This window comes from Oncorhynchus mykiss, chromosome 28 (assembly GCF_013265735.2).
Source record: "Oncorhynchus mykiss isolate Arlee chromosome 28, USDA_OmykA_1.1, whole genome shotgun sequence".
NCBI classification, from domain to species: Eukaryota; Metazoa; Chordata; class Actinopteri; order Salmoniformes; family Salmonidae; genus Oncorhynchus; species Oncorhynchus mykiss.
In genome coordinates, this window is record NC_048592.1 from 3634644 (window position 1) to 3769601 (window position 134958).

General features: G+C 43.6%; 7 protein-coding genes across 20 annotated transcripts in view; 4 read left to right on the top strand and 3 right to left on the bottom strand.

The window, feature by feature from the left end:
* LOC110508359 (calmodulin-regulated spectrin-associated protein 2) overlaps positions 1 to 5206 on the top strand; it is a 66699-nt gene extending 61493 nt beyond the window's left edge. For both annotated transcript variants that reach the window (XM_036966836.1, XM_036966837.1), the window contains 3 exons: positions 2938 to 3062; positions 3230 to 3348; positions 3450 to 5206. In XM_036966836.1, the coding sequence (XP_036822731.1) occupies positions 2938 to 3062; positions 3230 to 3348; positions 3450 to 3752 (547 nt within the window). In that variant the 3' untranslated portion in view covers positions 3753 to 5206. The remainder of the gene's footprint in view (positions 1 to 2937; positions 3063 to 3229; positions 3349 to 3449) is intronic.
* A 2005-nt stretch (positions 5207 to 7211) lies between these two features.
* Positions 7212 to 30565, top strand: wdr47a (WD repeat domain 47a). Of its 4 annotated transcripts, none has more exons than XM_036966842.1 (17): positions 7212 to 7674; positions 9395 to 9648; positions 10721 to 10804; positions 11056 to 11140; positions 12539 to 12670; positions 17545 to 17721; positions 17887 to 18389; positions 20355 to 20463; positions 23234 to 23427; positions 25158 to 25427; positions 25554 to 25620; positions 26433 to 26602; positions 26748 to 26920; positions 27211 to 27381; positions 27502 to 27633; positions 27761 to 27979; positions 28353 to 30565. In XM_036966842.1, exons 2-17 carry the CDS (start codon positions 9491 to 9493, stop codon positions 28493 to 28495), a joined length of 2787 nt encoding a protein of 928 aa, XP_036822737.1. In that variant the 5' UTR covers positions 7212 to 7674; positions 9395 to 9490; the 3' UTR covers positions 28496 to 30565. The 4 variants fall into 4 exon arrangements, with proteins under 4 accessions (XP_036822737.1, XP_036822735.1, XP_036822736.1 ...); XM_036966840.1 differs by having other exon boundaries at positions 7213 to 7674; positions 9479 to 9648; XM_036966841.1 differs by lacking the exon at positions 7212 to 7674 and adding an exon at positions 7785 to 8106 and having other exon boundaries at positions 9479 to 9648.
* Positions 30566 to 36930: 6365 nt separating this feature from the next.
* gpsm2 (G protein signaling modulator 2) lies at positions 36931 to 60180 on the bottom strand. 8 transcript variants are annotated; one of them, XM_021588830.2, is made up of 15 exons: positions 59965 to 60180; positions 59169 to 59207; positions 58765 to 58851; positions 56357 to 56668; positions 46617 to 46838; positions 45004 to 45139; positions 44706 to 44845; positions 42856 to 42979; positions 41438 to 41553; positions 40854 to 41118; positions 40513 to 40725; positions 40091 to 40270; positions 38455 to 38614; positions 38178 to 38380; positions 36931 to 38023 (listed from the first exon to the last, which is right to left on the bottom strand). In XM_021588830.2, the coding sequence occupies exons 4-15, from the start codon at positions 56419 to 56421 to the stop codon at positions 37853 to 37855; spliced, it is 1995 nt and encodes a 664-aa protein (XP_021444505.2). In that variant the 5' UTR covers positions 56422 to 56668; positions 58765 to 58851; positions 59169 to 59207; positions 59965 to 60180; the 3' UTR covers positions 36931 to 37852. The 8 variants fall into 8 exon arrangements, with proteins under 8 accessions (XP_021444505.2, XP_036822088.1, XP_021444504.2 ...); XM_036966193.1 differs by lacking the exon at positions 58765 to 58851 and having other exon boundaries at positions 38178 to 38377; XM_021588829.2 differs by lacking the exon at positions 58765 to 58851.
* A 1380-nt stretch (positions 60181 to 61560) lies between these two features.
* Positions 61561 to 69124, top strand: aknad1 (AKNA domain containing 1). Its single transcript, XM_036967071.1, has 9 exons — positions 61561 to 61946; positions 62131 to 63491; positions 63581 to 63655; positions 64753 to 64886; positions 65233 to 65416; positions 67245 to 67435; positions 68164 to 68343; positions 68664 to 68796; positions 69107 to 69124. The coding sequence occupies exons 1-9, from the start codon at positions 61727 to 61729 to the stop codon at positions 69122 to 69124; spliced, it is 2496 nt and encodes an 831-aa protein (XP_036822966.1). The 5' UTR covers positions 61561 to 61726.
* LOC110508363 lies at positions 67254 to 74009 on the top strand. Its single transcript, XM_036965961.1, has 12 exons — positions 67254 to 67435; positions 68164 to 68343; positions 68664 to 68796; positions 68922 to 69016; positions 69107 to 69408; positions 69524 to 69746; positions 69892 to 70145; positions 72194 to 72337; positions 72660 to 72758; positions 72894 to 73011; positions 73188 to 73350; positions 73659 to 74009. The coding sequence occupies exons 6-12, from the start codon at positions 69697 to 69699 to the stop codon at positions 73827 to 73829; spliced, it is 999 nt and encodes a 332-aa protein (XP_036821856.1). The 5' UTR covers positions 67254 to 67435; positions 68164 to 68343; positions 68664 to 68796; positions 68922 to 69016; positions 69107 to 69408; positions 69524 to 69696; the 3' UTR covers positions 73830 to 74009.
* A 4475-nt stretch (positions 74010 to 78484) lies between these two features.
* Positions 78485 to 95490, bottom strand: prpf38b (pre-mRNA processing factor 38B). The gene is made up of 6 exons (XM_021588837.2): positions 94970 to 95490; positions 94267 to 94335; positions 85280 to 85431; positions 82181 to 82241; positions 79672 to 79889; positions 78485 to 79582 (listed from the first exon to the last, which is right to left on the bottom strand). Exons 1-6 carry the CDS (start codon positions 95192 to 95194, stop codon positions 78877 to 78879), a joined length of 1431 nt encoding a protein of 476 aa, XP_021444512.1. The 5' UTR covers positions 95195 to 95490; the 3' UTR covers positions 78485 to 78876.
* A 9270-nt stretch (positions 95491 to 104760) lies between these two features.
* Positions 104761 to 120615, bottom strand: fam102ba (family with sequence similarity 102 member Ba). Of its 3 annotated transcripts, none has more exons than XM_021588839.2 (11): positions 120416 to 120615; positions 116070 to 116190; positions 115769 to 115798; positions 113094 to 113210; positions 112439 to 112485; positions 110100 to 110212; positions 109840 to 109935; positions 109398 to 109641; positions 109141 to 109277; positions 105745 to 105808; positions 104761 to 105516 (listed from the first exon to the last, which is right to left on the bottom strand). In XM_021588839.2, exons 2-11 carry the CDS (start codon positions 116130 to 116132, stop codon positions 105474 to 105476), a joined length of 954 nt encoding a protein of 317 aa, XP_021444514.1. In that variant the 5' UTR covers positions 116133 to 116190; positions 120416 to 120615; the 3' UTR covers positions 104761 to 105473. The 3 variants fall into 3 exon arrangements, with proteins under 3 accessions (XP_021444514.1, XP_021444516.1, XP_021444513.1); XM_021588841.2 differs by lacking the exon at positions 120416 to 120615 and adding an exon at positions 119696 to 120027; XM_021588838.2 differs by having other exon boundaries at positions 104762 to 105516; positions 120121 to 120610.
* Between the last annotated feature and the right edge of the window lie 14343 nt (positions 120616 to 134958).

The window sequence follows — 134958 nt, forward strand, 5'->3', positions numbered from 1 at the left end:
GTCACCCAGGACCAGTGTTGTTAGCCTAGCGCTACAAGCACCCTGCTCTACCAACTGAGTCACCCAGGACTAGTGTTGTTCGCCTAGCGCTTGTTAGCCTAGCGCTACAAGCACCCTGCTCTACCAACTGAGTCTCACCCAGGACCAGTGTTGTTAGCCTAGCGATTGATAGCCTAGCGCTACAAGCACCCTGCTCTACCAACTGAGTCACCCAGGACCAGTGTTGTTAGCCTAGCACTACAAGCACCCTGCCCTACCAACTCAGTCACACAGGACCAGTGTTGTTACCTTAGCGCTAGAAGCACCCTGCTCTACCAACTGAGTCACCCAGGACCAGTGTTGTTAGCCTAGCGCTACAAGCACCCTGCCCTACCAACTCAGTCACCCAGGACCAGTGTTGTTAGCCTAGCGCTACAAGCACCCTGCTCTGCCAACTCAGTCACCCAGGACCAGTGTTGTTAGCCTAGCGCTAGAAGCACCCTGCTCTACCAACTCAGTCACCCAGGACCAGTGTTGTTAGCCTAGCGCTACAAGCACCCTGCCCTACCAACTCAGTCACCCAGGACCAGTGCTGTTAGCCTAGCGCTACAAGCACCCTGCCCTACCAACTGAGTCACCCAGGACCAGTGTTGTTCTTCCATTGTATTCACCTTCACTTATTTCTGTTGTGGATTGTGTTTGTGCGCCAATGGAAAGTCTATAAAACTATGAGCGAACCAGCCTATGTATTAAATACATGGATTTGGATTGGGATGATACTGATGAATGAATCCTTCACACTTATTTTTAGGGCTTTTTTTATATACATTTTTTTAAAATTAGGAATCGTATTTAATTTGATATGTATGAAATTGTTTCGTGAAATATGAATAAAAGGACAGTAATTGCCCATAATTCTGCAACTTTGGATAGTTGTACTTCCAATTTTGATCATCAGTATATAGTGACTGCAAAGAAGGGTTAGTTTGGATTTACATTTGGTTGAGTTGTCAACTAACGTGAATTCAACAACAAATGTCACCATGTCATTGGACTTAGGTTGGGTGAATAACAATTCCCTTAGGTTGATTACTTTTTGCAAATCCAATCAATTTTCCACGTTGAGTCAACATCATCACAGTGAATTTTTGTTGTTGAAATGACGTGGAACCAATGTTGATTCAGCCAGTTTTTGCCCAGTGGTGTATAATTGATCTACTTGGACTTTTAAAAAACATGTTCTGTTTTTTCTGCTTGGACTCGAGAGATAAGTATGGTAGTGTTCATCTGTTTGCAGGCAGTCGTGTTCTATTGTATGTATTTGCAATTTTGACGGTATAATATAGTTTTGATTAATGTATTTATGTTTCGAGAAGGTAATTATGTTTTGAAAACACATTTACTGTTTTTCAAAAGGCCACAGAAAGGCTGTGTTGTGAGTGTCTGTGTCTTGTTTTGAACTCAACAACATTGTTCCAAAAAATACTTGTACGCGATTGAGAAAATCTGTAAAAAAAGGACATACAGTTTAGCCAACTCCTTTAGCATGACCACGTCAAGAGTTGACTAAAGCACAAACAGGCTGGCTACGATCCCAAAAAATGATTTACAGAGCATCAAAAGCACGAATACTTCTTCAAGAGGACATTCATGTGTCTTGTGACTTGTCTAGGTATTGCAAACAAAATGGTTTTCGCTCTCTTGATCTTCTCTCCCTCCTCGCTCTCTGTTTTTCCCCTCTGTTTTGCACGGAACTCCCGGAAGCAGTAAACTAGGCACTGTGAAAGGCCATATCTCTTTCTTTTTAAGCTCTCCCAAAGACAGAAAGGGAAGGTTAGTAACTCCCCACCCTAGACCAGCCGAGGGCCAAGCCTTTCATCTAGACTTTCATCTCAGTGCATCACAGTCCAGATTGATCAATCAATCTGCTTTTACTTGAGGTAATATCTTTGAGAACAATTCCCGGTAGCCATACCTAACAGAATCTAAATATCCCACGTGCAGACATATATTTATGAATCATGTTTGAGCAAGCCACATACAGTACACCAACATTCATTCTGAGTATGACCTGAGACATAGAGGACACATCCATATGTTTTTAATAGATGTGTTATTTCACAGTCATGCTGTATCATCGGTTAAGTGTTGGCCAATTACCTCCTTTAAAACAGACAGAGAAAATTCCGCTCAGTACCGCAGCTGCTTCTGCCTCATTTCATACATGCCAAGCCTCCTGCCTCCACTCCTGCCTCACCGACTCTGCCCTTTCTCTGCTCCGAGGCTGCTCCATGCTAGCTGCTCCATGCTAGCTGCTCCATGCTAGCTGCTCCATGCTAGCTGCTCTACGTTAAGCTGCTGTCTGTGGTTGTTACCTCTAGATTAGACCCGGCGTCAGAGCCATCCAAGCTGCAGCAGACGGGCGCTCTCCCGTCCCAGGCACGGTAACTTCCATAGCCATGCTGGCTCACATGGAGCCACAGGCCCTTTGTTTTGTATGCAGAGACTTCAAACTAGGGAACACACTAACCCTAACCCCAATTAGGACATGAATGAGCCTGGGCCTGGGACATGAGTGTGGCTGCTGCAGTTGTATTCTGTCTTGTCACTGTATAGTTGCCTAAAGCTGCTGTTGCATACTGCAGTGTTTCTTCTCCATATCCTAGCAGCCATAATGATTGGACTGTACAATAGCTTTGCTCTACTGCACATGCCTCTGATCTGATCCAGGGACACAGATATCACTGGGGATGATGTAATATGAGGGAACAGGGAAGGCTGCCTGGGAGAACTGTGTCTATCTCTGACCCTGTTTCTCTGTATGTCTCCGTGTCTGTGTATATGTGGTTTATATGTCTATGTCTGTTTTTTTGTGTGAATGTGTATCTGTTATTGTGTGTGTGTCCACACATGTGTCACTCGTACTGTATATATGTGTGTGTGTGTGTACATCCCTAGGCCAGACTCTGCTAGGCCAGACTCTGCGGAGGGCAATCTGTCGTCCTGCCCGTCTCATAACGGAGAGAAGGACTGGGAGAACGAGTCCACAACCTCCTCCACTCCCTCCAACCAAGAGTACACAGGTACGGACCGCTCCACTGCAATCAAGGTATTCTGTTTTCAAAAGGAGACCAAACTCTTGCAGTATACCAGAGCCATGTAGCCCATGTGTAGAACAGGCTGTGTTGTGAGTGTCTGTTTGTTTGTTTGTTACTGCATTCCTTATGCTGGTATTCGCTTCTTCCCTCAGGGCCAAAGCTGTACAAGGAGCCCAGTGCTAAGTCCAACAAGCATATCATCCAGAACGCCCTGGCCCACTGCTGCCTGGCGGGCAAGGTCAACGAAGGACAGAAGAATAAGATAATAGATGTAGGTAATTTGCTGTACACAATATGTTTCTTTCTCTCTAATTTTACTTCACTCTTTTACCTCACATTTGTTCCTTTCTTTTCCTCCACTATCTCTTTCAGGAAATGGAGAGGTCGGGGGCCAACAACTTCCTGGTTTTGTTCCGAGACACGGGTTGCCAGTTCCGCTCGGTGTACACCTACTGCCCTGAGACGGAGGAAATCACCAAGCTGGCGGGCATCGGGCCCAAGAGCATCACAGCCAAGATGATCGAGGGCCTGTATAAATATAACTCAGATAGGAAGCAGTTCAGCCACATCCCTGCCAAGACAATGTCAGCTAGTGTAGACGCCATCACCATCGCCGCTCACCTGTGGCAGACCAAGAAACAGGGCACGCCCAAGAAACTGGGTAGTCTCAAGTAGTCACAGCAACAACCCCTTTCATACCAAACCCAGGATAATGTTGCTAGGTGTCCTGAGTTATAGTTGAGGACTGAGGGGAGGCTTTGCGGGTGTTGTGACCTGGGATAATACAGGGTCTGGTTTGGTGTGACAGTGCTAAAGAGTATATCTTTCTAATCTTCTTTCCCATTCAGATATTTAATGAACACTTACACTTGGCATTCATCTGGATCTGATATCTGATGTACAGTTTCATTTGATGAATATGTGGTAGGGGATTTTCTTCTAAACAGGACACTATTGACTTTATGCACAACTGGAATGTAGGGGGAAAAACATCAACACAAGCCTCAAGGGACATTGTTGTTGTTATGCAAGACTGTGTGTGTGTGGGACCCAGAGTCATTCTAATGGTGCACATGTGTGTATGTTCGTCAGCATGCGTGGGTGCCCATGTTCTCGTGTGCCAAAAAAAAGGGGCTGATGAAAGCCTTACTGAATCGGACCACTGAAGCACTGAATGTCATTCCTTTTGAAATAGATCGAGTTTGAGTTCCCTATGTTCATCATGTGTGGCCTTATGCTTGTTTTGTGAAAGCGCAGTGATTAGGTCATATTTAAGCGCCAAATGTGATGTTTTGGTGAGTACAAGATGATACGTATATGAGAGCTTGTTGAGAGTGGCTGTGTGTGAGGCTTGCTTTTCTCTGTGGCTGAAAGATGAGACTGAGAAGGTGGGTTTACATAATGTGTCAATAGTTAAGTAGGTTGTCATAACTTCCGATAAGAACTAGATTGTAAAGTCATTGATTAAGTATAATCTAGTTCACAGGAATGTCAGCAACTGACTCTTAATTTATTGAATGTTTTTGATAAGGCTTTGGAAGGTTTTTAAAGGTCCAATGCAGATGTTTTTATCTCAATATCAAATAATTTCTGGGTAACAATTAAGTACCATATTGTGATTGTTTTAAATGGTCAAAAAGAAACAAAAATAGCTTATTAGCAAAGAGCAATTTCTCAAGCAATAATTTTGCTAGGACAGTCTGGGAGTGAGCTGTTATTGACAGAGAGGTTTGGAACTCTTTCTTATTGGTCTAATAACTAATTTACTGCATGGTGATGTCACTATAGAAGGCCAAAACCCCTCCCACCAAAACAGGCTGAAATTTCAGGATGGTCTTTTCAAACAGCTCTTACACTAGAAGGGCATTACCATCATTTTCACTATTTCCCAGTATTATTCCAACCTCATAGTGTGGAAATATATATCAAACACAGGACAATTATGCTTTTAACTGCACTGGGACTTTAAAGGCTTTTAAAGTTTCATCAACAGAGGTGTGTAACATACTTTAAGACAATATATACTGTATAAGTTAATTTTGTTTGTATATAATGGTTATTCCATTCAAAATGAATGAGTGAAACTAGCATTTATCATTTAATATGGACGTATATAAACGTACTATACTGTATATGGGGCCTTCTATTTGTTTAAAAAAGATGCAAGTGTGTGATCCCTTTTCAATGTCACTGGCAGGACAATTTCAAGCTTTAGAATAGAAGCAAGTTTCACAAATTGTGTCATGAGCCTGTGCAATTCCGAGAAAATATCTTATAAAAATCCTTGTTGGCATACAATACCAGTCAAAAGTTTGGACACACCTACTCTTTCCCACCGTGAAGCATGGAGGAGGAGGTGTGGTGGTACTTTGCTGATGACACTGTCAGTGTCCAGTATGGCTACCACAGCATTCTGCAGCGATACGCCATCCCATCTGGTTTGCTCTTAGTGGGACTATTATTTGTTATTTGTCATTATTTTCAAGAGGACAATAACCCAAAACACACCTCCAGGCTGTGTAAAGGCTATTTGACCAAGGAGAGTGATGGAGTGCTGCACCAGATGACATGGCCTCCACAATCACCCGACCTCAACTCAATTGAGATGGCTTGGGATGAGTTGGACCTCAGAGTGAAGCAAAAGCATCCAACAAATGCTCAGTATATGTGGGAACTCCTTCAAGACTGTTGGAAAAGCATTCCTCATGAAGCTGGTTGAGTGAATGCCAAGATTGTGCAAAGCTGTCATCGAGGCTAAGAGTGGCTGCTTTGAAGAATCTTTGTTTAACACTTTTTTGATTACTACATGATTCAATATATGGTATTTCATAGTTTTGATGTCTTCACTATTATTCTACTGTAATATAGAAAATAGTACAAATTTAAGAAAAACCCTTGAATGAGGTGTGTCCAAACTTTTGACTGGTACTGTATATGTTTGGACCTCACAGATATTCAAAAGCATTTTACTTTATTGTGGATAGTATCTTTACTGTTGAATTCCTATTACACTTAAAGTAGTCCACAATACGTATGTGTACATATTCAATAGAGAGTAAGGAATAGAATTTCATGACTCTGTCCCACTGTAGATTGCAGTATTTGTAGTTGATTTAACTGCATACTTACATAAATGAAGTAAAATACAGATCACAAAAACATAAAACATAGTTCTTCAGGACTTTCAAAACATCTGTTACATTATGCTTCAACATGTTACATTGTTCTAACCTATGAAAGGAAACTGACATTTATGTTTATTTTATTTTGGAGCAAAGCAGTGTTTACACTGTACATATATTTTGTCGTATAAAGTATTTTTTGTAAACCATTTACCATTTTGAGGTTTCATATGAGCAGCATATCTGTTACAAAAGGAAATGTAAAACCATGAGAGGGTACAATATGTCTTGTATGAGTGACGGGCAGGAAACGGAGAGAGAACTGATTGCAAACTGTTTCCACTGCATACTCTATTGTAGTGGATAATCAGATATGTGTGAGATGCCATTCTGTGTTTTCCCCCATCTAAATTTGTTTTATTTTAACCTTGTCAATATGTTCATGTATTTGTTATTTTTTATAAATTCCTTTGAACAATATTAAAATGCAGATGTTCATCAACACTTGTGACTGGTGTTTTTGAAGCCTGGTTATCCACTTAAATCTCATTTTAGGCTGGTTCAGATTTGGATTCTTTGTTGTGCTAAATGTTCACATTTATACAGCACAATATCCAGTAAATTACAGAACAAGTGGGTCTTGAACCTGCAACCTGAGGCCACAGGGGAAACAAACGCAGATTCTGTGCCATGAAGGTCAACACCTTATGGAAGAGGCATAGGCTTACATACAGGGATGAACGTAAAATATCAAGATAAACCGTTTGTCATTTTGTTACAGAATTCCTCATAAAAATGCTGGTCCTTTGAATGCACCTTTATTAATACCACTAGGTATCACCTAATGATTGAGAAGTAATGCACTAGTCGTCCCCTCTTGCATTCAAGAAGAGTAACCGGAAGGCTACCAAACAGATTTACTTCTTTTCACTGTCTGTCTTAATCCTCTTAAAGCCTTTTCAGGGGCCCCTGTTCTTCAAGCATTTAATCAGTTTTGAACTTTCCACTGTGATTCTGCGATTAGCCTACACGCAAACGGAACACACCATCTAGTCTGAGCAGTGAAGGCATGAGGATTAGGCCTAGCCATCCACCATCAAGTATTCTCTTGGAAGCGTCATACACCCTGACAAGTTATTATCTCATTGAAAGTGGCATATTTGGACTTTAATGACAACTTGATGCGCGTACTCAATGGATGGTAGTAGCCAGGAATGTTGATCCGTAGCCAAAAGCTGTGTGGTTTTGACTTGCAAGACAAGAGACGCTTGGAGCGCCCTTGTGAAAATGCTGGGGTGTGATTGGTGGACGAAGCGGTGCGCTTGACAAGCGAAGGGGCTGGGTAGCAGCAGCAGCGGACTCGAGGCAAGAAAGGAAGGAGAAACCAATCGAAGCAGGATTGCCGTGACAGCTACGCTTTTTCAACAACATAGAAACAAATCCAGTGTTTTCAGACCATGTCTTTTTAGACCAAGGTGCGCTTTAAATTGCATTTGGGAGCGTGTTGGTTAATTATGCGTGAGAATTATCGCTCCCCACCTATGCTGCTTGACCCGGGGGTGTATTCATTACGCCGTGTGTTGCAAAACGTTTTGCTACACAAACCGTTTACTCCAAACGCTGTTGACTTTTGTTTTGTTCTTAAACGAAAATTGTAGTTCAGTGGTGTCTCTCTTCAAAAATAAATACGCGGCTGGAAGAAATTGTAACGCCGCGGAATTCACGCCACTTGAGAGCATAGAATAGTCAGTCAACAGATTGAAGAGCGTTCGGAGCCGTTGCTGTTGCTAAACGTTTTGCGATAGAATCGACGTAATGAATACACCCTCGACCAGCCGCTCTCCTGTCGGCTGGCTATCATCTGAATCTGTTAGTGGCTTTGGGTGTCTGACTACTTACTCTTCGTGGTATGTAGCTACCAGCTAACATGGGCTGCTAGCTAGATAGATAGATAGCAAATGTCTCAGACATAGCTTGTGTTGGCGTTTATTTTATAACATAGGACAAGAACAGCTTGGGGTGAAGTAGCTAGCTAGTTATCTAGCAGTTAGCTAGCTAATTTGCTGGGTTTGAACCCCACCCATAGCTGCAGTGCCTAGCTTCATAGCTAGCTAGGTAGTTATAGATTGTAAATATGTGTTTATTGGAACCCTTCCGTACAAGTAGCTCATCCGTTGTTTAGGTGATACGCATAGTGTATTTGCTGCTAAATTGTTGCCGTCATTGTCACCAGCAGTGCATCTGGCATGATCTGCATGCAGCTTGGTTGTTCTTTTTCTCTTCTGAATGGCCTGTTCTGTTGATTGCCAGATATCTAACCATGTTCTTTGTTGACCGCACCAAGGTCTATTTAAAAGCAGAATGATGTAAAGTTAGCATCCGTATGTTTTGAGCAACCACTTGCTTGGACACCCTGTCAACAATGCAGGTTGCAGTGTAACACCAATATAGGCTAACTAGCTATGTCAATAGTCATGCTAACACCCCATCATAATAAATAAAAATGGAACCTTTTATTTAACTAGGCAAGTCAGTTAAGAATAAATTCTTATTTACAATGACGGCCTACCGGGGAACAGTACCGTGTTCAGGGGCAGAACGAAACCCTTTCGGTTACTGGCCCAATGCTCTAGCCACTAGGCTACCTGCCGCCCCAAATTAAATGAACATCAAAGCAATTCTAGTCCATAATGTGTTACTGTTTGTTACTACTTAATTAGCAGCACAGCTGTGTGTGTGATTGGATTAACTCTCTACTGCAGACTTTGTACTGACACTGTCCTGCTGTTACAGTAGTCAGGGAGTTGGGGCTTGATTCCATTAGGCACAACTGAGGCTTTTGTCATTTTGTCCACATTAAGTAAGTGCGCAGAGAAGTACCTATATTTCCTGTGCTTGTTTGCAGGAAGGAATGGAAATGAATTATGCTAGACTTTTTGAAAGCCTATTCAAAAAGAAAGGTCAGTTGTAACAATTGTTGGCCAAGCAAAAATATTGTGAACAAAAAAATAATTGGTTGAACAGTGTGGCAATAAAGTGACATTGTTACATTAGAAATTAATTGTTTACCAGACAGCTGGGTCAGATGAAAATATCAGTTTTTCACAGATATAGTATCTTCAACCTAGCTTCCTTTTCCTTTAAAAACCGGATGTTGGGACCTGTTCAGAGGTTTCTTTATGCCCGCCTTTCTAGGATCACCAAGAGAGCCTCCGTTTGTGGTTTGTATACTCACTCTGAGTTTTGTTGCTGGTCTACGTGTGTGTGGGTGTGTGTCAGCCCGCCGTCACCATGACAGCAGAGGAGATCATCAATGTGAAGGAGGTGGAGATCATCAAGGTGATCCTGGACTTCCTCAACTCCAGGAAACTTCACATCAGCATGCTGGCCCTGGAGAAAGAGAGCGGAGTCATCAACGGACTCTATTCTGACGACATGCTGTTCCTCAGGTACACCTGGGTCATATTCAATAGGCACCAACAAAAACAAACACAAGATTAAAACAGGGAGGGACTACATGGATTTATCCAACAAGGAACTTTTCAGTTGCAAAATGTTTTGCTACGGTGTGCCCTAGTAAATATGACCCTGACATTACTGTTTGGGTCTTACTACATGGCTAGGTTTGGAATGACAAAGGTCTGGCTCGCCCATAGCATATCAGGACACCTCCATAAGTGTTTGCTGCAATACAACAGTTGACAGACTAATTAGACAAAATTCCTGCTGTTCAGCATTTTCATCAACTTCATGCAGGTTATTTTTCAGTCGCATATGAATAGATCACTGGTTGCCAAACTAATGTTGAAACACTAACAATGTTCAGAAAGTGTAGCATCATTTCCTTTGTTTTTCCAATAATGATCTAGACCTCTTCTATGCTGGATTGGAGTGGACATTTGAATGTCAGCCAGCAGTGGAGACCTCTTCTATGCTGGATTGGAGTGGACATTTGAATGTCAGCCAGCAGTGTAGACCTCTTTGGCATTCCACTCAGTTTGGTGTGTGAAATGCCTGATGGGATTGGAGTTGGACCCCTTTCACACAGAGGGCCCCACTGTTACCTGGTGACCATTCACTGCCTGTCTTTCATCTGCCAATAAAAAAACAATCTGTTCTGCTACCGTAAGACACGGCATAGCAGGGAAGTCGAATAGAGAACCCTTTGTTTATTTTTGTTCTGTTGTTCTGAAATTATCTGGTTAGTGTGAATAGGCTCAGAGCACTCTAATGGGTGTCGCGATACCCGTTAGTATCGTGGCAAGGAAACGAAACACAAAGCAGATTTAACCTCTTTAGGAAAACAGCCTTAATTTTGGAAACAAACATCAATATGTTGTCATCCAGAGTCACATGCATTTATTTTCCAGGCTATAGCACACAATATACAGCAGGCTTTTAAAGGACCAAAGAGTTTGGTCTGCTTTGTGTTTTCATTTTTGCCATGGAAAAAACTTTGCGATGCTGGTATCAACCCGGCCCTATAACTGACTTGTTTGTGCATTGTTTATCTCTGTCCAGACAGCTGGTGTTGGATGGGCAGTGGGACGAAGTGCTCCAGTTCATTCAGCCGTTGGAGTGCATGGACACGTTTGACAGGAAAAGGTGAGGCATTGATACAACACTAAATTCTGTGGTCGGAAATGAATGTACGTAGTCTGACTATGCCTGACCATTTCTGCAGTTAGCAATGCTATTATTGCCTTGTCAAACAACAACAACACGTTAGGAAACTGACACCCAGGCTAGAATGTTCAGGCAGATACTGGGCTTGAATTACTTTACTGACACATGCATATACTGTAGGATGAGACAACCCAGCACTGGGGCTATATTGTTGTGTTGTGCTGTCATAGGTTCCGTTACATCGTCCTGAAGCAGAAGTTTCTGGAGGCCCTGTGTGTGAACAACGCCATGTCTGCTGAGGACGAGCCACAGCATGTGAGTCAACAGACAAAGAATAGCCCCCCCACCCCACACACACACACACACTTTGTTCTAGTGTCTGTCTCTGCCCTCACATTTTCCATCTCCCTGTCTTTGTTTGTCTGTTTCCTTTCCTCTGTCTTCTTCTGAATGAGCAAACAAATGAGCAATGAATCCTGAAACAGTCCCTCTTTATTTTTCCATCTAATTATTTTCTATTTCTCGCTGCTTCTTTTTCTCCTAGCCCACACACATTCATTGAGCTTTCTCTACCCATCGTCCTATATTAGCTTAGTCACAGACAGTGTAGATGTGAATCCAGCTTGTGTAGCCTGGCTGGATTAGTCTGGGCTCCTCAAGCCAGCTGTGTCTGTGTGTATAAGTGTGTTAGGTTGTCAGCCCAGCTCTTCATGAGTTAGTGTGTAACTGTGTGTGACATATGAGTCAGATTTAGGTCTAGGTTAGATCTCGTGAACATCTCTTTTGCACAATGATTGAAAGCAGTTCAAAGCAACATGGACATTATCTTATTTCTGAAATTTCTCCTTGGACATGATAAAGATCTAAGCCCTTCTACCCTGACATTTAGAATCTAAGGGTGGGTTGCACCAACATGGTTTAAATTAATCTAGGTTTTAAAGTGAAAATTCAATTTAGATTAGAGGAATGATTTAATTGAACTAGGATTAATTTAAAACTAGGTTTAACATTTGGGGCAACAAGATTAATAGATAAACCTTGATTTAACCCAGTTTAAGAGAGAATCCATGTTGGTGCAACCCAACCTAAGCCTTAGAGAGATGAATAGATAAACCTTGATTTAACCCAGTTTAAGAGATAATCCATGTTGGTGCAACCCAACCTAAACCTTAGAGAGATGACTAGATACACCTTGATTTAACCCAGTTTAAGAGATAATCCATGTTGGTGCAACCCAACCTAAGCCTTAGAGAGATGACTAGATACACCTTGATTTAACCCAGTTTAAGAGATAATCCATGTTGGTGCAACCCAACCTAAGCCTTAGAGAGATGAATAGATAAACCTTGATTTAACCCAGTTTAAGAGATAATCCATGTTGGTGCAACCCAACCTAAACCTTAGAGAGCGATAACAGGTAGCTGCTTTTTCTACAGGATCTACAGACATTCTGGGTTTATATGTTCAAAACATAATTTTTCATCCCTCCTCTGTCTCTGAGGGAATGTTGAGTCTGATGGGAATGGTAGCGCTACATTGCCTCTAGAAATGAATAAATATGATAAAAGCCAGTTTTTTAAATTGCAAACCTTCTAGACTGTATCGAAGTCCTGAGCTTAACATGAGTGAATCTGATGTGGCCCAAAATCCACTCTTTCTTTCTCTCTCTCCCCCTCTACCGCTCTCTCCTCTCTTCATCCCTCTCTCCCTCAGTTGGAGTTCACCATGCAGGAGGCAGTGAAGTGTCTTCATGCTCTGGAGGAGGTCTGTCCCTCTAAAGATGACTACAGCAAGCTATGTCTGCTCCTCACCCTGCCTCGTCTCACCAACCACGCTGAGTTCAAGGCATGACACATTTTTATATTTATGGCATACTATATCATCTTATAATAATATATATGATTATTGTTATATGGCATCTGACCTTATGATTCGTACTGTTATTCTAGCACAGTGATTGATTCTACGACTTACTTTTAAGAAGGTTTGGTAACAGTTTACTGAAAGCATTACTCATCTCATATATATATATATATATATATACTGTATTCTATTCTACTGCATCTTAGTCACTTAATGTTCACATATCTGGCATTACTCATCTCATATGTATATACTGTATTCTATTCCACTGTACCTTAGTCACTTAATGTTCACATATCTGGTATTACTCATCTCATATGTATATACTGTATTCTATTCTACTGTATCTTAGTCACTTAATGTTCACATATCTGGCATTACTCATCTCATATATATACAGTGCCTTGCGAAAGTATTCGGCCCCCTTGAACTTTGCGACCTTTTGCCACATTTCAGGCTTCAAACATAAAGATATAAAACTGTATTTTTTTGTGAATAATCAACAACAAGTGGGACACAATCATGAAGTGGAACAACATTTATTGGATATTTCAAACTTTTTTAACAAATCAAAAACTGAAAAATTGGGCGTGCAAAATTATTCAGCCCCCTTAAGTTAATACTTTGTAGCGCCACCTTTTGCTGCGATTACAGCTGTAAGTTGCTTGGGGTATGTCTATCAGTTTTGCACATCGAGAGACTGACATTTTTTCCCATTCCTCCTTGCAAAACAGCTCGAGCTCAGTGAGGTTGGATGGAGAGCATTTGTGAACAGCAGTTTTCAGTTCTTTCCACAGATTCTCGATTGGATTCAGGTCTGGACTTTGACTTGGCCATTCTAACACCTGGATATGTTTATTTTTGAACCATTCCATTGTAGATTTTGCTTTATGTTTTGGATTATTGTCTTGTTGGAAGACAAATCTCCGTCCCAGTCTCAGGTCTTTTGCAGACTCCATCAGGTTTTCTTCCAGAATGGTCCTGTATTTGGCTCCATCCATCTTCCCATAAATTTTAACCATCTTCTCTGTCCCTGCTGAAGAAAAGCAGGCCCAAACCATGATGCTGCCACCACCATGTTTGACAGTGGGGATGGTGTGTTCAGCTGTGTTGCTTTTACGCCAAACATAACGTTTTGCATTGTTGCCAAAAAGTTCAATTTTGGTTTCATCTGACCAGAGCACCTTCTTCCACATGTTTGGTGTGTCTCCCAGGTGGCTTGTGGCAAACTTTAAACCACACTTTTTATGGATATTTTTAAGAAATGGCTTTCTTCTTGCCACTCTTCCATAAAGGCCAGATTTGTGCAATATACGACTGATTGTTGTCCTATGGACAGAGTCTCCCACCTCAGCTGTAGATCTCTGCAGTTCATCCAGAGTGATCATGGGCCTCTTGGCTGCATCTCTGATCAGTCTTCTCCTTGTATGAGCTGAAAGTTTAGAGGGACGGCCAGGTCTTGGTAGATTTGCAGTGGTCTGATACTCCTTCCATTTCAATATTATCGCTTGCACAGTGCTCCTTGGGATGTTTAAAGCTTGGGAAATCTTTTTGTATCCAAATCCGGCTTTAAACTTCTTCACAACAGTATCTCGGACCTGCCTGGTGTGTTCCTTGTTCTTCATGATGCTCTCTGAGCTTTTAACGGACCTCTGAGACTATCACAGTGCAGGTGCATTTATACGGAGACTTGATTACACACAGGTGGATTGTATTTATCATCATTAGTCATTTAGGTCAACATTGGATCATTCAGAGATCCTCACTGAACTTCTGGAGAGAGTTTGCTGCACTGAAAGTAAAGGGGGCTGAATAATTTTGCACGCCCAATTTTTCAGTTTTTGATTTGTTAAAAAAGTTTGAAATATCCAATAAATGTCGTTCCACTTCATGATTGTGTCCCACTTGTTGTTGATTCTTCACAAAAAAATACAGTTTTATATCTTTATGTTTGAAGCCTGAAATGTGGCAAAAGGTCGCAAAGTTCAAGGGGGCCGAATACTTTCGCAAGGCACTATATATACACTGTATTCTACTCTATTCTACTGTATCTTAGTCACTTAATGTTCACATATCTGGCATTACTCATCTCATATGTATATACTGTATTCTACTCTATTCTACTGTATCTTAGTCACTTAATGTTCACATATCTGGCATTACTCATCTCATATGTATATACTGTATTCTACTCTATTCTACTGTATCTTAGTCACTTAATGTTCACATATCTGGCATTACTCATCTCATATATATATATATACTGTATTCTACTCGATTCTACTGTATCTTAGTCACTTAATGTTCACATATCTGGTATTACTCATCTCATATGTATATACTGTATTCTATTCTACTGTATCTTAGTCACTTAATGTTCACATATCTGGCATTACTCATCTCATATGTATATACTGTATTCTACACTATTCTACGGTACCTCATTCACTTAATAATGTTCACATATCTGGCATTACTCATCTCATGTGTACAGTGGGGAGAACAAGTATTTGGTACACTGACGATTTTGCAGGTTTTCCTACTTATAAAGCATGTAGAGGTCTGTAATTTTTATCATAGGTACACATCAACTGAGAGACGGAATCTAAAACAAAAATCCAGAAAATCACATTGTATGATTTTTAAGTAATTTGCATTTTATTGAATGACATAAGTATTTGATACATCAGAAAAGTATAACTTAATATTTGGTACAGAAACCTTTGTTTGCAATTACAGAGATCATACATTTCCTGTAGTTCTTGACCAGGTTTGCACACACTGCAGCAGGGATTTTGGCCCACTCCTCCATAAAGACCTTCTTCAGATCCTTCAGGTTTCGGGGCTGTCGCTTGCAGCACTGCAGCAGGGATTTTGGCCCACTCCTCCATAAAGACCTTCTTCAGATCCTTCAGGTTTCGGGGCTGTCGCTTGCCTATTGTCCACTGGCTAGGCCACTCCAGGACCTTGAGATACTTCTTACGGAGCCACTCCTTAGTTGCCCTGGCTGTGTGTTTCGGGTCGTTGTCATGCTGGAAGACCCAGCCACGATCCATCTTCAATGCTCTTACTGAGGGAAGGAGGCTGTTGGCCAAGATCTCGCGATACATGGACCCATCCATCCTCCCCTCAATACGGTGCAGTCGTCCTGTCCCCTTTGCAGAAAAGCATCCCCAAAGAATGATGTTTCCACCTCCATGCTTCACGGTTGGGATGGTGTTCTTGGGGTTGTACTCATCCTTCTTCTTCCTCCAAACACGGCGAGTGGAGTTTAGACCAAAAAACTATACTTTTGTCTCATCAGACCACATGACTTTCTCCCATTCCTCCTCTGGATCATCCAGATGGTCATTGGCAAACTTCAGATGGGCCTGGACATGCGCTGGCTTGAGCAGGGGGACCTTGCGTGCGCTGCAGGATTTTAATCCATGACGGCGTAGTGTGTTACTAATGGTTTTCTTTGAGACTGTGGTCCCAGCTCTCTTCAGGTCATTGACCAGGTCCTGCCTTGTAGTTCTGGGCTGATCCCTCACCTTCCTCATGATCATTGATGCCACACTAGGTGAGATCTTGCATGGAGCCCCAGACCGAGGGTGATTGAACGTCATCTTGAACTTCTTCCATTTTCTAATAACTGCGCCAACAGTTGTTTCATTCTCACCAAACTGCTTGCCTATTGTCCTGTAGCTCATTCCAGCCTTGTGCAGGTCTACAATTTTATCCCTGATGTCCTTACACAGCTCCCTGGTCTTTGCCATTGTGGAGAGGTTGGAGTCTGTTTGATTGAGTGTGTGGACAGGTGTCTTTTATACAGGTAACGAGTTCAAACGGGTGCAGTTAATACATGTAATGAGTGGAGAACAGGAGGGATTCTCAAAGAAAAACTAACAGGTCATGAATTGTATGATTTTTAAGTAATTAATTTGCATTTTATTGCATGACAAGTATTTGATCACCTACCAACCAGTAAGAATTCCGGCTCTCACAGACCTGTTGATTTTTCTTTAAGAAGCCCTCCTGTTCAAGAACTACAGGAAACGTATGAACTCTGTAATTGCAAACAAAGGTTTCTGTACCAAATATTAAGTTCTGCTTTTCTGATGTATCAAATACTTATGTCATGCAATAAAATGCAAATTAATTACTTAAAAATCATACTCTCTCACAGTTGATGTGTACCTATGATAAAAATTACAGACCTCTACATGCTTTGTCAGTAGGAAAACCTGCAAAATCGGCAGTGTATCAAATACTTGTATATACTGTATTCTACACTATTCTACGGTATCGCATTCACTTAATAATGTTTACATATCTGGCATTACTCATCTCATATGTATATACTGTATTCTATACTATTCTACGGTATCTTAGTCACTTAATGTTCACATATCTGACATTACTCATCTCATATGTATATACTGTATTCTACACTATTCTACGGTACCTCATTCACTTAATAATGTTTACATATCTGGCATTACTCATCATATGTATATTCTGTATTCTCTACTATTCTACTGTATCTTAGTCCGTTCCACTCTGACATCGCTCGTCCATATGTATAGTCTTAATTCATTCCTACTTAGATTTGTGTATTGGGTATATGTTGTGTAATTTTGTTAGATATTCCTAGTTAGATATTACTGCACTGTCGGAGCTAGAAGCTCAAGCATTTCGCCACACCCGCAATAACATCTGCTAATCACGTGTACGTGACCAATAAACTTTGATTTGAAAAGGCAGTATTACATTGTTCATTGTTCTAAGCATGTATGAGCCCTTGTGGTTTATTATTCTCTCATAATGTTTGGGTTTTAGCTAATTGACTAAACAGTATAATGTTTCCCCTCCAGGACTGGAACCCCAGCACGGCGCGGGTGCACTGTTTTGAAGAGGCGTGCACCATGGTAGCAGAGTTCATCCCTGCAGACAGGAAGCTGAGCGAAGCTGGGTTCAGGGCCTCAGGGAACCGCCTCTTCCAGCTCCTCATTAAAGGAGTTCTGTATGAGTGCTGCGTCGAGTTCTGCCAGGTACTTACAAAGTACCTATACCATTCTATCGATCACTTGATATTACTGTTTTAGTTTAATATGATGTTGTGATTTCATTGCTTGCTTGATTATATTAATTAACCATTGATTCATGCCATGCTTAATTGGCTGATAGATTGATGGATTGACTACCTCTGTCTCCAGAGCAAGGCGACAGGCGAGGAGATCACGGAGGGCGAGGTGCTCCTGGGGGTGGACATGCTGTGTGGGAACGGCTGTGACGACCTGGACCTGTCCTTACTGTCCTGGATGCAGAACCTGTCCCACAGCGTCTTCTCCTGCGCCTTCGAGCAGAAGCTGCTCCAGATCCATGTGGACCGCCTGGTCAAGCCCGCCAAGGCCGGCTACGCAGACCTGCTCACCCCGCTAATCAGCAAGCTGTCCCCCTACCCCTCCTCGCCCCTCCGCCGCCCCCAGTCCGCCGATGCCTACATGTCCCGCTCCCTGAACCCGGCCCTGGACGGGCTGTCCTATGGTCTGTCTGGCCAGGAGAAGAGGGGCCCAGGGGGGGACATGGCGGGGGGGAAGGGGGTGTCCCCCATGTCTCATTCCTTCGCTAACTACCACACGGGGGGCCAGAGTCTGAGCAGGAGTCTGATGCTGGAGAGCTCCGACTGCCACAGCATCTTTGAGGAGTCGCCTGAGAGGTGAGAGGAGGATGGGTTGGATTCATGTAGTGCTTTTCAATATGGAGGCGTAAAAGAGTTTTCCATTGTAAGTGGGGAATTTAACTCATCTACCATTAATATGGAGTACCCACCTGGGTGATGCGCTCTACCTAGTCATTTTCCCCTCTAGAATAATCCCCAACCATTGGCTAAGTAGGCCAAGTAATTACATGAATTAACCTGTTTGATTTAGCCTAGACACTGGAGTAGACTGTTGATTAGCCTGCGTGGTAGAAAACACTTGAGACTCTACTGTTGAAGGAGAAGCTCAGTGATTATCTTTAAGTTTTCTACTGCTCAATAACACCCACTTATGTGGACGCCGTGACAGTAGGGCGTAGCTGAGTGACAGTAGGGATGATCTGAGTTGTGTCTGGTACATCTGTTTGTACTCTGCAACCCTCTCTCTGCACTTGCATTTCACTGCACCGTTTAGACCTGCTGTATCCTGTGCTCGTGATGAATACACTTGGATTTGATTTTATGTCTTGCTAACTTCATTGCTGTGATTGGTTTTGGCAAGAAAGCACAAACACATGTGGGGCTCAAATCAAATGTTATTTGTAACATGCGGGGGGCAGTGCAAATAGTCTGGGTAGCCATTTGATTAGATGTTCATGAGTCTTATGGCTTGAGGGTAGAAGCTGTTTAGAATCCTCTTGGTCCTAGACTTGGCGCTCCGGTACTGCTTACCATGCGGTAGCAGAGAGAACAGTCTATGACTAGGGTGGCTGGAGTCTTTGACAATGTTTAGGTCCTTCCTCTGACACTGCCTGGTATAGAGGTCCTGGATGGCAAAAAGCTTGGCCCCAGTGATGTACTGGGAGGTACGCACTGCACTCTGTAGTGCCTTGCGGTCGGAGGCCGAGCAGTTGCCATACCAGGCAATGATGCATCCCGTCAGGATGCTCTTGATGGTGCAGCTGTAGAACCTTTTAAGGATCTGAGGACCCATGACAAATCTTTTCAGTCTCCTGAGGGGAAATAGGTTTTGTTGTGCCCTCTTCAGGACTGTCTTGGTGTGTTTGGACCATGTTAGTTTGTTGGTGATGTGGACGCCAAGGAACTACAGCCCACTACAGCCCAGTCGATGAGAATGGGGGTGTGCTCGGTCCTCCATTTGTCTGTAGTCCACAATCATCTCCTTTGTCTTGATCACGTTGAGGGAGATGTTGTTGTCCTGGCACAACCCAGTCAGGTCTCTGACCTCCTCCCAATATGCTGTCTTGTTGGTGATCATACACTGTTGTGTCATCGGCAAACTTAATGATGGTGTTGGAGTCATGCCTGGCTGTGTAGTCATGGGTGAACAGGGAGTACAGGAGGGGACTGAGCACGCACCCCTGAGGGGCCCCTGTGTTGAGGATCAGCGTGGCAGATGTGTTGTTACCTACCCAGTTGCAGAGGGAGGTGTTTAGTCCCATGGTCCTTAGCTTATTGATGAGCTTTGAGGGCACTACGGTGTTGAACGCTGAGCTGTAGTCAATGAATAGCATTCCTCACATAGGTGTTCCTTTTGTCCAGGTGGGAAAGGGCAGTGTGGAGTGCAATAGAGATTGCATCATCTGTGGATCTGTTGGGGCGGTATGCACATTTGAGTGGGTCTTGCACCACTAGGAGTGCCGCCTCTTTATGAGCGTTTTCCTGTTTGCTTATGGCGGTATACAGCTCATTGAGTGCGGTTTTAGTGGTGGAATGTGTCTACATACCACCACTAAAACCGCACTCAATGAGCTGTATACGAAAAATACAGAAACTCTCTAGGTAGATAGTGTGGTCTACAGCTTATCATGAGATACTCTGCCTCAGGTGAGCAAAACCTCAAGACTTCCTTAGATATCGTGCACCAGCTGTTGTTTACAAATATACATAGACCGCCACCCCTTGTCTTACCAGAGGCTAGTCCATAGAGCAGATGTTAATCTCTCTGGTTCTTCTTCCTAGCTCCAGGACGGACACGCCCGTAGATAAGATGATGAGTTCGGGCACCCTGCGCCCTGACTCCGCCCCTGGAGAGGACGCCCCATCACCAGGCTCTGCAGAGAGGAACGAGGTAAAACACCTGATGGAGGAAGATGAGATGTAACCACGTCTGTCTTGCAAAATATACAGATTTCTAGAAAATACATTTGAAGTCGGAAGTTTACATACACTTAGGTTGGCGTCATTAACTTGTTTTTCAACCCCTCCACAAATTTCTTGTTAACAAACTATAGTTTTGGCAAGTTGGTTAAGACATCTACTTTGTGCAGGACACAAGTCATTTTTTCCAACAATTGTTTACAGACAGATTATTTCACTTAAAATTCACGGTATCACAATTCTAGTGGGTCAGAAGTTTACATACACTAAGTTGACTGTGCCTTTAAGCAGCTTGGAAAATTCCAGAAAATAATGTCATGGCTTTAGAAGTTTCTGATAGGCTAATTGACATCATTTGAGTCAATTGGAGGTGTACCTGTGGATGTATTTCAAGGCTTACCTTCAAACTCAGTGCCTCTTTGCTTGACATCATGGGAAAATCGAAAGAAATCAGCCAAGACCCCAGAAAAAGAATTGTAGACCTCCACAAGTCTGGTTCACCCTTGGGAGCAATTTCCAAATGCCTGAAGGTACCACGTTAATCTGTACAAACAATAGTATGCAAGTATAAACACCATGGGACCACGCAACCGTCATACCTCTCAGGAAGGCAACGCTTTCTGTCTCCTAGAGATGAACGTACTTTGGTGCGAAAAGTGCAAATCAATTCCAGAACAGCAGCAAAGGACCTTGTGAAGATGCTGGAGGAAACAGGTACAAAAGTATCTATATCCACAGTAAAACGAGTCCTATATCGACATAACCTGAAAGGCCGCTCAGCAAGGAAAAAGCCACTGCTCCAAAACCACCATAAAAAAGCCAGACTACGGTTTGCAACTGCACATGGGGACAAAGATCGTACTTTTTGGAGAAATGTCCTCTGGTCTGATGAAACAAAAATAGAACTGTTTGGCCATAATGACCATCGTTATGTTTGGAAGAAAAAGGGGGAGGCTTGCAAGCCGAAGAACACCATCCCAACCGTGAAGCACGGGGGTGGCAGCATCATGTTGTGGGGGGTGCTTTGCTGCAGGAGGGACTGGTGCACTTCACAAAATAGATGGCATCATGAGGGAGTAAAATTTTGTATATTGAAGCAACATCTCAAGACATCAATCAGGAAGTTAAAGCTTGGTCGCAAATCGGTCTTCCAAATGGACAATGACCCCAAGCATACTTCCAAAGTTGTGGCAAAATGGCTTAAGGACAACAAAGTCAAGGTATTGGAGTGGCCATCACAAAGCCCTGACCTCAATTCTATCCTATGGGCAGAACTGAAAAAGCGTGTGCGAGCAAGGAGGCCTACAAACCTGACTCAGTTACCCCAGCTCTGTCAGGAGGAATGGGCCAGAATTCACCCAACTTATTGTGGGAAGCTTGTGGAAGGCTACCCAAAACATTTGACCCAAGTTAAACCATTTAAAGGCAATGCCAAATACTAATTGAGTGTCATATAAACTTCTGTGATGAAAGAAATAAAAGCTGAAATAAATAATTATCTCTACTATTATTCCCATTTGACATTCTTAAAATAAAGTGGTGATCCTAACTGACCTAAGACAAGTCATTTTTACTAGGACTAAATGTCAGGAATTGTGAAACTGAGTTTAAATGTATTTGGCTAAAGTGTATGATATCTTCCGACTTCAACTGTAAGTGCATGAGATGGAAACCATTTTTACCCAGTTCCAACAAACTCTGGAGTCATCTTCTCTGCTGATGTGTATGGGTTGTGGATTGTGGAGAGGATTACTTGCAAAGATGGTGGCCTTCTCCCTCAGTCTAAATATAGGCCGGACTTAGAGTTGAATGTGTGTGGTGTGTATGAGACTCACTGAGTCATCGACCTTCTGGGGCTTACAGGGCCTGAATTACAGCCAAGAGACATGTCACCTGCCCTGCTCTCTCTTTCTGTGTGTGTGTGTGTGTGTGTGTGTGTGTGTGTGTGTGTCTGGCGCGCACACACACACGAGTTACAGTACAGCCGAAAGGACACTAGTCCCCTGACTCCACTCCAACTCTAGGCTTCGAAGAGATGAGACTGTGTGAATTAACAGCCCTGCTCAGCCATGTCACCTGGGAGACTGATCAACAGACTGTGTGATTTCACCTTCAGATGAGACTCTGGTTTGTGGGTCCCTCTGCCAACTTGTGTGTGTGGTTATTGGATTTCACACTGGCTGTGGTCCCTGTGTCAACGAGGGTGAGAGATGGCAATGCATGTCATGAACGGCTCATTTCTTCCAACCCTCTCTCTCTTTCCCTCTGCATCTCCCTCGTGTTTGGCATGCTGGCCCCTGGTCAGTGTGTAAGTTAATGCCTATCAGATGGCACTGCAGAGGGCGCAGTAAGGGAAGTTGCCTTTTCCCTCTCTCTGAAGTTACAGAGGGAAGGGGTGTGGGGTCAGTGCTGGCTTTGAATGTGAATGGCAGTATGTAAGAAGTTGGCTATACTTCAAACTATTTCTGAATTTGGTTTATTTTAGTATGGCGTGTGTGTGTGACTACTGAGAAGTTGGAAGGGTTTTACCAGCAGTGTGTGTCGGTGTATGTACGGTGCGGTGCGTTCAGAAAGTATTCAGACCCCTTGACTTTTTTCCACATGTTGTTACTTTACAGCCTTATTCTAAAATGGATTACAAAAAAATACTCAGCAATCTACACACAATACCACATAATGACAAAGTGAAAACAGGTTGTATGTGTGACGTTATGTTCACTGTGTGTCTCTTACCACCTCAGCTGCATGACTCGACAGAGAAGTTTGAGGAGTTCTACCGCCAGCGTCTGAGAGTGCAGCAGCACCTGGAACAGAAGCAGCAGCAGAGACAACTCTACCAGCAGATGCTTCTGGAGGGAGGGGTAAAACACAGTGACCAGCCAGCCCCCGGGACAGACGCCATGCAGCACAGCCTCACTGAGACGTTCCTCAACAGGTTAGAGATTGGAATGTGGACACACACACACACACACACACACCCTGACACACACAGCACAGGACTTCAGGTCCTCAACAGGTCAGTTCACCCATCACTGCACAGCACAAAGTCTGAAACCAACATAACAAACATGAGGTTGCCTTGATTTTCTGTGGTTTGATGAGTTGCCATTTCGTCCCAGACCGTGTAATGACTCTCCTGTTGGACTGCTCTATCTGTGGCAGACCACATTCTGTCAGACGTTAAATTACGTCATGTAGTTAGTAGTTCCTTCATGTGATGAATGGAATAAGGGTTGTTGCTAAACATATTGATTAAATCAAGCACGATTGCCTCAGCCATTTGCAAAAAAACTAAACTTGGCCGATTTTAGAAGACGCAGGTCCCTCCCTGTATAGCCCATGGCTTCGACCTAACACGAGGCAATGGAAAGACGCATGTTGAATCCCCAAAATTCAGGACAGTCTGGGTTCAGCGTGACACCAAAATATGGGAACATTTTGAATCTAGTTAAAGTAGGAAAGGACAAAGAAAGGTCCCAAGAGAACTGTGGAGACACTAAGGATGTCATTATGCCCTGACCTTATAAATAATGCAGGGGGGGTTAGATAGGGGGAGATCAAAAGGGCTTTGTCCTACTGATGCACACCGCAGTCTAGAAGGGAGAGCATTAGTGATGGGTCGCCCGCGAACAAACAGATATTTTTGGTGATCGCCTGGAACCGAACCGCATCTGTGAAGGCACCGTTCACGAGGCTCCCTGATTTGCATACTGCTTATTGAGCTCCAAACAGCGATGATCTGTAGATACGTTCTAAAATCATGAAGGTGGAGCAATGGGAAGAGGTGAGAGCCTCATTCTGTTCCACGCAGAATGTTTGCGGTGTGTTTAAAATTCAAAATAAAAAGCGGCCTTTTCTTTGTTGCAAGAGAGGTCATTTCGTGAGGTACAATGTATTTGAACTCAGGTATACAATCTGACAATGGTTGGCAACCTTTTTCTGCTTACATTAGAAATGTGATATTATTCAGAGTTTAGATTTTTTTCTTTTTTATTAACTACTGAACGAAGAGCCGTTTCGGAGCCAAATTAACAGCTCATTTAGATGAGCGGAGCCAAAAGATTTGGACTGCCAATCACTGGAGAGCATGGCCTGACCCTATGATGTCATCTCGACTATCGTGAAACCACAGTTCAATGAGAGAATCTAGCCTCAGCCTGGATGTGACTGTTGTATTGTCCTGTTGGACAAAACTGCTGACTAATGCTTAGAGACACACAACTTGACATACTGGTGTTTTTCTCAGTAACAGGTTGTGAAAGGGGACGTTGGTTTGTGTGTGTTGGGGGGAGGTGCTGATGGTGGTGGTGTTGCGGGTTGGTGATGATTAATGATTGGGTGTATAGTGGAGCCTGGTACCCCAGATGGAGCAGGGTGTGCCTAGGGTTTGGGCTGGGCAGGGGGAGGTTGGAGTGGAGGAAGCCACAAGGGACCCCTCATTGTCGCCCCCCGCCGCCTGCTGCTCCTCTCTGTTCTTTATGAACGGTCTTTAATGTCCTGAGCACCAGCTGCTCCTGTGGTAGCTGCTCCGTGTGTCTCTGGAGCAGAGCCAGACTCCGACTGTCATAATCCAACATATTTAACCTACTGACACTATTAAAAAGACAGAGGTGTGTCTGTCTCTGTCCTGTCCTGTGTATTAACCTGTGTGTTCTGTCTACCCAGGTCTATTCAGAAGCTGGAGGAGTTGAACGTTGGGATGGAGAGTCTAGAGGAGGATGTCCAGTCTCTGGCCCAGCAGTGCAATGGTACCGGCCCCTCTCCCGAGAACAACAATATCGGTGACCCCGTAGGCTTGACCCCTGACCCCGCCGTGACCCTGACCCCCGAGCAGGGCCAGCTCCATGGAGGAGGGGTGGTCAGCAGCACGCCGCAGCGCACCGCAGCGGGTCGGGGGGTACACCCACCGAACGAATCCCCAGTGGTCTGCCAGAGGTGAGCTACGGGTGGGTGTTTGTGTCACACACATATGTCTGTGTGGCAGGTTTGTATACATTTTGTTTGTCTTTGTGTACATACACGGAGTAATGTATTAATGTGTTGTATCTGTGTGTGGTCTAGTCCTCAAGTAGCCGGACAGCCTTCCGCATTAGACGACTCACCAGGAGCCCTAACCCGAAGTAAGGAGGTAGGTTCCTATCCCCTTGTCTTTCGTCCGTACACACACAGTCTGTCTAACCTTAGTAGAACTCTTTAGGAGTGAGAGGCATTGGGGCGGCAGGTGGTTAGAGCGTTGGGCCAGTAACCGAAAGGTTGCTGGATCGAATCCCCAAGCTGTCGTTCTGCCCCTGAACAAGGCAGTTAACTCACTGTTCCTGGTAGGCCGTTACTGTAGAATAAGATTAACTGACTTGCCTAGTTAAATACATCAAATAAAAAAATTTGTATCAATTCAGTGTATCCACTGAGGTCATGCACAGTAATCCTAGATTATGCACTGTGATGAGTGGAGATTGAATCCATCAGATTATAGTTAGACCAGCAGCGATGAAGGGTGTTCCATGTTGACATGAGCTGTTGGCTCTATTTCAGAATAATGGCATAGAAGATCAACCCAGATTACACTGGTAATTATGTTAAACCCATTGCCACTGTACATGAGCTGTTGGCTCTATTTCAGAATAATGGCATAGAAGATCAATTATATTATTGCCACTGTATATGTGCGGGCAGTTCTGTGTGTGTGAAAGACATTTATTTTTTTATAATGTTTATTTAACTAGGCAAGTCAGTTCAGAACAAATGTTTATTTACAATGACAGCCTACACCGGCCAAACCTGGATGTCTCTGGGCCCGCCCTATGGGACTCCCAATCACGTCCGGATGTGATACAGCCTGGACCTTCTTAATTCTGCTGACGGGCTAAAAAGCACTTGCCCGAGGCAAGTGGGATATCTTCGTTCTCATCCCGAATGTTTGTTTGTTTGTGTGTGTTGCAGGGGGACAACGGGGACAAGCCCAAGGCCCTGTTTGTAGCTGTGAACACCTTGGAGGACACTCAGGCAGTGCGCGCTGTAGCCTTCCACCCCACGGGGGCGCTATACGCTGTGGGCTCCAACTCTAAGACGCTACGCGTGTGTGCCTACCCAGATGCACCGCTGGACACCAGGTAACACACACACACACACACACACACAGCCTAATAACTAATAATTCCTGAAATTGTTGATATCTACTGTTTAATTCCTTTGCGAGGTATTCTGCTGTAATGAGACTTTATCTCTCTCTCTCACTCACCCCCTCCACTCCCTCAGTGGGGTGTCGGGTATGACCAAGCAGCCGGAGGTTCGTTTTAAGAGGAATAAACACCATAAAGGTTCTATCTACTGTGTGGCCTGGAGTCACTGTGGAAAGCTACTAGCCACCGGCTCCAATGACAAATACGTCAAAGTCCTGCCCTTCAGTGCCGAGACCTGCAACGCCACAGGTAAACTCAATACACAGTTTTAAATCCGTTAGAAATCCTTTCCATTCAAAGGTTGGGATCTATAACATTTAAATCCACTCTATACTCGGGTTGGGAATCTATAACATTTAAATCCACTCTATACTCGGGTTGGGATCAATTCAGTTTAAATCCTTAAATGTAATTCATCTCCTGAAATGACTGAATTAAATTGGAATTGACTCAATATACACCTGACAATGAAAGTTCCAGTTGTCTTGATTTCAGTTGGGTGCACGCTCTTTCCGTTAAAGTTTGAGTCTCTCTCTCAGGTCCAGACCTGGAGTTCAGTATGCACGACGGGACCATCAGAGACCTGGCGTTCATGGAGGGACCAGAGAGTGGAGGGGCCATCCTGATCAGCGCCGGAGCCGGAGACTGTAACATCTACACCACTGACTGTCAGAGAGGACAGGGCCTACACGCTCTCAGCGGACACACAGGTACACACACTCATTTCTACATTCCACTCATGTTCTACTTAGTTAGTCATCGTTATTCCTATATGGAAAATAAAGGCTTCTTCCATGAGAGAGACTGATGGTCCGTGTGTTTATCCTCAGGTCACGTTCTGTCTCTGTATACGTGGGGGGGGTGGATGATAGCGTCAGGCTCTCAGGACAAGACTGTGAGGTTCTGGGACCTGAGGATACCCACTTGCGTTAGAGTGGTGGGCACTGCCTTCCATGGATCAGGTTGGTACTGCTACCCTACACACCAAGAAACAGACCCACACACATTTATGAGACCTACTTATTAGTCTTTCTCCCTCTTCCCCTCCGTCTAACATTCTCTTTTTCTTTTCTTCTCTCCCCCTCTCAGGCAGTCCCGTTGCCTCGGTAGCGGTTGACCCTAGCGGTCGTCTCCTAGCGACGGGACAGGAGGACAGCGGCTGTATGCTCTATGACATCAGAGGGGGACGCGTTGTGCAGACGTACCGGCCCCACTCCAGCGACGTGCGCTCCGTTAGGTTCTCCCCCGGGGCACACTACCTGCTCACTGGTTCCTACGACACCAAGGTCATGGTCAGCAACCTGCAAGGTAAGGAAGCCCTCTAGGGAAGATCTCAATTCGTGTCCTCACTCCTCCTCGTTTCCTTCTCAATGCCCATTAGAGGAGAAGGTCACAGGGATGGGACCGCTGGCTTTTTCACCCAATGGGTTTTGAGAAGGGGACAAAAAGAGGGCACGAGGAGTGGGCTATTGAGTTATTCCCCTTGTCACTGAATAGTCTCTGATTGGTGTGTTCTTCAACTGTGTAACTGCGCGTTAGCAGTCTTACCAAAGCACAAAGAAGCTAGTGAAGTATTTCTTTGTTTAAGCTGCTACCAATGACTTGGACTCAGACGTCCAAGCATGTGTTATTTGGGCCCTTTGTACTCACAATATATTGAAATGTGTGTTTGTCTCTGTAGGTGACTTGACGAAGCCGTTGCCCCTGACTCTGGTAGGGGAGCACGGTGACAAGGTGATCCAGTGCAGGTGGCATACACACGACCTGTCCTTCCTCTCCTCCTCCGCTGACCGTACCGTCACACTCTGGACACACAACCCCTAACAGACACATACTCTTGTCCTTCCTCTCCTCCTCCGCTGACCATACCGTCACACTCTGGACACACAACCCCTAACAGACACACACTCATGTCCTTCCTCTCCTCCTCTGCTGACCGTACCGTCACACTCTGGACACACAACCCCTAACAGACACACACTCACGCAACACAACCCCTAACACACACACACGACCGGTCCTTCCTCTCCTCCTCTGACCGTACCGTCACACTCTGGACACACAACCCCTAACACACACACACACACGACCGGTCCTTCCTCTCCTCCTCTGACCGTACTGTCACACTCTGGACACACAACCCCTAACAGACACACACGACCTGTCCTTTCTCTCCTCCTCCTCTGACCGTACCGTCACACTCTGGACACACAACACCTAACAGACACACACTCACGCAACACAACCCCTAACATGCACATAGCTCGTGAACACACACAAATATAGACACACAAACACAACCCCTAAGTCACATATAGTGGACATGCATAACCCGTAATACACAACCTGGACACACACATGCACCCTTTTCCTGACACTCTTTTTCCTCTTGCAGCAAACAGGACAGTTTGTCCCTGCTGTACAATTTGGTTGTGTGGCTGTCTCTGGGTATCTTTTAGCTGTATTTAGGTTTGATTTCGTATCTTGCTCAGCTCCCCTCAACATCACTTTAGCAAATGCATCCCCTAGTTGAGTGAGTGAGTGAGTGAGTGAGTGAGTGAGTGAGTGAGTGAGTGAGTGAGTGAGTGAGTGAGTGAGTGAGTGAGTGAGTGAGTGAGTGAGTGAGTGAGTGAGTGAAATGGAGAGAGTGAAAACGTACACCAACTGACCCTTCCCTTCGCTCTATCACACCATTCCTCCACTCGCCCATGACTCTTCACATATTCATCTACAAATGATACATCTACTCCATCATGTTTTGAATAAGGAGAGGGATGTTTTGCTACAGTGCATTGTTTCATATGGTGTCTTGAGTTATCCAGTCTCCCAGTACAGAAACCCATGTGGGTCCCTCTCCATTTCAGGTCAAAAAGTTAAGTTATCTGTGAGATCTTTTCAAGAACAATTTGACATTCCTAATTAGTTTGCACAGTCAGTGTTTTTGTTACAGCGTGTGTTACTATGCTGCTATTATTTGAGAAGAAACTAAGGCAACGATGTTGCGATCTAAACTGCTGACAATATGTCAGTGTGTGACTCTACATCAGGTCCTCCTTGCCGGAGTTGAATCTGTTGCATAGGTCGATCAATTAGCTATCGGTTGCTTAGCTGTTGTCAATACTACTACTGTGGGAGTTTCCGATGCCTAACGTTACTGTGCAAGTCTGCCCACCGTATTTCTGCTTTAGGCTTTGTAAATATCGGAGACAAAAATGTGTACGTTTTTAATGCTGAATCAGTGTTTGGTGCAAAATGCTGTCTTCAGACAGTTGTTGTGGTGTTTCTTGCTATGGCTTGCCTCCAAATAAGAAAAATAAAATAGTTGTTTTATATCGACTTGGAAGGGAATAACAGATCTACTTGTTGGCTTGGCCAGCTTCAGCGTACGGTTAAGCAACACTCCCTGTGTAGTGTAGCTTTGCTTTCATCTGCAATGTTACTGGTTGCTACCTAGATGGCAGGCTCTGCCTATTTGGAAAGGGAGTAGCTTATGCACAATATCTTCTAAAATGATCAACCGTATTAAGGGTGTTTTAGTTTCTTACTTTCAGCTTCTGTATTTTGCACTTTGTCACTAGACACACCATTTAATACGGTTTCGTTTGATTTAGCAAAATGCAGGCTTGAGTTTTAGGCTTTGTTCTTTGTACAGTTTCTCATTTTAAATGAAAAGGCCAAACTAATAAATAGATGTATTTATTTATCTTTTATTATTTTTAAAATGTTCTTGTAATATAGGCATCCTTTTCTGTTGAAATGAAATTAGATAGTGGTTCCGGTATGTAGCTTTTCTAAACCTTGTTTTAAGTGACTAAGAGAAATGAATAGAGCTTATTGAAGTGTTATTGCTGCTGTGGTATCTAAATAAAATCCTCTTTGACATTTCATACTGAACTTGTGTGGTCTGTGATGTCCTTTATGATATCATGATTTCCCTATATTACAAACTCAGCAAAAAAAGAAATGTCCCTTTTTCAGGACTGTCTTTTTAAAGATCATTTGTAAAAATCCAAATAACTTTACAGATCTTCATTGTAAAGGGTTTAAACACTGTTTCCCATGTTTGTTCAATGAACCATAAACAAATAAAGAACATTCACACCTGTGGAACGGTCGTTAAGACACTAACAGTTTACAGACTGTAGGCAATTAAGGTCACAGTTATGAAAACATAGGACACTAAAGGGGCCTTTCTACTGACTCTGAAAAACACCAACAGAAAGTTGCCCAGGGTCCCTGCTCATCTGCGAGAGTGTGTCTTAGGCATGAGGACCTCTGAGGACTGCAGATGTGGCCAGGGCAATAAATTGCAATGCCCGTACTGCGAGACGCCTAAGACAGCGCTACAGGGAGACAGGATGGACAGTTGATCGTCCTCGCAGTGGCAGACCACGTGTTACAACACCTGCACAGGATCGGTACATCCGAACATCACACCTGCGGGACAGGTACAGGATGGCAACAACTGCCCGAGTTACACCAGGAACACACAATCCCTCCATCAGTGCTCAGACTGTCCGCAGAGAGATGAGAGATGCTGGACTGGGCTTGTAGGCCTGTTATAAGGCAGGTCCTCACCAGACATCACCGGCAACAACGTCGCCTATGGGCACAAACCCACCGTTGCCGGACCAGACGGGACTGGCAAAAAGTGCTTTTCACTGACGAGTCATGGTTTTGTCTCACCAGGGGTGATGGTCGGATTCTCGTTTATCGTCGAAGGAATGAGCGTTACACCGAGGCCAGAAATGTCCGGGAACTTGCAGGTGCCTTGGTGGAAGAGTGGGGTAACATCTCACAGCAAGAACTGGCAAATCTGGTGCAGTCAATGAGGAGGAGATGCACTGCAGTACTTAGTATCTGGTGTGGCCACCAGCTGCATTGACTGTTACTTTTGATTTTGACCCCTGCTTTTTTCAGGGACACATTGTCATTTCTGTTAGTCACATATCTGTGGAACTTGTTCAGTTTGTCTCATTTTTTGAATCTTGTTATGTTAATGCAAATATGTACACATGTTAAGTTTGCTGGAAATAAACGCAGTTGACAGTGAGGACGTTTCTTTTTTTGCTGAGTTGATAATGTGCAATGGCATATTGATGCAAATAAAGCCTTTAAGTCCGGGAAATCTCCAGGGCTGGATGTTATACAAGTTGAGGTATACCAAACCTTTTGTGATGTACTCCGAGGACTGTTGTTACCATGTTTTAACCACTCCTATGAAAATGGTAGATTATCAGATACTCAACAAGAAGGTCTAATTTCATTATTACTAAAACAGGATACAAGGGGTAAATAAAGATCCAATTTGAGGACCAGTGTTGTGATGCAAGTGTTTTCTTTAAATAGCGCAAAGAATTGAAAAGTTGTCTAATATTATTCATCTTCATCAGTTTTTTCTTTACATGGAAGATTCATTGGAGATAATATAAGACAAGTACTGGAACCAATAGAACACTAAGGGAAACCAGGCCTGGCAGTCATAGCTGACTTTGATAAAGTGTGATTAGAATGTAAAATGCCTGGAATGTTTCCATTTTGGAGAATATCTTATACAATGTGTTATGTGTAGTAACCAGAGGTGTAAAATATGAAATAGTGGCTACTTCTCAGAAAGTATTAAACTGTCAAGAGGAGTAAAACAAGGTTGTCCACTATCGGCATTTCTATTTATTATTGCCATCGAAATGTTAGCTATTAAAATCAGATCCAACAATAATATCAAGGGCCTAGAAATCTAGGGCTTAAAAACAAAGGTGTCATTGTACACTGATGATTCATGTTTTCTTTTAAATCCACAATTTGGATCCATAGAGGATTTCGATACTTTTTCTATCCTCTCGATTAAAACCAAATTATGATAAGTGCTAAGTGCTATATTACGTATTGGATCACAAAAAATACAACTTTTACATTGCCATGTACTTTACCAATAACATGGTCTGACGGTGATGTGGACATACTCGATATATACCGTTGAAGTAGGAAGTTTACATACACTTAGGTTGGAGTGATTAAGACTGTGCCTTTAAACAGGTTGGAAAATTCCAGAAAATGATGTCATGGCTTTAGAATAATGGACCGCGCAGTCGTCATACCACTCAGGAAGGAGATGCGTTTTGTCTCCTAGAGATGAACATACTTTGGTGTGAAAAGTGCAAATCAATCTCAGAACAACAGCAAAGGACCTTGTGAAGATGCTGGAGGAAGCAGGTACAAGGTATCTATATCTACAGTAAAACGAGTCCTATATCGACATAACCTGAAAGGCCGCTCAGCAAGGAAGAAGCCACTGCTCCAAAACCGCCATAAAAAAGCCAGACTATGGTTTGCAACTGCAAGTGGGTAAAGATCGTACTTTTTGGTGAAATGTCCTCTGGTCTGATGAAACAAAAATATAACTGTTTGGCCAGAATGACCATCGTTATGTTTGGAGGAAAAAGGGGGAGGCTTGCAAGCCGAAGAACACCATCCCAACATTAAAGCACGGAGGTTCCAGCATCATGTTGTGGGGGTGCTTTGCTGCAGGAGGGACTGGTGCACTTCACAAAATAGATGGCGTCATGAGGAAGTAAAATTATGAGGATTTATTGAAGCAACATCTCAAGACATCAGGAAGTTAAAGCTTGGTCGCAAATGGGTCTTCCAAAGGGACAATGACCCCAAGCATACTTCCAAATTTGTGGCAAAATGGCTTAAGGACAACAAAGTCAAGATTTTGGAGTGGCCATCACAAAGCCCTGACCTCAATCCTATAGAAAATGTGTGGGCAGAACTGAAAAAGCGTGTGCGAGCAAGGAGGCCTACAAACATGACTCAGTTACACCAGCTCTGTCAGGAGGAATGGGCCAAAATTCACCCAACTTATTGTGGAAAACTTGTGGAAGGCTACCCAAAACGTTTGACCCACGTTAAACAATTTAAATGCAATGCTACCAAATACAAATTGAGTGTGTGTAAACTTCTGACCCACTGGGAATGTGATGAAAGAAATAAAAGCTAAAATAAATAATTCTCTCTACTATTATTCTGACATTTCCCATTCTTAAAATAAAGTGGTGATCCTAACTGACCTGAGACAGGCAATTGTTATTAGGAGGAAATGTCAGGCAATGTGAAAAACTGAGTTTAAATGTATTTGGCTAAGGTGTATGTCAACTTCCGACTTTGTATATCCCGAAAGAAAGAAATACTCTCACTCCAATGCATTTTAATAGAAAGTTAGCAAAAATAGATAAGATCTTGCTACCATGGAAAGGAAAATACCTGTCAATTTGTGGAAAAATTGCCCTGATTAACTCTTTAGTCATATCCCAGTTTACCTATTTGCTTATGGCCTTCCCTACACCATTTTTTAATTATATGAGCAAAACATTTTTCATTTTATTTGGAATGGCAAGCCAGACAAAATTAAACTTGCCTATTTATATAATGAATATGATTAAATATCTAAGCATTTGACCTATCACTAAAGGCTTCAGGCATACAAAAGTTATACTTAAATCCGAACTGGTTCTCTAGCAGATTAGTAAGAATGTCTCACCCCATGTTCAAGAATGGCTTTTTTCAGATTACAACCTCTCACTTTCGGTTATTTGAATATGAAATATCCAAAATATCTCTATTTTTTAAAACAAGCCATAGAAAGTTGGTTGCAATTTCAGTTTAATCCACCAGAAAAGAGAGAACAATAATACAACAAATATTATGGTTAAACTCAAATAAACTAATTGATCAACAACAAAAATGTTTTTCCAAAAAATGTTTAAAAACGGTATAATCTTTGTAAATAATATAAATCGGAGGATATGTCATACATGCAGCTAACACAAATATATGGAAATGTCTGCTGTACCCAGCATTACCACAAAAATGGAAGAGGCAAGTGGAAGGAAAAAAGTAAGGATCTTGTCTGTCGGTCCTGCATTAAAGACAAAAAATGGTTGTAAATGTAAAATGTCATTTAAAATACATTGTGTCCGTAAAATGTATATAGTATGTATAAACTGGAAGTAGAAGCCTTAGTGTTGCTGTCCATTCGTTTAATCCAATTAGGGGAGGGGTGGTAGGTTTAGGGGAAAATAATATATATACACTACCGTTTAACAGTTTGGGGTCACTTAGAAATGTCCTTGTTGTTGAAAGAAAAACACTTTTTGTCCATTAAAATAACATCAAATTGATCAGAAATACAGTATAGACATTATTAATGTTGTAAATGACTGTTGTAGCTGGAAATGGCAGATTTTTAATGGAATATCTACATAGGCGTATGGAGGAGGCCCATTATCAGCAACCATCACTCCTGTGTTCCAATGGCACGTTGTGTTAGCTAATCCAAGTTTATCATTTTAAAAGGCTAGTTGATCATTAGAAAATCCTTTTGCAATTATGTAAGCACAGCTGAAAACTGTTGTTCTCATTAAAGAAGCAATACAACTGGCCATTTGTGGGTTCAATTACAGGCTCAAAATAGCCAGAAACAAATAACTTTCTTCTGAAACTCGTCAGTCTATTCTTGTTCTGAGAAATTAAGGCTATTCCATGAGAGAAATTGTCAAGAAACTGAAGATCTCGTACAACGCTGTGTACTACTCCCTTCACAGAACAGGTTCTAACCAGAATAGAAAGAGGAGTGGGAGGCCCCGGTACACAACTGAGCAAGAGGACAAGTACATTAAAGTGTCTAGTTTGAGAAACAGATGCCTCACAAGTCCTCAACTGGCAGCTTCATTGAATAGTACCCGCAAAACACCAGTCTCAACGTCAACAGTGAAGAGGCGACTCCGAGATGCTGGCCTTTTAGGCAGAGTTGCAAAGAAAAAGCTGTATCTCAGACTGGCCAATAAAAGATTAAGATGGACAAAAGAACACAGACACTGGACAGAGGAACTAGAAGGCCAGCATCCCGGAGTCGCCTCTTCACTGTTGCCGTTGAGACTGGTGTTAAGAAGTAATACAAAAAATCTGAAAGATGAGTCAAATTTATTGCCACCATTTTCAATACTCCAGCACCCTCCCCTTGCAAGGATAACAACACAGGCCCTTTTTATAAAATGCTTTGAGTTGCAGGAAACGGGGGGAGGTTGCTTGGGCCATTCCTCCATACAGATTCTTACCAGATCCTTGATATCCTTCGTTTTCTCTTATGGTCTGCTCTCTACAATTCAATGGGGTTCATGTCAAGAGACTGAGATGGCAATTTGCAAAATGTTGATTTTGTGTTAAATTAACAATTTCTTTGTGGATTTTGATTAGTGCTTGGGGTTATTGTCTTACTGGAAGATCCACTTGCGGTCCTGGGGCCTCATTTATAAAAATGTTCTTACATTTATACTTGAACTTAGTCGTAAGATCATTTCTGACAGTGTGCTTACATTTGATTCATAAAAGATACCGAGCATAAATAAAATATTGTTTACGCAGGTTCTAAGAAGCCCATTTGTAATTTACGCACTGGTGATCAATAAATCTCTAATTAACTTCAAATTGACGGCACCTGAACGTGCCTTACAATCAGCGATTTCCCCTTATAGAATGCTAGCACAAATGAGGGTATTGTCAGGAATAGCTATGAATCATCATGCGCAAGTCATTCCGGTCTCTGAAAACTCTCCCTTCTAAAAGCACGGGTTTCTGTCTTCCAATTTGAACAGCCATGGTTACTTTTTTATAATTTGACACTATTTATAGAACATCGCATCCTGTTTTTAATTCAAAACACCTTGCATCTGGCAATTCATTCCTCACACCTTTAATTGATAATTGCTAACAAATGCAAAGTTCACCACAGGCTTGGACGCATATGCATCCCAAACTGAAATGCCCCTACATAACTAACAGGAAAAGGTAAGGTTTTATCAATGACTCATGTGGTTTTCTGCGTAAATCATACTTCAGATCAAAATCGATCGTAAGTCCGTTTTATAAACGAGGCACCTAGTACTTGGTAAAGTTCATGATGCCATTGACCTATTTTGCTTCCAGCATGGCCAGGAAGCTCTATGTTCTTGTCATCTGACCATAGCTAAGCCTGGAGTTTGTTAAACAGCATCTCATATGGACTAATAAGTTTGATTGAATCTTACTTAGGCCCATCACCAACACCTCACCAGTGAACTCGACTTTGGGCAGTCATTAATTCCAGGAGTAGCTTATCCTTCTGTGCTTTGGTGTGCCATCTCCATGTGTCAAGCTGCACTGAATAAAGAAAGCACACTGGCTTCTTGCTGTTTTGCAAACAAGAACACACACACAACTTTTTGAGAACACATTTTAAAATAAAACATGATTTCTATACTAAATAAACAAGTGTTCATTGCTCTGATCTCATAAAAACAATAGAGGAAGTACAAAATAGCATCAGGGATGAAACACACCCATGGGTGTATTCATTATTTTATCAAAGATGGTTGAGGCTGAAAGAGCATTTCTTTTTTAATTCCTTACCTAAATGAGGTATCCCCACAACTCCTAACATACACATATAGACAATTCAAAAACACATGGAAAGATAGTGCTGTACCTGTCTTTGAGTCTAGTCTACATCAGAAAAAAATGGTGCAAAATCAAACCAACCACTTCAAGCCACAAGGGGAAGTAAAACGGCAGCACGTAAGCACTTAATAAAACAAAATCATTACCAAAAAACGTACAATAAATACATGAGTCATGACTGCAGTTGTTTGTATCTAAAGATACATTTTCAGGTTGTAGTGAGTACATAATCATAGAAAAGAATGCCCTGGACCTACTCATTTGATATGTTAGCTCATGTTCATCTGTGTAGTTTTACAGGTCCAGTACAGTTTCAGACAGAGTACAAGGTAAAATCTTAGGAAAAATTGAGAACAGTTGATTTCATAGTCTATAACCCTCAGTAGGTTAGTTTTTGAATGTTGCATTGTTCCCTATAGGCTACTACATTCATGTTGGCAGTGCTTTCAACTGGGAAATGAGGCTTCTGAATCCTAACAACAACAACAACAACAATTATTGGTCTATGTTATGGAGAGAAAATACCATTGAAAAGTTCTGGTCTATGTAAAATAGCCCCATCCACTGTTGAGTACAGCATCAACGTCCTCATCTCCACAAGTGGACGAAACTTCCACAACGTTTTCCTCCAGAAGCCCCGTCTCCTGGGTTTTCACCCGTCGCAGTACTCTACATGGGCAGGGCTCAGTTGGAGCAGGGCCGTGCTGCGGAGCCTGCAGCGGAGGGCAGGGTGACCCGCTGCTCGTCCATGCGTTTGGCCTGGGACCTCGTGATGAGGCTGAAGAAGTCCTCGTCTGGGACGGTGGGGCCACGGGCCGGGGGAGGGGCGCAGCGCTGGTCATCCAGACGAGAACCCTGAGGGGAAGGAGGGTATAGGAGGTAAAAAAAAGTGGACGAAAAGGAAGACTTTTCCACCCTTTCAATATAAAGTACTGAGATCTAGCACAATGTTTTGCTACATTGTGCAACACCACCCTAGTGAAAAGTTGAGTCTATTTAAACCTCACACCTGGCATTTGACAAGCATGTCGAAGAAGTCATCGTCAGGCTCCGTGTTGCCTGCGTTAGCCATCAGGTGGCTGAGGACAGCCTGGCTGCTGTGCCTGTTGAGCCGAAGGCCAGGCAAACTACCCCCAGCACCTCCACCTTCCTCTAACCGGCGACCCTGGGCACCAGACCCAGAGCCCAGGCCTGCTACTGCCTCGGACACTGCTGGAGGAGAGGGAGAGAGGTCAGAGCGAGAGATCAAGGCGATCACAGAGAAATGTTGATGTGTGTGTACTCACATTTCCTCATGGCTCTGGGTGGAGAGTCAGAGGAGCTGGTACTGACTGACAGACGGCTCTTCTCTTGTATGGAACAGCGCTGGTCGTCCATCCGGTTACTCTGGAAACGACTTAGCAGGTCAAAGAAGCCCTCGTCCCCGAGCATGTCTGGACTGGCCCTCTGAGTGAGTGAGACATATTTGAATCAGTGGAGGCTCCTCAGAGGAGAACCATCCTACTCTGCGAATTTGATAAAAATGTAAATAGCGAACCAAAAAATAAATGTATACAAGACTATACAAAATATATTCACGCCACCAAATAACTGATTAAACACTGAGTATATTGAAGGTCTACAGTAGCCTCAACAGCACCCTCTTGGGTAATACCATGGTGTAGCCGGAGGACAGCTATTTTGAGTCTTCTAGCTACATAGACTTCAATACAAAACCTAGGAGGCTCATGGTTCTCACCCCCTTCCATAGACCTACACAGTCATTATGACGACCTACGGAGGACGTCCTCCAACCTATCAGAGCTCTTGCAGCATGAACTGACATGTCCATTCAATCAAAGGATCAGAGAATGAATCTAGTACTGAAAGGATAAAATTAAGGAGCTAAAATTAAGGAGAAGCAGCAGAAAGAAAGAGAGAGCAAGCTACAGTTGAAGTCAGAAGTTTACATACACCTTGGCCAAATACATTTAAACTCAGTTTCACAATTCCTGACATTTAGTCCTAGTAAAAGTTCCCTGTCTTAGGTCAGTTAGGATCACCACTTTATTTTAAGAATGTGAAACATTAATAATGGTGACAATGATGTAGGCTGTGTAGCTGTTAGCGGTTATGGTATGACGGTTTGGCTTGGAGAGGTTATTGCGCCTGGTCACAGACCAGTGGAGGCTGCTGAGGGGAGGACGGCTCGTGATAATGGCTGGAGCGGAGTAACTGGAATGGTCTCAGACACATGGAAACCATGTGTCTGATGTATTTGATACCATTCCACTCATTCTGCTCCAGCCTTTATCAAGAGCCTGCCCTCCCAATTAAGGTGACACCAACCTCCTGTGTCACAGACATTTTGTGTTTTACACTGAAGTCCACAAGCGAAGGGAAAAGGTGAGAGGAAAGCATGTAGATGCGAGAAGGAATTATACAATGAGCAAAGTGTTGATGCTGTATGAGGCTGCTATGAAAATTAACTGTGTGTGCACGGGGTGATCAGTATTCAGTATTGAATGTGCCAATGTCTGTCACCTTGATTACTCCAATTCATCTCTCGACCTGTGTACCTACGTTTTAACTTTCATTTGTAGGCTAGGCTGTAGCAACCTCATGATGGGTACAGGGAACATTTGAGTACCTAAACCCATTGCTGTTACATTGAACTGGGTGAATGAAATATGAATGACTGTCGTCCAATATGCTGTAATAGAAATAAGGTACATAAAAAACAAAACATTTGTCCTCCCTGATCTTAAAACAGCATCAACCACCACCGATTTCAATACTTTATTCCAATCCACAACGAGATAAGTACAAGAGGACACGTCAATCTCACGCTCTCTCTCGTGGGCACGCATGCATACACAGACACACAAACCCATAGAAAAGCACACGCTAGGTGGATACCTGAAACGCAGGTTTCCCTCTTACCTTCTGTGGTCCCTGTGCAGGGTTCTGGGAGGTGTTACTGGTGTCCTGCAGGACTTTACTGGAGCCCCCAGCCCTGGTCTTCTTCCCCCGCAGACGGCTGATGAAGAACAGCTTGGAGGAGCTCTTAGCCAGGGTGTGTTTAGACTGCTTGGTCAGGATGTCACTGGTCCACTTCTGAGCCTGGAGACAAGAGGGAGAGGACACACACGTCAAAAAACAGACTTTATACAAATCACATCTAACTTCGGTGTCAAAATACACATCAAACAGTTAAGAGTTGTTATAAAGACAAAACAGTACATTTTAAAAAAAGGTGCCATGTGTAATTAATTTCACTCACTTCAGGTTAATATTGCACTTTGAATTGCCACTAGGCCTAGGGAAGAGAGTCTCAGAATGAACATTTAAACCCAGTGACTTACATTGATCTTGTCGGGGGTGAGTTTCATGAGCTCCAGGTTTTCCATGCTGTTTCTCCGTCCCATCCGGGGCCTTGCTCCATGCAGGTTGAGGTCCATGTCCTTGATGGGGTTCTCAAACAGGGTGGAGTTGTTGGTGCTGTAGCTCAGCCCCAGCACCATCTGCAGGTCTGACACGTTCATACGGGCCGTCAGCTCCCCGCTCCGGTCACCAGTCTGGAACACACACACACACAACTGGGATTGACCATGCTGCATTTTCAGATCAACTCCTCTTTCTTTGATCAGGCTCTTGAAGGCTTTGTCCTGAACTGTATATCTATAGGGGATAAGGGAGGTGGTACCTCTTTGGAGATCTCCAGGTGTTTCTCAGCAAAGTGCATGGCCTGGTCATGGTTCCCCAGGGCGGTGTGAGCGTTCCCTAAACTCCAGCACGCCCGGCCCTCACCAATCCGGTCGTTGAGGTCCTGTGCTATGATCAGGTGTTTGAGGTGGTAGTCTATGGCCCTCTCGTAGTCCTGGAGGAGTGTGTAGGTGTTGCCCAGACTGTAACAGGCCTGAGCCTCTACAGCCCGGTCTTTCAGCTGTCTGGCCAGCTGCAGAGTCCTCCTGACAACCACAATATAATCACATTAGATCACTGGCTGTCATTCAGAGTGACACACAAAGGCTACTCTGGTCCTGAAATTAAGTTCAGTATATGAATTCACACACACACACTTATCGGTTTGCTAGCCCTCTTGACATTATAGTCCTTTGAGGTATAGCGGCTGCCATTTCTCTCCTGAAAACCCTACGGCCTCTTAACTGTGTGAAAACCTCCAGGGTCCAGACAGAAAGAAGAGTTGTTTTAACAGCTGGACTCCGAGACAGAGGGAGTGAACGTCATTGAGAGAAGATGAATGGCTGGGCTGGGGGTTTGGCTCACTTGTAATGCTCGGCTGCCACTTCAAATTCACCCAGGAATATATACGCGTTCCCCAGGTTGCAGTAGGCCCTTCTCTCTGCTGAGCGGTCGCCAAACTCCTTGGCAATCTGGAGGCGCTGGGAAAGGAAAACAAATGGATGAACACACACGGACACCGGGCCAGAAATGCACCCACCCACCCACCCCAACACCTTGGTACGGAACAGCCAGCCAGCGACTCTACCCGCCCCAACACCTTGGTATCGGAACAGCCAGCCAGCGACTCTACCCGCCCCAACACCTTGGTATCGGAACAGCCAGCCAGCGACTCTACCCGCCCCAACACCTTGGTATCGGAACAGCCAGCCAGCGACTCTACCCGCCCCAACACCTTGGTATCGGAACAGCCAGCCAGTGACTCTACTCACCCCAACACCTTGGTATCGGAACAGCCAGCCAGCGACTCTACCCGCCCCAACACCTTGGTATCGGAACAGCCAGCCAGCGACTCTACCCGCCCCAACACCTTGGTATCGGAACAGCCAGCCAGTGACTCTACTCACCCCAACACCTTGGTATCAGAACAGCCAGCCAGCGACTACGGAACAGCCAGCCAGCGACTCTACCCATCCCAACACCTTGGTACGGAACAGCCAGCCAGCGACTACGGAACAGCCAGCCAGCGACTCTACCCACCCCAACACCTTGGTACGGAACAGCCAGCCAGCGACTATGGAACAGCCAGCCAGCGACTCTACCCACCCCAACACCTTGGTATCAGAACAGCCAGCCAGCGACTCTACCCACCCCAACACCTTGGTATCAGAACAGCCAGCCAGCGACTCTACCCACCCCAACACCTTGGTACGGAACAGCCAGCCAGCGACTACGGAACAGCCAGCCAGCGACTCTACCCACCCCAACACCTTGGTACGGAACAGCCAGCCAGCGACTCTACCCGCCCCAACACCTTGGTATCGGAACAGCCAGCCAGCGACTCTACCCGCCCCAACACCTTGGTACGGAACAGCCAGCCAGCGACTCTACCCGCCCCAACACCTTGGTATCGGAACAGACAGCGACTCTAGTCTTCCATTATGTGGTGTTTACCTACAGTCTTTCTGTTGACTGTACTGAGCCATACAGGACATTAGAATTAACTACAGAGAACCATTGAAAAAGGAAATCTGACGAAAGACTTAACTGGATTTAAATCAAACTTGCCTTTTGCAATGTTTTTGCAGTTACTTTGTGTACAAGCTATTATTAATCATCCAGTGAAGTGAGTTTAACTAGTATTTCTACAATAGAACGCAAAACCACTATTCCATATTGTCATAGGATAAAAATTGTGCGTTTTATATGCTACAACAGTACAGTTTTTTTATTGAATCGAGCAGTAAATGTCACGCTATAAACTTTGATAAGATTTTCCTTACCTGTTCATGTGACGCCACTGCATTCTGGAAGTTTCCTAACAGGTAGTGTGTGTTGCCAAGGTTACCATATGTTCGGCCCTGGGCGGCCGGGTCTCCAAGCTCCTTCACTATGGATAAGTTTGCTCTGGATATAGACAAACCATTGAATGAATGATGGACAACAAAGTCAAGGTTTTGGAGTGGCCATCAAAGTCCTGACCTCAATCCTATAGAAAATGTGTGGGCAGAACTGAAAAAGTGTGTGCGAGCAAGGAGGCCTACAAACCTGACTCAGTTACACCAGCTCTGTCAGGAGGAATGGGCCAAAATTGACCCAGCTTATTGTGGGAAGCATGTGGAAGGCTACCCGAAACGTTTGACCCAAGTTAAACAATTTAAAAGGGAATGCTACCAAATACTATGAGTGTATGTAAACTCACTGGGAATGTGATGAAATAAATAATATATATAAATAAAACCAGTCAAAAGTTTGGACACACCTACTGATTTAACATTTTTTCTTCATTTTTACTATTTTCTACATTGTAGAATAATAGTGAAGACATCAAAACTATGAAATAACATATGGAATCATGTAGTGACCGAAAAAGTTAATATTTGTAAAGTAGCCACCCTTTACCTTGACAGTTTTGCACACTCTTGGAATTCTCTCAACGAGCTTCATGAGGTAGTCACCTGGAATGCATTTCAATTAACACGTGTGCCTTGTTATTTTTTCTTTTTTTTCTTTCCTTCTTAATGCATTTGAGCCAATCAGTTGGGTTGTGACAAGGTAGGGGTGGTATACAGAAGATGGGGCTATTTGGTTAAAGACCAGGTCCATATTATGGCAAGAACAGCTCAAATAAGCAAAGAGAAACGACAGTCCATCATTACTTTAAGACATGAAGGTCAGTCAATCCTGAACATTTCAAGAACATTGAAAGTTTTCTTCAAGTGCAGTCGCAAAAACCATCACTAGCGCTATGATGAAACCGGCTCATGAGGACCGCCACAGGAAAGGAAGACCCAGAGTTACCTCTGCTGCAGAGGATAAGTTCATTAGAGTTACCAGCCTCAGAAATGGGCAATTAACTGCACCTCAGATTGCAGCCCAAATAAATGCATCAAAGTTCAAGTAACAGACACATTTCAACATCAACTGTTCAGAGGAGGCCTGTGTGAATCAGGCCTTCATGGTCGAATTGCTGCTAAGAAACCAAAGGACACCAATAAGAAGAGACTTGCTGGGGTCAAGAAACAAAAGCAATTGACATTAGACTGTTGGAAATCTGTCCTTTGGCCAAACAGCATTCTGCAGCGATACGTCACCCATCTGGTTTGCGCTTAGTGAGACTATCCTTTATTTTTCAACAGAACAATGACCCATAACACACCTCCAGGCTGTGTAAGGGGTTTTTGACCAAGGAGAGTGATGGGAGTGCCGGAGCCTACATAATCACCTGACCTCAACCCAATTGAGATGGTTTGGGATGAGTTGGACCACAGAGTGAAGGAAAAGCAGCCAACAAGTGTTCAGCATATGTGGGAACTCAAGACTGTTGGAAAAGCATTCCTCATGAAGCTGTCATCAAGGCAAAGAGTGGCTACTTTGAAGAATTTAAAATCTATTTATTTGTTTAACACTTTTTGGTTACTACATGATTCCATTTGTGTTATTTCATCATTTCGACATCTTCACTATTTTTCTACAATGTAGAACATAATAAATATAAAGAAAAACCATTGAATGAGTAGGTCCAAACTTTTGACTGATACTGTACATTTACTCTACGGTATCTGACTTACAAGATGCAAAATGTACCGAACACACATGAATGCAATGCTTGCACACAAACACACAAACTTACTGGTAATATTCCGCTGCTTTCCTAAGTGCAGTAGTGACCTCCTCGGGGAACTCTCCTGGCTCCGCCCCGCTCCAGCAGATGCTCTTTCCTTTTGCATGATACACGTTCCCAAAGTTATACAGCGCCCTCGCCTGTCCCACCTAACAGATACCAAAAAAAACATTTTTTAAATTTTTTTTTTTTTAAAAACAGGGCCAATGTCAACTCCACAACAGGGGAAAAAAGCATTTAAACACCAGAAAAAACAGCAAATTCGTTTCAGGAGGCCTAATAACCATCATTCATGAATCAATCTCACCTTGTCGTTCAGGTCCATGGCAATGTCTAAGTGCCTCTGACAGCAGACCACAGCCTCATCAAACCTACCCAACACCTTCAATGTGTTGCCTAGGTTACCGCTGGATTTAGCCTCTCCCATCTGGTCCCCGATGGTCCTGAGAATGGGATTTTATTAAAACAGAAAAACACACACATGATCTTGACCAATAAAAGGTTAAATTAAACAAATGAAAAGGGTTATATCAGTCTTACCCATTATATATTTCTGATGTGACAATGAATCATTATCCTATCTGGACCAGAATGAGTCTCTCTCTCCAACACCTATTGTTTCTGCAGTGAGGATTCACCATCTTCATCGTATATTTCATCATTTATCTGCAGATTCTCAGCAAAAAGCCTACCAATATGCCAACTAGGGAGCCAAATGAACAGCTCTCACCAATGAGATTCGGTAGGCTACACTGACGAGTCACTCACTGAAACGTCACTCTCTGGCAAGTCACGACATGGGCTTTGTATCCTAAGGAAATACAAGCCAGATCTATGGTTTACTTGTCCCGGTGCGATGCCATGGACTTATAACTACGGTGTATGATTTATGAATGGCAAAGGGATATAGGAGATTGACTTTATTCAGTTAAATTTGAGACATGTGATAACTAATCAACACATGCTGTTTGGTTGTCAATCAAAGCATCGTAAATGGCCTACGTGCCTTGGCTCTGTGGCTGGCTACAGGAAATAATTAGGCTGGATTAAGTGGATTTCGACTCATTGTTACCACTTATATTACATGGGATGTGCAGATTCACACAGAGACGATTGAAGGAGCATCATGTGCCCTCCATCCTCTGTGTACATTTTTTGGATTGCAACCAACCACAGCGCACACAAATCACATGGGAGAAACGGCATACTGTCAAACTAGCAGTGTTTTTCGGTCATCGCTCGCCATGTGACTGACATGCGCCTGTCCTATCAATAGATCGCTATTAGATTCATATTGATCAGTCTAGCCAAGGAGGGCTAGACTGACTATTGGGACTACCAAATTGAAACGTTAAAACAAAAAGTAGCAGTTCGTTTTTTCAAGTGGTCAAAATATATTTTGGTGGGGACAAATATAAAGAGAGGAAGTAGCAATCAAACATTGATACATAACCATAACAGCTGCTAGTTGACTACATTTACCGTCAGCAGTAAAGTAGTCTATATCTAAGATGTTTATCTAAGCCTGTCGCAAAAATCGTGGGCGTATTTATAAATACGACGGCCAGCACATAGGGAAAACACTACAGACATAGGAGTTGTGTGGTGAGGTCATGCTGATAAGACGGGACAATGGTCCTACTCTGAGAAACATTATGAATATGAGCCCTGGGTCATAGGTGTGTTCCTTCCTACCTGGTCAAGGTGTGTTCCTTCCTACCTGGCCAAGGTGTGTTCCTTCCTACCTGGCCAAGGTGTGTTCCTTCCTACCTGGCCAAGGTGTGTTCCTTCCTACCTGGCCAAGGTGTGTTCCTTCCTACCTGGCCAAGGTGTGTTCCTTCCTACCTGGCCAAGGTGTGTTCCTTCCTACCTGGCCAAGGTGTGTTCCTTCCTACCTGGCCAAGGTGTGTTCCTTCCTACCTGGTCAAGGTGAGGTCGTGATGGTGGAACTCCAACGCCTTGGCGTAGTCGTGCAGATGGAAGTATGCATTGCCCAGCTGGCTGTAAATGGCACTCAGCACCTGCAGGTCCTCTGTGCCAACCTGGATGGCTGTTTCGAAGAAGGACACTCCAGCGTGGTAGTCACCCACTTTACAGAGCCGCTCACCCTCCAGGGCCAGCTCCAGGCAGGATGCATCCATCCTACAAGGGGCAGTAGAAGGGGTTTAGGTAGAAGATAGGAACAGAGGTCTCTTGTTGATCCAAGATGCTCAGTAGGCACAGACAGGAGAAGTTGTTTTGGACAAGAACATTCTCTTGCCCCTTCCACTAACACTCAAAAGAACTACAAGTGTAGCTAGTCTTACATTCCAATGGCCACAGTTTGAATAAACTAGAAACCAAAAGTTATAGATGGGTTTTCCCCATCTCAAAACCCAGGACTAGCATCCCTCTCACTCCATCAGACTGTGAATGTTTGTTTGGCTACTTACTTCCACCTGAGAAAAACAGCCTTGGTTTATCAGTGGGTTTGTTATGGTAGGACAGATCGATCTACGTGGTCTCTACAGTACAATACACAGATCTCTCCGACTGCTCTTCTGAAGACTAGGCTATTCAGTGGGCTTCAATGTTTCCAGAACATTCAGACAAATGTATTGTCTGCTGTGTAGAAAGGGGATTGTGCAAGCTGGTGACGATTACATTTCTATCTAAAACGTTCTGGATGTTTGACCCCGAACATAGCCTACTCCTGGTCACTTTAACCCCAGATAGGGTCAGAGGAGTATCCACAAGGGATTATTCACAGGGATGGGTGGATTAACAGATTAGTCACTTTCATGCAACCTGGCTTCGATTGTTACGCCCTCGTTGACATCTTTTTGTGTTCTACAGCAAAAGCGCCCACCACTTTGTTGAAGAGGAGATTACCTGTGTTCATGCATGCACGTTTTCAACTTCAGGTACTCTATTAAATCAAGTGCCCACCCAGTGTTTTTTTTTAAGCCCTCAAAATAATATTGGCGTTAGACATAGCCTACTAAAAGACATCTTATGCATTATAAAACATCATATACACTGAACAGAAATATAAATGCAACATGTAAAGTGTTGGTCCCATTTTTCATGAGCTAAAATAAAAGATTGGAGTATCTGTCTGTAATAAATCCCTTCTGTGGGGAAAAAGTTATTCTGATTGGCTGGGCCTGGGGGGGTACCCCCACCCAGTATGTGAAATCCATGTTATTAAAAACAAACTGATTTTCATCTATGAACTGTAACTCAGTCAAATCTGTCATTTTTGCATGTTACATTCAGCAATATATAGCAACAGGTATGTTTACTGTATAGATTTGTTTTTTTACTTTAGTCATCTCCAATTACAGACTATAAAACAACGTTACATTTTGCAGACGAAATGACAATAAATTGTACTCCACATACTGGATCGAGGTTGCTTTGTTTATTTTAACACACTAAGACCCTACCTGGGTTTCTTTCTCCTTCACAACAGCATCACATGACATATCTAAAGAGGCTTCCACTGGGTTGGTTTGAAAGAGGATTCCTGTGCAGCAACACACTGAACGGTCCAGAGCTAGCCTAAACTCATTACGGATCCGGACACAGGCCTAGGTAGCCTATTCTTTTCAATGTCTCACTGAGCTACTTTCACCAAAGATGATTTATCCACCCCCCACGTCATCAATGAACCAAATCAATTCAAATCAAATCTTATTGGTCACATACACATGGTTAGCAGATGTTAACGCAAGTGTAGCGAAATGCTTGTGCTTCTCGTTCCGACAGTGCAGTAATATCTAACAAGTAATCTAATAATTCCCCAACAACTACCTAATACACACAAATCTAAAAGGGGTGAATGAGAATATGTATACAAGTATATGGATGAGACATAGGCAAGGTGCAATAGATGGTATATAAACTCAGCAAATAAATAAAATGTCCTCTCACTGTCAGCTCTGTTTATTTTCAGCAAACTTAACATGTGTAAATATTTGTATGAACATAAGATTCAGACATAAACTGAACAAGTTCTACAGACATGTGGAATAATGCATCCCCGAACAAAGAGGGGGGGGTCAAAAATCAAGTAACAGTCAATGCAGCTGGTGGCCACACCAGTTACTAAGTACTGCAGTGTACCTTGTGGAATGCACCAGATTTGCGCCGTTTTTGCTGTGAGATGTTACCCCACTCTTCCACCAATTATAGGGGGGGGGGGGGGGTGGCCCTCACCCTCCGATCCAACAGGTCCCAGATGTGAGATCCGGGCTCTTTGCTGGCCATGGCAGAACTCTGATATTCCTGTCTTGTAGGAAATCGCACACAGAACGAGCAGTACGGCTGGTGGCATTGTCATGCTGGAGGGTCATGTCAGGATGAGCCTACAGAAAGGGTACCACATGGAGGAAGAAGGATGACTTCCCTGCAACGCCTGCAATGACAACAAGCTCAGTCTGATGATGCTGTGACACACCGCCCAAGAACATGACAGACACTCCACCTTGATCCCGCTCCAGAGTACAGGCCTTGGTGTAACGCTCGTTCCTTCGACATTAAACACGAATCCGACCATCACCCCCGGTGAGACAAAACCGCGACTCGTCAGTGAAGAGCACTTTTTGCCAGTCCTGTCTGGTCCAGCGACGGTGGGTTTGTGCCCAAAGGCGAAGTCGTTGATGTCTGGTGAGGACCTGCCTTACAACAGGCCTACATCTCTCCAGCATCTCTCAGCCTGTTACGGACAGTCTGAGCACTGATGGAGGGATTGTGTGTTCCGGTGTAACTCGGGCAGTTGTTGTTGCCATCCTGTACCTGTCCCGCAGGTGTGATGTTCGGATGCACCGATCCTGCGCAGGTGTTGGTACACGTGGTCTCCCACATGTCCATCCTGTCTCCCTGTAGCGCTGTCTTAAGCATCTCACAGCACAGACATTGCAATGTATTGCCCTGGCCACATCTGCAGTCCTCATGCCTCCTTGCAGCATGCCTAAGGCAGGTTCTTGCAGATGAGCAGGGATCCTGGGTATCTTTGTGTTTTTCAGAGTCCGTAGAAAGGCCTCTTTAGTGTCCTAAGTTTTCATAACTGACCTTAATTGCCTACCGTCTGTAGCTGTTAGTGTCTTAACTATTCCACAGGTGCATGTTCACTAATTGTTTACGGTTCATTGAACAAGCATGGGAAATCGTGTTTAAATCATTTACAATGAAGATCATAAGTTATTTGAATTTTTACGAATTATCTTTGAAAGACAGGGTCCTTTCTTTTTTTGCTGAGTTTCCATGTGATATGAGTAAGATATGTAAGATATGTAAACATGATTAAAGTGGCATTATTTAAAGTGGCGTTGTTTAAAGTGACTAGAGATCCATTTATTAAAGTGGCCATTGATTGGGTCTCAATTTAGGCAGCAGCATCTTGAGTTAGTGATTGTTGTTTAGCAGTCTGATGGCCTTGAGATAGAAGCTGTTTTTCAGTCTCTCATCCCAGCTTTGATCCACCTGTACTGATCTCGCCTTCTGAATGGTAGCGGTGTGAACAGGCAGTGGTTCAGGTGGTTGTTGCCCTTGATGATCTTTTTGGCCTTCCTGTGACATTGGGTGATGTAGGTGTCATGCAGGGCAGGTAGTTTGCCCACAGCGATGCGTTGTGCAGACCGCACCCTCTGGAGAGCCCTGAGGTGTAGGACAGTGCAGTTGTCGTACCAGGCTGTGATACAGCCTAACAGGATGATCTTGATTGTGCATCTGTAAAAGTTTGTCAGGGTTTTGGGTGACAAGCCAAATTTCTTCAGCCTCCTGAGGTTGAAGAGGCACTGTTGCGCCTTCACCAAAGGCGTGGGTGGACCATTTCAGTTTGTCTGTGATGTGTACGCAGAGGAACTTAACTTTCCACCTTCTCCACTGCTGTCCCTTGGATGTGGATAGGGAGGTGCTCCCTCATCTTTGTTTTGTTGACGGTGAGTGAGAGGTTGTTTTCCTGACACCACACTCCAAGTGCCCTCACCTCCTCCCTGTAGGCTGTCTCGTCATTGTTGGTAATCAAGCCCACTACCGTTGTGTCATCTGCAAACTTCATGATTGAGTTGGAGGTGTGCATGGCCACGCAGTCGTGGGTGGACAGGGATTACAGGAGGGGGCTGAGCACGCACACTTGTGGGACCCCAGTGTTGAGGGCAGCCAGTCAAAGTCCAGGACCCAATTGCACAGCGTGGGGTTGAGAACCAGGGCCTCCAGCTTGCTGACGAGCTTGGCGGTAACTATGGTGTTGAATGCTGGAGGTGTAGTCAATGAACAGCATTCTTACATAGGTGTTCCTTTTGTCCAGATGTGATAGGGCAGTGTGCAGTGTGATGGCAATTGCGTTGTCCATGGACCGGTTGGGGCGTTATGCAAACTGAAGTGGGTCTAGGGTGGCAGGTAAGGTAGAGGTGATATGATCCTTAGCTAGCCTCTCAAAGCACTTCATGATGACAGAAGTGAGTGCTACGGGCCGGTGGTCATTTAGTTCAGTTCTTTTTGCCTTCTTGGGTACAGGAACAATGGAAGCCATCTTGAAGCATGTTGGGCAACAGACTGGGATAGGGAGCGATTGAATATATCCGTAACCACACCAGCCAGCTGGTCTGAACATGCTCTGAGGACACGCCCTGGGCCAGCAGCCTTGCGAGGGTTAACATCTTGAAATGTTTTACTCACGTCGGCCACAGAGGGGGGGGCAGTCCTTGTTAGTGGGCCGCGACGGTGGCACTGTATTATCCTCAAAGCGGGCAAAGAAGGTGTTTAGTTTGTCTGGAAGCATGATGGTGTCCGTGACGTGGCTGGTTCTTTTTCTAGTCTGATTTCCTGTAGACCTTGCCACATGCGTCATGTCTGAGCCATTGAATTGCAACTCCACCTTGTCCCTGTACCGGCATTCACTTGTTTGATGGGGAGGAGGGATTTCGCTTGTTTGATTGGAGGGAACAACTACATTGGGAATATGGCTGAATATAAACAGACCTCTTTCTATGGTTAAATGTGGTGGTTAGCGCTTTCAGTTGTGTGAATGCCGCCATCCATCCACGGTTTCTGGTTAGGGTAGGTTTTAATAGTCACAGTGGTTACATCATCTCCAATGCACTTCTTTATAAACTCACTGAGTCAGCATATAGGTTTATGTTGATCTCTGTGGCTAACCAGAACATATTCCAGTCCACGTGATCAAAACAATCTTGAAGCGTGGTTTCCGATTGGTCAGACCAGCGTTGAGTTGTTATCGTCACTGGTACGTCCTGTTTGAGTTCCTTCCTATAAGACGGCAGGAGCAAGATGGCGTCTTGGTCGGATTTGCTGAAGGGAGGGCGGGGGAGGTCTGTGTGTGCATTGCGGAAGGTAGAGTAGCAGTGGGCGAGTGCATTACCCCTGTGCGTAGTGCAATCAATATGCTGATAGAATTTAGCTAGTCTTGTTCTCAAATTTGCTTTGTTAAAATCCCCGCTACAACAAATGCAGCCTCGGGATATATGGTTTCCAGTTTACATAGAGTCCAGTGAAGTTCCTTGAGGGACATCTTGGTGTCTGTTTGAGGGGGAATGTACACAGCTGTGACTATCTGACGAGAATTAACTTGGTAGGTAAAATGGCCAGCATTTGATTGTAAGGAATTCTAGGTTGGGTGAGCAGAAGGACTTGAGTTCATGTATGTTGTTATGATTACACCATGATTCGTTAATCATGAAGCATACACCCCCGCGCTTCCGCTTCCCAGAGAGGTGTTTATCTGTCGGCGCGATGCACGGAGAAGCCCAGTGGCTGAACAGATTCTGACAACAAATCCCGAGAGAGCCATGTTTCCGTGAAACAGAGAATGTTACAATCTCTGAGGTCTCTCTGGAAGGCAACCCTTGCTCAAATGTTGTCTGTCTTGTTGTCAAGAGACCATAACACTCGCCGCCAATGTCCACTCGGGAGCGGTGGGCAATGTGCTCTTCTACGGAGCCTGACCCAGAGGCCACTCAGTCTGCGGCGCCGTTGTTTTAGGTTGGCTACTGGGATTAGATCCATTATCCTGGTTGGTGGTCCGAACAGAGGACTCGCTTCGGGAAAGTCGTATTCCTGGTCGTAGTGTTGGTAGTTGACGGTGCTCTTATATCCAATAGTTCTTCCTGGCTGTATGTAATAAGACTTAAGATTTCCTGGGGTAACAATGTAAGAAATAATACCAACAAAAAAAAGTATAAATACTGCATCGTATCCTAAGAACTCGATACGAGGCGACCATCTGTCGGCGCCATCTTGCAGTAAACATTGTTTTTTTTGCATGCCACACAATACGGTCAACCAGTAAAGTCCATGATATTGCTACAGTATTAGCCTAACCCTAAACATAGGACAGAGGTTTAACATCTCAGCATTATCAGACAAGATCTCTCTCGCCTCTGGCCTTGTCACCTGGGATTACTACAGTTGGCCCGACAGTGATTAGAAAGGCCCTGCTTATAGAGCTGCTGGGCAGCATTAGAGAGCTTTGAGAGGTGTTAGAGAGGTGTCTAATCAGATTCAGGTGGCCGAGAGGTTTATTCAATTTAAAACGTACAAGGTTTGATTAGGAGTGAGATACATTCTTGCTTAATTCAACACTAAAATGTAAGCCTGCCATAATTGTCAATGCGCAAATGCAATTTAATGGTTGACCAGAAATCTATACGCAGGGATGAACATGGTTGAAAATCCAACGATGGTGCCTTCTACCAAACAAATGTCTTCCACTCCTTTCAAAAGAAGTTGAATAAACCAATTTTAAAACTGCAAATACAAAGCAAATCATGAATGTTTGAGGGGATTGTTAAATATTGATATATAATCACAGTACCAGTCAAAAGTTAGGACACACCTACTCATTCAAGTGTTTTTATTTTTTTCTACATTGTAGAATAGTAAAGACATAAAAACTATGAAATAACACATGGAATCAAAAAAAAGTGTTAAACAAATCAAATAATATATTTTAGATTCCTCAAAGTAGCCACTCTTTGCCTTGATGACAGCTTTGCACACTTTTGGCATTCTCTCAAGCAGCTTCATCTGGAACACTTTTCCAACCGTCTTGAAGGAGTTCCCAGATATGCTGAGCACTTGTTGGCTGCTTTTCCTTCACTCTGCAGTCCAACTCATCCCAAACCTCAATTGGGTTGAGGTCAGGTGATTGTGGAGGCCTTGGTCAAATAGCCCTTACACAGCCTGGAGGTGTATGGAGTCATTGTTCTGTTGAAAAACAAATGATAGTGCAAACCCGATGGGATGCTGTATCGCTGCAAAATGCTGTGGTAGCCATGCTGGCTTACAAAGACACGGCGGTTGGAACCCAAAATCCAAAATTTGGACTCATTAGACCAAAAGGACAGATTTCTACCGGTCTAATGTCCATTGCTCATGTTTCTTGGCCCTAGCAAATCAAAAAAGTGAGAAAGAGAAAGTGTGTGGTGTTCCTTTCACCTCAATTGTGGCATCCAGGCTTAAGCCAGGCCCAGCTACACTTGGTCGCTGAATGCACTTAAAACGTCTTAGGGCTAGGCGTCCCGTCAGCAGGACAACCGTCGACAATTTCCGGTGAAATTGGAGGGCGCGCAATATTCAAGTAAACAATCTGGAAAATTATGGATATTAAACATCTAGGTACATACAAGTGTCTTATATCGGCTAAAAGCTTAAATTCTTGTTAATCTAACTGCATTGTACGATTTACAATGGGCTTTACAGAGAGAGCATGCCATGTGATTGTTTGAGGAGGCACCCCACAACATATTTTCAACCTGCAGGCTTCATAAAATCACAAATAGCAATTAAATAATCACTTACTTTTTGAAAATCTTCCTCTGATTTGCAATCCAAAGTGTCCCAGCTACAACATACATGGTCCTTAGGTTAGATAAAATCCTTCTTTATATCCCAAAAAGTCTTTAGTTGGCACCATCGATTTGAGTTCAACATGCAGACAAAGGAATCCAAAAAGCTACCGCTAAAAGTTTGTTAAAATAAGTCAAACTACATGTCGATTCAATCCTCAGGTACCCTAAAATGTAATTAAACTATAATATTTCATACAGAAAGAAGTATGTTCAATAGAAAAGTAAAATTAGCAAGTGCGCGTCCTCTTCGTCGCCAATTTCCAACTCCCTGTACCAAAACTAAAAATTCTTACTCGTTTTGGAAGAAACAAGCTTGAAACCTTAAAACAAAGAGTGTTGACATCTAGTTGAAGCCATAGGAATTGCAATCTGGGAGCTGGAATTGCATAGGACCCATAGCTTGGAAGAGCATGGGATTTTTTTTTTTAAAAAGAAAAATTTCCAGTTGGTTTTTCATTGGATTGTCTCCTACCATATCAATTGTGTTATATATAGTCTCATATATTATTTTTTATATTTCTACAAACTTCAAAGTGTTTTATATCCAATGGTACCAACTATATGCATATCCTGGCTTCTGGGCCTGAGTAACAGGCAATTTACTTTGGGCACGTCAGTCAGGCGGACCCTAGCCCTAACAAGATTATTATCACGCAACGCCTCAATTTCACCAAATTCTCTCATTCTGAAAATTAACCACATACCTTAGAGGGAAAACATTAGTTCACAGAGAGTAGTTCGTTCGCTAGTTAACATTTCACACAGATTGCTTACTGGACCCTGGCAACTAATGCATTATAACTTGAACGGCAAGGAGTCGTATACCAGTTACTACTATAGCGAATTGGTTAGGTTACTAACATTAACTCACCTGATCTTGTAACATTAGCTATCTAACGTTAGCTGTCTGACTTTACTAACCAGCTAATTTTCACACCCTGAACTAAATTATTTGATCAATTAAGTTGGCCAGTGTTGCTCAACATTTCTGGCTAACTAATGGAGAATTCAATTTGCCAGCAAGATACTTAACAATGCTAACAATACTTGTTCCATCACACTTTCTCCCTCACCTCAAACTTTCCAAATGCCAGTTGTTTTTTGGTTACAGCTCATGAAGTACGCTTCATCACCTTACACCCCCCAAGAGTGTGCAAAGCTGTCATCAAGGCAAAGGGTGGCTACTTTGAAGAATCTCAAATATATTTAAGATTTGTTTAACAATTTTTTGGTTACTACGTGATTACATGTGTTATTTCATAGTTTTGATGTCTTCACTATTAGAAAAATAAAGAAAAACCTTTGAATGAGTAGGTGTCCAAACTTTTGACTGGCTCTGTATATTTAGTTTTTTGGGGGGGGGGGGGCAGCTAGACTAGAGCCAGCTATAAAGCATTAGCTTTAAAACTGAGACATTTCCATGGGAAAATGGTTTACAATTGCAGGAAATTCACATTTTTGTCTCTGCGTCCAAGAGGGCCTCTAAAACCACACCATTGGCCACAGCTACTACCCCACTCCCCTTTAACAACTTCAGTAAAATGGAAGGGGAAATCTAGCCTAGCAATTCACACCTGAAAGCTACATGGGAAAGCTGATCTCATCCCGTGCGACAGACTTGAGACACCAGTATGAGATATAGGCCACTTGGTCTATTGTGTACATGTATAAAATCAACACTTCAACACTTTTTTTCACTAGTGTGAGAGAAAGTTTAAAGCACCCGTTCTAGGCCGTACATGAAACAAAATGTTGACCAAAGATTGAGAGAGTAGTGTATGGGGGTATGAGTAGGTTCATGCCTACCTGTAGCGGACATGATAGGACTGGTCCTCATCAACAATGCTAACCAAAGAGCCAATGGAATCCATTGAATATTTATAAGTGGGACGATCTCAGTTTAAATCCCAAAAATGGTGATGAAAAACCAAAAAGTGAAAAAAACATTGATGTCCAGGAGAACTAGTCCTACAATTCCCCTTGTGCTCGCTTTTGAATCCTCTTAAGCTGACACGTAGCTCCAGGAATGACAGAGAGAGATCTTCAGACAGTGTTGTCAGGCAGGCTACAGTTTGAGCTTGGCTTAGAAGTGCCAGCACAGCTCTCCCCAGCAGCCCTCTGTGAAGAGAACACAAGATGCTGTGTGTAAAGCCTCCTTCTGACCACACGACACTACAGCAACACCCACTAAACAGCGTGCACAAGAAAGGCAGGTGGGGGTGTGAGAGAGGAGTGGATAGGCGATGGATGGGTTCAGTGGCAGCCAAACCCCACACAAGCTATCAATCACTGACTCAACCATGAGTGCTCGGAGGTGCGCTAGGCTCTACCGGAGGGTGAGTGTGAGGATACAGCTAGGCAAGCAGAGAAGCAGAGAAGGATTTTCACCAATCACAACAGATACATTTAATGCTTTATGCAAATCATTGGTAAGCAAAATAGAACATGTATCCACCACAGCAAAGATAATTGTAGATGGATTGAAATCATATTATTTAGTGAGAAATAGGGAAAGTAGCCTGGCCGCAGACTCAAAACATGACCTGTACAGTGAAGACTTGTGTGGAAATTCCATTGTAAGTACAGTGATTAGTCTAGTAGGTAAGGTACAGCACCAGAGCAAGACCAACTGCCACCTCGTTCCCACATGCGGTCAAGTAGGCCCCCTCTTTACCTATGCACACATTTTAGTAGTAAACAGGTTTTCCCAATCTCAATTTAGGCTACTACTACACATCAAGAGCAGATCATTACAAATGTAAAGGACAGACAGTATTCAAATGTATGCTGCAGGTGCATATTAAATGATGAATTTTAAAATGGTTTATTTATTGGTGGATAATAGAGGGATATTCTGATAGATTAGCAAAAAATAGTATCACAACAGCTTGTAACCAAATGACATTCACAAAGATTATTGAAAGACTTGAGCCAGTCATCACTTTCTTAACCCAGGAGTAATCAACTTTCAACCTGGTTGGAGATGGTCCACCATAAACCTCCCCTTTGTTGATCTGCTCGTTGGATACAGCTTCATAAAACCAATGCATCATCACATTTTGAAGCAAAATTGAAAGACCTCAGTGGTCACGTGAAGATCAGAGGTCACAGAGAGCAGCAGGGCATTGAATTCACTCCAGAAAACCACTGTCCTCAGTTTAACCCCACACCACTAAAACCCCGGCAGGCAGCAGAGCAGACATGAGAAAGACTTGCACCCCTCAGCCAAGAAGGATAGGAGGTTAAAAACCTCTTACATTAGGATAACTCTTCTGGAAGCAACTGTTTGTTAATAAGGCTGATGCACACAAATATCATGTAATTAGATGGAATTATATAGTGCCAAGCCTTCCCTTTCATTAGGGATTGAGGCTTGCACAGATGCCTCCTGGTGTATGCAGAATTTACACAAGTGATGTCGGCATGGAAATGGGTTTGGCAGCTTGACTTTAGATCGCTTTTGATTACAGTGAGTAACATAACTTTGGGGTACTTGTGAGCTCTCTCTTTAACTGTGTTAGGGCCAAGCCTACATGATGACCTGCAGAAAGTGTTTGTGAGTTCTCTTCGTGGACAACCTAGATTCAGGGACCAGCCGGCAGCCATCCATGCCACAGAGCAGAACTGTAACCAAAAAGCGCTGGTTGTCACATCAGGGGGAGGCCAGAATCTGACAGCCACGCCAAGATGGAGGTTATTTCAGCACAGTTTTATATTTCACTCCACAATCCCATATCGTAGCTACAATGAGTATACAGAAAACCTCATTTTGGGAACGTTGTAGACAGCTTATCTTTGGAGCAACTATTTGTAGCAAGTTTATCATTACATCTATTTGGGGCAGTTGCATAAATCAATGATCCCCAAATCTTGGAGAACAAAGCTATGAGAACTAGGTCAGCTCTGCTGTTTAGCGGCCAGGTTAATGTGAACTACTTTAATACAAAGTGGAGCCTGCTTGTGTTTCGGGAATCTGTTCCCAAACTACATACAGTACATGCTCGTTCATATGCTTATGCATGAGGCCTTTTCCAGTAGTGTGCGCCAAATGGAAAAGGGAGATACATTCAGTTGGACGACTGACTAGGTATTCAACGGAAATGTGTCTTCCGCATTTAACCCAACCCCCTCTGCCATATCGACATCCATGTCGTCGGAGCCCGGGGAACAGTGGATTAACTGCCTGGCTCACGGGAAGAACGACAGATTTTTACCTTGTCAGCTCGGGGATTTGATCCAGCAACCTTCCTCTTACTGGCCCAACGCTCTGAACCGGCCACCCCTGGTGACAAAGCTGCACTCTGTATGAAGTAGTGGTTAAAAGGACAAGTGATCTACTAATACAGCGCAGCTGCGGTAACAAAAGCAGTCATTTGAAAGGCCAGCTTCACCGGAAGCTCCCACATCACACACTGGACTGTCACCATGACCTCATCTTTAATGTACTCACAGGGTGATCTATTGTGTCTTTGTGTCCACATCCTCTTATTAGCCAAGCAAACACAGAAACACCAAAGCAGCATAATGCCTGATAGCAGGGATACAGCCAGCAAGGATACAGCCAGCAAATCACCATCAAAACAAAAGGGACCGATCTAGAAAGAGAAACACTCCTCACCTGAAATTATTCAGTGCTGGGATTGGGACTATGAGAAACCTGGTAAAAAAAAGACAGTGACATAGCTAGATTATTTTCAATAGTTGAATATTCTTCTAGTTCGACTGGTTTCTTTCAGACATAGATCTTGCTAGCCTAGTGTCCTAATTCATTTCCAAAAATGAGATTATGTCATACCATGATTTCCCAGTAAAAATCATTTCCATTGCACTTTTACAGTAACTAATTTAGTAAACTGTAGGTGTTTTGTACATGAGACATACGGGCAATTCCACGATAACAGAATGATGCTGAGAATGATTTAAAAAGTCATGTCAAACAAAAAAACAATTGCAAACCATATAACTATGCACAAAGACTACTGTTTACCCGAAGAACAGTGCAGATGCAAACTTTGGTAACAGAATGGCAGAACAAACCGCACAACCCGTCATTCCGTTACCAAACTTTGCATACGTAAAAAAAAAATATATATACATATACATCAGATTAACTGAAATTGGAGCCTTATCACTTTCACTGTTACCGTGGATTTGCAAATAATGACGTACTCAAAATAAATATTTCCTAACATAAGGCGTCCCCCAAATGGTGAACTCGGTTCTTTTGAAAACTTCTTCCGCAAGTTAACAAGCCAGTTCTAACCATATTGCAAGCTACAACCAAAACCATAGCAATATTTTGTATTTACATTATAACTAAAAGGGCTAAACAACACGAGAACCTTTACAACCTGTTAGCAAGCTAGCTAACGTTACTGTAATTAGCTAACTGGGTAGGCTAGCAGTCCACTTACTTTAGGCGGTCCAGTTCGAACAATGGTTTTACTCCCTTTTTCAATACTTCGACGGTAAATTAAAATTCAGTTTTATTCTACAACAACAAAACCTAACTTCTTAGCTATAAATTCGGCACTTTGCTAACCTAGCTATTAATAAAGTTTTGGCTAGCTGGCTAACTTGGATGAGTGGGTGGGGAACTTAGCTACGGTTACTCTGTGTTGTCGGTTCAGTAGCCAATCAGCGGAGCAGATTCAAAGGTAGCCACGCCCTAAATAACCGTCTCTTGGGCGGTACAGCCATCGCTCTGGACCAATGACATTTGAATAATGAACGTGTCCACTGTACGATGAGTCATTCATGTCATCTTCATGCAGCTGTAAAGTGTCAAATGGGTCAGCAAAAATTATGCTATCATCAGCAAACTAAAACAAAGAGAGTCGTTTTTCACTGTAACGGCATCTACTAATGCAAACATCTCAGTTTTGGGGCTGGAAATTAGTAAGTAAAGTTACCAGCATCGACTGCCTCTCTAGCTAACGTGAGTTGCACTGTTGAAGAAAGTTAGCTGATAATGTTGAGGCTAGCAAACTAACAAGCTAACGTTAAGTTACTTACTTTAAATAAATTGAGAGGTGGTCAAAACACACAAGTGTTTTCAAAAGCTCTGCGTTTGTCAGCAGCAGGGGGAGAAGAGTGAAGTGCTCCCCCATGCTTTTTTGAGAAGTTTTCAAGAGTTACCGAAGCAACCAAACCCCTCCCCTCGCGTCAAGTCCAGACGTTCAGCGATACAATGTACATTATTGATGAATCCACGGGTATTAACCTGCCCTAGAGCTTGAAACAATGTGACATGCGAAATTGGAACTGGTGTGTTGTGTCAGAATTTAAAGATCACATACGAATCAATTATGTGCAGGATAGAACACATTCTAAACAGATGAGATTGTTAAAGCTGAAGTTGGACTGCTAAGGGCCAGGTCAGGTGAGTTTCAGTAGGTACAGGACAGACAAATGCTGATAAGCAGGGGTAGAGGTAGCCTTATAAATAGAAGCGTTACTCCACGTTCATGATATTAGCCTAATAACATTTACATTTGGATATTTTCTTTTTTATTCATTACATAAATAAAAAATGCCAATATTCGTATGTAAATGTTTATTATTAACCATGAATTTGGCATACTATTTATAGGGTTAGTGTAGAGATTGTTTTAAGAGGTTGCATCGACTGTATGAGACCTTTGAGAGAGAGATTAGTTATCCTAATAGAATTGTACTTATACTGGCTTAGTAAGTGCTTGTGAACTTATGACATACTTGTTATGTTGAAGAGCAAGTTTATATAGTCTCTCACATTACTCATACATGCACCCACAGACACATACCGTAGGTTAGGCTACTCTCTCACTCATATGCACAGATACTCTCATACTCACACACAAACCTACCCTCAAACACACATCACTCACGCCTACACAATGCATACAGATTCTTGAATAATTGAGATGAACTCATCTTGATCTATTGTTGTCGGTTCACCCGTCTGCGTTGCTAAGGAATGAACACGGCCATTGTCCTCCTCTTCCCTTTTCCCTCAATCTGCAGACCGAGGCAGACGGGAACCGGGAGACCAGAGTCAAGGCATTGGTGAAAAACTGGGCCAGAGAAAGGGCTCCTTTTAAGGAGGGGACCATTTTGAGGGAGGAGGTCAGCATTGGGGAAGTTGTTGAAGCCGTGGGCTAGCACAGCACCAGGATAGTTCTGAGTGACGAGCACATGGAAGGGGATCCCCAAGATCAAGAGGAGGATTCTGAAGCCCAGAGGAGAGCCTCTTCCCCTCAGTCCTCTGTGCTATGGGAGAAGTGTATCCGGCAGAGTATCTTTGTGGACCTGAGTGAGGATGAGAGTCTCCACTTCAGTGACCTGGAGGGCTCCTTCACGGTGCATCTCTCCCAGGCAGAGTCGGCTATCTCAGGGAACAGCATCCATCTCAGTGGTAAGACTTACGCTGTCAACTTGCAATTACTCTAGAAACACCATTGTTATACTTCAGCAATTTCATTGTAAAAAAATATATAACAGCTGTAGGCTATGTAACAATATCATGCCAATCTATAAAATGACTGTAGCATACTGTTCCTATGAATACTTCACAACTTCTTACTCTCTGTCATTCATAGAGAACTTAGAGCTGTCAGTGTCTGACTCTGGGGAGTCCTCCACAGAGAGCAGTAGCTGTGTCAGTGGCCAGAGTGAGAGAGTGGTGGAGGGTAAGACCAAGAGCAGTGGGAAGTGGGTGTCTGCCCAGAGACCCAACACTGAGCAGGAGCAGACCATCTGGGAGTATGAGAACGCAGGAGACACCTCCGATGAAGAACAGGAGGACCTTCCACATGACGGGGACCTGGGAAGCCAGTACATTAAGCCCTCAACCAATGACAGTCACAAGTCTGAGGAGAATTGCAAAATAGCTGATGTTCTATCAAAAGACCAAGCTGGAGCATTGCATTCAAGACACAATGTTAGAGATCATTTTGATTTGCCAGCAATGGTTGGAGAGATCAATATCATACAAGGTCACATGCAAATTGAAGTCAACACTATGAACCATGTATCTATAACTCCACCCGAGGGAGAGGGTAAAGGAGCTTTTTTTTACTCTACAAAACCAGAGGCTGTTCCCACATGCAGTAGTCCTGTCTGTAAAGTCCCACACCCAGACATCACCCAGCTGCTGCTCCGTCACTTTTCCCAGGATGAGCTGTTCTGCTCAGGCAGTCTGATCGAGGCAGAGACCCTGCCGGAGGTGTCCCTTCTGGAGAGCATGGACGAGACAGTGCTGAGCAGGGGCCCATTGCACAGGAGCACAGGGAGCCCCAATAATAATAATAGTGGAGGAGCCCCACGACGCAGCAGCACAGGGGGACCCAGCAGCGAGAGTGAGAGGAGTCAGAGCCTACAGGAAGAAGATGAAGGGAAGAGTGTTCAAATGAGTCCAAGAAAAAACCTGGAGGAGAAAAATGGAAGTAGGACTGCCTCAGAGGGAAAGAACACACGGAGTGCTGAGTCTTACAGCAGTGACGTCAACTCTCCTCAATATAGTGGCATATCAACCAGTAAAAGGGAAGTCCCTGAACAGGACAATAATGGTAGCAATGGTTCAGACCTAACCAAAGAGGAAGATGAGAATGATGAAGATGAGGAGGAAGACCAAATCTGTAGAGGTCCCCTGGTCAGAACCAGGTCTTTCAGCGAATTAAAGTATGGACAGGGCCAAGTCCACTACCCACTCCCTGACTTCTCCAAGGTGGCTCCCAAAGTGAAAATCCCGAAGAGTACCAGTGTTCCGGTGAGACCTGTCAGTCAGTCTCCCAGCTTCCTCAGAGCTCAGTCCTCGCCAGGCATGCTGGGTAAGTCCTCTGCTTTGGAGGTGATCCACAGAGTGATGGAGGACTCTATTCAGCCCTCAGAGAGACCCTACGTGTTTCGAGACCAGGACAAGCAGACAGAAACCTCCCCAGGACTGGCGCGTCACCTACAGGTGAGTCATCATGTTCAGTAGTTTAGCTCACACACCGCTATACAAATGCGTCATACATCCTTCATCCAGAAGACATCTTTCTCTTTTAGGCTGAATACGATAAACTAATGACTAAGTATGCAGAGGCTGAGAACCTCCTTGATCAGATGAGACTGGGGACAAAAGTAAGCCTTCAGAATGTTTTCTCTTTTTAAACACTTCTTTCTCTATGGTCTTTCTGTTCTTTCATCTCATTAAATATAGTCTTAAGACAGCCTTCTTATTCTTGTCAATTTGGACTGAATTTATCTCAAAATGTGTCAACAAATTAGAATCAAGCGCCCTCTGACCTTACCCTGGATTTTGACTGTGGTGACCAACAAGACCTTCCGGGTCCTGGTGGAAGCCATTTTGGATCTATGCTCTTCCCCAACCCCCCATCTCCTACAGGTAAGATGCTATCTCTGACATCTGATATTATGACAGGTCCTCTCTCTGTTACAAATTACCTGGCCAAGAGCCACCGGTTTCCTTAGTGGCAAATGGGGTCTGATGACATAAGATTCTGGTTACACTCAGTCACAACTAGCCTGTCATAAGAGTGAGGATTCCAGAAAAAAAAGACGACACAAATATATTATACAACCAGTTTACATGAGATGATGCAACCTTATCAATGACATGAGTAATTCCTCATTAAATTAAAACAATTTCACACAAAATCATCATCAATTAGAAATAACATACTTTCCATTTTCAATGCTGTAGAATTTAGGCCATAACATACGTTGGATCTGCATCGTTTCAGCTTTTGTTGTGTTTGCAGGACAATGTACTGATGGCCCAAATCAACAAAACCACTCTAAACAGCCTAGCACTTCTCCGACCCAGACTGACCAACAGAGTGAAGGGGAAAGGATGACCAGGGAGTTGAGGGATATTATCAGTCAGTTTTTGCAGAAGGTAACCTGGAAAACATACCAAAGCTGTATAGTGGTGCATTATCATTTAAATGGTACTGAATTATAAACACTTATTTTTATTACAGGTGGATGAATTCAAAATGTGTCTGACCACAATGTCAATTGCTATTGAAGAGCAAGAAATGGTAAATGGATCTTCGTTACTTTCAGTCTTTTTCTGTTCAGGACTGTATTCTGGGTGATGTGATTATAAAGATGTTTTAACAATTGTAACTTATAATAAGAGTTGATTCTCATTTCCTTTATTCTATAAGCAGAGTATGTTGTTATGTAATTCATAACGTTGTGTTGTTTTCCAGGTGTTTAAAAGTATGATGGATTCCCAGGACCAGCTGGAGAGGCGGTACATCAGTAAGAAGGAGGAGCACAGAACTCTGGAGATGCAGAACTACTTTGGCCTGGCCAGGAACACAGGCCAGTTTGACCCCGAAAGGTTAGATGTCAACTGATTAATCTTATTGTGTGTGAGGAGTTTGAGTTAAACAGTATATCTGCGTGACTCACGCTATAGGGCCACCCAGAACTGTACTGTGCTGGCTCGGCTATTTTCTTTTCACATAGACCTTTCCGTGCGGTTCCAGCAACAATGGTAGATGTGTAACTAGGTCAGCTCAGTAGCCTGCAGCTTGGCTTGGCACAGTTTAGCCCTAAAGTGTGTGTGAATTAGGCAGTTCTGTCTAAAACCAGAAACAGACTGACACCCAGGCTAGGTTTGTGTAGAATTCAGCATGATGTGAGGGGTATTTTATGCACATTGTCGGTTCTTTTTGTGTGTGAAGGCAGGTGGAGGGGGAGATATTCAGGATAGGGATGCATCTAGAGGACATTAAAGAGCTGATTGACAGGAACGTGCGTGAGCAGCAGCTCTCCCCACCCCACTCATCCTCCACACTCCTGTCACTGTGTGGTGGTCCCAGTCTCCCTGGTCTGCTCACCCCCTCACTTCCACCACCCATGCATGAGGTAACACACTCACTTACTCATAGCATAGCTGTTCATTCGCTGCTTTGCCCTTTATTTGCTTGCTCACTCTTTCACTCACTCACTCACTCACTCACTCACTCACTCACTCACTCACTCACATACCTTAATGATTACTGCATAAATGCATGTACTTACAAGCCTTTTACCAAGTAGTTATATAGATTATTGCGCTGTTAGTTACACTGGTATAAGACTCTGTAATAGAGGTCGACCGATTAATCGGAATGGCCGACCAATGTCTTTCTTAAAATCAATACACAGAAGTATATATTTTGAAACCTGCATATTTAGCTAAAAGAAATCCAGGTTAGCAGGCAATATTAACCAGGTGAAATTGTGTCACTTGCGTTCATTGCACGCAGAGTCAGGGTATATGCAACAGTTTGGGCCGCCTGGCTCATTGCGAACTAATTTGCCAGAATTTTACGTAATTATGACATAACATTGAAGGTTGTACAATGTAACAAGAATATTTAGACTTAGGGATGCCACCCGTTAGATAAAATACAGAACAGTTCCGTATTTCACTGAAATAAATAAACGTTTTGTTTTTTCGAAATCATAGTTTCCGGATTCGACCATATTAATGACCAAAGGCTCGTATTTCTGTGTGTTATGTTATCATTAAGTCTATGATTTGATATTTGATAGAGCAGTCTGACTGAGCGATGATAGGCAGCAGCAGGCTCGTAAGCATTCATTCAAACAGCACTTTCGTGCGTTTTGCCAGCAGCTCTTCGCAAGCACAGCGCTGTTTATGACTTCAAGCCGATCAGCCTAATGGCTGGTGTAACCGATGTGAAATGGCTAGCTAGTTAGCGGGGTGCGCGCTAATAGCGTTTCAAACGTCACTCGCTCTGAGACTTGGAGTGGTTGTTCCCCTTGCTCTGCATGGGTAACGCTGCTTCGAGGGTGGCTGTTGTCGATGTGTTCCTGCTCGAGCCCAGGGAGGAGCGAGGAGAGGGACGGAAGCTATACTGTTACACTGGCAATACTAAAGTGCATATAAGAACATCCAATAGTCAAAGGTAAATTAAATACAAATGGTATAGAGAGAAATAGTCCTATAAATACAATAATAACTACAACCTAAAACCTCATACCTTGGAATATTGAAGTCTCATGTTAAAAGGAACCACCAACTTTCATGTTCTTAGCAAGGAACTCGAACGTTAGCTTTTTTACATATTGCACTTTTACTTAACTTTTACTTCTTTTGCATTATTTAAACCAAATTGAACATGTTTCATTATTTATTTGAGGCTAAATTGATTTTTATTGATGTATTATATTAAGTTAAAATAAGTGTTCATTCAGTATTGTTGTAATTGTCATTATTACAAATAAAACATGTAAAAATTGTGCGATTAATCGGTATCGGCGTAATCAACTAAGGGACTAATTGCACCATCTACGTTTCCTTCATCTTAAATGCATGCATGTGAGACGTGTTTGTGTGAGCAACATGAGCTGTGGATGCACGTGTTCTGTGCAGCAGTAGTCCTGATGAACAGGGCTACATTTAATTCCCAAAAGTTGCGTCCTCTCCTCGGCCCCCCGTTCACTCCCCCTCACAGATCTGGTAGGACTGAGTAGTTGAAAGCTAGGAGGAACAATACCTTATCCCCATCTGTGGAGGGGACAACTTTGTAGAATTAAATGCAGCCCAAGTCCTTGTTTTGAAAGTGGAGGCGTGTCCAGCGCTCTAATTGAGCGACAATCATTTCCGATGTCGCTCATGTTTCACAGTGAGGACACATTAGCTACTCAAAATGTGTTCTCCTCTTATCAACCTCTCTGTGGTCAGGGTCTCACATTACAGATTCCAGGCCCCTGTTTTTCCACTGGGGGTTATGAGACAGTGGAGAGGGAGGAAGATGAGGAGGATGAGGAAGAGGCCAGTGAGGTCCATAGACATGATGGTTTAGACCAGAGCTGTGATCTCACACCTGCTGACCCCCAACTGAACAGCACAGGACACAGCAGTGTCAGTCTACGGTACTCATCACGCCTCTGAGTTGCTCAATAAGACTATAAATTCATGGGTTTCTTCACTGTGCAATACTACACTGTGTACCATCTACATTCCTGCAATACTACACTGTGTACCATCTACATTCCTGCAATACTATACTGTGTACCATCTACATTCCTGCAATACTACATTGTGTACCATCTACATTCCTGCAGTACTACACTGTGTACCATCTACATTCCTGCAGTACTACACTGTGTACCATCTACATTCCTGCAGTACTACACTGTGTACCATCTACATTCCTGCAATACTACACTGTGTACCATCTACATTCCTGCAGTACTACACTGTGTACCATCTACATTCCTGAAATACTACACTGTGTACCATCTACATTCCTGCAGTACTACACTGTGTACCATCTACATTCCTGCAATACTACACTGTGTACCATCTACATACAGTACTTGTGTTTTTATGCCTTATGACATCAAGTAGAAATCCTGTCTTGGGGAGTGATATTATCTGTCATTTCCATTACATTGACATCGATGGCAGTTATTGTACCTGCGGTACATGAATGGCTTTAGATTCAGATATTCAGAAAGTCATGTAGACTGATATCAGGCACACTTCTGGCCCTCCCATGGGGGATAATGTTCCATCCGGGCACAAAGGTGGTGTTGGGTTCCATTAGCAGTAGGAACAGTTTGTTTTAGTCGCTGTGTTTCTGTCTGTTCCCCCGGAGGCTCTCACAGGGCTCCCTGGAGACAGTGGACATCACCAACACGGAGGAACAGGAGGAGGAAGAAGAGGAGAGGAGCTGGACCTGCTCGGGCCTATCTGAGCGGATAGCTCGTGATAGGGTTCTGCAGTATTTGGCTCTCCAGAACCCAGGATTTCGAGACAGACTTTGGACAACTGAAAGGTTAGTGTTTTGGCATTTGAGTGTACTGTACTAGATAAGTAAACAAGCTAACCAATTCAATATTCACCTCAAGACAACTCTTTTCTTTATAATGTAGCAGATGTGCATAATGTATGGACCACACAACTAATCCCCACTCTAGTGTAATTGATACAGTTGTGGTTATTTGATGTGGTGATTTCAGAAATACCATAGTAAGAGATGGTGTGCTGTCTTATATTGCAAAACTGACACGTCAAACATTCCTGAAAGGTCTGTGGGACAAGTATTTACCAATGAATTTTTATTTTGACCGTGTATTGTTGTCGTTGTTACTGTAGCCTGCAGCAGAGTCCCCTGAGCCCAGACTGTGACCTGGGAGGGAGTGTGAGTCTGGCTTTAGAGGTTTCCTGTTCCTCTTGTCTGAAGAGCCAGTCCCAGAGCATCACAGACCACACTCTCACCACTTCCCAGGTATCTTCTATGACTTATATTAGCTGTCCCATGTTTATTTCTGTATTTACTCTAACTCCCTAGCCAATAGCACAGACCATTGTAATATTGTACAGTAGCTACATGGATGTTACTTTTTGTTGCAGAGAATAGTGAGTCCAGAGACAGACAGTGGGATAGGGAGCTCTGACTTGAGTCTCCAAGCCACAGGACTTTCTCAACCAAAACTCCATACAGAAAGGTACAGGCACGCACATCCATACAACTGCTTACAGGCTGACTGAAAAAGTCAATGTTTCATGTTTATTATGTTGTTACGATCCAACCTCAGGCTCCAGCTCCAGCCTGATGGGAATTCCAATCCTATCAGTATGAGTGACAGTGAAGGCTCCTGCACCAACCTGCAGACCACTATGCATCAACCTGTACAGGTGGGAGAGAGGAGACCCAACGCGCAGGGAAATGTCCATTCAGCTGGGCTGACCGGAAAAGCGACACCTAGCCTGCAGTCTACTGTCCATCTGACTAGGGATATTGGAGAGAGGAGACCCAGCCTACAGACACCTGCTGAGCTGCAGCTTTGCACCACTGCGGTGACCAGCACTACTCAGAGTGTACCTGCCGGACTGCATGGTGAGTGATGAGGAATCACAGAGTGTCTGCTGTGGTCGTAGTGAAAGTATAGACGTTATTCAGTAGACAGTACAGCAGAGAAAACACTGAACGAAATGATCTAATATACACACAGAGGGTGAATCCCACACTGCCAGTCAGCTCAGTCATCACGGCCCTGACTGCCCATTCAAAACCTCCCATAGCATCACCATGGATATGCCACAGAGAGACTGCCACTCCCACACCTGTTCCTGTCACAGGTCAGTCTCAAAGTACTGAGTATTCAAAACCTCCCATAGCATCACCATGGATATGCCACAGAGAGACTGCCACTCCCACACCTGTTCCTGTCACAGGTCAGTCTCAAAGTACTGAGTATTCAACTCAAGAGTCAACTTTAACATATGAAATTGGTAACCAAGTCAGGCTGCCAGTTAATACCTCATAGAGGCCAAAACATATTGTTTTTGAGTTGGCCAACCCCTCTCTCTCTCTCTCCAGTTCGGCCATCCAGGCCCTGCAGTCGGAGGTGTCCCAGCTGAAGAGAGACCTGAAGGAGGGTCTGGTCCAGCTGCCACACCTCTCCCAGAGGATGGATTATCTGACCTCCAGATGCAGGCAGAACAGAGACAGAAGACCCAAGACCCGGCCCAGAACACACCACAAACCAGCAGGGAGCAGACAGAGTCTGACCAACACCAACTCCAAGATAGAAGACTGGATCTCCTCAGATATGGACCCCAGCAAGAGCAAAGGTACCTTACTAACCGGGTTAATGTACTGGGAGTGTAATCCAAACCAAGTTGCTAACAACAATGCTATTTTGCATCAGGGTTGATGCCTGCCTATGTCTAATGCAGTAGTACAGGGTTCCCAAGTTGGCAGCAGATTTGATTTCCCCCCCCCCCCAAGTTTTCTGAACAAAAACTAAAAATATAAATATATTTAAGTAAGACTGAAATCACCAGGAAATCAGTTCCAAGTGATTTTAACTTAGGACATCTGTTCCCAAGTATTCCCACACATAAATGTAGAGGAATATGTGATTGTATCCCAATGTAATAAAGGTTTGAATAGCAAAGGTGTATACAGCAGTAGTTACTGTATATACAGAGCATTGGGAAAGTATTCAGACCCCTTGACTTTTTACACATTTTGTTACGTAACAGCCTTATTCTGAAATGGATTAAATAAAAATGATCAGGAATCTACACACAATACCCCATAATGACAAAGCTAAAACTGTTTTTTTAAACATTTTTGCAAATGTATTAAATATTTAAAAAACAAAATACCTTATTTACATACGTATTCAGACCCTTTGCTATCAGACTCGAAATTGAGCTCAGGTGCATCCTGTTTCCATTGATCATCCTTGAGATGTTTGTACAACTTGATCCACCTGTGGTAAATTCAATTGATTGGACATGATTTGGAAAGGCACACACCTGTCTATATAAGGTCCCACAGTTTACAGTGCATGTCAAAGCAAAAACCAAGCCATGAGGTCGAAGGAATTGTCCGTAGAGCTCCGAGATAGGTTTGTGTTGAGGCACAGATCTGGGGAAGGATACCAAAACATTTCTGCAGCATTGAAGGTCCCCAAGAACACAGTGGCCTCCATCATTCTTAAATGGAAGAAGTTTGGAACCACCAAGACTTCCTAGAGCTGGCCGCCCGGCCAAACTGAGCAATCGGGGGAGAAAGGCCTTGGTTAAGGAGGTGACCAAGAACCCGATTGTCAGTCTGACAGAGCTCTAGAGTTCCTCTGGAAATGGGAGAACCTTCCATAAGGACGACCATCTGCAGCACTCCACCAATCAGGCCTTTATAGTAGAGTGGCCAGGCGGAAGCCACTCCTCAGTAAAAAGGCACATGACAGCCCACTTGGAGTTTGCCAAAAGGCACCTAAAGACTCTCTCAGACCATGAGAAACAAGATTCTTAGGTCTGATGAAACCAAGCTTGAACACTTTGGCCTGAATGCCATGCATCACTTCTGGAGGAAACCTGGCACCATCCCTACTGTGAAGCATGGTGGTGGCAGCTTCATGCTGTGGGGATGTTTTTCAGCCGCAGGGACTGGGAGACTAGTCAGGGTTGAGGGAAAGATGGACAGAGCAAAGTACAGAGAGATTATTGATGAAAACCTGCTCCAGAGCGCTCAGGACCTCAGACTGGGGCGAAGGTTCACCTTCCAACAGAACAATGACCTTAATCACACAGCCAAGACAATGCAGGAGTGGCTTCATGACAAGTCTCTGAATGTCCTTGAGTGGCCCAGACAGAGCCCGGACTTGAACCCAATCGAACATCTCTGGAGAGACCTGAAAATAGCTGTGCAGTGACGCTCCCCATACAACCTGACAGAGCTTGAGAGGATCTGCAGAGAAGAATGGGAGAGACTCCCCAAATACAGGTGTGCCAAGCTTGCAGCATCATACCCAAGAAGACTAGATGCTGTAATCGCTGCTAAAAGGTGCTTCAACAAAGTACTGAGTAAAAGGTCTGAATACTAATGGGAATGTGATATTTCCATTTTTTATTTGTAATACATTTGCAAAAATTTCTAAAATCCAGTTTTTGCTTTGTCATTATGGGGTATTGTGTGGAGATTGATGAGGTTTAAAAAAAAACTATTTCAGCAATTTTAGATTAACAAAATGTGGGAAAAGTCAAGGGGTCTGAATACTTTCCGAAGGCACCGTATATGTAGGTCATTGTATGTGTATAATGTGCTTTTAATGTCGTACACCACTTGTGAACAAACTTACAATCCCCTTGTATGTGGTCGTTTTCTCTAGGTACAGACAGTGTGGAGTCGGACCGGTCTGGGATCATGCTGCCATTCCACAGTACACCACTAGGTGGCAGGAGAGGAAGCAGCAAGCCCTACTCCTGCTCAGATGGACCAGTGAAACCCCAGAGCAGAAAACCCTTGAATACAGGTTGGTGGTGCTGGTGTTGACTTTCTGCTTATGGGTCTAAAATAAACGGAACAATTGCAAAAAACAAGAGTGATTCTTACATTATATTTAACAAAATATTAAATCAGTTGCTGAGTCAGATTTTGGTACTTCAGCTTGCAGAATTTGCATTAAAGTTGTATTTGGTGGTCATAAAGGCAGTTGTGTGTGTTTCTACATGTAATTGTCTGTTGGTGTTATGTATTATGTCATGTTTTATGTGGACCCCAGGAAAGGTAGATGCAGCTTTGGCTGTAGCTAATTGGGATCCTAATAAAATACTAAATACTAAAATCCCTTTTAGCATCAGAGGAGAACCGTTCTCTGGAGACCTCCAATCTCACCCATCCCAGTCCTCCAGCACTCTGGCACTCATACAAGAACTTCAGCTACAGATCTCCACGTAAGGACCAGCAACAAGCCCCTGTGACCCTGCCATGACCGTGTATCATTCTGACTACTTTACCCATTTCAACATGTAAACATTGGAACAGATTCGTCAGGGTTGTAATGTTGATTCTGTCTTTTTTCATTGTAGCACCACCAGGTGACATGGAGAATGTCTACTCTAAGGGCAGGTATCCTCTCTCCTCTCAGCCTCTACAGAAGCCTCTGTTGCAAGTCAACTATGGCTCCTCCTGCAGTTTACCTGCAGGGTAAGATATGGTTTCATAATTTATTGCCATAATCTTATTTGAATCCATATTTATCCTCCATATTGCTTGAACCTTCATCAGTGAAGGTGAAAGAGAAGAACTGAGATGCTTCCCAGGATTGCCTACTTCTACACTACTGTACTCATGCTCTCGCTCTTCTCCGTGGGTCTCAACAGTTTCAAAGTGCGAGAGCAGCAGTCTGTCTCCCACCACCGGAGGCGCTCTACCCAGTCAGACTCAGCACTGCTGCCCAGCAACGTGTACTTTCAGCAGACCTTTCCCCCAGCTCTCAGCCCCCCCAGGACTGGGGTCATAGCCAGCAGGCACAAAGTCAGCAGGGTGAGCCTGTCCACATGGAAAACATTCTTTCATATCAATGGGTGCCAGTAATGTTTTACTTGTATTTACTGAGAAATGATTAGTGGTACTATTTAACTTGTAACAATTTAGCACATCTGGTACTCGTACTGCACAGTTTTTGTTTGTGTTTGATTTAATTTGACAAAGAATTATAATCCTAAAAGAACCAAGGAGCTTTTTGTAGGTTATTATCATTTCATGTCAGAAGCGTTTTCTATGCCTTTTGTAAGTAAATTAAAGGTGACTGAGATACAAGCGTAACCTTAAACTGTTGTTGTTTGTCTTAGGATGAGGACATCAACAGGACATTGGACAGGGCTATCGAGGCAGCCCGCATTATGAAGAGGACCACTGATAGGATGGCCAAGAGCCTGTCAGCTGACCTTGCCAAGGTTGAGCTGTACAGGAAGTTACACGGCCTTCACCCATTGACAGGGAGGAACAATACTGGCTCATAACACTCTAATTGACACACTGGAGATACTGCTGCTACTATAGGGCTGGTCCAAGATTAGCTAACCAGTGAATTCAGCAGGGATTATTTTGTATACAGGTGAAGTCGGGAAGTTGACATACACCTTAGCCAAATACATTTAAACTCAGTTTTTCACAATTCCTGACATTTAGTCCTAGTAAAAAATTCCCTGTTTTAGGTCAGTTAGGATCACCACTTTATTTTAAGAATGTGAAATGTCAGAATAATAGTAGAGAGAATTATTTATTTCAGCTTTTATTTATTTCATCACATTCCTAGTGGGTCAGAAGTTTACATACACTCAATTAGTATTTGATAGGATTGCCTTTAAATTGTTTAACTTGGGTCAAACGTTGTGGGTAGCCTTCCACAAGCTTCCCACTATAAGGGTGAATAGGGTAGGGTGAATTTTGGCCCATTCCTCCTGACAGAGCTGGTGTAACTGAGTCAGGTTTGAAGGCCTCCTTGCTCACACATGCTTTTTCAGTTCTGCCCACACATTTTCTATAGGATTGAGGTCAGGGCTTTGTGATGGTCACTCCAATACCTTGACTTTGTTGTCCTTAAGCCATTTTGCCACAACTTTGGAAGTATGCTTGGGGTCATTGTCCATTTGGAAGACCCATTTGCGACCAAGCTTAACTTCCTGACTGATGTCTTGAGATGTTGCTTCAATTTATCCACATAATTTTCCTGCCTCATGATGCCATCTATTTTGTGAAGTGCACCAGTCCCTCCTGCAGCAAAGCACCCCCACAACATGATGCTGCCACCCCCGTGCTTCACGGTTGGGATGGTGTTCTTCGGTTTGCAAGCCTCCCCCTTTTTCCTCCAAACATAATGATGGTCATTATGGCCAAACAGTTCTATTTTTGTTTCATTGGACCAGAGGACATTTCTCCCCAAAATATGATCTTTGTGCAGTTTCAAAACAAAGTCTGGCTTTTTATGGTGGTTTTGGAGCAGTGGCCTCTTCCTTGCTGAGCAGCCTTTCAGATGATGTCGATATAGGACTCGTTTTATTGTGGATATAGATACTTTGTACCTGTTTCCTCCAGCACCTTCACAAGGTCCTTTGCTGTTGTTCTGGGATTGGTTTTCATTTTTTACACCAAAGTACGTTCATCTCTAGGAGACAGAACGCGTCTCCTTCCTGAGCAGTATGACGGCTGCGTGGTCCCATGGTGTTTATACTTGCGTACTATTGTTTGTACAGATGAACGTGGTACCTTCATTTGGAAATTGCTCCCAAAGATGAACCAGACTTGTGGTCTACAATTATTTTTCTGAAGTCTTGACTGATTTCTTTTGATTTTCCCATGATGTCAAGCAGAGGCACTGAGTTTGAAGGTAGGCCTTGAAATACATCCACGGGTACACCTCCAATTGACTCAAATAATGTAAATTATCCTATCAGAAGCTTCTAAAGCCATGACATCATTTTCTGGAATTTTCCAAGCTGTTTAAAGGCACAGTCAACTTAGTGTATGTAAACTTCTGACCCACTGGAATTGTGATACAGTGAATTATAGAAAAAATCTGTAAACAATTGTTGAAAAACTTACTTGTGTCATGCACAAAGTAGATGTCCTAACCAACTTGCCAAAACTATAGATTGATATCAAGAAATTAGTGGAGTGGTTGATGACCAAGTTTTAATGACTCCAACCTAAGTGTGTGTAAACTTCCCACTTCAACTGTAGATCATCCTCTTCCCTACCAGTTTCCCCTGGCTGCTGCTGTTCTCATCGGTCCTCCTCTTGGCTCATCTGAAAGGTAACAAGATAGAGGTGCAACTTGTCACTGGTTAGTTTAAGGGAAACTGCAGTTCCTTTGGACTTGTTTTAGGTTTGGGTCATTAAGAAATGCTAGTGGCCATGACTGAACTCAAACGTGAGTTGGTTTTCGGGTGTGGTTTGATGTGGTTGATTTGATTGTTAGCACCACCTGGCACGCTACAGAATGTTGTTTCATGTCTCCTTATATTCATATAGCCTAGGGGCTATGTAGCTTACAGAACATTATATAACAGAACATTATATAACTTAAGGGCCTATGCATTTTCAATGTTTTGATTACAGAACATTATATAACTTAAGTCCTATGTATTTTCAATGTTTTGTTCACCCACAATCTAACCACAAAGCTTGTCAACTTTTCCCCTGTCTTTCTGGCTGACGCCTTCCCTTCTAATTTCAAGTTAAACTTAGTTTATTTTTCATATATACATGGAGTGGACACAGTGAAATGAAATGCTTGCTTGCAGGTTAACCTCTAGAACCCCCCCCCCTAAATTACAATTAAACAGCTGTGAAAAAAAAAAAACTCATTCAAATATTTTACCAATTTAATAATGGGCAGTTTTTTAAAACAAATAGTTACATAGCCTATATGGAAATAACAAACATGAGACAAGCATTTTTGCCTGTAGAATGGAATAGGTTATAAGACCTCTATGAATAATATAATTGAGTCAATTCTACCACATCAACATTTCTGAAGTTAAACAGGGTTAACTATAATGTTGGAGTAAAGTTCAGCTTCAGTCCACAGGGGGGCACTCTGTGACTGTCAGAAGATATGTGCTTCAGTCAGAAAAACGTTCTCATCTCTTTGGTCTCAGCTAGCTAGCCAGTAGCTACCCTAGTGAATAGCCAGCCAAGACAGCTACAGATTTTATATTTTTTATTCAACCTTTAACTAGGCAAGTCAGAAACAAAACCCATCAAATTCACTCTCTAGAAATAAACACGAATGTATACACTAAATAAACAATATCATTGACTTATATCAGCATCCTTAGCTTGCCCATTCACTAAATATACTGTTAAATAACTCTGACTGACACCCAATAGCATAAGGATGTTGAGCTCTAGTTTATTAGCATTAGCAAACAATTATGCTGAGGGAGACTAGCTAGTTATCTACCAGCAACCCTGCTGCTTCACTTTGACTTTCTGTCTGTTCTGCCCTCGCCACCTCATTCACTGCTGCCTCAACCTGCTAGTTTTTTTGCAACTCTTTTGGAAGGTCAGAATATCCACTCTGACTGAGTGAAAGGCCTTTTGCTGAGTGATGGCTGACATCTAACCGGTGCTGTATGACTAAGTCACACAAGACAAGTTTGTATCAGTAAAAAAACACTAAATAACAGACCATTTGTCATTTTCCCCCACAGATGCATGTTTTAAATTATTTGTGTTCTGTAGAGGCCTCCTTTTCACTCTGTCATAGACGGGATTGGGTGAGTTCTGAAGAACAAGACCTTACCAAGCACTGGGATCCGGGCAACGCGTGGGTCTAATCCTGAATGCTGATTGGTTAAAACCGTATTCCAGCCCGTGTATATTCCACAAGTTACCACCGGCTAAATCAATGATGTGAAATGTTTGTTGGTGCGTATGTAAACTTTGGTCTACAACTGTATGTGTTCCAGGGGAGAGATATCAACTCTGAGTACTGGCAGTGTCTGCTGTGGCAGTTGGGAAGGGGCAAATTACCTGAAACATATCTCAATGTTCATCTTAAGGTGCACTAAATTCATGCATTTACCTGTTGAAATTCCTTTTTCTTTGCTGGGGGAGAATGCCCCCAGACCCCCTACTGGTGTTGGGCTAAGCCCCCATTGTCTTCAAATCCTAGAAATGCCCGATTCACACAATTACACTATTTATAAGCATTATAAAAAAATCACTATTTTAGGACAAACAAGCAACAAAATCATATTTAGAGTTCCTGATCTAGCTAATGATTAGCCCCTTGGGGTAAATAATGCAGAGAAGCAACCCCATGCTTTAGCCATGATTCTGCACCAGACTGGTGTTGATGCTTATTGCTAAAGTAGCACACCAATATGTTATTGGGCTCATTTCTGGATGGGAATATTACATTGAGGGGGGGGTTACATGGTTTTTAGATCAGCTTTTATGGTTGGCTATAGAAGGTATTTTCCCAGACTGCAAATGAAAATCACTCACGGTTGAAACTTGCTTTCCTGTGAGCTTGACCCCCGCCACTAATTCTCATTCAGGCCAGCAGTTTTCACTCTGTACTGGTCCGATGTGCCACTGGCAAATTTACTTGAATGTCAAGCCCTGGACTGGTACCCAGGCTAACTGCCTTCCACTTGAAGACATTTACATTAACCAGATATGGCAGCTCTAACATAATGGATCATCTGTGGTCACACACAACTGAAATGTGTTAGTCATGAAGGGGAGTGCTGCATCATTCGTGGGGGACATTTTGCCCTGTTCCCAAAAAATATACGAATTAAGTTACTCGGATAATCCCCTTTCATTGATGTAGATATAGTACTTAAACAGTTCATTTCTGACTGGGGCGATGCACAATGGGTCATGACGCTCTTCATAACGTCTACTCAGGGTAATTACTACATTTGGGTGGACTGAGTAATAGCTTAAGTGCCAGAAACTCAACTCACTGATTAAAATGTTGCCAATGGTGCCGATTTAATCAGAACCTTTTCAATAGCTCAACGGGTTTGTATGTTGTAACGTTTGAGCAGTGGTACAAACAGGGAGAGTGGAGGAAGTGATGTTTGCTGCACAGCGAAGCTTGTTAGATTTGTAGTGGTCTGCGTTAGGAATTACAGTATCTACAAAACTACAATCAGAATTCTCCTTTCATGAAAGTAGTTTTATTAGAAAACAAAATGCCAAATACAGCACAGCTCGGTGCGGAGTACAAACTCCCCTTAGGAGGCTGCTCTGTAGGATTTAAAACATTCACAGATCCATATGTACAAAGCAATTTGGAACTTTCCAGACAAAAACAAAGTACCATAGACTGAAATTACTACAGTAGAGAGAAGAGTAACGCTGGTCTAGAAAGGGATGATAAGGCAGAGAGAAAGATCTACACAAAGTTACGATGGCCAAAGACAAGTCCAGGTGCTTTTTGTTGTTGTTTTAAAACAAGTGACAGAATACATGATCAAGTAAAAAAAAAAATGTAAGGAAGAGAAAGGATGGCGGGAGAGTTGTGAATTGCGCTCAGGGGGCTCACACTCATCGCTCTGTGCTCTGGCTCATTTTGCACTCCCCGTGTTTCCCGTGGTCTTTCCCGTTGCTGGGTTCACGTGGCCGATGGCTCCGCTCTTTACTGCGGCTGTGTTTGTGAGAGCGCTGCTCCCCCTCCCGGCTGCACTGCTTCTTCCTACTCTTCTCCTTCTCCTCCCCTACCTCAGCCCCACCTCTGCTCTCTTCTTGGACTTGTCGCTTTATGGACTTCTTGTGTCTCCTTTCCCTGCTTGCACTCCGACTGGAGCGCTTGGCCTTCCTCTCCTCCCTGTGACCCCTCCTCTCATCTCTCTCTTCTTTTTGTCTCCTGTCCTCTGCCTCTCCCTTGCTCCTCTTGTCCTTGGACCTCTCCCTGCCCCCATCTTTATGGTACTCCCTGTCCTTCCTCCTGTCATTCTCCACACCCCCCTGCCCATCTTTCTCCCTGTCTTTCTGCTCTCCCTTGCGTTCCCGGCTCCCGCTGCGGCTCCTGCGACGTTCCCGGCGCTCCTGGGTACGGTCTGCGCTGCGGGACCGACGCCTCTCCCTCTCTTCTCCTTTCCCGTCCCCAGAGTCCCGCTCTTTCCTCTGGCGGTCGCGTTCCCTCTCCAGTTCGCGGTCGAAGCTGGGGCCGTGGCGCTCTCGTTCGCGGTGGTGGCTCCGGCTCCTCGACCGTTTGGGAGTCCTCCTGGGGCTCGGGGTAGGTCTGGGGCTCCTGACCAGAAACAAGCCAACATTTCAGCTGCATTAAGACAGATGTGATCAACACAATATTATCTGTAATGGCTGCACTCCATTTCCTACCTGGAGCGTCTACGGCCCTCCGCTGGTGGTTCCTCCGGCTCCTCTACCTTCTCAGGAACCTTCCGGGGCCTTGCCTTCATCTGCGTGTCGATCAGCTTCTGCACGGGCACCGGGATGCGTGGAAAGAGAGTGGAGAACCACTCTAGCTTGGTGAGGAACGACCGGACCATCTCTCCGATTGTCATAACGCAGCCACCTCCGGCCTTCACATCCAGCTCCTGAGAACATGGGGAGGGGGGTGGGGTATTCAGAACCTTATTAACACAGATACAAACAGAAGTATAAAAGGCATTGATTGTATTTAGAATCTTATTCATTTAAATGTTTGGCATTTAGCAGACACTTATCCAGAGCGATTTACAGGTTTATCTTCCTAGTCCCTGCTTTTTAACCTCCATTACTCAATTAGAAAGAAAATATAATTTGTGATGACCATGTACTGAACCTTCACCTCTGTTTTCATCTAGCTTAATATGCGCACATACAAATCATTATCATGTGTTTGCATAAAAATGTAGCTTAGTGCCTGATACTATAGGAAATAATAGGGAAATGGAAAAATAGTTGCTGTCATCTAATCTGTCTGGCTGTCCTCAAGAGTCTGTACTTACAAAGATACACTACATCACCAAAAGTATGTGGACACCTGCTCAAACATCTTACTCCAAGATCATGGGCATTAATATGGAGCTGGTCCCCCTTTGCTGCTATAACAGCCTCCACTCTTCTGGGAAGGCTTTCCACTAGATGTTGTGGGGACTTTCTTCCATTCAGCCACAAGAGCATTAGTGAGGTCGGGCACTGATGTTGGGAGATTAGACCTGGCACGCAGTCGGTGTTCCAATTAATCCTAAAGGTGTTCGATGGGGTTGAGGTCAGTCAAGTTCTTCCGATTTCGACAAACCATTTCTGTATGGACCTGTATTGCCACAAAGTTGGAAGCACAGAATCGTCTAGAATGTTGTAGCGTTAAGATTCCCTTCACTAAGGGGCCTAGCCCAAACCATGAAAAACAGCACCACAAAAACTTTAGTTGGCAGTATACAGTCGGGTAGGTAGTGTTCTCCTGGTATCGGCCAAACCCAGATTCGCTTGGCAGTGAGCATAGTGATCTAAGGCTTGCGGCTGCTCGGCCATGGAAACCCATGAAGCTCCCAACGAACAGTTATTGTTCCGACGTTGCTTCCAGAGGCCGTTTAGAACTCGGTAGTGAGTGTTGCAACAGAGGACAGACCATTTTTACACGCAGCAGCACTCAGCGGTCCTGTTCTGTGAGCTTGTGTGGCCTACCACTTTGCTCTTCGGTACGGGCCATTCTACTGCCAATGTTTGTCTATGGAGATTGCTTGATTTACGGAGTGTGCTTGATTTTATACCGTCGGCAACGGGTGAAGCTGAAATAGCCGAATCGGCTAATTTTAAGGGGTGTCCACATACTTTTGTATATATTGTGTATGCTGTCAAAATAACAGAACCTGGGGTGCATCTCAATAGTCTAAAGTGGCTTCCTCTTCTCTTATCCACCATCTGCACTAGCATTAAAATGAGTAGTAAAGGTGGAGGTGAAACAAGGAGAGAAAACAACTTTAAACAATGGAGATAGATCCGTGGACAGTGAAGAAAGGTTTCAAGAGTTGTGCTTCCTCCTTCCTCGACAGTCCAGGGAGACATTGGCCACAGTGCAAGTACAGAGTGGAGGAGGTAGATAAGTAGGTAGGTGCACACCAGCTAGAGAGAGACCAGGTTTGAATGGGTAGAGAACTGAACATCCGTTTTGCACTCACACACGCAAACCAACAGTGCTGAGAGATACATTATCCAATTCACCTGCTGCACAAGGGGCATCTAAAGAAGAGAACATGGGAATTAGCCAGTTAGGTAGGTTGTCAGAGGATGTAAGGTTAAAATACTGCATCAGAACAAGAAAGTAGGCCTGGATGCACAGTCTGCCAAACACTATCCAGCCAATTGAAGGTGCACAGAGAAGATAAATCTATTACAAGATTCTCCCCAGGAAATTATTAAATTGTGCTAAGTAGACGTGTGTGTGTGTGTGTGTGAGAAGAAAACAAAGCAAAGGATTGATGTGTTAAAGGTATATTTTCTAATAAAATTGTAATTTGAATTTGACAAAACAAAAAGTGATCTGTGAAGTGGTAGGACCAGGGAGGAACCATGTTATACATTTCGGAGTAGTGGTCAAGTTTTGCACATTTGTTTTGTGCAATAAGTCCTGATAACTAAAGGCATGCCCAGATGTAAACAGAATTTGACTACGGTCAAATATACTTACCCTGACCAAAACAGTCAGCACAGCAGAGTGAATTACCTAGTTACCCAACTTTGGGGAGAGGGACTGGGGGGGGGGGGCAATTAAGCCAAATGAAGGCAAAGGTGAAAAAATCAGCTCTGAGCATCACAACGAGGAGAGAACTGAGACAGTTTGGATCATGCCAGACTAGTTAGTGAAAGGTAGAGAAACATGAAAGTATTACCCGTGTGGACATACCTCCTCATCATCCAGGAAACCATCATACCAGTCCACCAGGTCTGCAGGGGGCTGGGTGTATCTGCATAAACAAACACACCATGAGCATCTACTTATGAACATCCCATCGAATAACACATGTCCATGTTTTGGACTAGCACCTGTTAACCATCTAAAACTAGATAGCAGTAATTTCCTTCTCCTTTTTTTCCTAAGGTACACAATAGTAGGTTTTGGTAGACAGAAAATGAGTAAATTGGTCATCAAAAAGATGTCATACTAATAAAGATATTTTAATTACATGGAGTGCCTTGGTCCTCCTTTTTGATAACTGTATAGTGTTGTATGTGAATCAGATTTGATCAAAAGTAACTCACCATTCCAGGAAAGGACAGGTAAGAGAAAGGGGGACACTTGGTCAGTTGTACAACAATGCATTCAACTGAAATGTGTCTTCCGTATTTAACCCTGCCTTAATCAACATCCACGTCATCGGCTCCCGGGGAACAGTGGGTTAACGGCCTTGCTGAAGGTCAGATTTTTATCCATCTTCTGTATACCACCCCTACCTTGTCACAACACAACTGATTGGCTCAAATGCATTAAGGAAATAAATTCCACTACTTAACTTTTAACAAGGTACACCTGTTACTTGAAATGCATTCCAGATGACTACCTCAAAGCTGGTTGAGAGAATGCCAAAAGTGTGCAAAGCTGTCAAGGCAAAGGATGGCTATATGAAGAACCTCAAATATAAAAACTATTTTGAATTGTTTAACACTTTTTGGTTACTACATGATTCCATAGTTGATGTTGTCACTATTATTCTACAATGTAGAAAATAGTCAAAAGAAAAACCCATGCACGAGTAGGTGTATATAAAAAAAAATAATGTATGTATATATCCTCTTTAGGAATGAAACTTTATTTTTTTCCTGGTACCGGTGACCTTCAGACGACTCGAGGCTTGCAAAGGTTTGTGGGTTGCATAGAGCAAAACGGTGAACACCATGGTGTTTGTGAAAGTATCAGCTGTCCACATAGGGGTCATATTAGTGTGTATCCCAAACCGTTCGGACACTGAAGACAGAAGTTGGCAAGAGAGGATGTACCGACTTCAGACGAGTCTTGTGCCCATCCTAGAGGAAAACGGTCTCTTCTTTCAATAGAGTGGTTATAATACTTTGTAGGAAAAACCGTTCCGACGTTATAGGTTTTTGTGAGAAGACCGATTGGTCTGACACACTGCTCTAGCTTTGCCACCTTTCAGAGCAGATGCGAAAGGGCGATATTGGCGGATGCTGTGGATTGAGACGATATCACTAGTAGTATTTTCATTTTTGGGAAAAAACGTTTAAAACGGGATATTTTGATGCTAGAATATGCATAGAAAACACTTTAACATTTCCAAAACTGTAAAGATATTGTCTGAGTATAACAGAACTGGTGTTGCAGGCGAAAGCCTGAGAAAGCCTGAGAAAAATCCAATCCGGAAGTGCCCCAGGTTTTGAAAGCGCTGCGTTCCAATGACTCCCTATTCAGCTGTGAATGTACCATCAACAAGCTTACGCTTTCTACGTATTCCCCAAGGTGTCTACAGCATTGTGACGTAGTTTTACGCATTTCTGTTGAAGAATAGCCGTAGGTGGCCACATTGCGTAAGTGGTCACATGGTGGCTCAGAGAGATTCTCGCGTAAAATACAGAGGTAGCCATTACTCCAATCGGTCCTACAGAAAAACTAATTGTCCCGACGGATATATTAGCAAATAGATATTAGAAAAACACCTTCTAAACAACGTTTGCCATGTTTCTGTCGATATTATGGAGCTAATTTTGAATATTTTTCGGCGTTGTGGTGACCGCAATTTCCGGGCGATTTCTCAGCCAAACATGAAGAACAAACGGAGCTATTTCGCCTACAAAAATAATGATTTGGGAAAAAAATTAACTTTGGCTGTCTACCTGGGAGTCTCGTGAGTGAAAACATCTGAAGTTCAAAGGTAAACGATTTAATTTGATTGCTTTTCTGATTTCCGTGACAAGGTTGCCTGCTGCTAGCAAGGCATAATGCTATGCTAGGCTATGATAAACTTACACAAATGCTTGTCTAGCGTTGGCTGTAAAGCATATTTTGAAAATCTGAGATGACAGGGTGATTAACAAAAGGCTAAGCTGTGTTCCAATATATTTCACTGGTGATTTTCATGAATAGGAATATTTATGTCCGTTGCGTTATGCTAATTAGTGTCAGATGATGACAACAGCCCCATTCACGGGATGGGGTGTCACTACAGGTTAAACAGACTGATGGGGATTTTTTTATTATGTTCATTTGAATTTCCGCAGGGCACAGAAATTGTAGGCTCAGGGTTAAAGGTCATGAACAGTCAAAATCATGTTTTTCATGTAATTTGAGAAATTTGGATAAAACCAGATCAAAGTATGAAAAATGACTACTGCTTCTACATTCACTGCTAACATATTATCATAAAGTTACTTGTCCCCCGTGTCAAACGTGGCTTCAGGAGGCAGGAGTATTCGGGGAATATCACCCCACTCATTTTAATGGTGTGATATCTATACACCTTATTCTCTTATTTAAATAAGTACCGCCTTGGAACCATCATCCACAGGCTTACAGAGGGGTTTATACAGCTACTCAACTGGTGCCAAAGTGTTACTGTCGGGTGTCAGAAAATGATATAAAAAGTTTGTCCTATTCATCTATGGAAAAGACACGTTTCCCATTTCAGGGACAGTAAATGACCAACGTTGGCTTTACCCCTGTTCAAATACTACACTCTAGGTGGCAGTGGGCACCCTTTCAGTTTGTTTGCCAACTCATCGAAGTAGAAGAAAATTGACTTCATCAAAGTGGGGATGGCCTCAATGGCGCTGCATCTCACAGAAGCAATAATGGGACAGACACAATGACGCGATGTTTAAGTCTATGCATGCAACTAAACACCGAAAAATGACTGCTGAGCGTTTCACAAACAGGTTGCCACACTAAGGTAGGGTGATTGAAATGTATTTGCAGCCATAAATAAATGCAATGGGTCCTATCCTTCTGTGTAAACAAATTTTTACATAAACCAACATTAAAACAGAGTTGTACCTTATGTACATAAAGCCAAGTGCTCTGATGTAGGGTGAGTCGTTGTGAGTGATCAGTCCCATCACCTGTTTACGGGTCATCTTGATGGTAAACAGTTTATACAGCAGGCAGAAGGCTGTGGACACAATGCCGCCGGTCCCAACTCCCCGCACCTGAGGACAGAGGTTCATGAGTCAGACATGTTCTTTCTGGGAGCAGTGTTCCTTAACATCTCAAGTTCACCTCTAAGTTTTGGGGTGAGCCATTATCAGTTTTCAACACGGCCCTACTCCACAGATAAGTTAAGTGTGTTGCTTGCGTTCAACTGTCAACTACAGACTTGTCGTCGTCGTCATCCCCCCACCCCCATCCCTAGTGCCTGCATTATTGTTTGCCACTTGGCCTTAAATTCAGTTTGTTTTTCCTCAGTCACCCACGCTATTTAAATAATTTGATATTTTTCAAGATGAGTGATAAGAGAACTGTCCAGCCCACTGGGTATCTCACTACACCTCCATATGTCATGTCTTAAACAATGCAGATTAAAGTATGTTTTCATTGTAATATTTCTAACAGCCAACTTTCAAGCTCTGACTTTTGATGTGTATATGTAGCCAGGTCAAATTATTGACCCCCTTGATAAAGATGAGCAACAACAAAACAATATATAAAATCAATTCAAATAGAGCTATTTTATATGCACCCAAAACATTGGGAGATTATATATTTTATACTAATACCATTACATAGAAAAAGATTGGCACCCCAGTTTCAATACCATTCAAAAGCTCACCTTGCCAGGATAACCGCACAGCTTTTTTGAAATGTTTTCTGAGATTGGAGAACACAGTGAGGGGAGGGGGTCTTAGATATTCTTCCATACAGAATATTTCCAGATCCTTGATATCCTTCATCTTTGCTTATGGACTGCCTTCAATTCAAACCACAGGTTTTCAATGGGAGACTGATTTGTGGTCAATGGATTTTGATGTGTGCTTGGGGTTATTGTCTTTCTGGATGATCAATTTGCTGCCAAGTTTCAACCTCCTGGCAGAGGCAACCAGGTTTTTGGCAAAAAAATGTAATGATGCCGTTGACATTAACAAGGGCACTAGGACCAGTGCAAACAAAATAGCCCCATATGATCAAAGATCCACCACCATATGTTACAGTAGGTATGGGGTTATTTTCTGCATGTGTGTGGGGTTATTTTCTGCACGTGTGTGGGGTTATTTTCTTCATATGCATCTTTCTTTCGCTGCCAAACCCATTACTGGTGTGCGTGGCCAAAGAGTTCAATTTTCATGTCATCTGGCCATAGCACCGGATCCAAGCCAAGTCCCAATGCAGCTTAGCAAACTCCAGTTAACATTTGTTGGATGACATTAAAAGAGAGCTCATTGGCAACACACACCAGTGTTGGGGTTTTGGCATCGAAAGAAAGATGACTGTGCAGAAAAGATCCCAAACCCTACTGTAAAATATGGCGGTGTAGCTTTGATTGTATGGGGCTATTTTAATTAAAAACCTGGTTGCCTCTGCCAGGAGGCTGAACATGGTCACAAGTGAATCTTCCAACAAAACAATCCCAAGCACACATGAAAATCCACTAAGTGGTTAATTGATAGGGATGTGCAGTTCTCCTTTTATGAATTATTCAATACTCGTCTAGATACATGGGCTCCGATATGATACTGTTTGATTAGGGGAACGAATTGATGCAATTCGGTTTGATGTGTAATTTTTTTGGTATTTTTTAACAAACACATTCATGGCTTGTCGGCAACGAACTTGAAACATTGTATCAACTAGAGGTCGACCGATTATGATTTTTCAACGCCGATACCAATTATTGGAGGACCAAAAAAGCCGATACTGATTAATCGGCTGATTTAAACAAATTAAGTATTTGTAATAATGACAATGACAACAATACTGAGTGAACACTTATTTTAACTTAATACATCAATAAAATCAATTTAGCCTCAAGTAGATAATGAAATGTTCAATTTGGTTTAAATAATGCAAAAACAAAGTGTTGGAGAAGAAAGTAAAAGTGTGCTATGTAAGAAAGCTAACGTTTCAGTTTCTTGCTCAGAACATGAGAACATATGAAAGCTGGTGGTTCCTTTTAACATGAGTCTTCAATATTCCCAGGTAAGAAGTTTTAGGTTGTAGCTATTATAGGACTATTTCCCTCTAAACCATTTGTATTTCATTAACCTTTGACTATTGGATGTTCTTATTGGCACTTTAGTATTGCCAGTGTAACAGTATAGCTTCCGTCCCTCTCCTCGCTCCTCCCTGGGCTCAAACCAGCAACACAACGACAACAGCCACCACATCAAAGCAGCGTTACCCATGCAGAGCAAGGCTCAGAGCGAGTGAAGTTTGAAATGCTATTAGCGCGCGCTAACTAGCCAGCCATTTCACTTCGGGGCTATTTTAATTAAAAACCTGGCCTCATCTCGGGAGTTGATAGGCTTGAAGTCATAAACAGCGCAATGCTTGACACACAACGAAGAGCTGCTGACAAAACACACTAAAGTGCTGTTTGAATGAATGTTTACACGCCTGCTTCTGCCTACCACCGCTCAGTCAGATACTTAGATATTTGTATGCTCAGTCAGATTATATGCGTCACAGGACATGCTAGATAATATCTAGTAATATCATCAACAATGTGTAGTTAACTAGTGATTATGATTGATTGTTTTTTATAAGGTAAGTTTAATGCTAGCTAGCAACTTACCTTGGCTTACTGCATTTGCGTAACATGCAGTCTCTTTGTGGAGTGCAACGAGAGAGAGGCAGGTCGTTATTGCGTTGGACTTAGTTAACTGTAAGGTTGCAAGATTGGATCCCCCGAGCTGACAAGGTGAAAATCTGTCTTTCTGCCCCTGAACTAGGCAGTTAACCCACCGTTCCTAAGCAGTCATTGAAAATAAGAATGTGTTGTTAACTGACTTACCTAGTTAAATAAAGATTAAATAAAGGTGTAAAAAAAACATTTTAAATCGGCACACAAAAATATCGATTTCCGATTGTTATGAAAACTTGAAATCGGCCCTAATTAATCAGCCATTCCGATTAATCGGTCAACCTCTAGTATCAACTAATAATTTTGGTCTGGTCAGAAGTAGCAGCTAGCAAAATTGTATAAAATATTCTGGGCACTGCCAGTAAGCTCGGGACAGACAGCTGTAGGCTATTTGTGAAAGGGATAAGAAGCAGTGCTTGACTTGGGCAGGAGCTCACCGGAGCAGAGCACCCGACACCTCACATTTTCTACTGCTTGAGCTCCTGTTCCTCTTACAAAATATAGTGGAGCTCCTCTGCACCTAAAAATAAACAGTACCAGCACCCAAACCTATTTCAGTCCAAGCACTGAACAAGTAGTAGTCAGGTAGGGCTATTTTAATTAAGTTTCCACTGGACCAGAGCATGACATTTGTCCCTTTAACACAGTGGTTATGAAAAGGGAGAGAACCGGAAATAATTTTATAATACATTGAGGAACTATTGTCATTCTCAGTTGATGTAAAACGTTAATTTAGTTTGATAGCTCTTTGAGGTGAAGAAAACATTACTTTGAGAAGCTCCACCGCTCATTAGCCAATCAGAAATACAACCAGACCCCCAAATGGGCACATTTATATGCCTACATTTGTGCTCAGGCCAGGAAGCCTATGGGCCTACTTCTAAGCGTAAGGTGCGCGTCTTACTCAGGTCAGGTGCGCGTCTTACTCAACATTGACAGGAGCTCCAGACAGGAGACATTGATTAAAAGTGGAGAAAAGTGCCATGTGCCCCTGCAGAGGTTAGGGCATTCATATTTGATGCGTATCAGGTGAATAGTTACATCCATATTAATTGACAACAACAATCAACATTTTGCAGTGGCCATCTCAGTCTCCAGACTTCAACCCTGTTGGAAACATGTGGTTTTAATTGAAGAGCCCATAGGCACAGACAAATAATATAAATGAAAGATTATGTATGAAGGAATGGTTTAAGATCCCTCCCAATGTGTTCTCCAAACTCATAAAACATTTTAGAAAAAAGCTCAGTGCCATTATCCTCACAAGGTGAGTTATTCAAAATAGGGGTGCCAGTAATTTTTGCCCTTTAAGGAGAAAATGGCATTACTTGTTAAAAACCTTATTCTGAGCAATTGTATTAGGTTAATGATCTTTTTTGTCGAGCAGTAGAAAATATGTATTTATGGCACTCGAGACAGTCTTATTCACGCTCATCTCAGTGAACTAATCCATTGCGTAGGCTGATGCTAATCCATTGCGGAGGATGCAGGGATGGCACAGCCCAAGAATAAGGGGAATGTCACAGCCCAAGAATAAGGGAAATGTCACGACAACTCAAGTCTCTCTCCAGAATGTGCTCTCCTGCCAATTTGCGCACATTAATTGTTCCGTAACTTCATTTTGTGAACTGTTTGCATTTGCTTGTTAGTCTATCAATTCCATATATCGGCCCTAATATATATATATATATATATATTAGGGCCGATATATGGAATTGATATATATATTTTAACCTTTATTTTACTAGGCAAGAATAAGAACAAATTCTTATTTTCAATGACGGCCTAGGAAAAGTGGGTTAACTGCCCGTTCAGGGGCAGAACGACAGATTTTTACCTTGTCAGCTCGGGGATTTGAACTTGGTTACTAGTCCAACGCTCTAACCACTAGGCTACCCTGCTGCCCCATATACCACCAGTAGTACAATTACCATTAATTCCTAATCTACAATGTTTGTTAGGTTACGGTAATCTCTGCTAATGCATTCAATATATTATTCCACAACCTATGCTACACTTGTGAGAAACAAGTTTTGGTTTATTTCATTACATTTATGAGTTAATTAGGTCAGTGTCTTGTGTTTGGCACACTCCTGTCAATGTTGAGTAATCACTTGATTACGCATAGAAATAGGCCTATAGGCTACCTGCCCTGCATGCAAATGTGCCCATTTGGGAATCTAATAGTATTTCTGATTGGCTTAACTCACCACCAATAATGAGCTGTGGCGCTTCTCAAAGTAATGTTTTCTTCACCTCAAACAGCAAGCAAACCAAATCTGTTTTACATCTATTGAAAATGACAATAGTTCCTCAATATATCTGAAAATCGCTCCAGCTCGCTCTCCTTCGATAAAAAAATGGCATGCTCTCATCCAGGGGAAATGTCATAAAATAGGCCTACCCGATAGCCTACAGCTGCATCTGTCCCGAGCTTACTGGCGTGGGAAACGTAGGGCCCAGAAGTTAGTTTGCTAGAGAGCTCTGGCAAGACCCAAGTTAATAGTTGATACAATGTTTCAAGTTTGTGGCAGACAGGCCATGCCTCTGTGATTTATAGGATATTCATGTTTATCCAGATATTTTATACCTCCAGGCTGCAATGTTTATTTGTTGGCTTTATGTAGGCCATTTTTACATAGTTGGCAATAGAAGTTGCTTTTTAGGTTTGAATCATTTTAATATTGATTTGGATAGAATTTTGATTAACCACATCACAATGATTGAGATAAAGACAAATTAAATGAAGCTGTTCCACAAAAATGTGCATATGAAAACCATAACCGGCACGCAGATCGGTAGAAATAGTCAATTGTTATGCCACATGAGAAAAGTTGCAGATTCCACATTTTACATATAACTTAATGTCAGAATCTGCAGTCAGCAGGAGGAGGATGGTTGGGATCAGGCAAGTTTAGCGTAGAAATGTGGCAAATAACTACAATGACCACAATCCATTACTCCTGATCTTTTCTGGATGGGCCCAAGTTGGATACACTGTTGGGCCAGTAACCAAAAGTTTGCTGGTTAAAATCCCAGAGCCGGCAAGGTGGAAAGATCTTGAGCAAGGCAGTTAACCAGCAACAACTGCTCACCGGGCGCCGATGACGTGGACGTCAATTAAGACCCCGCACCTCCCTGATTCAGAGCGGTTGGATTAAATGCATAACACATTTTGGTTGAATGCATTCAGTTATGCAACTGACTAGGTATCCCCTTTCACACCTGTTAGGTTAGATAGACTGCATACGTTGCCGCATGAGGGAAATGTACACAACGATATGTGAAAAGGATAAGGCATACTTTCATGAACTGTCGACTTTCAAAAACGAGTCAAATGATTGTCAGACAGCTCTACAGCATAGTTGGGCAGTCTAGCTGAATAGGATGACTACAGACAGTATGGGGAGAACAGATGACATTAGATTGTCATCTGGCTGTTACTGCCTGAGCACAGATGACTAAGGAATTAAAAAGTCTAATAAAACTAAGTCATATTTTATTATTTCATAGTAAAGTCTTGTTTTTCTATGTGGACCTGACAGACAATGGAATACTTTTTACCTTTTGGTTAATTTACTATTTCTGGCTTTGGAATTTCCATTAACCGCTTGAATAATTTTAAGGTCAAATAATCGAAACCCATGATTGGTATTTAAACTTTTTTTCTCCCCAATTTTGTGATCCAGCGATGGGATCTTGTCCCATCGCTGCAACGCCTATACGGACTCGGGAGGGGCGAAGTTCGAGAGCCACGCATCCTACGAAACACGACCCCGCCAAGCCGCACTGCTTTGACACTGCTCACTTAAACCCGAAGCCAGCCGCACCATTGTGTCAGAGGAAACACCGTACAGCTGGCGACCAAATTCAGCATGCATGTGCCCAGTGGCCACAAGGAGTCGCCAGAGCGCGACGGGACAAGGACATCCCAGCCGACCAAACCCTCCCCTAACCTGGACGACGCTGGGCCAATTGTGCATCGCATCATGGGATCGAACCAGATCTGCAGTGACTCCTCTAACACCGATGCGCCACTCGGGAAGCTCTGACCCATGATTATTTTTAATAATAGTAGTGAAATCTAACGCAACTCAGCACTAGCTTGTCCTGGGGCCCTTGCTAAGGGCCATGGCATCATTAACTCTGCCCAGTAGCAGTATATTTTAGCCAACAAATGGTTGCCCCAGCCAGGAGCCTGAAACTTGGCCTCAAGTGGATTGTCCAGCAATACAATAACCCCAAGCACACATCCACAAAGAAATTGTTAATCGACCACAAAAAATCGACAAGTTGCAATGGCCATCTAGGTCTCCAGACTTCAACCCTGTTGAAAACGTGTGGTTTGAATGGAAGAGGGGAGTCCATAAGAGCAGACAAAGCATATTAAGGATCTGGAAATATTCTGTTTTTAGTAATTGTGCAAGATCCCTCCTAATGTGTTCTTCAATCTCAGAAAACATTTTACAAAAAAGGCTGTGCCGTTATCCTGGCATGGTGAGTTATTGAAAGGTTTGAAAACAGGGGTCTCAATTTTTACCCCCATCCTTTTTTTTGGAAAAGGAATTACTTTTTAAACAAAATCTCTTTCTCTGAGCAATTGTATTACTAATGTGTTTCTTGTATTTTTTTGCTCATCTTTATCAAGGGGACCAATGTTTTTTTTATTTTTTATTATTTCACCTTTATTTAACCATGTAGGCCAATTGAGAACAAGTTCTCATTTACAACTGCAACCTGGCCAAGATAAAGCAAATCAGTGTAACAAAAAACACAGAATTACACAAATGTACAGTCAATAACAATATAAAAATCTGTATACAGTGTGTGCAAATGAAGTAAGGAGGTAAAGGCAATAAATAGGCCAGTGGTAAAGTAATTACAATTTAGCAATTAACACTGGAGTGATATGTGCAAATGATGTGCAAGTAGAAATAATGGTGAGCAAAAAAAACAATATGGTGATGAGGTAGGTATTTGGATGGACTATTTACAGATTGGCTGTGTACAGCTCCAGTGATCAGTAAGCTGCTCTGACAGCTGGTGCTTAACATTAGTGAGGGAGATATGAGTCTCCAGCTTCAGTGATTTTTGCAATTTGTTCCAGTCATTGGCAGCAGAGAACAGGAAGAAAAAGCAGACAAATTAGGTGTTGGCTTTAGGGATGACCAGTGAGATATACCTGCTGGAGCGCGTGCTACGGGTGGGTGTTATGGTGACCAATGAGCTGAGAAGGCAGAGGTTTAACTAGCAAAGACTTATATGACCTGGAGCCAGTGGGTCTGGCGACGAATATATAGCGAGGACCAGCCGACGAGAGCATACAGGCCGCAGTGGTGGGTAGCATATGGGGCTTTGGTGACAAAACGGGTGGCACTGTGATAGACTACATCCAATGTAGTTGGGGGATATTTTGTAAATGACGTCGCCGAAGTCAAGGATCGGTAGAATAGTCAGTTTTACGAGGGTGTTTCGCAGCATGAGTGACGGAGGCTTTGTTGCAAAATAGGAAGCTGATTCTAGATTAAATTTTGTATTGGAGATGCTTAATGGATGCTCTACAACCGGGAAGCGATCGGTTGTAGAGCATGCATTTCGTTTTACAAGCATTTAAGAGCAGTTGTAGGTCATGGAAGTAGTGTTGTATGGCATTGTAGCTCGTTTGGAGGTTTGTTAACACATTGTTCAAAGAAGGGCCAGATGTATACAGAAGAGGTGCGTAGAGGTGTACCAGAGAATCACCCACAGCAAGAGCGACATCATTGATATATACAGAGAAAAGAGTCGGCCCGAGAATCTAACCCTGTGTCACCCCCATAGAGACTGCCAGAGGTCCGGACAACAGGTCCTCCGATGTGACACAATGAACACTATCTGAGAAGCAGTTAGTGAACAAGGCGAGACAGTCATAGAAACCAAGGCTGTGGCGATAAGAATGCGGTGATTGACAGAGTGATTGGCCAGGTCAATGAAGATGGCTGCACAGTACTGTCTTTTAATCGATGGCGGTAATTATATTGTTTAGGACTTTGAGCGTGGCTGAGGTGCACCCGTGACCAGCTCAGAAACAGGGTAAGTTTGGACCCGACTGTATGTGATGCACTTATGAACCTGAGTTGGCAGAGACTAGGCAGCATGGGAGAGATAGAAACACATTTAGGCAAAAGGCACGTACTTTCTAACTTACCCCTCCGCACATTCCAGTCTGTCCGGCAGTCTTCCTACTGCCTTTCTCCCAGGGCTCAACATGAGTAACCTAGTGAGAAAATAACATGGTGACTCAATGATGCAAAAATCATTGTGGCGTTGGCTACGTCATTTGTTGGCTGCCTCAAAGTTAAGCCATAAGTGACAAATCTCACCACATGCAAATAGGTTGATAGCGTTGTATTCTCATGCAATTATTACCGCTCACTAGTCAACATAACACTAGCTAGTAATCATCAAGTTATGTAATCTAACGTTGGATATTTAGCTAGTCGGGCTCGCTAACGTAAGCTAGGTTTGTCTAGAAAGTGTAGTTAACTACTTTAACGTTACTTCCAACACAATATTCCCAATTATCAGCAGTCGACTTAACTATAGGAAACCACCACAACTGGGGATTGTTCTAGCTAAATATAGCTAACACTAACTAACATTAGCTAACCGCTCAAATGTGTCAACAGAACAGAAACGTGTCCGTTTAGCTGTGGAATTAACATGGAGATAGTTACATACTGACACATGAAAACAATTTAGGCCAAATTTAGTCAACGTTACCTGACAATTAATAATTTAGCTAGCCATTTCCCCCTTTTTTTTTTATTCAAACAGCTAGCTATGAAGCTAACCAAGGTTAGCTAGCTAACGTTAGCCAGCCTTGTAGCATGGGTCCAGCCAGACGTTACCTTGAAATAGATCTCATCCACCACCTCATGGTAGGTTTTCAATTCATACAGCTGCACTTTGAAATATGGAGATGAGAGAACGTTGGTGAGGACCATAGGGTTCAAGTTCATAGTCTTTTCGTTGCCCCAGAGAGGCAAGTTGTTGCCATGTTTTCCAGCGTTAGGGCCAATCCTGCTCACGGCCTGTGGTTGCTGTTGGTTCGCGGCGACAGTGTTGTTGGCCATAATGCGAGGATCCCACGCTGTCGATTCAACAATGCGGGAAATTAGCCGCTAACGTTAGCTTTCTTACACAATAGATGCTTCCGACTACAACGCCATTAAAACGCGATATGAAACCTTCAATAGTCACGGTAAATAAACTATTTTCTACAATAACCTAGCGCCCGATTTTAGACCGCCAAACCCTACTTTCTATAACTATATGTCTGGCTAGCCGAGGTTCTTCGACAAGAAATGTGCACGTAACAGCCGCTGCCAGTAAAAGACAGTAAAATGCAACGACAAACTAACGCCGTGCGTCTTCTTCTTTACGCTTTTATTGCCGGATCGCAACCAACTGACAGCTGCTTACATCGCCACCTACTGTACTGGAGGAGTGTGAGACCGGTCACGAGCCACTGTATCCATACCACAGGAGGTTGACACCTTTAATTGGTGAGGATGGTACACATGGTTTGATGCCATTCCATATACTCCGTTCCAGCCATGAGCCATTCTCCACTCAGCAGCCTCCACTGATTTATACCACTACATTATTATCTTAACTAACCCTGAATTTCTGATTAAATCAAATCATTCCCTACAAACCTCACGACTCCCATCACCCCCACACAAAATGTCACCCACTCCCCATTCCCGTCCAACCTCTCTGACCCTGTCAAACAAACTCTCCCTTTCTACGTCACACATTTCACAAAATAATCATACATGTTTAATTTTTTCCTCTACCATACAGCCATTACAGGGAAATGTGTCTTCCGCATTTAACCCAACCCCTCTGAATCAGAGGTGCGGGGGGCTGCCATAATCGACATCCACGTCTTCAGAGCCCGGGGAACAACTGCCTCGCTCAGGGGAAGAACGACAGAGTTTTACCTTTTCAGCTCGGGGATTCGAGCCATCATCCTCTTTAACAATTTCCACACATCCCCCAATTGTTTCCCTTCCTATAGAAGAACAGAATTCCCGCCGTGCACCTTTCTTTGCATTCTTAATGACTTTCCAAGCCAACGCTATCTTTCTCTGAAAGACTATCATGCTATCAAATGTCAAATTATTCTTGAAAGTTTTAAAAGCATTATCACGATCAGGGAAACCAGTTCCCTTTTCTGAAAACATTTGTCAAAGTCTATGCTGAACATAACTGGGAAATTATTAATGCCAATTGTGGATTCTATCTTCACATCCCACTCACAAATACCAGAAATGGAGGAGGACGTCAATGTACGATCTAAACATAGTCATCTAGTCATATTTACCCATGTCCCCCGACTATAATTTAGACAAACTAGTCCCCTCCGCTCCATAAAATCTTCAACCATTAAACCATTGGCATCGGTGGCAGTGCTACCTCACAAGCTGATACACGCATTGACATCTACACACCATATCTCCTTATCACCTGAACTGGATTTCACAACTATGTCTAATTCACACACAGAATTGGGTTTAAAATTTGGGTTTGGGTTTACAATATATACAAATTGGGTTTACAATATAAACAACGTGATAACACCCCCTTCTCTACACATCTCCACCGTCACACAATCATGTTCTTTGAAACCATGAATCACTCACTCTATGTGCTACATCTTCTTTGGTAAATGTAGCACACCCACCACCCGAGCACTCTATCACTTCTCAGATATAAACCCAGGTATAATATAATCGAACTGAGGTTTAAACCATGTTTCTTGTATACACATCACGTCTGGTAAAACATCTAAATCATGTATATGAACAAAAATATTACTGAGTTACAGTTCATATAAGGAAATCCGTAAATTTAAATAAATTCATTAGGCCCTAATCTATGGATTTCACATGATTGGGCAGGGGCACAACCATGGGTGGGCCAGAATTTGTTTATCCCCACAAAAGGGCTTTATTACAGACAGAAATACTCATCAGCACCCCTTCAGATGATCCTGCAGGTGAAGAAGCCAGATGTGGATGTCCTGGGCTGGCGTGGTTACACGTGGACTGTGGTTGTGAGACCGGTTTGACATACTACCTAATTCTCTAAAACGACATTGGAGGTGGCTTATGGTAGAGAAATTAACATTCAATTTTCTGGCAACAGCTCTGGTGGACATTCCTGCAGTCAGCATGCCAATTGCACTCTCCCTTAAAACTTGAGCCATCTGTGGTATTGTGTTGTGTGACAAAACTTCACATTTTAGAGTGGCCTTTTATTGTCTCCAGCACAAGGTGCACCTGTGTAATGATCATGCTATTTAATCAGCTTCTTGATATGCCACACCTGTCAGGTGGATGGATTATCTTGGAAAAGGAGAAATGCTCACTAACACGGATATAAACAAATGTGTGCACAAAATTTGAGAGATACAGTGCCTTGCGAAAGTATTCGGCCCCCTTGAACTTTGCGACCTTTTGCCACATTTCAGGCTTCAAACATAAAGATATAAAACTGTATTTTTTTGTGAAGAATCAACAACAAGTGGGACACAATCATGAAGTGGAACGACATTTATTGGATATTTCAAACTTTTTTAACAAATCAAAAACTGAAAAATTGGGCGTGCAAAATTATTCAGCCCCCTTAAGTTAATACTTTGTAGCGCCACCTTTTGCTGCGATTACAGCTGTAAGTCGCTTGGGGTATGTCTATCAGTTTTGCACATCGAGAGACTGAAATTTTTTCCCATTCCTCCTTGCAAAACAGCTCAAGCTCAGTGAGGTTGGATGGAGAGCATTTGTGAACAGCAGTTTTCAGTTCTTTCCACAGATTCTCGATTGGATTCAGGTCTGGACTTTGACTTGGCCATTCTAACACCTGGATATGTTTATTTTTGAACCATTCCATTGTAGATTTTGCTTTATGTTTTGGATCATTGTCTTGTTGGAAGACAAATCTCCGTCCCAGTCTCAGGTCTTTTGCAGACTCCATCAGGTTTTCTTCCAGAATGGTCCTGTATTTGGCTCCATCCATCTTCCCATCAATTTTAACCATCTTCCCTGTCCCTGCTGAAGAAAAGCAGGCCCAAACCATGATGCTGCCACCACCATGTTTGACAGTGGGTATGGTGTGTTCAGCTGTGTTGCTTTTACGCCAAACATAACGTTTTGCATTGTTGCCAAAAGTTCAATTTTGCTTTCATCTGACCAGAGCACCTTCTTCCACATGTTTGGTGTGTCTCCCAGGTGGCTTGAGGCAAACCTTTTATGGATATCTTTAAGAAATGGCTTTCTTCTTTCCACTCTTCCATAAAGGCCAGATTTGTGCAATATACCACTGATTGTTGTCCTATGGACAGAGTCTCCCACCTCAGCTGTAGATCTCTGCAGTTCATCCAGAGTGATCATGGGCCTCTTGGCTGCATCTCTGATCAGTCTTCTCCTTGTATGAGCTGAAAGTTTAGAGGGACGGCCAGGTCTTGGTAGATTTGCAGTGGTCTGATACTCCTTCCATTTCAATATTATCGCTTGCACAGTGCTCCTTGGGATGTTTAAAGCTTGGGAAATCTTTTTGTATCCAAATCCGGCTTTAAACTTCTTCACAACAGTATCTCGGACCTGCCTGGTGCGTTCCTTGTTCTTCATGTTGCTCTCTGCGCTTTTAACGGACCTCTGAGACTATCACAGTGCAGGTGCATTTATACGGAGACTTGATTACACACAGGTGGATTGTATTTATCATCATTAGTCATCTAGGTCAACATTGGATCATTCAGAGATCCTCACTGAACTTCTGGAGAGAGTTTGCTGCACTGAAAGTAAAGGGGCTGAATAATTTTGCACGCCCAATTTTTCAGTTTTTGATTTGTTAAAAAAGTTTGAAATATCCAATAAATGTCGTTCCACTTCATGATTGTGTCCCACTTGTTGTTGATTCTTCACAAAAAAATTACAGTTTTATATCTTTATGTTTGAAGCCTGAAATGTGGCAAAAGGTCGCAAAGTTCAAGGGGGCCGAATACTTTCCCAAGGCACTGTAAATAAGCGTTTTGTGCATATGGAACATTTCTGGGATATTTTATTTCAGCTCATGGGACCAACATTTTACATGTTGCGTTTCTATTTTTGCTCAGTATATACATGTCTTAAATGCTTGTTCATTGTCTATCGAACTCCTAGCGTTCCATTGGACAACAAGGAACACCATAATACTACTTATTATCCCGATCCTCCTTTGAATTTTGATTCAGCATCCGATGTATCATTTCTATAGTAACTTCAGAAATCCCCTGAATGTCTTTGGCTGCCTTCACTACTTCTTGTATTTGTGCAGTCCTGCTCGTACGTGAAGCAGTCACATTGATGCCCCACACATGAAGGCCAAGGAGTCTACAATTTCTACTACAATGGTTTTGCACATCTCATTTTAGCTTTGCACAGTGCACAAATTAGCAACATGCCCAATCTGTTGGCATTTAAAGCACCGAAGTAGAGGCCGCTGTTTGTCAAACGGGGACACTCTTTTCAAGCCACTTCGATACAAAGTGATATTCGTAGCAGATTAGGTGACCATTTTCCCTAACCTTTCCCCCAGTCTCTCAACCCGCTACAACAAAGTAACTTCCGTATTGAAGTGGCGTGAAAAGAGTGTTTCTCTCGTCCAATGAGTGAGTCTCCTAAATGGGTACCAAAGTAGGCTCTACATGTACACTAACTGCTGCAGGGAGGAATTCAAAATCTTTGACTCAATGTTTACACCGATGAGCTGCACGATCATGTTGTTTTGAAAAATGTATTCTAAGTGATCATAGTACTACTACATGTAATAACACATTTTCTCTCATCCATTATTAAGTGTGTCTTTAAGCATTTGCATATGATCAGTCCTAGGTGTGTGTACACCAGTAAGCGGTCAAGCTTTTATTTATTTATGCCTACTGCTCTTGCCATTATTTCCATTTGAGTCATTTAGCAGACGCTCGTATCCAGGGTGACTTACAGTTAGTGCATACTGTACATTATTGCCATGAAGTCTGAGCCCTTATGACACAGGAGGTAGCCCTGCTCCAACTATTCCCCCCCAATCACTGCAGTATACTCTGACAATCAAGAATATACAAATCCCTTCTCTCATATATTCAAAAGCGCGAGTCAAAGACAGTTCTTCACAACATGTGTTCATTCCAGTGCAGCAGCTCTGTAAATTAAATAGGATTATTCTGGGAACGTTCCCTCCTTGCCAGTGATAGTATAAAGATCCATGGCAGCAAGCCATCTGCCCTGCAGAGCCAGGGCTGCCAGACTGGCGGTGACAAGTAGCCCTGAATGCTATCTCAACCCCCACACGACCCTGCGTTGAGTACTAATGATAGGAGCAATATAACCGCTTTTTGAGCCTGAATGGATCCACTGCTTCAAAATGAGACTCCATTTTGAAGCATCCATCAAGGGGCCCTGGGTCTGAACTCCTCCCTGTGCAACTATACTTCCTGATGGGCCGACCCCAGGTGATGAGGGTAGGCAACAACACGTCAGCCACACTGATCCTCAACACGGGAGCCCCACAGGGGTGTGTGCTCAGCCCACTCCTGTACTCCCTGTTCACCCAGGACTGTGTGGCTACGCACGCCTCCAACTCAATCATCAAGTTTGCTGATGTCACGACAGTGGTATGCCTGATTACCAACAAGGACGACAACCTACAGGGAGGAGATTAGAGCCCTGGCAGAGTGGTGCCAGGAAAATAACCTCTCTCTCAATGTAAAAACAGAGGAACTGATCATGGACTACAGGAGTCAGAAGAGGGAGCCCGCCACCATCCACATCGATGGGGACACAGCAGGGGGTCAAAAGCTTTATGTTTCTTGTCGTGCACATCAGTGAGGACCTGAAATGGTCCCACCCCAACCGACAGTGTGGTGAAGAAGGCGCAAAAGCACCTCTTCTATCCTCAGGTGGCTGAAGAAATTCAGCAAGGCCCCTAAGACCCTCACAAACTCCTGATGCACCATTGAGAGCATTCTGTCGGAATGCCCTCAACAGAATGGCTCTGCGGTCAGCCCAACGCATCACAGGGGGCATGCTGCCTGCCCTCCAGGACTGTTTACTCTGTGCATTTATAAACTGTATTCTCAACATAGCTCCTCCTAATCTACCTACTACTGTGCAAACTAAATTTCTTTACAAAATTATGTCCATAAATACCACATATTTATATTCTGTATTCTCACTGTAATATACGTACTTTGGATTGTTATTTTTTTTGATTATTTGTGTATTCGTATTGTATTCGCTAGACATTCTACTGCACTGTCGGAGCTAGCAACACAAGCATTCTGCCACACTGTCGAAGCTAGCAACACAAGCATTCTACTACCCTGTCAGAGCTAGTAACATAAGCATTCTACTGCCCTGTTGGAGCTAGTAAAATAAGCATTCTGCTGCTCTGCTGGAGCTAGTAACATAAGCATTCTACTGCTCTGCTGGAGCTAGTAACATAAGCATTCTACTGCCCTGTTGGAGCTAGTAAAATAAGCATTCTGCTGCTCTGCTGGAGCTAGTAACATAAGCATTCTACTGCTCTGCTGGAGCTAGTAACATAAGCATTCTACTGCTCTGTTGGAGCTAGTAAAATAAGCATTCTGCTGCTCTGCTGGAGCTAGTAACATAAGCATTCTACTGCTCTGCTGGAGCTAGCAACACAAGCATTCTACTACCCTGTCAGAGCTAGTAACATAAGCATTCTACTGCTCTGTTGGAGCTAGTAAAATAAGCATTCTGCTGCTCTGCTGGAGCTAGTAACATAAGCATTCTACTACCCTGTTGGAGATGGTAACATAAGCATTCTACTGCCCTGTTGGAGTAGGCAACAGTTTAGCAGAGGAAAGACAAAAAACACTATTGAGCAAAAAAAAACATTGTTTACTAAATAAATGGAATTGTTTAAGATATTTTATTGTCACATGCACGTATCCAGTGTAAGGAAATTATTTTTTATTCTTTTACAGAGTACTTTACAGTACAACAGCATGTGTTTGTGAATTGGGATACAGTATTGAAATAACCATCTTCCAACATTTAGAAAATTAAACAATGTGGAACCAGCACTTGCAACATCTACAGAAATAACCAGAAAAGCAACTAACAAAGTAGTACACCAACATCATAAAGACATGCTATAAAAAGGTTTCATTGTGGTAAAATAGACAAATAAGAAAGTCATTAAAAATGTAACATTATGAAAATCAGAATACATTTTTTTGTCTCTTATCTAATCTGTATTCATACCGATAAAATGCAGACAGTATCAACATACACAAATACAACTAGTCTGCTAATTGAATGTGAGGTTGAATGAGGCAACACTTACCATACTGCATCATGGGCATAAACTCCACAAACAATATTTCAGCAAGGCACTAAACAAAAGGTCACATTTGGCCTTGCAGATGCTTGTCAGAACTCTAGCATCCTGGTTGGATCACTGTACTTGACTGACTCCATCTTTCCTTGAATTAACCTAACCGGGCCCCACTTTCCACGAGCAAAATATCAACAAAAGGTTCACTGTCCCTAAAGCAGTTTTCCCTCCTACTTACTACTACAGAATCAAAATAAGCTTTCTGAAAAAAATAAACATCTGATTTGATGTCTGGACAAGGAGGCCTCTCCAAATACTTACAAATACAATTTTGTAAATCAAAGCAAGTGAACTGTTGTCAATATTGGGATCATAGTGAAGCTACTATATAACCGTTTTGCTGAGGATTCAACACCTAAACACCAACCTACAGGTCTGTCTAGTAACTAATCCAGTTACAAGGACATCGTCAACTCCATCTGATGTTAACACTCCTCGTCCTCCCTCTCTCTCACCATCTGGCACCATATGTAATTCCGCTGCTTATAGAACCTTCATTCCCGGCTCGAGTCTTCATGTATAGCTAAACATACTGTCAGTTCCTCTTTGTTCATACGACAGAATCAGGCACCTGTAGGTCGATGACATCACACAACCTGTGTGTGTATAGTTCTTCAGTCAGTTTTAAGGTCATTGTGGGAAATGATCACATTTTGTCAGTTATACACCTGTGTGCGCACATGTGGAACACTACACATTTGTTACATTTTTTTATTTGTTGATAAACTGATCACTCCCTATACTTTCAATGCATTTTTCCACAAAAGGTAGGTAAACTGTTGCACCAAAAATAATTGCTGGGTCAACTTTGTTTACTTGCGTTTGTCCTCCACTACACCCCCTGCACATTTTACACAGTGAACATGTCAAGCAGCAACATACAACTGTAAATTACAACATACCTCCCAGAGTAATAACCGAGAACCATTTGACTTCCATTAAAAAAAATCACAAGCCCTTTTTGTTGTAAGAGCACAGTATTCTCCTACCTATCTAAAAATGTTACATAAGGCCTGCAGGCTGGAAACACTACCCCCTCTGGGTAGAGAGAACATTATACTGCTCCACTCTAGTCCATACAGTGCATTCAGAAATTATTCAGACCCCTTGACGTTTTAGACTTTGTTACATTAGATTTTGTTACATTACAGCCTTACTCTAAAATTGATTAAATCGTTTTTTTCCCCTCATCAATCTACACACAATATCCCATAATGACAAATATATTTACATAAGTATTCAGACCCTTTGTTGGAGGACCTTTCGCAGCGATTACAGCCTCTTATTGGGTATGACATTACAAACTTGGCACATCTGTATTTGTGGAGTTTCTCCCATTCTTCTCAGCAGATCCTCTCAAGCGATATCAGGTTGGATTGGGAGAGTCGCTGCACAGCTATTTTCAGGACTCTCCAGAGATGTTCGATTGGGTTCAAGTCCGGGCTCTGGCTGGGCCACTCAAGGACATTCAGAGACTTGTCCCGAAGCCACTCCTGGGTTGTCATGGCTGTGCTTAGGGTTGTTGTCCTGTTGGAAGGTGAACCTTCACCCCAGTCGGAGGTCCTGAGTGCTCTGGAGCAGGTTTTCATGGAGGATCTTTCTGTACTTTTCTCCATTTATCTTTCCCTTGATCCTGACTAGTCTCCCAGTCCCTGCCACTAAAAACCATCCCCACAGCATGATGCTGCCACCACCACCATGCTTCACCGTAGGGATGCTTGGCATTAAGGCCAAAGAGTTCAATGTTGGTTTCATCAGACCAGAGAATCTTGTTTCTCATTGTCTGAGAGTCCTTTAGGTGCATTTTGGCAAACTCCAAGCGGGCTGTCATGTGCCTTTTACTGAGAAGCATTCTTCCGTCTGGCCACTTCACCACAAAGGGGGAGTCTGGCCCTTCTCCCAGATTGCTCAGTTGTCCGGGAGGACAGCTCTAGGAAGAGTCTTGGCGGTTCCAAACTTCTTCCATTGAAGAATGATAGAGGTCACTGTGTTCTTGGGGACCTTCAATGCTGCAGACATCTTCTGGTTCCCTTCCCCAGATCTGTGCCTCAACACAATCCTGTCTCTGATCTTTACGGACAATCCTTTCGACCTCATGGCTTGGTTTTTTGATCTGACATGCACGGTCAACTGTGGGACCGTATATAGACAGGTGTGTGCCTTTCCAAATCATGTCCAATTGAATTTACCACAGGTGGACCAACCAAGTTCTATAAATTTCTCAAGGATGATCAATGGAAACAGGATGCACTTGAGCTTAAGTTCGAGTCTCATAGCAAAGGGCATTACTTTTTCTCCCCAATTTCTTGGTATCCAATTGGTAGTTACAGTCATGTCTCATCGCTGCAACTCCCGTACGGACTCGGGAGAGGTGAAGTTCGAGAACTGTGCGCCCTCCGAAACACAATCCAACCAAGCCGCACTGCTTCTTGACACAACGCCCACTTAAACCGGAAGCCACACCAATGTGTCAGAGTGCGCGATGGGACAAGGACATCCCTGCCGGCGAACTCTCCCCTAACCCGGACGACGCTGGGCCAGGTGTGCGCCGCCCCGTGGGTCTCCCGGTCACAGTCGGCTGCGACAGAGCCTGGACTCGAACCCAGAATCTCTAGTGGCACAGCGCCTTAGACCACTGGACCACTCGGGAGGCCAGGGTATGAATATTTAAGTTATTAAGTAGGTAAGGTATTTCTGTGTTTAAAAAACTGTTTTCACTTTGTCATTATGGGGTATTGTTTGTAGATTGATGAGGAAAACATGTCATTTAAGACATTTTAGAATAAGGCTATAACATGTGGGAAAGGGAAAGGGTCTGAACACTTGCCAAATGCACAGTATATCCTCCTCTTTCTTCTCAAAAAGAAGTTGACATGAACCTCAGGTCACCTTCTTCCTTTAACACTAGGGGAAGCAGTCTCACATGTCCGCTCCCCCTGGGGGCTAGCGTTTGATCACCACCTGCTCGTAGGGCCCAGCCCCAACCCTGAAAGAGAACACCAGACATAAACACATGTTATCTCACCAGCCAAAACTCACACAAACAAGTGAAAGGGCATTACTGAACAACTCTTCACAACCAACAAATAGTCTATCAATCAAATATTCTTTAACTATCGATTGGCCCTCGTGCAGTTAAAAAAAGGTGAAATATCAGTGACAGTGCCTGTTGTGTCATTCTATTTCTGATGCATTAGGTAATGATGTCACCAACCTGGTGTGTTGGCTGCCCAGCGCCGTGCTTCCACCAGGACCAACAAACAGCTTGAGCCCCTCCTCTGTAACACGCAAAAACAAGTAAGTTACTGTCAATCAACACAAGGTCCCAGCGCTGCGAAAATTGCTTAGGAACCAACAATGAGACATCTAAAAAGAAGTGGTTATTGACAAGAGTGTTATTCACGATGAGAAAGAGGCATGGCATAGAGGGACTTTGCTTTAGCAGCAAAGAACTAGAAATGTGTTACTTGAAAATGGCAAATACAGTAATCTGTTAACCCATTAGTCTAATCCATGTCTAAACCAGGGGAGGGGGTTTCTACTAAACTATAATTAATTTTTTAAGAAGGTCATACCAAGGATCATTTTGCTATTTGATTTCAAATTTTAAGACCCCTTGATGTATCGAAAAAAATGACAATTATTTTATGGAAAATCTGATTTGACCTTACTGCCCATACAAACGCATTGAATAACATATTCACTACATGGAACAGAGAGACCCACCCCAAAGAAAAATCTAAAGGCAGTTTGTTCTGAAGTGTCTGTCCTATATGTGAGAGATGATATTATTTTATATATACACACACACACACACACACACACACTACCTATCAAAAGTTTGGGGTCACTTAGAAATGTCCTTGATTTTGAAAGAAAAGCACATTTTGTCTATTAAAATAACATCAAATTGATCAGAAATACAGTGTAGACATTGTTAATGTTGTAAATGACTATTGTAGCTGGAAAAGGCTGATTTTTATGGAATATCTACATAGGCGTAAAGAGGCCCATTATCAGCAACCATCACTCCTGTGTTCCAATTGCACGTTGTGTTAGCTAATTCAAGTTAATCATTTTAAAAGGCTAATTGATCATTAGAAAACCCTTGCAATTATGTTAGCACAGCTGAAAACTGTTGTGCTGATTAAAGAAGCAATACAACTGGCCTTCTTCAGACTAGTTGAGTATCTGGAGCATCAGCATTTGTGGGTTTGATTACAGGCTCAAAATGGCCAGAAACGAAGACCTTTCTTCTGAAACTCATCAGTCTATTCTTGTTCTGAGAAAGATCTCATACAACGCTGTGTACTACTCCCTTCACAGAACAGAGCAAACTGGCTCTAACCAGAATATAAGGAGTGGAAGGCCCCGGTGCACAACTGAGCAAGAGGACAAGTACATTAGAGTGTCCAGTTTGAGAAATGCCTTAACTGGCAGCTTCATTAAATAGTACCCGCAAAACACCAGTCTCAACATCAACAGTGAAGAGGCAACTCCGGGATGCTGGCCTCGTCACTGTTGACGTTGAGACTGGTGCTGAGAGAAGGACAGTGTACCATCTAGCCATACTCCCAAGTACTTGTATGAGGTGACTACCTTAAGCTCTCTAAACCCTCAGAGGTAGTAATCATACCGGTGGGGAGAGGGGCATTCTTCTTACCAAACCACATGACCTTTGTTTTGGAGATGTTCAGAATAAGGTTAAGGGGCAGAGAAAGCTTGTTGGACGCTAAGAAGGCTTTGTTGTAGCGCATTTAACACATGCGGGGAGGGGCCTTCTGAGTATAAAATTGTATAATCTGCATATAAATGGATGAGCGCGCATCCTACTGCCTGAGCTATGTTGTTGATGTAAATTGAGAAGAGCGTGGGGCCTAGGTTCGAGCCTTGGGGTAAACCCTTGGTGACAGACAGTGGCTAAGACGGCAGATGTTCAGACTTTATACACTGCACTCTTTGAGAGAGAGGTAGTTAGCAAACCAGGCCAAAGACCCCTCAGAGACACCAATATGCCTTAGCCGTCCCACAAGAATGGAGTGGTCTACCGTATCAAAAGCTTAGACTAAGTAGCAGCACAACATTGCTTGGAATCAAGGGCAATAGTGTCATCATTGAGGACCTTTAAGGTTGCAGTGACACATCCATAACCTGAGCGGAAACCAGATTGCATACCAAAGAGAATACTATAGACATCAAGAAAGCCAGTCAGTTGCTTATTGACAAGTTTTTCCAACACTTTTGATAAACAGGGCAAAAATAAATATACCTATAACAGTTAGGATCAGCTTTATCTCCCCCTTTAAATAAAGGATGAACTGTGGCTGCCTTCCAAGCAATGGGAACCTCCCCAGAGAGACAGGTTAAAAGGTCAGAGATAGGCTTGGTGATGATCGGGGCAGAAACCTTAAAGAAGAAAGGCTCTAAACCATCTGACCCAGATGTTTTTTTTGGGGTCAGGTTTAAGGAGCTCCTTTAGCACCTCAGACTCAGTGACCGCCTGCAGGGAGAAACTTTGTAGCGGGGCAGGGGAAAAAGAGGGAGAGGCATCAGGGCTAGTTGCATTAGAACGGGTGGGAGATGAGGAAATGTTGGATGGGCAAGGAGGCATGGCTGAGTCAAAGAGGAAACTTGACTTTAATGAAGTGGTGATTAAAGAGCTCAGCCATGTGCTTCTTGTCGGTAACAACCACATCAATTTAAAGGGACATGGGCAGCTGTGAGGAGGAGGGTTTATTCTCCAGGTCTTCAACCGTTTACCAGAACTTCTTGGGGTTAGACCCACAGAGAGAGAACTGCTCCTTAAAGTAACTAACTTTGGCCTTTCAAACTTTGAGCACACTTATTTCTCATTAGCCGTGTGCCGCGCCTTTCGCCAAATGCAATTCTTGAGGTGGAGTAACTCTGCCAGATCACGGTCGAACCAGGGGCTGAACCTGTTTTTAATTCTAATTTTCTTTATGGGGGCGTGTTTGTTAACAATACCACTGAAAATATCAAAAAAGAAGGTTCAAGTGTCTTCGACAGAGGGGGATCAAGCAGATTCTATACAAATTTACAGAGGCCAGTTCATGAAGGAAGGCTTGATCATTATAGTTTTTTAGCAAGCGTCTATGACAAATCGGGGCAGGCTGTAAAGCAGTGATCACTAAGGTCATTACGGAAACCACCAGACTGATACCCATCAGGATGATTTGTGAGGATAACATCAAGGAGAGTATTCTTTTCTGGGTGTTTGGAGTCATACCTTGTGGGATTGGTAATAATCTGAGAAAGATTTAGGGAGTCCCATTGCTTTAGGACTTGGTCAGGTGGTTTAAGCATGTCCCAGTTTAGGTCACCTCTTAGGACAAATTCAGACTTAGTGTAAGGGGCCAGAAGAGAACTTAGGGCAGGTAGGGTACAGGCCGGTGCTGATGGTGGACGATAACACCCAGCAACAGTCAACAAAGAGCTATTTGAAAGTTTAATGCTTAAAACCAGCTAATCAAATAGTTTGGGGACAGACTTGGTGTAGACAACCGAGCACTGAAGGTGATCCTTGGTAATCCCCCACTGAGCTAAGCCTAACCCTATCCCTCTGAACTAAAGCCAGGGCTTGTGAGCGTACCCTCAGTGCTGGAGTCCAGTAGGCCGTGGCTGAAGTCCTGGCTCTGGAGGATCTTATCCACAACGTCGTCCGCATCCACCCGGGTAGCATCCACTCTCTTCAGCTGAGACTCCACTGAGTTCTGCTTCATCAGATGCCTAAGGCACACACACACGTAAGGGGAAAAAAGCACTGGTGGATGAGATGGAAAGAAAGACTCCTGTTGATTACATTGCGATACTCATCTCTGATCTTTCAACAAAGTATGTGAATATTACCTGCTCAGTCTCTCGGAGGCAGAGCTCTTTGTGGGGGTGGGGGGATATTCAGGCACGGGGAAGTAGGCACAGGTGACAGAGACCGGGAGTGTAGAGTGGGCCTCCTTCTCCCCCCTCTCGGTCCCCCGGTCCTCTCTGGGTTCAGGAATGCTTGCAATGCCCGTCGAGGCGGAGCCTGCTGAGGGGTTCCTCTTGTGCGTGAGCTCTGATAGGCTGGAAGAGCGCGAGTGACCTGTGCTGTAGCCTATGGGGAACGAGTAGGTAATGTTACCCTCCACACAACAGAGACACAGATTTCACAACAAGAACCATAACTTTGACAGCAAGCTATAGCTTTTCAGACATTCATTCCTACTGTTCATATCTTATTTAGTTCATGACACAAGTCATAGCCTTTTCTCATCCGCATTTGGTTCAGACGAGGCGTGTAGCTACTAGCTACCTGAGACTTTGGACTGCTGGCTGGCGTAGCTGGACGTTCTAGAATGGCCACATGCTCCCAGTTCATCAGGAACAGATGCACACTTCCCTGGGGCCTCTGAGCAGGAGAGAACAGCAGTACAATATTTTGACAATGTCAATACACAACATTAGCACTAATGATTACTGATTAACAGGGTTTAATTCTGCAATCCTTGTAAAGCAAAGTGTTATGTGTACAGAGCCGGCGGGAGGTATGTGTGTGTTTGGGTGTGTGTGTACCTGGGACGGGGAGGCAGGGTGTTGGTGTGTGTGTGTCCCCTCCCTTCCGGTCTTCGTGGAGACACTCTGCCTCAGCCTGCTGAAGGCCCAGTTTCATGGCCGTGGACGGTGGCCTGCAGGGACATTGTCAGTCACATCAACTGCTTTCACTGACCCGATTAGCTGCTTTACAAACATCACCATCTGTTCCAAACCTACTACTCCCTACCATGCATGGTTGTTGATTGGTTTGAGTCTTTAATTTGTTTGTCCAAATGGTTATTTCAAAGTCAGTGGCTGAATTGAATACATGTTAATGTAACATCTAAAGCCATAATTGACATATCCATTTAAAGCCATTTTTTTTGTGAATGCAAAGTTCTTCTGTGGAACTGGAACACGTGAATCATATCCTATCAGAAGTGCTGATCTGTTAGCAAGAGGATTTTATGAGCCGTATATCAGCGGAGCTTCATGTTCATCTTTAATAACCCCACTTTCACAACACAGGAAAGCACCAGGTCTCACTTCTTTTATTTCTTAGATGAACGGGTCTAACTCAAGATTGGAGAGGGGGTGGACTCACATTACATACCAGAGACCAAATTATATACAAGAGACAGAGACCATGAAAGTGAGGGAGAAGAAGAGAGTGGGACAGACATTTAAAGAGAGACACTGGAAGGAGACAAAGTTAGTCAAAGGACCAGTGCAGTCAAAATTCTGTTCTTGCTGATAGAAACTAACACTGTAAAAGTGTGAGAAAAAAAATGTATCAGTGTTATTTCCTGATAGTTGCTGGTTGAAAATACAATCTACACAGGACCTTCTAATTCAGCCTGTTTGCACGGGCGGAAGATTCAGCTTGCCACCACATCAAATCTTATTTGTCACATGCGCTGAATACAACAGGTGTAGACCTCACTGCGAAATGCTGAATACAACAGGTGTAGAACTCACTGTGAAATGCTGAATACAACAGGTGTAGACCTCACTGTGAAATGCTGAATACAACAGGTGTAGACCTCACTGTGAAATGCTGAATACAACAGGTGTAGACCTCACTGTGAAATTCTTACACGCTCCTAACCAACAATGCAGTTTAAGAAAAATACGTGTCAAGTAAAAAAATAACACAGCAGTGAAATAACAATAGTGAGGCTATATACAGGCGGTACAGAGTCAATGGGCACCGGGTGGTAAATTGGTTAATAATAGACCAATAAAGATTTATTTATTTATTAGGATCCCCATTAGTCGACGCCAATGGCGACAGCTAGTCTTAGTCTTACTGGTGTCCAACATATAACAAAAAATACATTAGACAAAATACTTTAAAACTAGCTGTTATTGGCAAATTTGTAAGTTTCCCCTTCCCTTCTACAAAGCTCTTACAATACTCCCAACACACACATTGTGTGTGAGTCACATTCTGTAGGAGAAAAGCTTAGTAAAAGACAGACACACTCTGTGGGGGACACCGAGGAACACGGAGGCACACCAGCACTTCATGATTGCATGAAAGCTTTCTCCCAGAATCTCTCCACTGTGTCATCAGAGGCATTGGCCAAGGCAACCCTCCCACACTCACTGCATTAGTGAGGACTGATTCTAAGTCCATTTTCACCCCCTCCATGGTGAAATATAAAGGCTCTGTAAACGTTATATTCCATTCGCTTTCCTCCACTGTGGAATTCAGACAATAGAGTGACGTGTTCAGAGAGAGGGCACTGGGGTGGTGCAGTAGAGTGTGATTCAGTGTGTGTTTGTTTACGAGGGTGTCCAAAGTAAAGGCGCTGCCAGGAGTGTGTGGGCACGTCATGCTCAAATCAGTCCTTTCTAACAGACAGAATCTGTGAGGAAGTTCTCTTATCATATCGAAACAATAGAACTCTTGCTATTCATTTTCAATGGCAGAAGTTGGTTTGATTTGAGTCCACAAGTATAACTTGACTTCAAATTGTTCACGTGGTGCTGAGGAAACTGTGCCAACGCTTGAACTTTTACAAACACGGGATGGTAATTAACCCCCTGCGTTTCTGGGACTCTGTTTCATAAAGCCACAGAGATAGCAGCCGTGTCTGGGTGTACTCAGAGACAGGATGCTGAATGCATATGTAGGTTGGTGGTTTGCTCTGTGTGTCTGTGGTCTGGCCAGATGCAGACTTCTGTCTGTCGGTCTGTCACATCAATGTTTCCTACTTACCTTTACTGAATAATGGGCCAAAACTGCATTCATTTCCGATAAGCTAATCCTGCAGTTGTACCACTGATCCAAAATCAGTGAAGTCCAAAAAAACGTTTTGTGATGCAACCCACCAGAAGGATTGAACAAAAACGGTAATGAAAGGTGCACTTACGTTTTAAAGCAGGGGTCCCCAGACATGAGCAGTGTACTAATGACAACCTGTGACAGAGGTGACAAAAACAATGTCAGCCCCAAAAAAATGGCAGCACGGCTCATACACATCCACAGGCCCTATGAAATAGGATGAAGTGATCCTAGACCTGTGTCGAAGTACAAATTCTACCCGAAGCATGTACAATATACATTCATGACAACAGGTACTTCTCCAATATCACAGGCTCAGAGGTGCCTGTCTTCACGTACATGTTAGAGCAGTTGCATCATTAGAATACCTAATCCTGAATGGTGACTAGGGGGCAGAGGAGGGTGATAGCTAACCATGTGCTTACTCCCAATGTGTGCCAATACTTGGGTATGTTGGCTATGACCCAATACTCTCACATGGTTCCCTTCCTGGTCTCCTCTCCCTCATGAACACTCATTAGTAAGACTGGATAGCTGACGTTGTGTAGGCTAATCCGTGTATTTCTTTAATCTATCCAGTCCTTTAAGAGCAGTGATCCCTGTGTAGACAAGTAGGGCTCCTCATTCTAGAGTGATAGGACAGAGCCAAGTGGACTAGGGCAGAGGAGGACAGACTCCAGTGTCATACACACGTCCTATACAGTAGATGTTTTGGAGGCCTGTCTAACTGTACCGAAGTGTACCTTGAGTATAGAGTTGTCCTGTCTGGAGTTCTTGGTGTCGTAACCCTCTAGTAGGCATCGGCGCGTCGTTCTGCCAGAGCCAGCAAACTCTGACAGGTTCAGGTCAGCAAAACCCAGCTACAGAATAGAGAGAACAGATCTTTTCAGGTTTATGGTAACCGTGAGTCTAGTACATCCATGTAATATAGCCTACACCTTCACAATAAATCCATTATTTATTTTAGGTCTAAAGATGCATGATAAAAAAAACGTACAGAATAGTATACTCGTGAGTTGTCCTTATGTTAGGTTCTGATGTGGCTATGCCAAATCTGTGGCCTACACTAGTTATATATTAAAGCAAGATTTTCTTACAATTCTGTGGCATTATTTTACGTCATTTTATAGTTTAAAGAATACAATTGAACAAATCTGAATAAAATAAACATTTTCCCCAAACAATTTGAGGGAGTGCGCACATGCGGCTATTCTGTGTTGAGCGGTTAACAAAGAAATAGATCATTAATAACTCTAAATGAAGCATATAGGAGCAACTTTAGTTGTTCTACAAACGTTACGCTCAATGTTTTTGATTTGTAATACATTGTAAGGCTGCATGACGCGACTAATGATGATTTGAAAAAAATTGCTTGAAAGGCATGAGCTCTGCTTTGTTTCTTTGTGCAGGCTGTACACACTTTATCAGTCTCTCATTCACAATTTGTCAAGCACTTGATAATGCCTCAAATTTCACGGTGGCATCCCCTTTGTGGCCGTAACGCAACCTAAAAAAAAATCCATGCCTTTTGCGGCTAGTGGCCGTTGTGCCCTTGGCCCGGAGTGCTGCGTTGTGCTCTTCACCCCGAGCACTGCGCGCTCCGAATAGACTTTCACTCACATCTCCATCACGTGATCGGGTCTTTCTCACAGGCTACAAGTGAAGACAGACACATCGGGAAGGTAACTGCGCACGTCCTTATCCAATTCCGAGGTGCATATTGAAGATATTGGAAAAACTGTCCACAATTACTTTGTCAGCCAACAAGTTGAGTAGGCCTAACGAATAGCAAAAGTCCTAGCCTGTCAATCTACTATCACCATAGTACAAAAGTTGACCTATTCTATTTCTGTGAGAGAAATAAATATTCCAAACAGTCTGGGGACAGTTGTGGGATGCAATAAATCCCAAATTAATACAACCACTAGCATTAAAAACAACTTTTTTACACAATGTGGCTGATGCAACAGATCAGAACACTAGCTTAAAATGTTGATAAATGATTATGCTATTTCTTCATATTATAAGCGCAGCAATGCACACATGGCACTAGCCATGCTGTTGTAGGGGTCTGTCTAACCCAGCTGTAGTTAGTAGTAGTCAGTGTCTTTCTTAAAAGAGCACAAATGTTCTATTAGCGGGAAAACACCATTATCAAAAATGACCGCAAATGCGATTATGCATGTAATGGCAATTTCTTCTGCTGGGTATCATTCACAAGTAATGATATATAATTCACACTTGATAGGCTAATATTGTCACTCAGACTATTCTTGATTTAATCTTGTACTAAATAATATGTGTGAAATTTGTTTTGATTTAGAATGGATCATTATCATGTACCTGTCTCGAAACAAGGGCAGCGTCAAAAAAATGCATGTCATCTATATGCACTTAAATAGCGAATAGTGGACTCTTTTCCCGTGGTTCATTTTCATGCCAGTCAGGTTGGCTATGATACTGTTGTTAAGAAAAGCAATGTGCTTAATATTAGGAAAGTTGAGAAATAAATATATTAGGCCTAGTCTATAGAAAGCTGATGGGAGCCTCCTCTATTTAGGCCATCATCATGGCCCCTCGATGGGCCATCACTCTGTTTTATAATGCAATTGCATAGCCTATTGAAATGTTGCACAACGTGCTCATGGACTATCATGAAGTGTTTGATTAGATTTTCCGATCACATTTGCATTGATGTCAGAGTGATTACAGGGACAATAGAGTGCTGAGTACCAGGCAGTTAGCAAGTTTGGTAGGCTACTAATGACCACAAGCAGCATCAGAGCCAAGTCTTGGACCAAGGGGCTCCTTAACACAGCTTTTAACCCCAAGCCATAAGACTGCTGAACAATTAATCACATGGCCACCTAGACTGTTTACATTGACATCCCCCCTGCCTTTTTTTTTTTTTTTACACTGCTGCTACTCACTGTTTGTTATCTATAGTATGCATAGTTACTTCACAAATGACCTCAACTAACCTGTACCCCCGCACATTGACTCGGTACCGGTACCCCCTGCAATAGCCTCACTATCGTTATGTTATTTTCTTGTGTTACTGACAAGTGATCGCCGGTGTGGCAGTAATATGGTCACTGCAACTGCCCTACTTTCAATGTACTTCCCTTTTAAGAATGAGTCATGCGGTAGTGACGTCATTCTTTAGTTATTGCCATAAGGATTAATGACTGCTTAAGGACAGAGAAGTGTTGAACAGCAATCAGTAACCAAAGACGGAAGTTCGCAGTAACAGGCTAACTATCCTCTTTAACCTCACCTTTACTAACAATGGACAAGTTACTTTCAGGCGGTGAATGACTAACTATAATTTGCATTATGACAAGAATGCTCTGTATCTACTTTAAAATGTCAGCATGCCAAGATGGTCATTGACTGAATTCAAAAGCAAAAAGATTACCTTGGCAAAGGTCTTTCCACCCTTCATTTCCTAAAATGACAAAAAAATGTGTTATCCATCAAACAAACCATCCTTGTGTGCTACAAGTACATCTCCACATTCGATCTCAAAACACAGATTTTGTAGCAATAGTCTCAACAGTGATTGACATCTTGACAGCCTGTAGTTGACCAAGTGGTAGACATATTTTAGCAGTAGACCTATTAGTATACCTACTAGTAGTATACCTATTATTGTCATCAATTGAACTTGACATAGCATTCACATAACTTTGGCAGCATTGTTGTAGTGAGTCCTGTACCTTGCGCACAGACACCCGACACACACAGGGGTCCAGTACTCCTGTCCCAGCGTTGGCACTCATCTTACACAGGAAAGAGAACCTCTTCCTCCAGCGCACACAGTTAGCCTGGACCTGCTCCCTGGAGAAGACAAAGTTAGTAGCAGTACAATCAACAACAAAAAACAGAACTGTGTGACAGTTGATTGGAATGTTTAGGTACACTACACATTCATCCATTGATCTGATTAAATGGCTAAGATAAATCTAGGCTGTCAACAAGGCAGTCAATGAGAAGATCCTGTGTGCGAGAGATGAGACATGGAACATAAAAGCCTTGAAGTAAAAATAACAAACTTCCCCATGCTCTTTCCCTTCCTATGGATTAGTCTCACATAAATAGATGTAGGCTAGGCTAAGTGAATTATAGATTTTGAAATGTGATGGCAGTGTTCTGCGCATCTGGCCCCTCACAGTGACAGATGAAGAACACTATGCATTGGCTCTTTAGAGAAAGTGATATGTAAGGTGCTTCAGCATTAATGCAGGTGAATTTTTTTTTAGTTGTATTCACGCATGACTATTTCGCTTTGGATAAAAGCATCTGCTGAATGGCATATATATGTACCATTCAAAAGTTTGGACACCTACTCATTCAAAGGTTTTTCTTGATTGTTACTATTTTCGACATTGTAGAATAATAGTGAAGACAAATATATTAAATAACATTTAATACATCAGAGCAGCTCACAGATTACTGCACCTGTACATAGCCCACCTATAATTTAGCCCAAACAACTACCTTTTTCCCTACTGTATTTAATTTATTTTGCTCCTTTGCACCCCATTATTTTTATTTCTACTTTGCACATTCTTCCATTGCAAATCTACAATTCCAGTGTTTTACTTGCTATATTGTATTTACTTTGCCACCATGGCCTTTTTTGCCTTTACCTCCCTTATCTCACCTCATTTGCTCACATCGTATATAGACTTGTTTATACTGTATTATTTATTGACTGTATGTTTGTTTTACTCCATGTGTAACTCTGTGTCGTTGTATGTGTTGAACTGCTTTGCTTTATCTTGGCCAGGTCGCAATTGTAAATGAGAACTTGTTCTCAACTTGCCTACCTGGTTAAATAAAGGTGAAATAAAATGAATAAAAATAAATATATGGAATCATGTAGTAACCAAAAAAAGTGCTAAACCAATCAAAATATATTTTAGAGTCTTCAAAGTAGCCACTCTTTCCCTTGATTACAGCTTTGCACACTCTTGGCATTCTCTCAACCAGCTTCACCTGGAATGCTTTTCCAACAGTCTTGAAGGAGTTCCCACATAATGCTGAGCACTTGTTGGCTACTTTTCCTTCACTCTGCAGTCTAACTCATCCCAAACCATCTCAATTGGGTTGAGGTCAGGTGATTGTGGATGCCAGGTCATCTGATGCAGCACTCAATCACTCCACTTCTTGGTAAAATAGCCCTTACACAGCCTGGAGGTTTGTTTTGGGTCATTGTCTGTTGAAAAACATTGATAGTCCCACTAAGTGCAAATCAGATGGGATGGTGTATGCTGTGGTAGCAATGCTGGTTAAGTGTGCCTTGAATTCTAAATAAATCACAGAGTGTCACTAGCAAAGCACCCCCACACCTCCTCCTCCATGCATCGCAGTGGGAACCACACATGTGTAGATCATCTGTTCACCTACTCTGCATCTCACAAAGATATGGCGGATGGAACCTAAAATCTCACATTTAGCCTCATGAGACCAAATGACAGATTTCCACAGGTCTAATGTCCATTGCTTGTAGTTCTTGGCCCAAGCAAGTCTTTTCTTATTATTGGTGTCCTTTAGTAGTAGTTTCTTTGTAGCAATTCAACCATGAAGGCCCGATTCATGCAGTTTCCTCTGTACAGTTGATGTTGAGATGTGTCTGTTACTTGAACTCTGAAGCATTTATTTGGGCTGCAATTTGAGGTGCAGTTAACTCTAATGAACTTATCCTCTGCAACAGAGGAAACTCTGGGTCTTCCTTTCCTGTGGCGGTCCTCATGAGAGCCAGTTTCATCATAGCGCTTGATGGTTTTTGCAACTGCACTTGAAGAAACTTAACATTTTCTGGATTGACTGACCTTCATGTCTTAAAGTAATGATGGGACTGTCAATTCTCATCTCCACAGAGGAACTCTGGAGCTCTGTCAGAGTGACCATCAGGTTCTTGGTCACCTCCCTGACCAAAGACCTTCTCCCCCGATTGCTCAGTTTGGCCGGGCAGCAAGCTCTAGGAAGAGTTTTGGGGGTTCCAAACTTCCATTTAAGAACGATGGAGGCCACTTTGTTCTTGGGGACCTTCAATGTTCAATGAAAGGTTTTGGTACCCTTCCCCAGATCTGTGCCTCGACATGATCCTGTCTTGGAGCTCTATGGACAAGTCCTTCGACCTCATGGCTTGGTATTTGCTCTTACATGCACTGTCAACTGTGGGACCTTATATAGACAGGTGTGTGGCTTTCCTAATTATATGCAATCAATTGAATTAGGTGGACTCCAATCAAGTTGAAGAAACATCTCAAGGATGATCAATGGAAACAGGATGCAGCAGAGATCAATTTCGAGTCTCATAGCAAAGGGTCTGAATACTTATGTAAATAAGGTACTTCTGTTTGAACTTCTAAAAACCTGTTTTCTAAAAACCTGTTTTCGCTTGGTCATTATGGGGTAAGAATATTATTTTTTAATCCATTTTAGAATAAGGCTGTAACGTAACAAAATGTGGAAGAAGGGAAGGGGTCTAAATACTTTCAGAATTCACACACACAAAATTCTCTGGTACATTTACATAATTGGACAAATGCAGGCAGTTCCTCTGGGAATGCCAACTGAGTTGAACATTAAGAGCTGGCATGTGCTCCAGTTGTGTCCACTACTTTCCAGTGACTGACTCATTTAAGTGCAGTCCTACTCAGTGCGGTTGAGTGGCTTGACATGTGAATCTCTTAAAATACCACAAGGATCCGTTGGAGCTCTTAGATCGGTTCTCTCTAGGGAAAACAAGTCTGTGTTCAAATGCCACAGACAAAGTCCTATCCTGAATTCTGAGGAGGGGATGTTCCAGTCTAAACAGGAAGGAATGGTGAATGGATAACATGAGAGAAATGAGTTAGACGCTGTTAACGTGACTTGACAGATCCAATCTTTAACGGATTCTAAACTAGTTTTTAGACAATATGTCTAGCCATCTCAATGGCTCTGGATCCTTGGAGAGCAAGTAGTTCTTGTTGCATCAACTGATGTTGAGTGGGATAATGAGGTTTTAGGAAATGTATGAGACACCCTTTAAAAAGTCTCATATGATGGGGTTCTTGAAACATTTTCCAGCAAAGTGTTGAATGTGTGTTTGTTATAGAGTTCACTATGCGTAAAATCTCCAAAATTTAAAATCTCCAAATGTACAATGAAAACAGGGTTGGATTGGGGATGAATGATTTCCAAGTTTTTGCAACTAGTGATCAATAAGACCCTAGCCAGTCTAAACTAGGAGATATTGGAATATCGGTTTTAACAAAATGATAAGCAAATCCATTACTTTTCCTTGGCATTTCAGAGTGGGAAATGGAATCTAGCGAACGTTAATACTGACCTTCAGTTGCCAGACGTTTTAAGGTAGGCTACATAAAATGTCAGATATGACAGATGAAGCAAGCCGCACACGTGCAGCCATGTTTGACAGTGGGTCTCGTGACTGAGGGTGTTTTGCTGTGTCAATCACTCAGTCAGAACAAGATGGCAGACGAGTTACCATGGAAACTACATCAAAATAACACAGGTAGAAATACAAGGCTACATATTGAATAACGTTAATACATGAAGAGAGACATTGTTAGCTATTAACTTACACACAGCACATTATTCACACGCACCCCACTGTCTTCGTGACTAAGCTAGCCAGCTAGCGGGTGAAGTTAGTTAGCTAACTATAGCTGCTAGCTGTATCTGGCTAACAATGCCACTACTGCCAGCAGTTTTCGCTCTCACTGCTGCTTAAAATAGGAAAGGCGTTCTTACCGAGAGGACTCTTCTGTAAAGCCACGGTCTAGCAGTCGTACTTTGCAGAACAGGACCCCGTTAACAAAGGGAACAGAAGATAGTTCGTCCAACTCGAAATCTACCTTAAATTTGAATTTCTTTTTCTTCATCATAATGAACGACATTATGCTAAAGTAACTTGGTGCCTAATTATAATAGTATCTATAGCTAGCCAAAGGTCGAGCTTTTTGACTGTCACTTCTCCCACTTGTCACTGGCTGTCTGAGTTCATTTAGCGTTTGACGTTGAGTTAAAATACTTCTCGCCCCCTTACCTATATCTAGGGTTGATGAGTAGCAGAGCGACACCGCGCAGTGAGTGTTAACACTAAACGCGACAAGCGACCATTTGAGAGGAGGCGTTCTAGTGCATGTTCAAAGAATGCAAGTAACGAGGGGTGGAGTTAAGGTAGATAGCCCGTCTACTCTGTTGCACTTCTAGAACCGGATACTGACAAATAAATAACCATAGGACATCAAATCGCATTTTATTGGTCACATACACATGGTTAGCAGATGTTATTACGAGTGTAGCGAAATGCTTCCGCTTTTAGTTCCCGACAGTGCAACAATATCTAACATGTAATCTAACAGTTCCACAACAGCTACCTAATACACACAAATCTAAGTAAAGGAATGAAATAAGAATATATACATATAAATATATGGATGAGCAATGACAGTGGCATAGGTAAGATGCAATAGATGGAATAAAATACAGTATACATAAATGAGATGAGTAATGCAAGATATGTAAACATTATTAAAGTGACTTGTGATCAATTTATTAAAATTATGTCAAGTTTGTATTTAGGCAGCAGCCTCTCTGTGTTAGTGATAGCTGTTTAACAGTCTGATAGAAGCTGTTTTTCAGTCTCTCGGTCCCAGCTTTGATGCACCTGTACTGATCTCGCCTTTTGTATGGTTGTTGGGTGTACAGGCAGATGCTCGGGTGGTTGTTGTCCTTGATTATATTTTTTGCCTTCCTGAGACATCGGATGCTGTAGGTGTCCTGGAGGGCAGGTAGTTTACACCCGGTGATGTGTTGTACAGACCGCACCATCCTCTGGAGAGCCTTGCGTTTGTGGGATGCAGCCTGCCAGGATGCTCTCAATTGTGAATCTGTAAAGGTTTGTGAGGGTTTGACGTGACAAGCCAAATTTCTTCAGCCTCCTGAAGTTGAAGAGGCGCTGTTGCTCCTTCACCACACTGTCTGTGTGGGTGGACCATTTCAGTTTGTCCATGATGCGTACGCCGAGGAACTTAAACTTTCCACCTTCTCCACTGCTGTCCCATCGATGTGGATAGGGGTGTACTCCTTCTGCTGTGGATAGGGGTGTACTCCTTCTGCTGTTTCCTGAAGTCCACAATCATATAGTAATTATAATGTGAGGGCTTATGTATCGAAGCCTTTAAGGTGTTATAACTGCCAGAGGTTTGGGCATGTGGCAACAGCCTGTAAAGAGAAAAAGAGGTGTGTCAGGTGTGGAGGGGAGCATGAGTATGGGAAGTGTGGGGAGGGTGTACAACCAAAGTGCTGCAGCTGTGGGAGTGCTCATATTGTGGCATTAGTGGGTGTGAGGCAGTGAAGCAGGCAGTGGAGGTGCAACAAGTGAGAGTGGAGAGAAGGGTGTCATGTTGAGGAAGTGAGGGTGCTCCAGGTACAGGGAGATACAGGTCCAAGGGAGAGAGGTTTAGGAGCATCTAAACCGGGGATTACGGGGCAGGTAGGAGGCGATATGGTATACATAGATAAGAAAAAGCTGGTGACGTTCATAGCAGGAGCTATCAATAGCACTGCTAAAGTAGAGTCTAAAACAGAGAGGATTCAGCTAATAGTGAAAGCTGCTGGGAGACATCTGAGGATGAAAGGGTTGACATGGAAAGAGGTTTGAGATGATCTCAGTCAGCCGAGGGTGGAATCATGCATTACTGGATCTTATGGTGGTAATACTACAATGGAATGCTCAAAGCCTGTTGGCTAATGAGCAGGAGTTCAAGCAGTTCATTGTAGATATGCAAGCCAAGCCTGATGTGATTTGTGTGCAGGAAACATGGCTCAAATCGAATGTGGAGTTTATCATACAGGGATATGTAGTGGTTTGGAGGGACAGAGATGTGTGTGTGGGGGGCACCTTAATAAAGCAAGGACTTCCCTACAGGATGCTAGGCGAAGGTATTGAACAGGAATATGTGGTGGAGGTGTGATTGAGAGGATTGGTGCTAGTTGTAGTGAACTACTATAATCCCTGTCATATTGGATCTTGAAGTGCTGGAGAGGGTGGAGGGCAAGAATAGAAGCAAGGTAATGTGGGGATTTTAATGCCCACAACACTTGCTGGAGTGGAACAGATGGATGGAAATGGACAACTGATGGAAAATCTGATAGAAATTAAAGATCTGGTGTGCCAGAATGATGGCAGAGGGACCAGGTTTGATGTGGTCACAGGGAAAGAGTCCGCCTTGGTCCTCACTCTGGTATCTAGTGCGATGGCAGGAATCTGTGAGTGGGAGGTATAGTATGCACAGTAGGCTGGGGGGAGGAGGAAGTGTCAGTGGGTGGAGTAGACAGGTGGGTGTTTGGAAGGGCAAAGTGGGATCAGTTTCAGGAGCTGAGTGAGCAGGTGATGGCTCGGGTGGTTATGAGAGGGGATGTGAATGGTATGAATAACTGGGTGAGAACAGTGTTAGTGTGGGCTGTATCAGAGGGAAAGAGAGGCTGAGATCTATAATGAGGGAGAAAGGGATACAGGAAATTAGTTTTTTAAAGAGTATATTGAGTAGAAAGTCATTAGATATAGTCTCAAATATTTTGTTATCTTTTTTTAAGAGCAACAGGGCTGGCAGGTAGGATTTAGTTTCTCCCTGTTTCTGGCCCACACTCCAGTACAGTAGGTGGCGGAAATGCACCATAACGTTTGATGTTGCCACCGATAAACCCCACCGAAGAAGAAGAAGAAGTAGTAGTAGTAGTAGTAGTAGTAGTAGTAGTAGTAGTAGTAGTAGTAGTAGTAGTAGTAGTAGTAGTAGTAGTAGTAGTAGTAGTAGTAGTAGTAGTAGTAGTAGTAGTAGTAGTAGTAGTAGTAGTAGTAGTAGTAGTAGTAGTAGTAGTAGTAGTAGTAGTAGTAGTAGTAGTAGTAGTAGTTGTAGTTGTAGTTGTAGTTGTAGTTGTAGTTGTTGTTGTGGGTGGAAATCCACCATGGCTTCTCTTGCCTCCAGTAGTTAATCTAGATGTGTTGGAGAGACTAAAGAAAGATAGGGAGGGTGTTGATCCATCTGATTTGTTTAATAGATGTCTGGATACTGTGTATCAGGATTTTGTGGCCATTTACACAGATAGTTCAAAAGATCAAAGGACAGAACGTACTGGGTCAGCATTTGTAGTGCAGGAATGTGGGGTGGCAGTCAGGGAACGTATTACAGATCCTCTGGCTGTATATACGGCGGAGCTGATGGCCATACTGTTGGCCTTGCAGTAAGTGGAGGAAGCCAGACCAATTAGTTATTTGCTCTGATTCATGTGCAGTGTTAATGAGTCTGCAGTCCTTTAGCTCACATAAGACAAGACTTGCTTTATGATGTACTACAAACTAGAGGTCGACCGATTATGATTTTTCGATACAGATACCGATTATTGGAGGACCAAAAAAGCCGATACCGATTAATCGGCCAATTTTATTTTTATTTTTTTTGTAATAATGACAATGACAACAATACTGAATGAACACTTAGTTTAACTTAATATAATACATCAATAACATCAATTTAGCCTCAAGTAAATAATTAAACATGTTCAATTTGGTTTAAATAATGCAAATACAAAGTGTTAGAGAAGAAAGTAAAAGTGCAATATGTGCCATGTAAGAAAGCTAACGTTTCAGTTCCTTGCTCAGAACGTGAGAACATATTGTTGACCCTGGGTTTATAAGCGCGGAAATCGACTCTGCCGCAGGAGCATGCTTTTGCAGCAGAGTCGATAGCACGCCGGACCTCGGGCTAGAAGGTCGAGGGTTCGAGACCTGCTCCCTGCTGTTTCATTACACTATGAAAGCTGGTGGTTCCTTTTTACATGAGTCTTCAATATTCCCAGGTAAGAAGTTTTAGGTTGTAGTTATTATGGGAATTATATGACTATTTCCCTCTATACCATTTGTATTTCGTTAACCCTTGACTATTGGATGTTCTTATAGGCACTTTAGTATTGCCAGTGAAACAGTATAGCTTCCGTCCCTCTAGTTAGCGCGCACTAACTAGCTAGCCATTTCACTTCGGTTACACCAGCCTCATCTCGGGAGTTGATAGGCTTGAAGTCATAAGCAGAGCAATGCTTGACGCACAACAAAGAGCTGCTGGCAAAATGCACGAATGTGCTGTTTGAATGAATGTTTACGCGCCTGCTTCTGCCTACCACCGCTCAGTCAGATACTTGTATGCTCAGTCAGATTATATGCAACGCAGGACACGCTAGATAATATCTAGTAATATCATCAACCATGTGTAGTTAACTAGTGATTATGATTGATTGTTTTTTTATAAGATAAGTTTAATGCTAGCTAGCAACTTACCTTTGTTTACTGCATTCGCGAAACAGGCAGTCTCCTTGTGGAGTGCAACGAGAGAGAGGCAGGTCGTTATTGCGTTGGACTAGTTAACTGTAAGGTTGTAAGATTGGATCCCCCGAGCTGACAAGGTAAAAATCTGTCGTTCTGCCCCTGAACAAGGCAGTTAACCCACCGTTCCTAGGCCGTCATTGAAAATAAGAACGTGTTCTTAACTGACTTGCCTAGTTAAATAAAGGTATATAAAAAATCCCTGTCATTCGCATGAAGAAGAGAAACAGAGATATCGGGGATGTAGGTCAGGGTGCCTTGTAAGGATCTGATGGCGAGTGAGTAATCCCCTTCTACCATCAGACTATCCTACCAACGGCACATTAAAAACTGTAGTATCTTGTGTTTCACCGAGTCGTGGCTGAACTACGACATGGATAACATACAGCTGGCTGAGTTTTCTGTCCATCGGCAAGACAGAACAGAAGCCTCCGGTAAGACAAGGAAAGGTGGTAGTCTGTGTCTATTTGTAATTAACAGCTGGTGCACAAAATCTAATATTATGGAATTGTCAAGGTTTTGCTCACCTGAGGTAGAGTATCTCCTGATAAGCTGTAGACTACACTTGTCATAGGCGTGTGTATAGGTGGCAAGGAAGTCAGGTGCAGGAGAATCGAACTTGGTAAAATGGAGTATGGAATACTTGGAAAAAAAACATAACTCCAAAACCATGAATAAATAAACAAAACAAAGTGGGTACGAGGACCCGTCACGCACCAATACAAACAACAGGAAACAATAACGAACAATCTCTGACAAAGACATGAGGAAACAGAGGGTTAAATACACAACAGGTAATGAATGTGATTGAAACCAGGTGTGTAGGAAGACAAAACCAATGGAAAATTAAAAATGGATCAATGATGGCTAGAAGACCGGTGACGTTGACCGCCGAGCACCGCCCAAACAAGGAGAGGCATCGACTTTGGTAGAAGTCGTGACAGTACCCCCTCTCCTGACGCGCAGCTCCTGATGTGCGGCTCCAGCAGCGCGTCGACAGCGGCCTCGGGGACGACCCGGAGGGCGAGGCGCAGGGCAATCCAGATGGAGACGGTGGAATTATTGCAGCAGGGAAGGATCTAACACGTCCTCCAACGGAACCCAGCATCTCTCCTCCGGACTGTACCCCTCCCAGTTCACGAGGTACTGAAGGCCCCTCGCCCGACGTCTCGAATCCAAGATGGATAGAACAGAGTACGCCTGGGCCCCCTCAATGTCCAGAGGGGGCGGAGGAACATCCCGCACTTCAGCCTCCTGGAGCGGGCCAGCCACCACCGGCCTGATGAGAGACACATGGAACGAGGGGTTAATACGGTAATTGGTGGGTAACTGTAAACTATAACATACCTCGTTCACTCTCCTCAGGACTTTAAACGGCCCCACAAACCGCGGACCCAGCTTCCGGCAGGGAAGGCGGAGGGGCAGGTTTTTGGTCAAAAGCCAGACCCTGTCCCCTGGTGCGAACACCGGGGCCTCACTGCGGTGACGGTCTGTGCCAACTTTCTGGTGCAGTACAGCGCGCTGAAGGTGGACGTGGGTGGCTTCCCAGGTTTACTCCACACGCCGGAACCAATTGTCCACCGCAGGAGCCTCAGTCTGACTCTGATGCCAAGGAACCAGAACTGGCTGCTACCCTAATACACATTGAAAGGGAGAAAGGTTAGTGGAGGAGTGGCGGAGTCAGTTCTGGGCCATCTCTGCCCAGGGCACGAACTTCGCCCACTCCCCCGGCCAGTCCTGGCAATAAGACCGCAGAAACCTACCCACATCCTGGTTAACTCTCTCCACCTTCCCATAACTCTCGGGGTGAAAACCTGAGGTAAGGCTGACCGAGACCCCCAGACCTTCCATGAACTCCTTCCAAACCCTTGACGTGAACTGGGGACCCCGATCAGACACTATATCCTCAGGCACCCCATAGTGCCGGAAAACGTGTGTAAACAGGGCCTCCGCAGTTTGTAAAGCCGTAGGGAGACCGGGCAAAGGGAGGAGACGACATGACTTAGAAAAACGATCCACAATGAGCAGGATCGTGGTGTTACCCTGTGAAGGTGGAAGATCGGTTAGGAAAGCCACCGACAGGTGCGACCACGGCCGTTGTGGAACGGGTATGGGTTGTAACTTACCTCTGGGCAGGTGTCTAGGAGCCTTGCACTGGGCGCACACTGAGCAGGAGGAAACATAAACCTTCACGTCCTTAGCTAAAGTGGGCCACCAGTACCTCCCATCAAGACGCACTGTCCGACATATCCCAGGATGACCAGAGGAGGGTGACGTGTGGGCCCAATAGATCAGTCGGTCGCGGACAGCAGACGGAACGTACAGACGCCCAGCTGGACACTGAGGGGGAGAGGGCTCTGCACGTGACGCCCGCTCAATGTCCGCATCCAGCTCCCACACTACCGACGCCACCAAACACGAGGCTGGAAGTATGGAGTGGGATCCATGGACTGCTCCTCTGTGTCATACAGCCGCGACAGTGCGTCTGCCTTAACGTTCTGGGAGCCTGGTCTGTAAGAGAGAGTAAACACAAAACAGCTGAAAAACATGGCCCACCTTGCCTGGCGAGGATTCAGTCAGATGAGAAAAGGGTGTTTAGCCCCCTCAAGCCAATGTCTCCACGCCTTCAAAGCCTTGATGACAGCCAACAGCTCCCGGTCCCCCACATCATAGTTTCGCTCCGCTGGGCTGAGCTTCTTTGAAAAGAAGGCACAGGGGGCGAAGCTTCAGTGGCGTACCCAAGCACTGAGAGATTACTGCCCCTATCCCAGCTTCGGATGCGTCCACCTTCACTATGAACGGCAAAGATGGATCAGGATGAGCCAACACAGGAGCCAAGGTAAACAGAACCTTCAGGTGCCTAAAAGCCCTGTTCTCCTCAGCTGACCACTGCAAGCGTGGGCCCCCCTTTAGCAATGAGGTAATGGGAGCAGCAACCTGACCAAAATCCCGGATAAACCTCCGGTAGTAGTTGGCAAACCCTAAGAATCGCTGCACCTCCTTTACCGTGGTGGGAGTCGGCCAATTACTCACGGCTGAAATGCGGTCACTCTCCATTTCCACTCCTGACGTGGAAATACGATGACCTAGGAAGGAGACAGACTGTTGGAAGAACAGGCATTTATCAGCCTTGACGTACAGGTCATGCTCCAACAGGCAACCAAGCACTCTGCGCACCAGTGACACATGCTCGGTGCGTGTAGCGGAGTATATCAGAATGACATCAATATACACCACTACACCCTGCCCGTGCAGGTCTCTGAAAATCTTGTCTACAAAGGATTGGAAGACTGATGGAACATTCATCAACCCATACGGCATGACAAGGTACTCATAATGTCCTGAGGTGGTACTAAATGCCATCTTCCACTCGTCTCCCTTCCGGATACGCACCAGGTTGTACGTACTCCTGAGATCCAGTTTAGTGAAGAAGCGCGCCCCGTGCATTGACTCAATCGCCATAGTGATAAGAGAGAGTAACTGTACTTCACAGTGATTTGATTGAGACCTCGATAATCAATGCACGGCGCAAACCTTCATCCTTTTTCTTCACAAAAAAGAAACTTGAGGCGGGTGAAATGGAGGCCCGAATGTACCCCTGATGCAGGGATTCGGAGACATATGTCTCCATAGCCACCGTCTCCGCTTGCGACAGGGGATACACGTGACTCCTGGGAAGTGCAGCATCTACCAGGAGATTTATCGCACAATCCCCCCGTCGATGGGGTGGTAATTGAGTCGCCTTCTTTTTACAGAAAGCGAGAGCCAAATCTACATATTCTGGGGGAAAGCGCACAGTGGTGACTTGGTCTGGACTTTCCACCGCAGTAGCACCAACGGAAACCCCATAACACCTACCTGAGCACTCTCGCGACCACCCCGTGAGAGCCCTCTGTGGCCAAGAAACAGTGGGGTTATGACAAGCTAACCAGGGTAGGCCCAGCACCACGGGATACGCAGGAGAATCAATAAGAAAAAGACTAATATTTTCCCTGTGACCCCCCTGCGTTACCATACTCAAAGGAGCGGTGGCCTCCCTGATAAACCCTGACCCTAATGGTCGACTATCTAAGGCGCAAACAGGGAAAGGCACATCCACAGGAACAATGGGGATCCCTAAACTGTGCGCTAACACTTTATTAATGAAATTCCCAGCCGCACCTGAATCTACTAGCTCCTAATGCTGGAAACGGGGGGAAAATTCAGGAAAAGTGACAGAGACAAACATCTTTGCAACAGAGGGCTCTGGATGAGAATGGTGCATACTCACCTGGGGTGACGCCAGAGTGCCCTGCCTGCTGCCTAGATTCCCAGAGGAACCAACCCGGCACCGACCAGCAGTGTGACCTCTGCGAACACATATGGTGCACGAGCGGGAACCCCCTCCGGTCTCCCTGCGCAACGCCCCTCCCAGCTCCATGGGTACAGGAGAGGGGGTGCGGGAGGATGGAACAACCAGACCCCGATCTGGAGGTCCACGAGTAGCCAGCATGTTGTCCAGCCAGATGGACAAGTCTACCAGCTGGTCGAAGGTTGGGGGTGGTGTCTCTGCAGGCCAGATCCCGACAGACGTCCTCGCGTAGACTACAGCGGTAATGGTCGATCAGGGCCCTGTTTCACCATCCAGGATCCTAAACTCCAGAGCAAACTCCTGGGCGCTCCTCGTCTCCTGCCTCAGATGGTAGAGGCGCTCACCCGCCGCTCTACCCTCGGGTGGGTGGTTGAATACTGTCCTGAAATGGCGGGCGAACTCCTCAAAATGGTCCAACGGCGCATCCTCTTCTCCACACACAGCGCTGGTCCACTCCAGGGCTATCCCGGTGAGGCACGAGACGAGGGCAAAACTCTTCTCACGGTCCGATGGAGCTGGGTGGACCGTGGCCAGGTAAAGGCTTAGTTGGAGAAGGAAACCCTGGCAGTTGGCAGCACCACCGTCGTACCCCTGTGGCATAGATAAACGTATCCCTCTGGGTTCAGGTGGGAAAGGAGCGCTCAGGATAGACCCCGGTTGTGTTGGCAGAGGCGCTGGCAAAAAACTCCTTGTTTCTCCCAGCGGTCCATATTCTGGACAACGCGATCCATGGCGGCGCTCAGATGGTAAATCCTCTCAGTATGTTCCTGGACGTGCTCCTCCACCTCCATGGCCGGGGTACCTTCTCCTGCTGACTTCATATTTGGGACAAGGAATCTGTCATAGGCGTGTGTATACACTGTAGGTGGCAAGGAAGTCAGGCGCAGGAGAATCGAACTTGGTAAAATGGAGTAGTTTAATAACTTAAAAAAAACATAACTCCAAAACCATGAATAAATAAACAAAACAAAGTGGGTACGAGGACCCGTCACGCACCAATACAAACAACAAGAAACAATAACGAACAATCTCTGACAAAGACATGAGGGGAAACAGAGGGTTAAATACACAACAGGTAACGAATGGGATTGAAACCAGGTGTGTAGGAAGACAAAACCAATGGAAAATTTAAAATGGATCAATGATGGCTAGAAGACCAGTGACGTCGACCGCCGAGCACCGCCCGAACAAGGAGAGGCATCGACTTCGGCAGAAGTCGTGTCAACACTATTTACCAAGAGAGTCTTCATCTATATTTTTCGTAGCTCTCTATTTACCACAAACCAATGCCGGCACTAAGACGGCACTCATTGAGCTGTATAAGGCCTTAACCAAACAAGAAAATGCTCATCCAGAGGCGGTGCTCCTAGTGGCCAGGGACTTTAATGCAGAGAAACTTAAATCAATTTTACCTCATTTCCACCAGCATGTTAAATGTGCAACCAGAGGAAAAAAACTCTAGACCACCTTTACTCCACACACAGAGACGCGTACAAAGCTCTCCCTCGCCCTCCATTTGGCAAATCTGACCATAACTCTATCCTCCTGATTCCTGCTTACAAGCAAAAACTAAAGCAGGGAGTACCAGTGACTCATTCAATAAGGAAGTGGTCAGATGACGCAGATGCTAAGCTACAGGACTGTTATCCTAGCACAGATTGGAATATGTTCCGGTATTCTTCAGATGGCATTGAGTAGTACACCACATCAGTCACTGGCTTCATCAATAAGAGCATCGATGACGTCGCACAGTGACTGTACGTACATACCCCAACCAGAAGCCATGGATTACAGGCAACATCCATACTGAGTTAAAGGGTAGAGCTGCCACTTTCAAGGAGCAGGACTCTAACCCGGACCCTTCATAGAAATCCTGCTATGCCCTCCAACGAACCATCAACCAGGCAAAGCGTCATTACAGGAATAAGATTGAATTGTACTACACCGCTCGTCGGATGTGGCAGGGCTACAAAGAGAAGCACAGCCGCAAGCTGCTTAGTGACACGAGTCTACCAGATGAGCTAAATAACTTCTATGCTTGCTTCAAGGCAAGCAACACTGAAGCATGCGTGAAAGCGTCAGCTGTTCCGGACAACTGTGTGATCACGCTCTGTGTAGCTGATGTGAGTAAGACCTTTAAACAGGTCAACATTCACAAGGCCGCAGGGCCAGACAGATTACCAGGACGTGTACTCCGAGCATGCGCTGACCAACTGGCAAGTGTCTTCATTGACATTTTCAACCTGTCCCTGATCGAGTCTTTGTATGATTGAGTGTAGTCTGGCCCAGGAGTGTGAAGGTGAACGGAAAGGCTTGGGAGCAACGAACCGCCCTTGCTGTCTCTGCCTGGCCGGTTCCCCTCTTTCCACTGGGATTCTCTGCCTCTAACCCTATTACAGTGGCTGTGTCACTGGCTTACTGGTGCTCTTTCATGCCGTCCCTAGGAGGCGTGTGTCACTTGAGTGGGTTGAGTCACTGATGTGATCTTCCTGTCTGGGTTGGCACCCCCCCTTGGGTTGTGCCGTGGCGGAGATCTTTGTGGGCTATACTCGGCCTTGTCTGATGGTAAATTGGTAGTTGAAGATATCCCTCTAGTGGTGTGGGGGCTGTGCTTTGGCAAAGTGGGTGGGGTTATATCCTTCCTGTTTGGCCCTGTCCGGGGGTATCATTGGATGGGGCCACAGTGTCTCCTGACCCCTCCTGTCTCAGCCTCCAGTATTTATGCTGCAGTAGTTTGTGTCAGGGGGCTAGGGTCAGTTTGTTATATTTGGAGTACTTCTCCTGTCTTATCTGGTGTCCTGTGTGAATTTAAGTATGCTCTCTCTAATTCTCTCTTTCTCTCTGGCAGGACCTGAGCCCTAGGACCATGCCTCAGGACTACCTGGTATGATGACTCCTTGCTGTCCCCAGTCCACCTGGCCATGCTGCTGCTCCAGTTTCAACTGTTCTGCCTGTGATTATTATTATTCGACCATGCTGGTCATTTATGAACATTTGAACATCTTGGCCATGTTCTGTTATAATCTCCACCCGGCACAGCCAGAAGAGGACTGGCCACCCCTCATAGCCTGGTTCCTCTCTAGGTTTCTTCCTAGGTTCTGGCCTTTCTAGGGAGTTTTTCCTAGCCACCGTGCTTCTACACCTGCATTGCTTGCTGTTTGGGGTTTTAGGCTGGATTTCTGTACAGCACTTTGAGATATCAGCTGATGTACGAATGGCTATATAAATACATTTGATTTGATTTGATTTGAAAAGTCTGAGATAAGGCTTTTTTTTTTTCAACTCTGCCGAGAAGGCCAGATTCTCGGAGTCTCCTCTTTACTGTTGACATTGAGACTGGTGTTTTGCAGGTACTATTTAATGAGGCTGCCACTTGAGGACTTGTTAGGCATCGGTTTCTCAAACTAGACACTCTAATGTACTTGTCCTCTTGCTCAACTGTGTACCGGGGCCTCCCACTCTTTCTATTCTGGTTAGAACCAGTTTGCACTGTTCTGTGAAGGAAGTAGTACACAGTGTTGTACGAGATCTTCAGTTTCTTGGCAATTTCTCTCATGGAATAGCCTTCATTTCTCAGAACAAGAATAGACTGACGAGTTTCAGAAGAAAGATATTTGTTTCTGGCCATTTTGAGCCTGTAATTGAACCCACAAATGCTGATGCTTCAGATACTCAACTAGTCGGAAGAAGGCCAGTTGTATTGCTTCTTTAATCAGAACAACAGTTTTCAGCTGTGCTAACATAATTGCAAAAGGGTTTTCTAATGATCAACTAGCCTTTTAAAATGATTAACTTGGACTAGCTAACACAACGGGCCTCTGTTCACCTATGTAGATATTCCATTAAAAATCTGCCGTTTCCAGCTACAATTGTCATTTACAACATTAACAATGTCTACACTGTATTTTTGATCAATTTGATGTTATTTGTAAATGGACAAAAAAATTGCTTTTCTTTCAAAACCAAGGACATGTGGTGAGTCAAAAGAGTGAGTGCAAAAAGGATACATGCGGATAGTCTGGTTAACTATTTAGCAGTCTCATAGCTTGTGTGTCGAAGCTATTCAGAGTCCTGTTGGTTCCAGATTTGGTGCATCGGTGTCTGAAGTCTTTGAACATTTTAAGGGCCTTCCTCTGACACCGCCTGGTATAGAGGTCCTGGGTGGCAGTGAGCCTGGCCCCAGTGATATACTGGGCCGTACACACTACCCTCTGTAGTGCCTTGCCGTCGGATGCCAAGCAGTTGCCATACCAAGCGCTGATGTAGCCAGTCAAGATGCTCTCGATGGTGCAGCTGTAGAATTTTTTGGATCTGAGGGCCCATGCCAAATAATTTCAGCCTCCTGAGGGGTAAGAGGCATTGTTGTGCCCTCTTCATGACTGTGTTGGAGTGTGTGTGTGTGTTTGTGGACCATGATACTTCGTTAGTGATGTGGACACAGAGGAGCTTGAAGCTCCCGACCTGCCCCACTACAGCCTCATCGATGTGGATGGGGGTGTGCTCGGCCCTCCGTTTCCTGTAGTCCACAATCAGCTCTTTTGTCTTCCTGACAGGTCTCTGACCTCCCTGTAGGCTGTCTCATCGTTGTCGGTGATCAGGCCTACCACCTTTGTGCCGTCTGCAAACATAATTGTGGTGTTGGAGTCGTGCGCAAACAGGGAGTACAGGAGGGGACTAAGCACACACCCCTGAGGGGCCCCGTGTTGAAGGTCATTGCAGTGGACATGTTGTTGCCTACCCTCACCACCGGGGCCGGCCTTTAGGAAGTACAGGACCCAGTTGCAGAGGGAGGTGTTTAATCCCAGGGTCCAGGGTTCATACAGACAATGGCATGTCAAATTCAAGGACTTTCAAGTACTTTTTCAATCACTAATATTTATTTTCAAGGAACATCAATTATAATAGTTAATATTATGCAATTGTTTCTAGTCACCATCAGATGGCAGTGTAGCACCACAACCTCATGAAAAATAAAAACCTTAATTTTCATCACCACCTTACAAGCTCTACTCAATAATAAACTCAGCAAAAAAAGAAACGTCCCTTTTTCAGGACCCTGTCTTTCAAACAGAATTCGTAAAAATCCAAATAACTTCACTGTAGAGGGTTGTTTCCCATGCTTGTTCAATGAACCGTAAACAATTAATGAACATGCACCTGTGGAACGGTCGTTAAGACACGGAGACACGGACACGGAGGCCAGGAGTCGCTGGCTCACAGTTATGAAAACTTAGGACACTAAAGAGGCCTTTCTACTGATTCTGAAAAACACCAAAAGAAAGATGGGTCCCTGCTCATCTGTGTGAACGTGCATTAGGCATGCGGACTGCAGATGTGGCCAGGGCAATACATTTTTTTTTTTTACCCCTTTTTCTCCCCAATTTCGTGGTATCCAATTGTTGTAGTAGCTACTATCTTGTCTCATCGCTACAACTCCCGTACGGGCTCGGGAGAGACGAAGGTTGAAAGTCGTGCGTCCTCCGATACACAACCCGCACTGCTTCTTAACACAGCGCACATCCAACCCGGAAGCCTGCCGCACCAATGCGCCGGAGGAAACACCGTGCACCTGGCCACCTTGGTTAGCGCACACTGCGCCCAGCCCGCCACAGGAGTCGCTGGTGCGCGATGAGACAAGGACACCCCTACCGACCAAGCCCTCCCTAACCCGGGCGACGCTAGGCCAATTGTGCGTCGCTCCACGGACCTCCCGGTCGAGGACGGTTACGACAGAGCCTGGGTGCGAACCCAGACTCTGATGGCACAGCTGGCGCTGCAGTACAGCGCCCTTAACCACTCCGCCACCCGGGAGGCTAGGGCAATACATTTCAATATCTGTACTGTGAGATCCCTAAGA

What these genes read in the sequence shown, in the direction of transcription:
- gpsm2 (XM_036966192.1), bottom strand. Translation starts at nt 56,421, where the DNA reads ATGGATTCCATTGGCTCTTTGGTTAGCATTGTTGATGAGGACCAGTCC. An exon ending in GTGGCAGCCGAGCATTACAA is followed by an intron (nt 41,119 to 41,437) that starts GTGAGCCAAACC and finishes TGTGGTTGTCAG; the next exon opens with GAGGACTCTGCAGCTGGCCA. An exon ending in CTGCACAGGGACCACAGAAG is followed by an intron (nt 38,615 to 40,090) that starts GTAAGAGGGAAA and finishes TCACTCACTCAG; the next exon opens with AGGGCCAGTCCAGACATGCT.
- aknad1 (XM_036967071.1), top strand. Translation starts at nt 61,727, where the DNA reads ATGGAAGGGGATCCCCAAGATCAAGAGGAGGATTCTGAAGCCCAGAGG. An exon ending in AGATGAGACTGGGGACAAAA is followed by an intron (nt 63,656 to 64,752) that starts GTAAGCCTTCAG and finishes GTTGTTTTCCAG; the next exon opens with GTGTTTAAAAGTATGATGGA. An exon ending in CACAGCAGTGTCAGTCTACG is followed by an intron (nt 67,436 to 68,163) that starts GTACTCATCACG and finishes GTTCCCCCGGAG; the next exon opens with GCTCTCACAGGGCTCCCTGG.
- fam102ba (XM_021588838.2), bottom strand. Translation starts at nt 120,266, where the DNA reads ATGTCGTTCATTATGATGAAGAAAAAGAAATTCAAATTTAAGGTAGAT. An exon ending in AGGACAACTCTATACTCAAG is followed by an intron (nt 112,486 to 113,093) that starts GTACACTTCGGT and finishes CCTCTGTCACAG; the next exon opens with GTTGTCATTAGTACACTGCT. An exon ending in CTGGGCAGCCAACACACCAG is followed by an intron (nt 105,517 to 105,744) that starts GTTGGTGACATC and finishes GTTCTCTTTCAG; the next exon opens with GGTTGGGGCTGGGCCCTACG.
- prpf38b (XM_021588837.2), bottom strand. Translation starts at nt 95,194, where the DNA reads ATGGCCAACAACACTGTCGCCGCGAACCAACAGCAACCACAGGCCGTG. An exon ending in TGGATGAGATCTATTTCAAG is followed by an intron (nt 94,336 to 94,969) that starts GTAACGTCTGGC and finishes TTTTCTCACTAG; the next exon opens with GTTACTCATGTTGAGCCCTG. An exon ending in GTTTCCTGGATGATGAGGAG is followed by an intron (nt 79,890 to 82,180) that starts GTATGTCCACAC and finishes CCATGTTCTCAG; the next exon opens with GAGCTGGATGTGAAGGCCGG.
- wdr47a (XM_036966838.1), top strand. Translation starts at nt 9,124, where the DNA reads ATGCTAGACTTTTTGAAAGCCTATTCAAAAAGAAAG. An exon ending in CCCTAACCCGAAGTAAGGAG is followed by an intron (nt 25,621 to 26,432) that starts GTAGGTTCCTAT and finishes TGTGTGTTGCAG; the next exon opens with GGGGACAACGGGGACAAGCC. An exon ending in CACTGCCTTCCATGGATCAG is followed by an intron (nt 27,634 to 27,760) that starts GTTGGTACTGCT and finishes TCCCCCTCTCAG; the next exon opens with GCAGTCCCGTTGCCTCGGTA.
- LOC110508363 (XM_036965961.1), top strand. Translation starts at nt 69,697, where the DNA reads ATGGATATGCCACAGAGAGACTGCCACTCCCACACCTGTTCCTGTCAC. An exon ending in GGACCCCAGCAAGAGCAAAG is followed by an intron (nt 70,146 to 72,193) that starts GTACCTTACTAA and finishes CGTTTTCTCTAG; the next exon opens with GTACAGACAGTGTGGAGTCG. An exon ending in GCAGGCACAAAGTCAGCAGG is followed by an intron (nt 73,351 to 73,658) that starts GTGAGCCTGTCC and finishes TGTTTGTCTTAG; the next exon opens with GATGAGGACATCAACAGGAC.